Source organism: Acipenser ruthenus, chromosome 3 (genome assembly GCF_902713425.1).
Source record: "Acipenser ruthenus chromosome 3, fAciRut3.2 maternal haplotype, whole genome shotgun sequence".
Classification (NCBI taxonomy): domain Eukaryota; kingdom Metazoa; phylum Chordata; class Actinopteri; order Acipenseriformes; family Acipenseridae; genus Acipenser; species Acipenser ruthenus.
This window is the reverse complement of record NC_081191.1, coordinates 49,530,536-49,674,714: the sequence shown is the minus strand read 5'-3', so window position 1 is coordinate 49,674,714 and position 144,179 is coordinate 49,530,536. Positions and strand designations below refer to the sequence as shown.

General features: G+C 38.4%; 2 protein-coding genes across 7 annotated transcripts in view; one reads left to right on the top strand and one right to left on the bottom strand.

Annotated features, from left to right (window-relative positions):
* Positions 1 to 26,760, bottom strand: part of topaz1 (testis and ovary specific TOPAZ 1) — a 97,174-nt gene extending 70,414 nt beyond the window's left edge. For 5 of the 6 annotated variants that reach the window (XM_059013344.1, XM_059013351.1, XM_059013358.1 and 2 more), the window contains exons 1-3: positions 24,569 to 25,520; positions 5,247 to 7,476; positions 3,543 to 3,613 (exon numbers count right to left, since the gene is read on the bottom strand). In XM_059013344.1, the coding sequence (XP_058869327.1) occupies positions 3,543 to 3,613; positions 5,247 to 7,476; positions 24,569 to 25,391 (3,124 nt within the window). In that variant the 5' untranslated portion in view covers positions 25,392 to 25,520. Of the gene's footprint in view, positions 1 to 3,542; positions 3,614 to 5,246; positions 7,477 to 24,568 lie in introns of all 6 variants that reach the window. The other variant, XM_059013369.1, reaches the window with a different exon arrangement.
* Positions 26,761 to 51,123: 24,363 nt separating this feature from the next.
* Positions 51,124 to 140,996, top strand: LOC117435623 (E3 ubiquitin-protein ligase TRIM71). Its single transcript, XM_059013304.1, has 4 exons — positions 51,124 to 52,964; positions 93,904 to 94,071; positions 130,017 to 130,151; positions 133,542 to 140,996. The coding sequence occupies exons 1-4, from the start codon at positions 52,302 to 52,304 to the stop codon at positions 134,991 to 134,993; spliced, it is 2,418 nt and encodes an 805-aa protein (XP_058869287.1). The 5' UTR covers positions 51,124 to 52,301; the 3' UTR covers positions 134,994 to 140,996.
* Positions 140,997 to 144,179: the final 3,183 nt, after the last annotated feature.

The window sequence follows — 144,179 nt, the reverse complement described above, 5'->3', positions numbered from 1 at the left end:
CTGCTGTACCACCTGCATGCTGCTAAACATGCTTTCACTTCTCAAAATACACATAGAAATTCAGGATAACTGCAAACCCATGAATCAAGTCCGATACCATAAATCTGTGCTATTGGATAGCTACCGACTGCAGACCCAATAACATTGTAGCATTATTTTATTTCAATAACCACATTTATTTTTAAATTGTATTATAAACTGTTACTCAGTGAATGTTTTATTTAGGCAATTTCAAGTTAAGAGAATTTAAAATTATTATTGTTATTTAAACGGCAATGCAAAACATCAGTTTATGAGTAAAGGAAACTGATAATTGTAAATGTAGTAAGGCGAGTAATAAACTGACTCCATTGTGATTTAGCAGTTGGTTTAAACAATTTAACAACAAATGGTGGATTGTATATAAATATTAAACTATAAAAGAGAATCCAGAAACAGGAAGTGTTTTTATGCTGGTTTGTTTATGGATAATACCGTGCAGTCCATTTATAAGAATCAACTGCATATAGTGATCAAAACCACTGGGACCAAATCATTCCTATACCAACTAATGTAAAATAATCTGCTTATTAGAATCAAGCAATCCACTTAGAAGAATCATTTCAGGGCAAACTGACTACATGCAATACGGTACTTGATCAAATGCAATGACGTGTACAGCCAATAAAAGCTGTTTTTGAATTTGAATTTGATCACATCTCGCGTGATTAGGCACATATGCAGTGTGGATAGTGCAATGATGCAGGAAACACTGCATTGTTTGTAATCAAACGTGACCGCGCCACTGCATTGTGCAGGTTTGTTTTTTTTGTGTTCTCCGTTAGTGAAAATGTGTTTCAATAAAGTGAATGCACATTCACTGAATACATACAGAGTACAGCAGTGTTATTGTGTGATATGCATGTGAAGGGAGTGGGATTGCAGTGCAGTGAGGAGGAGGCGGGGGGGGGGGGGGGGGGGGGATGCAGAGCTTTGCATCTCTGTTTAATGAAATACTGTGAGATTTGCATCGCAACAGAAAATAAGTAAGCCATAGATGCTTAAATGCAGTTGTAGTCCTGACAGTAAAATACTGTACTGTAATGTAATTTTAATTCAAAGGCCATCACACAACACTGCACGACAGTTAAACTAGGCACCCTCACGAGACAATCGCTTCTCAAGCATAATGTAGTAAAATAGGATTTTGCAACCTCGAGTAAACATAAGTCATAACCATGATCGTATAACAAGCTGCTTACCCACAAGGACTTGTTTTGATGTATTGTCCTCAGTGATTGAGCACCATTGACATCTGTATACTGTATTTAAACTGCTGATGGCACACTTTTGCCAATTGTAATGTGACAGAGTGGCCTAGGACAGTGGATTATCAGGCTGGAGTCTTGATTTACAGTTTTAAACCGGTGTTTAAAACTTATTTTTATTACACTGCAGTGGCAAAACAACCGCTAATAAAAAATAAAAAAATAAACCTATTTCTCAGCTGCAGCACTAACTAACAGTACTTCGTGTGGAACAAACACTAGATCTCTTACTCAAGTTTTGGTTTCTTTTTGTTACTCCTGCTTCCTTACGCCTCTATACCCCCATCACGAAGCTATCGGCTAAGCCATTTCTATCAACTGACTATTATCCATAATTCGTTAAGGAAAGCAGCTGTGGATTTTTTGTGGGCGTGCATACATGCGGGAACTCGTGACATCTAGTGGTCAACCCATTACACTGCAGTCAGCTCTTATTCATCCTAAGTTTGATTCTGCACCACAGTAATCATATCGGCCCGCTTTTAAGAATCATCCGCTTGTAAGAATCAAAACACCCGGGACAGATGTGATTCTTATAAACTGACTGCACTGTAATAATTAATAATAATAATAATAATAATAATAATAATAATAGCATCAGTAATAAAACTAACTTAAATGTGATTTGTATCAAATATGATTAAAAAAAGATTAAGTTTTTTTTTTTTTAAATCTTAACATTAAAATCGCAATTATTTTTGTAATAGCTTGACAGTTCATAAACAAATGACATGTGCAACTGCAGCTTAAAAGATTGAAGTGAGTGCATCAGGGTCAAAGGGTAAATGTTAAAGATCCGGCTTGCTTCATTGCTATGGTAATGTGAATCACAGACACAGCTGTTTCGTCCTGTCAAGACTGAGCCATGTTTTGTTGCGCAGTACGTTCTCTTGTAAATTCTTACTATGATACTCGTTAATGGCAATACTGACGGTAATCATGATAACCGATAAATACGGTATTATAAAAATTAAGTATCATGTGAATCGTTGAACATTTGGATCGCAATATCACATTTTTGATAATCGTCCCAATACTAGTGACTGTATGTAAAACGTAAACTCGTAGAATTTTGAAATAGTTGACAATATGGAAAAGGTAGTCCTGTAAAACAACTCAGTGGAATATGGAATTGGTGGACAAGCGGAAGAGTTATTATTTATTTATTTAGCAGATGCCTTTATCCAAGGCGACTTACAGAGACTAGGGTGTGTGAACTATGCATCAGCTGCAGTCACTTACAATTACGCCTCACCCTAAAGACGGAGCACAAGGAGGTTAAGTGACTTGCTCAGGGTCACACAATGAGTCCGTGGCTGAGCTGGGATTTGAACCGGGGACCTCCTGGTTACAAGCCCTTTTCTTTAACCACTGGACCACACAGCCTCCCTTATACCCCCATCACGCCTCTATACCCCCATCACGAAGCTATCGGCTAAGCCATTTCTATCAACTGACTATTATCCATAATTCGTTAAGGAAAGCAGCTGTGGATTTTTTGTGGGCGTGCATACATGCGGGAACTCGTGACATCTAGTGGTCAACCCATTACACTGCAGTCAGCTCTTATATTCATCCTAAGTTTGATTCTGCACCACAGTAATCATATCGGCCCGCTTTTAAGAATCATCCGCTTGTAAGAATCAAAACACCCGGGACGGATGTGATTCTTATAAACTGACTGCACTGTAATAATTAATAATAATAAGAGTTGATTTCATACGCGAGTAGCTTGGATTCTGCAAGCGGTTTGTCTAAGAGGAAATCAATGAAAAAAATCAAGGATGACCAACTATTTTAAGAAACTATAAAGTACAGTATACTGTAGGTTTTAAATACGTTTTCATGGGTTTTGCATAATCCATGTTTTGGTTTTATCCTACAGTTGACTACTATGAATACATGAAATTTGAAAGTTGTAAAAACATAAAATGCACGAGAGCACCAAGAATATTCCTGTAAGAGATTACCAAAAATGTTCAATTTAAATTAAAATATTTAGATGCTTTATATAAGGAAATACAATTATTTGAGTTTAAACATAAAATAAGTATGCAACCTAAAAAGCAGTTTCCACATAATTTTATAATCCTACTTTGTTTCTATTATCGAGTCTATTTTCAGAGCTGTACTGTACAGTACACTGATGATGCCTTTGTCCGACTATAAAACTAGATCTACCTCAATCAAATGTGTAAGAGACAATTCATAATATTCTATAGGTTAAATACGTACCTTTTACAAGCAATGACCTGTTTCTCTGAAAGGGTATGCTGATGTTTTTCAGTCCTTGACCAACTCTTTTTCTAAAAGAAAAATAAAATGGAGAAAAACCCTTATAGCATGATAAACAGTTTGTCCATAATCAAATTGGCTGCATACAAGTACATAATTAAAAATAGATTTAATTCAGATTAACAGAACACAATACAGCTTGGAGCTTCCACAAGGCACACGTTGTTCTGCATCACGTAGTAGCAGGCCTGTTTATTTCACAGAGACAAATAGGCATCAAGATGGTAGTAAGCTTGTGAGGAGTTTGGCTAATGGAAACAAAGAGGTAAGCCAACAAGACATTTTTGCTGATTATGCAGAGTGCACTACAGCAGTGTTTCTCAACAACAGATCCATGGACTGGTGCCGGTCCCCAGAGGAGTCTTATTGACAGTCCCTGGCACGGCTTACACCAACTGCAAGCAATAAGGCATGACCGTGTGTTAAGATAGGGGTCGTATATTTATAGTGACCAGTAATCTTTTAAAAGGGTTCTTTTTCACTGATGTTAACTTTATCAATTAACTGTCAACTATCAGTTGATCTGCTTAATATTAGCTTAAAGTTGCATATATAAATCATGAAATAAACATCTAAAGTGGTTATTAATTTTGCTTTTCCAAGCATTGTTTAATTCAAATATGATCCTTACTTGTAAACGTACTCATCCTATTCACAGGAACGCTGATGAGCTGCATAGTATTACATGCCAGATGTACAGTTACCTTCAGGCGTAGTTAAGAACTGGTCTCAAACAAGCTGAAGCCTCCCACTGACACCCATGAAGGATAATGTTGCAAGATAATAGCAACTTAAAAAAAAATTACTTTTGTATTTTTCTTGCTGTGATTTTAAGTTAATATATTCCAAATTTAATTAAGGTTACCATTTTAAACGTATGCAGTGTAATTGTCTTCCCTCTTTCTTCATTTTCCATTAGTCTGTATAAATACAGCTTTTAACAGTAAATATGTATATATTTAGCAAATTAATGTATATATACTGTATATCACTAAATAATTGTATGTTGCTGCATACAGCACAAAAAGTTGATGTATGTAGTTATTCTGTTCTTAATATATTCTTAATTTGGAGCAGTTAAAGATTTAATAGATAAATATATTGCAAAATGAACTATTTACGTAAATGGGAGACCTCATATTTCAATTAAAATATATACAAGTATCATTATATAGAACCAGTCCACTGAAATTCTTTAAGTCAGTCAGCCGGTCCGCAGTACTGGAAAGGTTGGGAACCACTACACTACAGAATAAACTGGCAAAGCAAAAAAAAAAAGAAATGTGTTTAACATACTGCAATTATGGGTCACTGAAGCGTTAAGCAAATATTAACTGTGGCAGACGGAGCACATTTCAAATGATGTACTTTCTCCAGTGAGACCAACTGATGTACACAAAAATATGTAAATATAAAAAAAACACTTTGTGGTGTGTGGATTTGTCACTCCAAGACGCATGATGAATCAGTTTTGCCAGTTAACTTTTCGAAACAGGAGAAGTCCAATTGGCTTAAATTCCAAATGCAGGGACTGGCACATCCTGACAAAAGATGCAACATGTTTATGACTTTGATACTGTACAGCAGCACAAGACTATGGGCCTGTTTTTCCAAACTGATAATAAAACAAATAACAGTTCATACCTTGAGATGCAGTGTCCTGATGTTCCGAGGTTCTGAGCAGCTTTTACAGGATTATCCTTGCTTACTTCTTGAATCTTGCTGTCTGCACCCCTGGATATCTGTATTGGCTTAATTACTTCGCTGGGGCTTCCAAACAAATCAGGGTCATCCAGTATCACATCCAGAACAATGGCATCCTGTTCATATGCCTTGACCACATCCATCACATCCTCCACACTCCCAGTTTTTGAAGCGTCATTGCAAATATTTTCATTACAGGGTGCACAGGAGTCTTGAAAGTTTCCCTTTAAAGTTCTGCTACTAGAGCAAACATCGTTGATTTCACACATGATCGCACCAGAGTACTCGCAACATAAGTCTGCCAAGCCGTCTTCCTCTTCAGACCAAGCGTTTGTTAAATCAGAATCACACTCCTCTTTCCCAGATGCATCACTGTTCATGACACCCAAAACCTGGCTTGCAGAGGGTGTTCCAGAGCAACTAGAATTCGGAACCAACGGTTTCTTCTTGAGCGGCCCTACTTGTGATGCAGCAGAATTTACATCAGGTGGGTTGTATGTCTGACATCCTTCCAGCTGTGCTGGACCATTACACTTGTTGCTAATTAAGGGAATCGTGAAAGACTGTGACTTTGGCTTCTTTAAACTCTCTAGGAAATCATCCACTGAGAAGTTCAGACTGTTACTTAAGTTACAATTGTAGAGATCACTTTCTTTGCTGATGTGGGTTAGACTGTATGGTGAAGGACTACAAATATAGTTTGTCTGCTCTTGTTCTACTGGTGCCATTGAGAATGTACTTGGAACCTCACCAACACTGTCAATTGTAGCTGTACAAGGACAAACGTAACTAGTTGCTTCTACTGGTTTAGAAATCTGAGAATATTTAGCACCATCCTCCTGCTGGAGTGTGAACTGGCATTTTGTAGAATATCCTTGAGCACCAGAGAGTCCACTTACTATGGATGCTGAATCATTTATTTTATTATCCATAGTTTGATTTGGTTTGACACTTAAAGAACTGCTCAAAGGTTGCCCTGGAGGCTCATTATGTGTTGATGGTCCAGAAGTTGGTGAAATGGTGACTATTGCAGTCTGGCTATCTGGCATCACTGCTGAAAACACACATTTCTGTAGCGGCCATGTAAGGCATGTTCTAGCACACGAGACAGGGATGCATCCTGAGTATGGTGTAGTTCTTTGACAACTAAATAATTCACTTTCGCTGCCAAAACTGTCTCCTGTATCTACGTCTAGAATCTCTTCTATTGTACAGCTCTCTGACTGAGGGGTGTGGTAAACAGTATCCGATTTCTCCTTTATGCATGCATAAGAGCTTTCAGCATTGCTGAACCCATCTCCATGCTGGCTGCCCTGTAGGTCTTCTGATCTACTATCACAGTTATTGACCCTCTCTCTCTTGTCAAGTAGTCGCAGAACATCAGCAACATCATTACAGGACTCTAGTATTTTAGAAGGCACTAGTTTGCATTCAGATAAAGGACTCAGTTCTTTACCAAAAATAGGTTCCATCTTTTTTGAAGTGCCATTTTCGCGCTCTGTGTCAATTTTCTCTTCATTCTCAGCTGCAACAGCTTTATCAGGCACATCACTCAGTTCACAAGAGAGTTTAAGTCTTTTAAGGAGATGTCTTCTGCCCTGATCAGGTCCACTACATTTTTCAGCACAAGACGGGAAAAAGTCTGCCGTTTCCTGAAATGCAGAACTATTTGAGTTTTGGGATATACTGGCACTGTCCTGTGCTACACTGTCAATAGTGCCTGCACTGCTGCCAACACAAGTAAGTGCATCTGTGAATTCAAGGTCTCTTTTTCTTATAACTTTATTAGTGTTACCCATTGCTGCAGCAAACCAATCACAATTGCAGCTGCAATTATAAAAAAGTGTTCCTGATCTTTTAGCTATATCATACAGTTTCACAATGGGATACTTTTCACCTTCAAAATTGTTTTTCCCTGAAAGTTTTCTGACTGTCCCTTGTTGACTAATGCATGTTTTTCGCTTAATGCGCACATCGTTAGCCTTTGTTTCGGTTTTCAGACAAGGATCTTTAGTTGGCCTCAAGTTAACGTATTTTGCCTCGCTGCATGTCTGACAGCAAGTATTTCTGATCACTCTTTTATCCAGCGACAACATTTCTGAAGAAAACGACACGCTTTCTTGATGCTGCAATGAACTTCTCAGAGTCAGTCCTGCTCTTTTTTCAACAGCTGGAAGCAACATAAAAAAAAAAAAGATTTAGAATTGAGGCATCAGTTTTATATTGTCCAAGAACAAAATAACGCACAAGCAATACTACACCTGCCTAATTGCCGGCCATTTAATAGACTTTATCCGTTTAAATTATCCCAATAATCTTCCTACTTCTTCACTTCATATTTGTTTTAACATACATTTTTGGCATACAATCAAACACGCAATTTGTTCTTTCAAATTCACCATGTGTTAGAAGAAATTATTATGGACATAGGACATACACTTCAGTGCAGTCCTATTGCATATGTAATGCTTGCAATGCTTTTGACATTTTAGCCTTTGAGGGCTAACTACTAAAAACTAGCAGAGAGCAGTTTGCTGAATATTGTTTAAAAACATTAAATCTAGTTGATAAAAATTAAGAAAAGCAGGAAATACCTGGAGGAGAGAACAGAAAGATTAGTCAATGCTTTCTGTGTAGGAACCCACAAGTGTAAGACTGCACTAGCCTTGCTGTCATTAACATAAAAACTACCATTTCAGTACCACTTTAGTTTTTATTCACATGCCGGTGCAATGTCTGGTGAGTTAGTGTTTAGTAGTGTTTAGGGTTTGAAATTAACACCCGCCCAACGGGGGTTAATTTGGTCTGTGGCGGGTAAATTTCACATACTTGCACTCCACAGTGGCGGGCACGTTTTTGTACCCTTAACACTTTGAATGCAAGCGGCTCTGTGCCAGTGGTGTGAATTTGCGACAGACCGCTGTACCTTTAAACAGAAGCTGTTGGCTAAAACAAGTAACTTGAAATAATATGTAATCACAATAAGCACCACAACTCCTGCTTTCGACTGGTCTATTATTTAATATATGCTGTTATTCAAGTGTTTTTTTTTTTTTAACAAATTACTTTTGAAAGTGGTGTTGCTGATAACCAAACAAAACAGAGGAGGAGGTGGAGCTTGCACTGTGAAGAGATAGGACTAGTTTTCCGTGCAGTACGTCAGCATCTCTCTCTCTCGTTTAAGAATTTAGGTTAGTTTCTGATATTTACTTAAATCTAAAGATTTTATAAACAGCTTTTGTTAATAAGATAGTATAAATATTATCATATGTCATTTTTTAGATGAGAATCGCTGTTAATGAGAACTTGTAAATGCTTACTGCTAAAAAAAAATGCTTACTGCTAAACTAGTTGAAGTAATGTTTACATGTTTTTTTTTTTTTTCTGACTGATTTACAATAAAGTCGAATATTTAAATATGTGTGGAAAATATTTTGCTGGATAACCGATCAAGAAAATAACTTGGTAAGTTTTCTGTGTCTGTGTGTTAAGGGCATAGCAGGCAGCTTGTCAGATTGAGTGCCGCGGGACACTTACAGGTTCAAAACAACCCGCCCTCGCTGTACTGCCTTTCTCTCCGGGATTACTTTTTACAAATAAAAATGCTACCACAGAACATCAAAAACAGTTCAGAAAAAACTGGTAAAAATGCTGAAAATTATTTTCGCTGAAGAAAATAAGATCGCCCTGGCGGTGCTGTCTGTTTACTCTGCACTGCAGGCTGCTGGTCTTCTATTTGCCAACCAAGATGGTGAGCCCGAAAGTTGTGATCCTCAGGACAGGACAGCTAGCGAGACAGGAAGATACGAGGTAGGGAGAGAGGAAAAAAACAGAATGAAGACATAAACAAACTAGGGTTTTTTTGCATTCTATTTGTACGGCTTACACGCATCTATTTACATTCTTTAAACGGTACAGTATTCTTATTCTTTATGGCCACACTTTGTTAGAACCTTTACAAACTAATTTTATATTAAATGACACTTATTTAATAGCCTACTCTGATAATCTCATGCATGGCAGTTTTTAGAATTTGAGATGTCTGTGTTCATTAGTTATTTATAATGAACACAGTGGCTCACTGATATACAAATTGTGAATAAAAAAACGTGCCCACATCACCTTAAACAGTGTGAACTCGTTAATCATGGTATAGAAAAATGGTTGCGGTTTCATAACCGTGGCAGTTTATACCGCGGTTTACCGTGGCATCCCTAGTGACTATTATGTGGAATGTAGTAAACGAGAACCAAAATGGTGAGGTTTTTTCCACTTCACAACACCATTTCCACATTTGTTTTATTTGAAGTGTTTAAAGTTAATTTCAGTTTTCGTTTGCTTGTTCAGCTACAAAAAGGCACAAGCAAACCTCATGTTATTACTTTATGAAAACGTGTAGATGGCCACTGTTTACTTTGAAGAAACAGCAATGGCAAGGAATGAAAAAAAATAAAATGCATTGTCAACTGTATGTACTATTTATTTTGGGAATAAACAAAACAATGTTTAACTAACTTATTTGGTATCCTTTGTTTAGTTAATTCATTGGAGTAAAGTAAGTCCTACACAACTTATTCTTTACTCCTGGGATATTTCTCTATTTTAACGTGTTACATACTGTAATGTCTTGCTGTAAAATAAAGGCACACACACAGGGGCCACACCCCCTGCAACTGCTGCTATGCTGTTTCCGTCTGCGTTCAGAGCAATACGGTGGCTTTTATTACTTTTTGAAAAACGAACGAATATGCGAAGGAATATTTAAATTGAGTGAGTATCCGAACATGAAAATCATGTGTTCATCCCAGCACTATATATTTATATACACACACAAATATTACAAATGTTATTAATAACATACTTTTTAAATATATTTGCCCTGCATACACACACACAGCACTGTTACAAAGTACGAAATAGCTAGGATATATATTGCAAACATGTGAGTAGTTTTATAGTGCGTTTACTGTTTTAATAATATTTAATTGAACTGAATATTGTTTTATGTCAGAATTTAGGTAGAACTGGAAGGACAGAAAGGAGCTGTACAATATAAGTAGTGTTACACGTTTCTGGTTTATTCTGAATTTTACTGAAAAATTACAGTTTTTTTTTTTTTTGGTCTGTTTTTACTGATTTATACCCGATTTTCATCTATTATTCAATATTATTCCACTACTCTTTTCTAGGAAATACATTGTAATACACAGCCTGTAACAGGGCAAAGAGCCCAGTACATGGATTTATTTTTAGAACGGGGTCTCCCCCTCCGCCCCTGTGCAGTTTATTTTGTATTTGTTTTGTTGTAGTATTGTTATGATTTATTTTATGTATTTATATGACGGCAAAGCGCCACTGATTTTGTTGTTGTTTTGTTTTTATTTTTAAAACGTGTTCTGGCAGAGGCGAGATTGGTGCTCATCATCTGCCAGGAATAATTAAAAAACCTTGTGCAGAAGGTGATCATCTCCCGAGTTTAATTAGTGGTGTAATTGTTGCTAATCAGGAGATGGTCACCAGCATAAAAGCCTGCAGCTCTCTGCACTCGAGGCGAGTGTGTTAGGAGCGAGAGCAGAGAGAGAGCTAGAAGAGCGAGAGAAAAACAAAACTAAAAATTAAATCTATAGGGTCAAGGAAGGCGTTTGCTCAGTCTGACCTGGGTTTTGTTTATTGTTTGTGTTTGTGATTTTGTTTTGTTTAAACCTTTTATTTGGCTATGTGTTCAAGTTTCTTTTTGTTAAACCTTTTATTTTTGTTATTTAAATAAACGGCGCCCCGCGTCTTTTTGACCTGCAGTACTTCCCTGGTGTCAGTAGTGTTTTGGTTCCTACTTCTGGCCTGACGTCACAACTCGTCCACCCTGTCACACAGCCCTACACTGTATCCTAGGATACAGCAGATGTTTAGATGTCAGAGGATCAAATAACGTTCAACTGGTTGTACCTGGTTCATGGCTTGTTTAAAAGTACAGACTCAGGGCTTTCCAAAGACGTATTCAGTCCTAGCGGAACTACGATCGCCTGAAGTTAAGCCTCTCATCATGTGACAGAGTTCACAGGTTGGGTTTCATTATGAGCCTATTGCTCTGTAGCAGCTAGACAGAAAGGGGCGGTATCGTTGGAAATGTTAATTTCATATTGAGGTTCAATGGTGCAGTGCAGTTTTTTTTTTTTTTTTGAGCCATCTATGATTACTATATATATATATATATATATATATATATATATATATATATATATATATATATATATATATATATATATATAGCAGGTGACCAAACATGATTATTTTGGAGAAACTTTTTTTTTTTTTTTAAACATATTCTCAGCTCTACCACATATAGTATGCCTGAACAGAACAGAAAGCAAACAGAAAGTAAACAAACGGGTCATGTGACGTGACCAATGATGGTAACGCGCAGAGGACACGTTATTAAGTCTCAATCGAGCGCCCGTCTGTAAACAATCATTTGATCAAACATAACTCCAAAAAGCACACAAAACAAACCTGTTTCCACATACAAATTACACCAACACTAAGTCCCCCTTGTGGTGTGTAAGAGAAAACAGTAAAGAAATGAAAAAGGAAAGAATGTACACTTACATGCTGAATACAGTAATTACACGTCCTTTCACTTGCGAAAAATCATTCATCATGCATGATTCGTACTACAATAGGTAATCTCTGAATTAGTGTTTTCTTTGAATTAGTCAACCATGGTCTTTGTTTTCACTGAGAGAATAACACACTTGACACGGGAGAAAGTTCAGCGTCAGTCAGTACTGAGATTGTTGTATCCGGGTCGATCCTGTACGTGATCGTTCTAATAGGGCTAATTTGTCTATCCAGCAAAAATAGTGGTTTGCAGAAGTATTCACCCCCCTGCAAAGTTTTCACATTTTGTTGGCACCTGAGTGTACTCCACGACGCTTTCAAATTTGACTTTACATGTAGAATCTACACAAACTACTCTACATTGACAAAGTTAAACAATGCATATAGAATATAAATAAGAAAGATTTACAGAGAAAAACAGATTAATCTCAGTTGCATAAGTATTCAACCCCTTTGCTACTGCAGCCCTAAATGTCTATTTAATTATACCACACTAATGAACTGGTCTGGCTTTGAAATCTCCATTTGCAAATGAAAAAGGTGCTATAAATTGTACAACAAATCAAAATTAGAGGCAGGGGGTTGTCTGAATACATTTGCACACACCTACATGTGTAATAGAATATTGAACGTGTAAATAAATTTAAATATATGTTAATGTAGAGCAAGCTAATTTAACAAGGAAGTTCGCTAGTCAGTGTACTGTTAACAGCAACACGACTGCATACTTATTTTATTACAGTTCTGAGTTAAACAGAACAGCAAGGCGCACATGTTGCAGATATGAGGATTTACATTTTAAATCAGCGATGTTTATTAGGCAGTCAGACATTGTCTACATCTGCATAAAAGAAAATTCACAATTCAAATGTGCTCTTGTGGAGGTATTTAATCACAATGCATACTGTATGTTCTATTTCGTAAAGATTAGAGTGATTCCACTAAAAACAGGTTTAAAAAAAAACGTGGTGAAAATGTTCTCTCTGTATGCTAACAGCTTGATTTTCAAGAGGTAAAATAAACACTAGGTTGCAAGGGGGGGGTATGGTATCTACAGTAATACTTTACAGTTTATACATGCTACATAAAAAAAAAAAAATTTGATTTGTATTTTCCCAGGACATTTGGCAGCTTACTTAAAGAACATACATAATAAAGTTGTGTACTTACTGTTCATAAGCCACTTCTCTCACGCAATTTAAGAATATATTCTGTGGTAGAAAGGTATAATCCTTATGCAGCTGTATTTTCTTTATGATGCAGTAGCAATATGGTACGATCTTGGCAAAACCAAACATGCAACACAACTGTGTTGTTTAGCACGAGGAAAAATTACGCAGCTTGAATTAAAACGTATTCTATACACGTCACAGAACTTATAAATGACAGTCAAGAAACTACCATGCAAATGAAACCACTGCAATAATGAGTCGTGAAAAATAAACACGCATTACTATACTTTCTTCAATTTAGTGTTCAAACTATTTTCTTGGAGGGATCTGCTGTTTGCACAAAATGTACTGTAATCTTAAGAGTTTATGCACATGCTGCCGGAGCCCGAGTCTCTCAGCTACTACTGCTACAACAACAACAACAACCACATAGTAAAATATAGATATTCTCGATTGTTTTAACCCTTTGCGGTCCATTGCAGTTATTCCTCACAGGTCCTTTGTCGGACTGGGTCCGACATCATTATAGCAACGCAAAAAACGGGTTTCTAGTCGTTTTTTTCTCCGGAAAAAGCCGAGAAAACCATTCAATTGCCGAGTGGGAGCAACAGGAGCCGAGACAAGTCGAAAAAAAAAAGAAAAAAAAAAAAGGCGTATCTCATGATTAGTCATACATGGTATCTGGTATCAGATAACGGGGCAGTCGTAAGTAAACAAGCTGGCTGACTGAATTAGCGCACAGAGAACACGGACATTTGCAGAGCTTTTTTGAGATGTTATAGTAATAAAATAATGACTTGGATCGCATTATTGAGGAGTTTGGTTATAAAACAAGTGATCAGGAGATGATCGATCGGTATGTACGACTATTATTTTTATTATTATTTATTTCTTACATAGGTGAAAGCTATAGCGAACGAAAGGGTGGGGCGGGGCTGGAGATGCCTAGTGAGTGCTTTGTTGATATGCAGGGCCATTTAAACCCGTTTGACTGTAGAAAAAAATACTTTTAAACAGCGCGTCTAAAATTAACTGCGCGTTTGAAAATTAATTAGACCTGACGTGCCTGACGCGCGATTAATAAATGGACCGCAAAGGGTTAAATGTGGCGTTATATAAAAAAGTTAGAGATTTATTTTTAAGGTTTGCCATCCGACATCAGTTAGAGAAAGCATAATACAGTAAATGCCGTCTCACAGGTGCTGATACGATCAGCGATAGGCTGAAACCATGAATGCCCGCCCTTGCATAGTATTGCTTAGTGCCAACTGGTTGAAATGCTAAGCCAGCACCTGTACGGCAATTGGCTGAAACAGTTGCTGCATCACTGTATTGCACATTCATAAACTAAAATTATCGGGAAACAAACAAACAAAACTCCAAAATGCCGGTGAGGCTCACCGCTGGACAAACGGTGAATACAAAAGCGAGCAGATACCGTGAACTCAGTAATCATGGTATAGAATAATGGTTGCGGTTTCAAAACCGTGGCAGTTTATACCACGGTTTACCGTAAAACCGGTATACCGTGACATCCCTATCCGAGTCAGCCAAGACTGGGGAGGAAATTCACATTTCAGCAGGACAATGACCCCAAACATACAGCCAAAACCACACTGGAGTGGCTTAAAAACAAAAAGGTCAATGTCCTGGAGTGGTCCAATCAAAGCACGGACCTCAATCCAATTGAGAATATGTGGAAAGAGTTGAAAATTGCTGTTCACCAAAGGTCCCCATCCAACTTGACGGAGCTTGAGCAATTTTGCAAAGAATAGTGGGCAAAAATTGCAGTGTCCAGATGTACAAAGCTGGTAGAGACTTATCCAAATAGACTCATGGCTGTAATTGCTGCCAAAGGTGCCTCTACCAAATATTGACTCGGGGGTGAATACTTATGCAATCAATTATTTTCTGTTTTGTATTTGTAATTAATTTAGAACAATTTGTAGATTTTATTTTTCACTTTGACATTATGGACTTTTTTGTGTTGATCAGTGCCAAAAATTCCTAATTAAATCCATTTTGATTCCATGTTGTAACACAATAAAATATGGAAAAGTCCGAGGGGGTGAATACTTTTGAGAGCCACTGTGTGTGTATGTATGTATGTATGTATGTGTGTATGTACACACACACACAGTCACCTCAAATTATTGGCACCCTTGATAAAGATTAGCAAAAAAGGCTTTATGAAATACACAGGTAATGAGCTATATTTTATACTCAAATATATGGGAAAACCATATTCTTTTACTCTAATACAATTGCTCAGAGAAAGTTTATTAACAAGTAATAAAAAATGTTCTCAAAAAGATAGGTGTCAGAATTACTGGCACCCCTAAAGATTCTTATAAATAAAATCAAACAAAATTGAATCTGCATTAACATTCTACTTCTTTAAGTTCATCTCAGTCTTATTGTGGCCTTCCATGGCTTCCTGTTTCACTGGGGTATGAAAATGAGGCAACACACATAAGAAATCCATTTGTCATCCATCACCATAGGGAAAGGCAAAGAACTCACAAATGAAAAGAGACAAATGGTTGTAAATCAGGCAATGGGTACAAAACAATAGCTAAAAAACTAAATATACCACTTACCACTATTAGGGCAATAATTAAGAAGTCCAAAACCACTGGAACAGTGGTAAACTTGCCTGGTAGAGGACGCAAGTGTATCTTGCCCCCACGCACAGTGAGACAGATGGTTCAGGAGGCAAAGGGAAAGCCAAGGGCCACAGTTGGAGAATTACAGAACTTGGTTGCATCTTGGGCTCACCAAGTCTCCAAATCTACAATTAGACGCCACCTCCATGCCAATAGGCTATTTGGAAGGGTTGCCAGAAAAAAGGCTTTACTGAGAGCAACCAACAAACGTAAGCGCCTGGAGTTTGCTAAACGGCATTGGCACTTCAATTGGAACCGGGTGCTATGGTCAGATGAGACGAAAATAGAGCTCTTTAGCCACGCGCACCAGCAGTCAGTTTGGCGTCGAAAGAAGGATGCGTGTGCAGAAAAGAACCTCATACCTACTGTAAAATCTGGTGGTGGATCTTTGATGTTAAGGGGCTGTTCTGCTTCCACTGAGTCCTTGGGCCCTTGTTAAGGTCAACGGCATCATGACCTCTACCCAGTACCAGGATATTTTAGCCAAAAACCTGGTTGCCTCTGCCAGAAGGCTGAAACTTGGCCGCAAGTGGATCTTCCAGCAAGTCAATGACCCCAAGCACACATCAAAATCCACAAAGAAATGGTTAATTGACCACAAAATCAACATTTTGCAATGGCCATCTCAGTCTCCGGACTTGAACCCCATTGACAACCTGTGATTTCATTTGAAGAGGGCAGTCCATAAGCGCAGACCGAAGGTTATCAAGGATCTGGAAAGATTCTGTATGGAGGAATGGTCTAAGATCCCTCCCAATGTGTTCTCCAATCCCATTAAACATTATAGAAAAAGACTCAGTGCCGTTATCCTTGCAAGGGGAGGGTGCACAAATTACTGAAAACAAGGGTGCCAATAATTGTGACACTTCATTTTTTCTGGAAATAAATTTATAATTTGAGAAATGTGTAATTTCGGTTGATTCCATTGAATCATTAATAAAGTCAAATATATTCCACATGTTGGAAAATTACAATATAGTTCAGTACTGGTATTTATTTTATACAGTCTTTTTTGCTCATCTTTATCAAGGGTGCCAATAATTTTGGAGGCAACATACATATATATATATATATATTATATACACACACACACACACACACACATACATATACATATATATATATATATATATATATATATATATATATATATATATATATATATACACACACACACACACACACACACACACACTGCTGTGCAAAAGTCTGACGTTGCGTTTTTCTACTCTGATGCACTATGAGCATCAACAATTTACTCAAAGCCTCCACTGGTGTTTTCTACTATTAACAACCTTGACTTGCATAAAGAAGGAAAAACATTGAGTGAAATAGCTTGCATCACTTGATTTTCAAGGTGTGGTATCCAAAAAGCTGTCTAACAAGGATGAGCAATAATTGAAGATAATTTCCTGTTGAACTGACAACAGAACTGCCAGAAGGCACAGGTGTCGTTGTCCATCCATCAACAGTCCAAAGCACCTTTGACCATTGTTCCACAGTCCAAGTTCTGTGTTCTTGTGCATATTTTAGCCTTTTAGTCTTGTTCCCCTTTCTTAACAGAGGTATTCTTACTTCAACACATCCTTTATCCTGATTTCAAGCGACCTTCGTACTTCTGATTTGATGGTCTTAAGTCTTAAGGGTACGTTTCCATGCAATAGGTCACAGTGTGCAACATGTAAATACATTCACAGCAACACAGTAGTTAAGGGAGCAAAATCCTCATTTACTATCTGTGATCCTTTACTAATGCAAGTAAAAGTAATAGTATATTGCATTGGCTGCATCAAATGTAACAAGCTATATATTGGTGAAACAAAACGGCGCTTGGCTGATCGCTCCGTGGAACATCTGTGAAGTATACGAATTAACACCTCTACCTTTCCTGTCTCTAGACATTTTAACAGAAATGACCACACTACAGAAGACATCACAATTCGTGGGATGGTTCAATCCTATGGAACTAATGCTGTCAGGAAACAAAAGGAATGTGAACTTATTTTCAAACGAGGCACTTTGGAGCCATTTGGAATGAACATTCTATTCTGAGGTCATCATCATCATCAGCAACATTCTGGAATTTTGTTTAAAAGACTATTTGTTTGTTTTTTTATCAACTTCTTAAAGCACTGTTTTTTGTATTCAGCCGATGAAGAACTTGTAGTACGAAACGTCCTGATAATTTATTTGTAATCAATTATTCTACCTTTTTAACTACCTGAAATATCCTTTTCTTTTTTCTTTATATAATTTATATATATATATATATATATATATATATATATATATATATATATATATATACACACACACATATATATATACATATACACACACACTAAGTACAAAACTATCAGCGTGCTCAGCAAGTTAATAGCAGAGTAATGAATTAGGTCGTGTGTTAGCGCCATTCAAAAATAAAACAATTTAATGGATTATTTGTTTCATCATTCTGATTATGTGTATACCACATGTTTAAATGGTAATAGCTGATCTATTTAAATCTGGATTTTTGTACATTTAACATGTTTTGACTAGACTTTGACTTTTTTATATTGATTACAACAAAAAATAAAATAGAGTTATCTGCAATAAATTCACCCAATGTTTAATTTTTAAACTATTATTGTGTTATTTTATATGCGGTTATTTTTTACTTGAGTTGCTACGGCATCAGTAAATTAAAGAAGAAAAAAACTCCCTGTTTTTCACTGTGGAAATCTGGTAACTACATGGACAGAGCGAGAAACGGAAGCTCTGGTAGAAAATTTGGTCAGACCAAAATCTTGCCGAACTGGACAAAACTCACAAAATAGTAAAATATTCAGGCTTTTGTCAACAGAGGTCGTGCTAGCTTTTCTGTTCATGCGTTCCTGAAACGCACATGCCCAAAATTTTGCATCCCGTCCATCAAATATACATTAACACAAAGGCTAATAAACTCCAGGAATGTGCATTTTAGTACATTTTTATGAACGTTTAAACTCTATGGCATGTAGTTTAAAAAAATCTCTGTGTGTATAGATATACATATAAAACACAGACACACTTTTTTCTTTGTTATATATACTAACAGTAGACCATTCGCATGACAGAGAGACAGGATTCTAAGCACTGTTTGTTGCCTTCATCTATGTGTGTTTTAATATTTTTCTGCATTCCGGTAACAGCATCGGCGTGTCTTGTAAGCGAAGATTCTTGAAAAACTGTACATTCGTGCATGTTTGTTTTTTGCCCAGCAGCTCTTTCACATACAGTACATCTTACAGTCTCAAACAAGCCACGGATACTTCCTCTCCCATTCAAAATTATAAGACCGTATTTTTCGTTTGCGTTTTTGTGCATTACTACTGCTTATAACTGCTTCGGTCACTGTAGTACTCAGAAGTAGATGTAGATGGCTGAGATGCAGATGAGCAATCTTCATGAGAATCCCCTGAAAATGCTGACTGCTTAACAAAAAAACTTCAGCTTGACAACTGACTTGTTGTCAGTGTACACTCTGCACTAGGAATTAATTTTATGCTTAAAAAAATCTGTAAGGGCATCCCTGTTAAACTAGTGTGGAAAATAACAAAAGCACAACATTAAATTAGGCGACTGCAAAAATGAAATGCGAGTTAAAAGTAGGATCGGGGATGAAAAATTCACGCATAAACTAAAATTAAAGGGACCAGAATTAGGCTCAGGCAAGATATGAAGGTAAAGCAAAGATTGTTTTGCAATTAACAGCATTTTCTGAGTTTAATTATGAAACCGAATCTGCTAAATTTGTCACCCGATTAAAATACCCAAAAACTTCAAGCCCTACTTTTACTTGTTATATTTCTTAGCAATATGGACCTCTGTTAATATGGAGCATAACACATTATTTTAAAATAAAACACAGTGCATGGTGGGATACTATCGTAATAATTTCCAATGTTCATTGTGCTGCTAGGAACTGTAACCGAACTATTGTGTGTACGCATTACACCCGACTAAACATGAAACGGTACTTCAGTGTGGACGCTAAAGTTCAAGCTGGATTTATTATAACATTTGAGTACGGTTCTCCAGATCGGTTATGTAGTGTGGACAGGGCCTAAAAGTAAATATCCTTAATATTGCTGGCAAAGCCAAATATGAGGCTTATTGCTGCCACCTACAGGACTGGAGTGTATCTTAATCCAGGGGTTCCCCGTCTCACGACCCACCTGAATAGCCAGATCATTTTCTGGGACCCATGCCCAGTGAGATAATGTGAAAAAGCATATACAGTGATTCGCCCTGTCTGATTTTCTGCATTTTTGCATATTTTTGACACTGAATGTTATCAGATCTTCAACCAAAACCTAATATTAGATAAAAGGGACCCTGAGGGAACAAACAACACAACTATTTGATACATATTTCATTTATTTATTAAAGAAAGCTATGCAACACCCAATGTGTTGAAAAAGTAATCGCCCCCTTAGACTCAATAACTAGTTACGCCACCTGTAGCAGCAATAACTGCAACCAAACGCTTCCTGTAGTTATTGATTAGTCTCTCACAGTACCATGGAGGAATTTTGGCCCACTCCTCCATGCAGAACTGCTTCAACTCAGTGACATTTGTGGGTTTTCGAGCATGAACTGCTCGTTTCAGGTCCTGCCACAACATCTCAATGGGGTAGGTCTGGATTTTGACAAGGCCATTCCAAAACTTTAAATTTCTTGTTCTTCAACCTTTCTGATGTAGACTTGCTTGTGTGTTTCGGATCATTGTCTTGCTGCATGACCCAGCTGCGCTTCAGCTTCAGCTCACGGACGGATGGCCTGACATTCTCCTGTAGAATTCTCCGATACAGAGCAGAATTCATGGTTCCTTCAATGATGGCAAGGCGTCCAGGTACTGATGCAGCAAAGCATCCCCAAACCATGACACTACCACCACCATGCTTGATCGTTGGTATGAGGTTCTTACTGTGGAATGCAGTGTTTGGTTTTCACCAGACATAACGGGGCCCATGTCGGCCAAAAAGTTCCACTTTTGACTCATCTGTCCATAGAACATTTTTGAAATCAAAAAGCAGCATTATTTTGCTGAGCCTGTGTGAGCTGGAGTGAACACTACTTCCAGTTAGGTAATGCCTGATACAACTGCAGTACCAGTGTGTTGTATTTGTTTTAATTTAAAATTTTTCTTGTTATAAAATTACTTGAGTGTATTTCTTTAAATAGGAGGCTGTGTGGTCCATAGGAGGCTGTGTGGTCCACTGGTTAAAGAAAAGGGCTTGTAACCAGAAGGTCCCCGGTTCAAATCCCACCTCAGCCATTGACTCATTGTGTGACCCTGAGCAAGTCACTTAACCTCCTTGTGCTCCGTCTTTCGGGCGAGACGTAATTGTAAGTGACTCTGCAGCTGATGCACAGTTCACACACCCTAGTCTCTGTAAGTCGCCTTGGATAAAGGTGTCTGCTAAATAAATAGCCATTTAAAAACAGATTACAAGAAAATGACATTATACCGCGGTACGACGATAACCATGGTATAATCTTTGACAGTTACCATACCGTCAAAGCTTGATGACATCCCTAAGTCACAAAAAAAAGTATAAAAAATGTGTGTATATATATATATATATATATATATAGCTATATAAAAACAACTACACAACATTTTCAGGAAGTTGGGCACGCATAATTTGGTTTGTTTACTTTTTGCTGTCTAAAACAGGCTCAAGAGCTGCTGTGTTGATTCTGTGTTTTAAATATTAGCCTTTTTTTAAACTGTCGTGCAAATTCTGGTGTGACAGTAAATAAGTGCAAGGTATTTTTGTCATTTGTTTTGAATACAAACATCTGAGTTTTGTATCCGAATACATGTCAAAAAATATTTGTTTGGATAGTTGTCCCAGCACTAATAAATATATTATATACATAATTTTTTAAACTATAGTATCTTCCTGCTTCAGCTCTCAATGATGAAGTTTTAAGATTGCTTCAGCTCACATTCAGCAGTTTCATCAGACTGTGTGACTGACCAATGAATACGCAGAAAGGGTGGAAACGGTTGTATTTTTGGCTGATCGCCCCAAAACAGCAAAATTAACATCCGATAACTGATGTAGCAGGAACTGATAAAAGCAGGGAGGAGGGAGTGATTTGAGGATGGAGTAGAGAAATTACTCTTGTATGTTTGATGCACGAGGGTGTCCTAATATTGACACTGTACTGGAGAGAGACTGGTCTTGTTTCCATCGGGACGTGTTTATTTAGATCCCCCCACGATTTCCTTAGATTTCAAAATATCAAAAGAAAAAAAAAAAAAAAACGTTTGGTATAAAGTAACCGACTTTACCAGAAATACACGTCTCACTCTGGTTAAGTCCACTGTACCAATCAGAAATTCGTTGTATGTGCTCAGTGACCAAAGTATAACAATATTTAATTTTAATAAGGCAGTATATGGCAACTTATAGAAGAACATTTTACTACACCAACCTTACCAGTATATGGCAAAATATAGAAGAACATTTTACTACACCAACCTTACCTTGGATTCATTTCAGTTTTTGCTTTTTTAAAAATAATATACATCTGCTCTAAATAAATTAGTATAATTAAAATTAGGGCTGCAAGGGTTTAAACGTTTAAATGGTAAACGTGGATTAAAAAAATTTTTGTTTAAAATTTGTATTATACGTTTAAACGCAACTTAAAAGTAAAATATATTATCAAATTACTTTTGCATATTTTCCGCAAAGATATGTTTCCCTTTCTATGGTTTTCCTCTTTAAGGAAACCTGACCTGTTCTTCCATGTGATCACTCTAAATACATCTTGCATAAATTACGGACAGACCAGCTTCCTGCGTTGTTGAGTATCTCCATCGCATTGTCTTTTTTCAAGTCTTATAGGGCCCTATGGAATCTGTGTTAACGAGAACATGGACGGGATCAAAAGAATATTAACGCGGAATTAAGTGCTGTATGAAAAAAATGCATTTGGCAGTAGAGCATTAAGCTTGAGATTTACATCTTTGAAGGGAAAATGTGAAACTAATGGTCAGTACAGGCAGTGGCGTAACTTTGGTTTCAAAAGTGGGGGAATGGGTGGCAGGGGAACAGTTTCTGTAGTTGGGTTATAAATGAGGCGGGGTATTCTGTAAGGGATAAACACGAGAAGGGCTGAGTCAGTGAAAATAATTCACCGTTCGAGTGTGTTAAATAAATGCAATCATGGAAAATAAATAGAAACCCTTTTAAGGACTTAAACAATTAGACAACATTGCAGACTATTTTTAACATCTGTATTACAACACATGAAGTACTCCTCACACAGACTGCTATTACAGCAGTCACAATACGATCCCAATGTTCACACAGAGAAGATTTATGGTAGTGAAACCATGGGCATAGCAGTAATATAGAATTGATCAAGTTCAAAACTAAAAGCTATGAAACATGCATATTTGTTTGCTTTGGAACGCCCCACACTACACTAAAAAAAAAAAAAATACAACCTGTTTTTAAAGTTAACAATACTATTTTTCAATACAATTAGATAAAACAATACTTAATCCAATGCAAACCAAATGGAAAGATTTTTAATGAAAAAAAAAAAAGGTTTTTGGTTCTGGACGTTTTGTTTCCTGCCAACAATATAAAAGTGAATGAAACGAAAAATGTAGTCTTGTCACTGTGTTTTAAGTTTAATTTAAATAGTTGTTTTTTTAATGTTTTATCAATGTTGGATACACGCTTTTTATGGAGCTTCTGGAGAAATCGACTATGAATGTTTTTTTTTTTTTTATGCTATTAAAATAGATTACACTTTATTGCTAACTTACAGTCCTCCTTTATGCTTTTATGTTTACCATTGTTTGTCTAAGTGGATCTATATGGTACGAGCTTTGAATAATAAACCGCGGTTAAAATATGACTTAAAATATTGGAAGTAAAATATAAAAATATGAAATCAGTGAAACATTAAATGTATGGCCATTTAAACAGTTAAACAACCGGATGAACAATGGGTTTAAACGTGTAGTCAATTAAACGTAGATTTACAGCCCTAATTAAAATGTGGGATTTTTTTTTATATCAGTGTTGTGTGTGGTGGGGGGTGCTTGGAGGTTTGATTAAGTATACATGTTACACTCATAGTCAAGATTCCACCAGTGACTGACAAAAATAGCCATTTCACGATATGAGCATTGACAAATTATCAACAAACGAAATGAAAGGTTATTTTGGTGTCTGATCAAATTATTTTGCTCAAATTGCGAAATGGAAAACATCAAACAAGTAAAGAACAAAATGCAAAACAAGAGACAGCTTCTTCGGTGTTTGAGTAAAGCGATATAATCAAATTGCAAAATGTAAAATACCAAATAAACAGAGAACAAAACAGAAGAGAGACCTTTCACTTCATTCTTTGATAATTTGTCAATGCTCAAATCGCAAAATTGTTATTTTTGTCGGTCACTGACCAAATCCTAACTGACTAACACGTATACTTAAATTAACAAAAAATAAACTAATGATTGTTACAATAACTTGGTGGCCCTTGTTCCTGGCAATTGTTGCATTTTTTTTTTTACATTCTAGAATTATATAGGCTACATATCACTTCACAAACCAAAATCTTAACTATCATCCATGCAGTCTATGTATGCACCAACTATTTCAGGTTTTACCCTTTTGTGTTAATACAGTATTATATATAAAGTAAAATGCAGCACCTGTTTCTTATTGATTTGTGGGCTTATACCATTAGGTAAGCATGCCAAATGTGTGGCACTTACACAAAATTCTAAGAAAATACTGAAATATCTTACTTGATTTCCTGTGTGCCACTGTACAAGTCCTGTTCACGGCAGTTTTTTCTTTCCTGGTCTGTGAGAAACACTCAGAAGATGACTTATGGCTTTTGCCACCTTGCCCTACTTCTCTCTGAAATATGCCTTTCTCTGCCAGTTGTGTCTCTAACTTTACAATTCTTGTAACCCTACTACTCTTTCTCAACACATCTACTTCCCTACCTCCTGGTGCCATGGCAACAAACACTGAAAATGAATTTGGTCTTTTTTCACCCAAATTTGTCACGGTATTTTTTGGTATTCTCCGCTGTCTATAGGACAACCTTCCCCTCCTTCTCCTTCTAGCTGTTCCTCTCTGATCCTTGCCTCTACTTTCTCTGTCCCCAACACATTGATCACCTGATTCAGCATTGATTAATTTCTGATCCAAAGATATTCTTCTGGGATGGCCTCTGCGTGGCGCATCCTTCATATCTGTGCTACTTTGTGATTCAGACTTAATCGACTTTCCTTTGGTTCTTGTAATAATTTGTAATTGCTGACTTGAGGAGGCTGTCTTTCTTGGACTTCCTCTCTTTGGCTTGACTAAAGAAACCTCCAAAGCTGGCCTACTGCTTTGTTGATCAGATTTTCTTTTCTCACTACAGGTTTTTTTCAACTGTTTTTTTTTAAATCTGCCATTTCTTAACACCACAGAGGACCTCCTTGCTTTATACTTGCACTGAACCATCAGGGCAACTTTGCCACTTCTAGTCATGACCCCACTAACTATTTCATTTTCCCCACCTGCCATATCCCTTATCTGACTCCTTGTCTGACGACTGCTCCCCCTTCCCTCCATCTGGTGTTTACCATTGTCTTTACTTATTGATATATCAGTACCTTTGCAGCATTGCACATCTTGACTCTGTACGTCTTTCTCTGCTTCTGTGGCCTGTGCTTCTTGCTCCGACCCTGCTCTCGCAGACGTCTCCAACAATCCATGTTTTATATCATTAATCCGTTTCCCCTCTATAGGTAATCTATCAGTTTCGCGTTCCATTGAAATACTGGTCGCCTCAGTCTTTACTGCAGGAGTAAGTTCACTTATTTCTACTTGAGAACCAATGCTAGTACTGTTATTTTCGGCCGTACAAGTTTGTATGCTTTCCGTGTTCTGATTTAACAATGGACTGGTCAGGCCTAACCCATCCGAATTCCCCGAGCTTTCGCCATTTACTTTCAACACTGTTCCCGGACATTTTAAACCCGAAGACAATCTTTTTCTCCTTGGCAATGCAACCGTGGCACTGCAGCTACCACTAGGTGGTGTTCGGTTTAACTTTATTCTTCCAGACGCTGAGGGGAACATTTTTTTTTCTTTTCTAAACCTTTATCAAGGCACAGCCTTATAAAACGCTGCTCGCTTTTGTAACCAGTAACACAAAATTTACTAGGTTTACAATACATAAAGTTATTTTACTGTGGCGTGGTTTGCTCAATACATTTTCTATAATCTATATAAAGGGACAACTTTCACGCAACGTTTTAAATGCGTCACAAAGACGTTGATATTTTAAACTATTTATATGCGAACACCATATAATCAAAGTAGTGTTGTTACTTTACATCTCACTTTCAACAAAACCAGTACCGTTATGAAAAACTCAAAAACACTCACGGCTCTTACAAAATGCACGCCTACAATACCTACTACACCCACGTGTTTATTTCCTAATCGGTGTTTCCGCAATTACAGACTTACTATAAAAACTAGTTTAATTAACTCACGTCATTCATATTTCAAAAATAAGTAATCCAAAAGGGGAAAAAAACAAAATAAACATTTTCTGCAATGCTGTGAATTTTAAAGTGAACACTAATTAAAATAACCTCAAAAATGCAAATTAATTGACTAAATCATAACGTCACGTTACTTTTCACGTTTCCAGGCACCAGACCCAAAACAACCACCATACTGCAAGAAACCGTGCACATTATTTGTCTGCCGGCCTTCTGAAATGCGCTCCTAAATCCTATTATCTTTAATCCTATTATCTTTTTTTTTTTCAATACCCGCCTGTTGAAAACTATGAATGCATTTATTTAAATTGAATTTCAACCTATCTCTCTATCTCTGTCCCTTTTCTTCTGAGTGTGATTCTCTCACGTGTCTGCCGGAAGCCCGCGATACCGATGACGTAATTCCTTTGAGGTCTAATTTTAAATTTGGCGTCAATACATTCTTGCGCATGCCTGAAGGTGAGGTTTGTTTATTATGTTGTTTTCAACACCGCCCCGACAGTCATTTACTAAAAATGTGCATTTATTATTTTAATAGTGCACATTAGTTTTTCTTCATAATTGTACACGCCCAAACTATGCTCCGCAGAACAATTTTGGCCCGCAGCCGTTTGGCCCGCGTTAGGTTAGCCTACAAATTCATTATATATATATATATATATATATATATATATATATATATATATATATATGTGTGTTTTGTTTGTGTATATTCAAAAATATGTTAGCGGTTAAAATATTTAAAAAGGCGTGGATTGTTTTTGAGTTATTTTAATTATAATAGTCCCCTGGCGTCCACTACAGTTAGGCTCGCCCTTGAACGCATAGGCCAACTCAGCTGTCTCCGTGTAGGAAGTTACTGGTGGTGTGAATTGGGTCGTTTCATTTTGAGGGAATATTGTGAAAATGCAACGTAGTTAAAAAAAAAAAAATAGTCAAATGTCAGGATATATTTTTTTTAGAAGTTAAAATAAGGGCTGTTTCATATGCCAATACGCCGTTGCTGTAAAGGAAATCAAACATGCATCGTCATGATGAAGTATACTGTATACATTCTGCATTTTCGGTTTTTATCTTCAAACTTTTTTCACGGGAATTCTTCTGAGTTTATCTTACAAATATTAAAATAGGGATAACATCGGTAAAAATGTGTTTCATTTAAACATCTGGAAAAATCTGGAAATTCTCAGTTTACACACTTACATGTGGAATATGATGCCTATGGGCAGCACGGTGGCGTAGTGGTTAGTGCTGCTGCCTCACTGCGCCAGGGTCTTAGGTTCAAATCCTGCCTAGGGTAATGTCTGTGTGGAGTTTTCATGTTCTCCCCGTGTTCGTGTGGGTTTCCTCCCCCAGTCCTAAGACATGCTGTCCAGGTTGATTGGTCACTCTAAATCTCCCTCTGTGTGAGTGTGTGTGTGTGCAGTGGACTGGCGTCCCGTCCAGTGTGTAGTCTCGCCTTGCGCCCTGTGTATGCTGGGTTAGGATCCGGCTCACCGCGACCCTGTAAAGGAGTAAGCGGTTAGTGATAATGGATGGATGGATCAGTTCTGGTTGCTGATTAAGTTTAATGTCCCTGGCACATGGAGAATCTGCAAGTCGAGGCCACATTTTCCCAAGTTAAGGCTGCTACCCACCAGACGCGATGCGGCAAGCAGAACTGTGAAGCGATGCGTCAAAATTAATAGAACATATACTTTTGATAAGTATCTTTCACACCACAGGCGGCACCAAGCCGGCACTGGAGTGACGCGAAATAAATAGGATTGAATCCTATTTTTTTGCGATTTGACACGCCTCAATAGGCCATTGAGCAATCAGAGAACAGCTTCAATGCACGTGGTCCAGCAGGGTGAAGCAGTATCCAAAATGACGGAGAAAACAATAATACTTGTCGTTGAAAAAATACCCAGAGCTTTATGACAAAGTTCATCACAATTCTAAAGATACATATTTGAAAGATAATATATGGGAGTCAATTTCGAAGGAATTGGATAAGCCTGTTGTGTATGATTTATTGCCTATATGTTGAAATACCGTCAGAGAAGACACTCATAATTACCACTTCATGTTGACGTATATGTACCAGTCTTGATCATAGTTTTGCCAATAGCAATTGTGAACAGTTGCAGGGGCATAGCTAGGATTAGATTTTTACTGAGGCAAAAAAAAAGTTGAACAAACCTCTTGCAGATCCTGTTCATGCTACAAAGGTAAAAGTTATCATCTTATAAAGCCTGGAGACTTTTTGCAAACTGCAAAGCAATATTAAGTCCCTTGGATGATGATGTTAATGTTAAAATTGGTGACCCATATTATTTCAAAGATTAAAACTAATTGTCTCCCAGCAAAACCACAGCAACCTAAAATGATCATATTGACACTGTCAGAAGTATGTGATTTTAAAAGGACAAGAATATAACATCTATATTAATAAGTAGGGTTCATACCTTTATTGACTTGCATTTGGTTCACTGCTACTTAAGTTGCCTTATACTGCTGGGACTGGTAACTGCTGCTGACCTGTAAGTCTGGTGCTGACACTGTGACTGGTGCTGACACTGCTGGGATTGGTGCTGACACTGGGACTGGTGCTGACACTGCTGGGACTGGTGCTGACACTGCTGTGACTTGTGCTGACACTGCTGGGACTGGTGCTGACACTGTGACTGGTGCTGACACTGCTGGGATTGGTGCTGACACTGGGACTGGTGCTGACACTGCTGGGACTTGTGCTGACACTGCTGGGACTGGTGCTGACACTGGGACTGGTGCTGACACTGCTGGGACTGGTGCTGACACTGCTGGGACTGGTGCTTACGCTGACTAGTGCTGACACTGGGACTGGTGCTGACACTGGGCTGGTGCTGACACTGGGAGTGGCGCTGACACTGACTGGTGCTGACACTGTGACTGGTGCTGACACTGGTGGGACTGGTGCTGTTTGTGTACAATATTTGTATGACTCTATAGTACTTTGACAAGGTATTCACCAAAATAACAGCAATAATAATAATAATAATAATAATATGATGTTCCCACCTCTGAACGCTAGATCTCCTTTGAACGTTTACACAGTTTCTCAATCAATTCTAATATTCTTTTGTCAGTATAAATCGACGATAGGTAGTATAGTACTTCAGGCGGGGGAAACCGGTCGCTGAGGTCCCGGTGCTGCCTAGCGCACAGGCCGGGTCACTATAGATGCAAATACACAGCCACTATGCTATAATAAAACGCTATGCTATAGCAGGTAGGGTGATACTTGGACGAGCTGACTGTCCAGTTGAAGTGATGAGAAAAAGAAAAAAAACATTCAGCCAGCTATCCCGGTTTACCTACACATTTAATGTCATCATAAAAACAGGTTCTTGGATTTTTGCTGTGCTGGTGTTAAAACATTCTACATGGGGAAAAAAAAAAGATTTATCAAAACGTATTGCAGCTAAACATCATATTGCGCAGGGGAAAAACAACAAATATAAATGATAAATTCACTTAACATTGATTCTTACCATGGCTTCTTTAGAAAGAAATGTGTAATTGGTTGGTTTTTTCTCCGTTTCATGTTAGTGCTGCACTGTAAACCAGAGTACAGAGTAACTTGGGAAACTGACTAATGAGAAACGTCTTTGTGGCGCGAATTGATATACCCCAGTGTCTGTACAGCCCAAGATCACAGTAATGTGAAGAAATTAAAAGTAATATTTTATATATCTCAATTTTACACTCTTAAAAAATAAAGTGGGTACGTTTTGTTTTTTTATCTTTTTTTCGTCTTCACAATAAAGAATTAAGCCGATTTTTACCAAGACGGCCGCCTCGGCTGCCTCAATGGACGCTATGCGCCTGCAGTTGTATAGATCTGGCAGTTTTCAAACCTGTCGCATCGGCTCTGTATCGCATCTGGTCTATATAGTCATGTCGCTGCAAAAGTATGTTGTTCGCACTTAGTTGTATTGTGTGTATAATTTAAGTCGTCTTTGAACCCACTGTTCTGGGAGCTTTTGGTGATAAAAAGAGGGTTCTGGCCCGGAATGGGTCAATGACAGCACGTTATTAATCGGTTCTGATTGTTAAAATATTCTCCTCATATGTCTGTAACTGTTTATGCTGTTTTTTAAAGCAGTTGAATTCATTAAAGTACCGTTCCGGCTCTTTGCGGCTTTTACCCCATCCTCCGCCATGTTGGCTGTGATGAACAGTGACCGATCCACAGTGCCGACAATCAACTAGACTGCCTGAGCTTTGCATTTGCATTTTTTCTTTTTTGAGCGTGAAATCACTCTCAAAAAGATTTGTAACCGTAGACCGAGTTTCGTGCGTGCGCAAAAAGATTTGTAACCGTAGACCGAGTTTCGTGCGTGCGCAGAAAAAACTGTAAATGTGAAAAGGGAGTCGAGCGCACGCAGAATAGAACGATAGGTTGCGGATGCAACCCCGGTTCCCTGAAAGAGAAAATAACCATCAAAGTATGGGATATTGCCATCAGGCAATAGCAATTGGCTGAGCTTTATAGGCCTCTGCGCGAGCTGCCACGTAAGCCCACCCCCCTGGGAGCTTACTACACGCAGCGCGCAGAGACTCTCTTCCTCTTTTGCTCTTCAGGCCGTGAAGGCTTCCGGAGCGACCTCGCGGCTTGATGGTTATTTTCTCTTTCAGGGAACCGGGGTTGCATCCGCAACCTATCATTCCTTTTCAAGTCGAAAATAACCATCAAGGTATGAGAACAGTGTACCCAAGTCGTCGCGAGGGAGGATTCTCGGCAGTAGGACAGACTTACGTCATAACACAACTGCGTAGGCAATACATCTACGCATATGCGGAGCTGCGCCTCAGCGTCTATGCTCGCAATGACACCTGTCCTAAGTTGGAATAGTGAACACCATATTGTCAACCACTCTATATGTCCGCATCCTGAGGCGTCATAGAGTGTAGCACAGATGCTTCAAATAGTGGAGCAGAGGAATCCAGTACGTTCAACCGGTAAAACCTCATGAAAGTATGCGGTGTAGCCCAACTGGCTGCCACGCAAATGTCAGACACCGGCATGAATATAACACCTCAATGCCCGCATGGGGCAGAGCATGTGTAACTGTTCTTCCTCTGGGGAAGAAAAAGGAGGAGGATGGAACGCCATCAACTCGACTGGTTGGTTCATATGAAACGGGGATATGACCTTGGGTAAAAAGGCTGAATTTGGGCGCATGGAGACCTTAGAACCGTCTCCTGCGAAACGAGTACATGATGAATGCACTGACAGTGCATGTAACTCGCTCACGCATTTGGCTGATACCACTGACAGCAAAAACGCAGTTTTTATAGGCACGAGCTTCATATCCACGCTGTGGAGAGGCTCGAACGGTGCCTTGGTAAGGGCTTCTCTAACACCACGTCAAGGCTCCATGACGGTAAACTGGTCGTCCTTGGCGGCCGCAAACGTCTTGCGCCTTTCAGGAACTGCGATGCCAGAAAATGGCAACCTGGTGATAAACCGTCAATGCGTACATGGCAAGCCGATATGGCGGCTAAATACACTTTAAGTGTAGAGGGAGATTTCCCTTCATCTAACAGTTTCTGTAGAAACTGTAATATCACTGCCATAGGGCAGGATATTGGGTCATGGCCCTCTGCCAGACACCAATCTTGAAACAACTATCACTTGTATGTGTACTGCGACCTAGTAGAGGGCGCTCTAGCACTCTGAATGGTCGAAATCACCGCCGTCGAGAGCCCTAAGGCTGACAGGCGTTCCCATTCAGGGGCCAAGCCCATAGCTGCATGAGCTTGGGATTCGGGTGCCAAAGCCCTCCTTGGGCCTGGGACAATAGGTCCGCTCGCAGGGGAAGCTCCCTCGGGTGACCATGCAGCAACTGCACCAGGCTCGGAAACCATATCCTCCGAGGCCACCGAGGAGCAATCAGGATCACTGTCGCTTGCTCCACCCTGACCTTCTCTAAGAAGGCGGGGAGCATCGGAATCGGCGGAAACGCATATAGGACCCCTGGCGGCCATTCGTGAGCCAGTGCATCGACTCCTAGGGGGCTGTCGCGTTCCCTCACCGAGAACCATAGGGGGCAGTGCGTGGTCTCTCACGAAGCGAAGAGATCTACTTGTGCTATGCCAAACCATTCCCAAATACGCTCTGCCACCTGAGGGTGGAGACGCCATTCCCCCGCAAGAGGACCTCCTCTGGATAGGAGATCCGCTGCATAATTGACTCTGCCCGGTAGGTGAACCGCACGCAGAGAGGTCAAATGCGAATGTGCCCATAGCAACATCTTTGTTACCATCCATTGAAGGCGAGGTGACCATAGGCCGCCCTGGCGGTTGATATACGCCACAACCGTGGTGTTGTCTGACCGCACTAACACGTGCTTGCCTAGAAGCACTGGCAAGAAGTGACGAAGGGCGAGGTCCACCGCCCTGAGTTCCAGAGCATTGATGAGGGCTGACCTCCAGGGTCCTGACCACACTCCGCAGGTCCCTGAGCTGTTCCAGACTGCTCCCCAACCTTGGTTCGAAGCGTCGGTCGTGATAACCTCCCTTCGGAAGACGGGACCCAAGCGTACGCCCTGGCGGATGTTCGACGGAACTTTCCACCAGCGCAGCGCTTCCCAGCAGGTTCGGGATACCGTCAACCTGCGGTGTTTGTCTCTCCGCGTATGCAACGTGAAGGCATTGAACCAGGCCTGCAGAGGTCTCTGGTGTAATAAGCCCAAGGGAAGGGCTTGCGAGGCGGCAGCCATCAACCCCAGCATGCGCTGACACAGCTCCATGCTGACTGTTTCTCTCAACCTGAATAGGGAGAGACACCGCTCCATCGAGGCAACTCTTTGTGTCGACAGGGTCGCTTCCATGGACACGGAGTCCAGATGCAGACCCAAGAATTCGGTCTGTTGGCTCGGCACGAGGCTGCTCTTTTCTGAATTGATCTTCAGACCTAGCCGCTGAAGATGGTCTGTAACCATCACTGTGTGCTGTGCCAACTGCTCCTTCGACTGCGCGCAGACGAGCCAGTCGTCCAGATAGTTCAGCAGTCGGACGCCTTGAGCCCGCAAGGGAGCTAGAATGGCATCCATACATTTCGAAAAGGTTCGAGGAGCTAGTGACAGGCCGAATGGAAGGACACAAAACTCGTATACCCTGCTCTGAAATGTGAAACGCAGATACTTCCTGTGACCCGGGCAGATGGGAACGTGAAAGTAGGCATCTGTCAGGTCCACGGTGGTGAACCAGTCGCCATGTCGGACTGACTGGATGATGTGCCTGTGCGTTAGCATCCTGAACGATAACACCCGCAGGTATTTGTTCAGTACTCGCAGATCTAAAATAGGGCGGAGCCCGTCGTCCTTTTTGGGCACCAGGAAGTATTTGGAATAGAACCCCTGGTCGATCAGAGCAGGGTCTTCTTGTTGAATGGCACTCTTCCTGAGCAATGCCTGTATTTCCACATTCAGAGCTAAGGACTGAACCGAGTCCTTCACTGCAGTTACCGCCACTCCCCGGAAGGGGGGAGGTTTTAACTGGAACTGAAGGGTGTACCCGGTGAATATAGTTTTGCGCACCCAGATGTCGTTGGTGCATTGTTGCCAGAACTGGAGCTGTGGGACAGTGTAGGGGTGGGTTAACAGCTGCCTGAAGTTTTCAGGGCTGTTTTGGCTGCACTCGTTCGCGAGAGGCCTGGCCAGAACCACGAGGGCGTGGCCTGCCACCTCCTCTAGGGCGCCACCCTCCACGCTGCGGTCTTACAAACGCGGGTTGGCCGCGCGCTGATGGACCTGAAGGAGAGGTCTTACTACCCCGTGGTTGCGCCTGCTGCTGTGGCGGTGTCCTGCGCCATTGATGTTCCTGAGGCCGCTTCGGCTGGAACGGCTTATTTGGCCACATTTTCGCCATTTGCTGCGACGCCTCCCGCGCCTTGATGGAGTGTTGCAGCATCTCCTCCACCGCCGGACCAAATGTGTGTCCCGGTGTAATTGGGGCATCCAGCAGCGGGGCCTTGTCAGGTTCCTGCACTCTCGCTTGCGAGAGCCAGAGCTGCCTTCTGGCCACCACCAGAGACGTGATGTTCCTGCCCTGAGCCCGCGCGTTGAGCTGGGCCAGCTTCACCAGCAGCTGACTGACCGTCCCCAATTCGCTTCTAAGGGCCGCAGAAGGGCACTCAGGCAGGTCTCTAATGAGTGCCGCTTGGTAGACTATCAGCAAGCTGGCCACATTTGACAGTTTGACCGCTTCCGTGGCTGCAGCGTACCCCTTTTTTAGGTGTACCTCTGTGGTCCTGCACTGCTTATTGGGGCATGCAGGATCTTTTGTCAGCCCAGATAATGTTTCACTTGCCCCTTGCATGTTAAAGGCCGAGGCCTTGCGAGAAGTCGCAGGGGCAGAGGCCGGAGCTCCCCAGGTGGACTGCACCTCCTTAATAAAGACTGGGAATGCCGGAAGCATCCTGGACTGATAGGGCTGGGCTGAAGGCGACTCAAACAAGGATCGCCGTGGTAGTTCCGCCATAGGCCACTCGATGCCCAAGTGGCGGGTTGCTCTCTCCACCACAGACCACGTCGGGTCATCGGTATCCAGCACCTGGAGCTCGATGTCCTGCTCAGAGTGCTGGGAGGCTACCTCAGCCTCTATACTCTCCCCTTCTAGGATGTCAGATGCGTCTCTGGAAACTGCATCGATATCCCACTCCCTTTGAGGTTGCACTGGAAGGGCGACGACCGGTGCAGGTTGTGGAGGGGCCACTGGCTGGCTAGCAATTGGCCCAGTCGGTTGTTCTGGGACTGGGGGCATCACATTTGCTAGGGACATGAGCTGCCCCATCATAACCTCCATAAATTGAGACATTTTGGAGGTTAGCTCCGCCACCCCCGACCTGTCTCTGTATCGCCTGTCCCGATGAGGGGAGCGAGAGCGTCCTCTCCGTCGAGGCGATCTGGAGTGTGACCTAGACTCCCGACGGGGGCGTACCCTACGAGGGGAGGGGCTGCGTTCCCGAACACACTGCAGTGGATTAATATATAGAGGCTGCAGAGCAGGCTCCACACACACGCAGTCTAGCCAGAGGCAAGACCGAGGCTGCAATGCGCGCGTGGCCAAAGGCCAACGCGACGCGCGTCCTAAACAAATATATATATAACAAATATATAATATATTACAAAAACCCCAAAACACACAATAACAATTATTAAATAATTATAGTAATAAGGAAAGATGAAGACCACAAGAATAAACAAAAACGCGATGCCGAAGCAAAGCGTGAAGGAATATATAATGTAATATAAATTATATACACAATTATATAAACCGAAAATACAAATAATAATGAGTACAACTGAAATAAACTCGGAGAAGGGGCAAAAACCAGCTTCTCAAGCCTAAGCTTAATGAGTACAGTCAGTCGACAAGCTCTAATGACCTACCGCTACCAATGCTGAAGACAAAAGAGGAAGAGAGTCTCTGCGCGCTGCGTGTAGTAAGCTCCCAGGGGGGCGGGCTTACGTGGCAGCTCGCGCAGAGGCCTATCGGCAGCTTTGCTATAAAGCTCAGCCAACCGCTACTGCCTGACGGCAATATCCCATACCTTGATGGTTATTTTCAACTTGAAAGGGAACTGTAAGTGTAAATTAGAACCGTAAGTGAAAAAAAAAATTGAGAGGTTTATTAATAAGCAAAAATAAACCAGAGCATATGCAGTCTACATATCCAGCATTTAAATGAAAAAATGTGCACTTTTTCTGGCTTTTAAAAATGACACAAAAACGGTCCCGCATTCGCACAACTTGAACATGTGACCTAATTTTAAGATATTGTTTTTATGATAAATAATGTTTTGTTCACTAAATTGTTCTGTGGCACAAATCCGTGACAAGAAGAAGGTATTTACATACGCATAAAGCTACGTTTTGTGGAGATTCACCAAACAAACAAAAATATTATCGAGGTCATACTATTCTATATGTTGTAAAACAAAGCCAGCAATACGTTTGTATTCTATGTTATTGTTATTTGTTTATTTAGCAGATGCCTTTATCCAAGGCGACGTACAGAGACTAGGGTGTGTGAACTATGCATCAGCTGCAGAGTTACTTACAACAACGTCTCACCCGAAAGACAAAGCACAAGGGGGTTAAGTGACTTGCTCAGGGTCACACAGTGAATCAGTGAGTGAGCCGGAATTTGAACCAGGGACCTCCTGGTTACAAGCCCTTTTCTTTAACCACTGGTCCACACATCCCAACATTACCAAGCTCATACGTAGTTTTGAAGATTATGAGCCATATTTATAAAGCATTTTCTGTTATGTTCACCGGAGTGTTTTAAAAGGAAAAACTAAATAAAAGTAAATAATAATATAAGGTACCCAGCTAACAAAATTACATTGCTGCAACGTTATCTCAACATTGTAGTTTCATTGTGGCAACATTGCAATATAACATTGTAACAACGTAAATGTGAAGGCAGCTGGAACGTTCTCACAACAACGTTGGTGTTGTAAGAACATAATCCAACATTTGTACAACATTTCTACAACCATGTGGGGGCATCTATATGGCATTTTTATAATCTTGTGGGTACATATTAAATAGTAAAACAGAAAAAAATAGTTTCCAGGTTTTTGTGACAGAGACAGAATGATTCTTGATGATACATCTCCCTCCCGACCTGTGAGGGTGCTGTATAAAGGGAACAGAGTGCCCTGGACTGGATGGCCAGACAATTAATTCCCAGGGTTAGGCGGAAGTCGGCCATCTAGAAAGGGGGTGTAGCTACGGTACACTAAATCATCGACCCGGAAGGGAAACGATGTGGCACCCCGGAATTGGAGGAGCGGTTGCAATCGTTAACCAAGGGGGCATGATTGACGGTATATAAGGGGACGTAGCGAGGTGATCTGCCTTTTTGTTATGGTTAACGCTAACCCGGAGGGAGAACCGTGTTATATATCGTGAGTGTTTTGTTTGTTTTGTCGTGTCTAATTATATACTTGTTTGTTGTTATTAGACGTCTAACACGATCCGGAGCTGTTGCTACAGGCCAGCACAAACCCAGACATCACTGCACTTGTTTCACGATTAAGTGTATTTGCACCACGAGCACTACAGCATGCACTTTGGATTTGTGACCGTGTTTGTATATTGTATGTGTATTGCTGTCAAGTAATTTTGATTACAAAATAAACCATCATTTCACCAGTAACGTTGTTGTTGTCATTCTCTTGAGCACTGCACCACCTCTATACCTGTGTGCTGCAAACCACTTTGCCACAATTTTTCTTTTTTTTTTTTTTAATTATATTTTTGATTGATTTTTTTATAAACAACATAATCAGTAAATAAACTGAATACAGTACATACAGCCGTAGTCAAAAGTTTTGGCACCCTTCATTTGAAACAGTGTTTTTTGGTGATTAATTTAGTTTAATAAATATTGTTAATTAATAAATATTGTTCATTAAACTATACTTATTTATCAATGATAGCTTTTCAGAAATCTATGGAGTGGCAGTCATAAGTATTGGCAGCCCCTGTCTTAACTCAAACAATTTACCTGTAGTCTTTACAGCACTCGCATGAATGAGTGTTCAAGAAACTTCAAAAACATAGCATTGCTAAATAAGTACAGTTTAATACACAATACTTATTAAACTAAATAAATCAGAGAATAACATTGTTTCCAATGAAGGGTGCCAATACTTTCGATCGCAACTGTATATAAAGCATACAAGTATAATAATAAATAAAGTTTTAGTTTTAAATGTATATTGTATACCCTTTACTTGAACATGTTATACAGCAATTCATTACAAGAAACAATGCAAACACGAATAACAATGTCAGTAAGATACAGTAAGTTGATGCCTTATGCCATATTTCTTTAAAATTCTCAAGTTTATAATTTATAGTTTTTATTTTTTACTTTATACAAGATATTCACATATTAGTGTGTCTGAAAGTTGAAATTCATCTTGAGGTTCTTGAGAGGCAGCTTGCTGTCCAGGATTCTGAAAATAGAGGGTGTGCAACTGTTTATTAATTATTTGAAAATACACAAATGATTATACTTAAATGGGAAACACAGCATAAAGAAATGATAAATACAATTAATGGAAGGTGCAGAAGAAATTAGCTCCCTAATAATAATAATAATAATAATAATATAAAACTCATAAGTACATGTAGGTCACGTATATACATAGATATTTTCTTTCCAACTAAAGTTACCTAACTAACAGATATATTTCATTTATAGTGAAAATTGGTATCAAAATAATCGTGAGCGCCTCCGCTGTTTAGAAAAGGTGATATTTGCACAAATACAAGTTCCATAATGCATAGAAGTCAGTGGCCGTAAAAAACACATAATTCTCACAATTTACAAAGGGTTAAGATACCTAACAGAAATCATAACCATAGCTAAAACTTGAACTAATAAACAAAAAAAAGTGTAATGACATGCGTTTTTCAATGAAATTAAAATATCGGGAATACAAACAAACTATTAAAACCATATGAGTATAGAATGACAGCTTTTATCTTAAAATTCCTGTCAGAAATCTTAAAACCCCTTGTACCATTACTTGTAAATAAACTAATAAAACGAAATTTAAAAAGTGGGATGGCATGGAATGACAGCCGTTTTCCATACAGCTCGGGAATACAGAAAAAATATTAAAATTATACCTACAGTGGTGTAGTCGAGGATGTAGCAGGTAAACTTTGAATTTTGGCAATATAGCGTTCACCCACCTTTCATATAAGGGATACAGCGTTTATTCACTTCTGCTAGTATGTGATATGCTGGATTAAAGACAAGATATTTTAACAGTGAGCGTCTGGGTTGTGTTGCTGCGCCCAAGACTGACAGCTGAGAGCTCTGTCATAACTGTCGCGCTAACAGGGGGCGTGGCCACTAGACTGCGTGTTCTGTTTGAGTGTGTGTGAGTGTTCTGCAGTGTTTATCTGTTAATAAATCTACCTGCGTGCTCTGTTGGAGTATGTGTGAGTGTTCTGCAATGTTTATCTGTTCAATCTACCTGTTCAACTCCACCAAACAGCGGTTTACCCACTTTTTTATTTACCACTACTGCCACTGCATACGTATCCACATATTTTAAAATTCCTAACAGAAATCTCAAATAAGGTAAACCTACCTTAAGGTGTGAAGTTGTTATTCTGAAAGAAAAAACACACAAGAATATATACATGGGAAACATATACAAAAAATAATTAAATCCTTGAAATTAAAACATTTTAAAAAGTTGAAGTTTTTATAGAAATTACGGTAAGGAATGTTTCGAAAGTATACAAAAAGCCAAATAGCAGAAGTTGGTAAAATGAGGCAGAGGATGCACAGCGTTGCAAATACTGTTGCATTAATGTACATGTTCACACTGACAGAAAAAAAGAACATTGAAAGTAAGCGACACATTAAACTGAAACAAGAAAGTGAACTGAGAAAGCAGCCCATTTCTGCTGCTTCTACACGTACTTTAATAAAAGAGAGTGCAGAATGACTGTTAATGAGTTTGTTAGAGCTTGGTGCTTTGCTGCACAGTCACTGTTTATTGTTGGTGAAGGAACACGGTATTGATTGGCAACGTTGTGTTGGAGTATGTACTGATGGTGCACGAGCAATGATGGGAAGACATAGTGGGGTAATGGCTCGTATCCACGAAGTGGCACCTAATGCGAAATGGGTGCACTGTAACATTCCTGGAGAGGTACTAGCTGTCAAGAAAATGCCAGTGGAAATGAAGGCCGTTTTGGACTCTGCTGTGAAGACTTTTAATTTCATAAAAGCACGACCTATGAATTCTCGAATTTTTAGCGTACTCTGCAATGGAATGGGTAGTGCCCATGTCCAACTTCTTCATACAGAAGTACAGTGGTTGTCAAGAGGCAAAGTACTTACTCGTTTGTTGAGCTACGTTCAGAAGTACAACTATTTCTAACAGACCATCCATTCCAATTTACAAGCTGTTTTGAAGATTCATCCTGGCTCTCGTGATTGGCTTACCTCTGCAATATATTCACACACCTAAATGAGCTGAACGTGGGGCTGCAGGGAGTTTCAGTGACTATATTGGAAGTGTGAGACAAAATCAATGCAATGATCAAGAAACTTGACTTGATTGCAAGTCACGTAAAGAAGGATGACTTCAGCGCATTTCCAACATTGGAAGGTTTTCTGTCTGAAAATGAACTGGTTCTTGACAACAAAACAAAAAATGACATTGAAGAACACCTTGATTACTTTCCAGTTGAAGCCGAAACCAGCTGGATTTGTAATCCATTCGGCATTGAAATCAGTGAGCTGCCCGCTGGTTTCTCCACTAAGACACAAGAGTGCTTGTTGGAGCTTTCTTGCGACGAAACTTTAAAGTCAGAATTTAAAAGACATTCCCTATTGGAGTTTTGGATTCAGAGAAATGGAGAGTACCCACTTGCAGACAAAGCAGTGCATTTGCTGATGCCATTTGCTACTACGTACCTGTGCGAGATGGGATTTTCGTCTCTTGCTGCCCTCAAGTCCAAATACAGAAGCAGGATGAATGCTGAACCTGACCTGAGGCTAAAGTTGACAGACATTACACCTGACTTCACAGAACTTTGCTCACAAAAACAGGCACATCCATTGCATTAAAAAGGCAAGACTATGGTTATTAAAATATGAGTTATGTGCTTTGATTTGTAGAAAAAAAGTTAATTAAGTGGTCCGCCGAGACCCCCCGCAATTTTCAAGTGGTCCGCAAAGAAAAACGTTTGAGAACCACTGAGATAATGTATACCAGAGCCGTCGCAAGGGAGAAGGAACGGCAGCATATGAGGGACGCACAAGCACTGTGTAACGCAGAGGTTAGCGGTGTGAACTTACACCCTCAAGGACCCTTGTGCCTACAGAAGGCAAGGCAGGGTCTACCACATTAAGACGGTAGAATCTGGAGAAAGTATGCGGCGTAGCCCAGCTAGCCACAGTACAAATATCAGACATCGAGGCACCTCTGAAGAGGGCCCAAGACACCGGCGCTGACTTCTGGTATCATGACCCCGCCCCCTTCCTGGATGGCCGGCTTCTGACTGACCCTGGAATGAACTGATGGAAGAGCCGAACCATCCATTACGGGGCACTCTGCTCCAAATACAATGCCCTCACAGGTCAGGAGGGAGATTGTTGATTAAGATTCATTCGCTCTCTGTCACAATTACTAACACAGTGTGAAAAAGCAGGAAGCAGAACAACCCATTTATTAATAAAACAACATATTTTATTTTAAAAAATAAACAGCTAAATCTGAATAATAATATAATAAAGTATGGGTGCACAATTGCACGGGATGCAGTTTCTCATAGGTTTGGCTATGCAAAAGTGAATTCCCTTTGCTTCACATAATGTGCGCATGCATGGTAAAGCCAACAGCGCTGAAGGGATGCATTATCTCATGGGGTACAGTTTCTCATGCTAAACCGGGACGTCTGGTCAACCTAATAAGAACATAAGAACATAAGAAAGTTTACAAACGAGAGGAGGCCATTCAGCCCATCTTGCTCGTTTGGTTGTTAGTAGCTTATTGATCCCAGAATCTCATCAAGCAGCTTCTTGAAGGATCCCAGGGTGTCAGCTTCAACAACACTACTGGGGAGTTGGTTCAGATGAAGGAAAACAAACCCTTCTGTCAAAACTAAATGAAATTACAAATATAATCAGTGGCTGTGATTCAGTCCCTGCAGAAATAGAAAGCACTATAGGATTGTTGCACAAGGATATGAAAGAATTAAAAAAAAAAACATGTATCCAAGAAAACACAGTAGCAAAACTCGAACCTCTGCATCCTTACCAGAAGCAAATGAAAAAACATTAATCTGTTCATGATTGGACATTGATGAAAGAGGCCAAAGGAGGCTGACACAAATTGTGCAGAGCAACAGACGGGCTACAGTTAGTCAACTGACAGTACAGTACAACATTGGTGCCGAAAGACCCATAAAAGAATGCACAACTCGTCGTACCTTGACATGAATGGGGTATGGCAGCTGACGACCTAACAGAGTGTTCCACTTCTTTCAGCAAAACACAAGAAACTGCGGTTGCAGTGGACTAAGGAACGAAAACACTGAACACTGGAGGATTGGAAAAACATTGGCTGGTCTGATGAATCCCGGTTCCTGCTGTTTCACGCTGATGGGAGGACTAGGGTATTGAGAAAACCACACGAGTACATGCATCCATCATGCCGCATGTCAACATTGCAGGCTGGTGGTGGTGGTGTGGGGTGTGATTTCATGGCACACATTGGGCCCCTTGATAAAAGTGGAGCAACGTTTGAATGCCACATGATATCTGAACATCATTGCCAATCAGGTGCCATCCCTTCATGGCAGCAGTGTATCCATCTGCTAATGGATTTTTTCAGCAGGATAATGCCCCATGCCACAAGGCTAGGATTGTCCAGGAATGGTTCCACGAACATGACAGTGAATTCAGCTTACTGCAGTGGCCTGCCCAGTCACCAGATCTCAATCCAATTGAGCATCTGTGGGATGAGATGGAACGAGCTATTCGGAGTAGAGATCCACTACTAGCCAACTTGACACAACTGTGGGAAGCATTGGAGTCAACATGGGCCAGCATCCCTGTGGAATGCTTTCGACACCTTGTAGAGTCCATGCCCTGACGAATTGAGGCTGTTCTGAAGGCAAAAGGGGGTGCAACTTAATATTAGGAAGGTGTTCCTAATGTTTTGTACACTCAGTACACTGAAAGTTTACCAGGCTTTTCACTCGATGTCATGCAAATGAATGGGTAAGGTGGGGGTTGATATGTAAATTAACTATGCGTAAAGTACTCGTGCTGTTTTTGAAGGTTACTAGTGAAATTTTGTGAAAATGTGGTTTCCATGCACAGAGACCTGCTACATGAGTGAATCTAAGCTGCTGTAATAAAACAAAATACCTCGTGCCTGGCTGGTTAATAATGTGTTTTACTACTCTTGACCAAATTTATTTTTTAAATGTCATTAGTAGTGAATACTGTTTCAACTAATGTATCTTACGACTCATTAATTAAAAATAAACTCAGAGGTATAAAATAAAACTGACCAACAGGTATTGCAGATCACCATGGCTGAAAACCTTTCATTCAGGCAATACAGCATATAGGGGATCAGGTGATGCTGCGTATACTACCCTGGTTTAGATGGCTGTCAGCTGCTGAGGAAGCATTCAACACCACGCTTGGGCAAATACATGTAGTGGGCACTTGAAAGGGAGGTGGCGGATACTGATGAAATGGACTGAAGTGCAGCATTAGTTCGTTCCCAAAGTTGGCACTGCCTGCTGTGACAGACAGGGAAGGTTACCAGTGTTGCCAAGTCTCACGAGAAAAAAAAAAAAGTGACACTGCCTTTCAAAACAAGCTCAAAACAAGCGACCCATGTTAGAGTATGGGTGTTTATGCAAGTTCCAATCAGCGACTCTCAAAAAAAAGCCCAATTCTGCTTATTATAAGCGGACTTGGCAACTGTGAACGTGGAGGGCAGACACGTGTTGTCTTTGGACATAGCTGGCATCAAAAAAAAAAAAAAGGACAGGAATTAATTCAGTTAGACATTTAGCAGTAAGGGTATTCTCAAACAGCTGCATTAATACTATACCACGGGCATAATGCAGTTTATGGTAAGTGGTTTTATACAGAACTATAAACCCACAAGAGATATAGAACATGACAGACTAGACACGGCAAAACACAATAATAAAAAAAAACACCCTCATTATCATTAAGATGAACTACACCACTGCTAACCATAAAACCGCCCATCAGCCACTACTTTCTGCCATCTTGGAATCCACAGTAACAACTGACCTGATCCCTTGCAATATTTATAGTTAAGAATAAACACACTCATTAACATTTACACGTGAAATGCGTGTTTCCATGTGAAACTGGGCGTGGTTTTCCCGTGTGTTTCATCATTTATACGAGTAAATGAGATTTACCCTATCCCTCTCTTTGGCCGTTTTTTTCGGCCACAAACCTGATTTGCCCGAGTAATTCTCCCAAACATGCACGCACATCGGCATTTGACGTGTAAATTGACCCGCATGGAAACCCCATGATTGAAAGCCTTAAATAGAGTGTATACAGAAGTCTCATTGAGAAGTCTCATTGAGAGCTACAGAAAATGTTTGATTGCAGTGATTGCCTCTAAAGGTTGTGCAACAAAATATTAGGTTAGGGGTCCCATCATTTTTGTCCATGCCATTTTCATTTGTTTTATTATTTACAATATTATGTTGAATAAAAAATCAAAAGCAAAGTCTGATTTCTATTAAATATGGAATAAACAATGGTGGATGCCAATTACTTTTGTCAGTTTCAAGTTATTTCAGAGAAAATTGTGCATTCTTAGTTTTTTGTGGAGGGGTACCAACAAATTTGAGCACGTCTGTATATTGTAAGATAGCGGGTTGTGAGAGACAGCAGGGAGGGGGTTAAAACCTCCCTGCAAGAGAAACATGGGAGAAATGCACCTTTTTGTATTGTATTGCTTTATTGTTTCATTTAGTTTTGTTAATTGCTTTAGTGTTTAGTTTAATTATTAATTATCATCCGCACCTGGGCATTATTAAAAATTAGATCCAGGTGGGGAGTTTAAAAGGAGAGCAGGCAGTCTGCTCGAGGCTGCTGAGGAGAAGGAGGCAGAAAGGGGTGCTCTGCTTCATGGCAGTCGGAAGTGAAAAAGTGTAAGTGCTGTTTCAAACTAGGGTGTTTTGTAAGGACGGGGAAACAGCGTAGCTGTCCCGTGTTAGTCAGGGAGTTCCTGTGTGTTAGTTAATGCTCGTACAGAGCTAGGCGTTTGTTTTGTATTTTGTTTATTTTTGTGTTTATTAAACATAGCGCACCAGCGCTTAAAAAATCAATTTTTGTCGTGTTGGGTCTATTTTTAAAGGGGCAACGAACCCGAGTGGGTGCAATCCTTTACTATATATCTATATATATATATATATATATATATATATATATATATATATATAGTAACAAATACACTCAGCTGTAGTATATTTTTACTGTGTTCCCACTCCTCTGTGAGATCAACAGTGACCACAAGACTGTCAGTTTGATTTAACAGGGCGGTGCCTGTATTTTTATTGGACAATCCGAAGCCTTAGATGATAATCAATAAAGGGTTCAAACACAGTTCAGGTTCTCATACCATCCAGGTTAATCCACCAGAAGGGTAGCCAAAACATTCCAAGTCATACACAGAATTTTAGTCTTCTTTTTTTCTTTTTAGTTTTAAATCAGTAACTCTTACCAGCACTTCTCTCTCTCTCTCTCTCTCTCTCTTATGTCTAATTCTGGGCAGGTGTGGCTACAACACCCTGTATATATATACATATATATATGTATATATATATATACAGGGTGTGAAGGAGTAGTATGTCTTGTCCCATTTGTTTGGTCTATAAGAGGGAGCTCCTGCTCCATGTTTCTGATGCGGTGGACCAACGCTAACTTTAAAATTATGTACATGTTATGTAGACAAACTGCAGGGTTTCAGAACACCCAACACTGTACTCAGAACATCTCTGGTCTGTAAGGTGAAACTGATAGCTCTAAACCCTCCTTCACAGGATTTAAGGACCCAGATGAGGAATTGGAAAAAGCCAAAAGAGTGGAACCAACGATAAGGTCATGTTTGTGACTGTTGAACTCTAACACAAAATGTTCAGTCCTCGGCAGTATTGTGTTTGGCTTCTGTGATAAGGGTGGGCTAACACATATCACTAATATTCAAATTCAGGTTTCCAGAGGTGAAAGGCACTAGAGGTTAATGTGCAGTGCCCTCCCCCGCCCATTTATTTATTTATTTGATTTACTTTATGTCATATACCAAAACGGCTATGTACAAAATTCACCATTTCTACTAATTTAAAAAATATGTGTTTTGAATAAACAAACATTTCATTTAAAGTATTCATTCATAACAAAAGTATTGGTACCCCTTCTTTAGTATTCCGTGTGTCCTCCTTTTGCTTTTATTGCAACTTTCAGATGTTTATGATAATTCTTAATAAACCAGTATGTTACATCTTGTTGGTGAAAGGGCCCATTCTGTCTTGCATATTTCCTTCAGCTCAGACAGATTAAATACACAATGCTTGCCTAACAGCTTTTTTAATATCAGTCCAAAGCATTTCTATTGGATTGAGATCTGATGATTGTGAAGGACATTCCAGAACTTTTATCTTAGTTTTATCTTAGTGGTTTGCAGTCAGGTCCATGTGCATACAACTCTTCTGTGGTCATGTGCTTTTATACAGTTCTTCCGTGCACTACTATGCCTGATACTTCTAAATCTTTCTTTAAGTCCTTGGCTGTTAATCTCTCATTTTTTTTAGCTGCTCGGACAAATCTCCAACCCGTTCAACCACTGTTCGAAGTAAGGTTTTTATTTTTGGAGCCTGCAGGCTCCTATTTTTTTTTCTATATGGTTTTTCTATATGATTGCCTGAAAAATAAAATGGTCGCCTATTATTGCAATTTAAATAGCTACATTTAACACTTTATTTTGCTTTTCCTTTACTTCTAGCCATCGTTTGGTATAATGTGTTGTTTATGCTATACGAAATGGATAAGATTCCCGATGCACACAGCTGTCTCCTAGCAAGTGAAGGCACCACTGTATCCTGGATGCTATAGTTTATTCTAGAAACATGTCATCTGAGATATCATTGGAAAGCCCAAAGCCTCCTCTTTCATTTGGTATATTGACTGTGTTCCTAGCTTTTGAGTTACAGGCATTTGAACACACCTACCGATTTGCTGCGCGTCACAGCACTGGAGCACTGGGGGTGGGGGGATGGTGGTAGAAAGTATGCATACAGCATTCCTGACATCAATGGAAAGTGCAAAGCCTGTGCTTTTAAATGATGTTGAAACCAGAACGCTATCTGTTGAAGCTACCGAGTAGCTACTGGCTGGGGAGTCCTTGGCTCACCGCACACCAGCGACCCATGTGGCCAGGCTTCAGGCCGGCTTGTAATTTAGAACTGAGAACTGCATGGTCCTCTGACACTGTAAATTCTGGATATGGCTGCACGGTCGGCTTGCAGAGTGAAAAAAGGCAGACGGCTGACGGCACTTGTTTCGGAGGACGCGAGTGCTCATCTTCGTCTCTCCCGAGTTAGTTCAGGGGTTGCAGCGGTGAGCCAGGCTGAATAATAATTGGACATTCCAAACTGGGAGAAACTTGGAAAATGAATAAAAATAATTGTTAAAAAATATATATATATATATATATTTAATAATATTGTATTTATTTAGTTGCCTGCCATATATAGTTAAGTGTCGTTATGTTAGTAAGCTGTATTGACAGCAAACAAAAAAAAAAGTGGCAGATCACAGATGGCACTGGCTCTTGCTCTTCAAAGACACTTTCCCAACATTTCTCCCATAGACAGAAGGCAGAGGAATTTAGAGACTACGATTCCCATGATTCCCTAGCTGGAAGGAAAAGGATCTGATTGACTCCCAGACTGGTATAAAAAGGGCCCAGTAGTTTAGACAGGGTTGGGTGTGGAGAAGAGGAATGCAAACCAAACGAAACGAAACAAAAGAAAAAGAAGTACAACATGGAAGTAAATACAGTGTTGCTTGTGAATCTTTAATGACAAAGGAAGTTTGTAGTACAGACAAAGGATTCTGTGTGTGTGGAACCTACTTACCAGAACAAACAGATATTGTGTGGAATAGCAGGGGCAATGAGTGAGGCTCCTGCTGAAACAAAAATACAACTGTGATCTACCTTATCCAGAAATGGAGGACTTCTGGATTTGAAGTAGCTAAGAAAACGCTACACCCAAACAGTGAGTACTGCTATGCTTGTATTTTGTTTACTTGGTGTATTAAACCAAGTGTGTTTGCTGAAAGAACGTTAGTACTGCAGTGGATATTGTGTTTTATGGAAAGAGCCTGTTTGATTACATGGACTGTATTGTTAATACTCTGTAGCATTCAGACCTGAAGGAACATGTGCTGGGATAAACAAACAGGCCTAGTTTTCTTTTAAGCTGCACCTGCAGTGACTGCACTTTTGTTATTGGTTATACTTGGAGGAAATAACCTGTTTAATCTTGTGGCAGAGCAGGGCTCTGCACTAGTAAATACTGGCAGGGAGGGTGTTAAATTCTCCTCCCTGCCCAGGTTGATTGTGTTAGGTAGGAGCAATCAATTAATTATTCAATGATCACCCAGCCACCTGGCATAAAAGGACTCTGCCTCCCAGTAGAGGGAGAGTTCTAGGAGAGGAAGTAAGAGTGGTTTTCTGCGTGCTGTTTTTGTTTGTTTTTGCAAACCAGTGAAGGCAATGAGCCGTATTTTTGTAAGTTTTGTTGTGTTTATTTTGTGTCTTAAAACCTTTTTGTTTGGCCCTCGTACCGGTTTATTTTGTATTTTTTGTATATTAAAAGCTTTATTTTTTAACTTTCACACTGTCTCCGAGTCATCCTGTCACAAATCTACTGTTAATACTTTGTGCACATTTAATCAGTGATCAACCCAGGGCTGCAAGAACAGTGTACTACTCTATAAAGGACTGTTTATTTTAAAAAGAGGACACTGCAGCCAAAATACAAAGGAACAGAAGTCCAGGGGTTAATTTCAATACTTTTTATTTAAATATTGTGACAAACATTTTGAAGGGCTGCAGGTCCTAAGGACCAGAGGTCTGCTGGGCTTCCACAAGAGGGCGCTGTCCTGTAAGCAAAGAGTAATAAGGAAAATGTGGAAAATAAATACTGTTGTGCAGTAGTTTGTGAGATTTACCTTGTGTGTGAGTGCATCCTCTTCAGGTCCTCTGGATCCGCTGTGTGGGAAACCGTGGTGGCCAACTCTGGAAACAGCAGAAGGCAATACCTGGGGAAAGAGAACCAAACACTTGAGACGAGTACAGATCCCTGGGGAATACTTACCTGGAGAAGCATACTTGTCCTCAATGTTCCAAAGAAGCTCAGGATTGAGATTCACTTGGCAAGCCCTCACCATAGGAATTCTTGTTACTGTGGTATAATTGTCACCCCCATCCTACTGTTTATCATGTGTTGTACTTTATACCTGGTGAAGGCGAGCTTCTGCAGGGCTAGACGGGGAAAAAGAACAGTTTAGTAAGTGCCCAGTGGGCAGGTTTTTGTTTTGTTTTCAATTGCTGAATTGTGTAAAATAAAATTTACCTTTGGTTCAGTACTCCTGGTGTTCCGATTCCTCTCTGCGAAGGCAAGAAGATATATATTTGTTAGCTTTAGCTATAACCACTTAAACCTGTCCCTCTGCCCTAGTGTAATACAATAACAAAATAAGATATAGAACTAATGACATTTTATACACTTTCCTTTTACAGTCGGTGGTGTAACTTTGGTTTCAAAGGTGTGGGGGAAAGTTTCTGTAGCTGAGGCATGCATGAAGATTATTCTATCTGAAATAGAAAAATGTTACAAACAAGTATAACAAAACATTGCATCCCTTGTATATCTAATTAAAAGATCCAAAGACATTCCTGCGGCAATCATTCAAAACAATGCATTGTTGGCACAATTGTCACAAGTGAGTGTGGCAAATAGCTATATTATTCAGTTGCTTCTGAATCATGGAATTACAAAGCCATGGCTTTAGTCTTCGAGGCGCACTGAAGCTCCGCTCAGATCGGAGCCTGGATCCAGGATCACATCGCTTTAGTACAACCAGCCTGAGGCAGCGCTGAGCACTAGAGCGAGAGTAGCTTAAATCAGATTTAATGAGTGATGAGAATTGCCCTTAAAATATTTTTCTAAAAATGTTGGTTTACTCCCAATTGAAATACTTGATAAATACAGTTGTGCTATTAAAGTGGTGTTAGTACTGTATTGGTATAAGAAAGGGGTGTTTTTAAAAAGTGTTTTCAGCTTCCATCCACTTAAAATATGCAGATGTAGCTTGAACCTCAAACTGCAGTGTATCGGCGATAATGTAAATAACACCAACCTCCAGACAATGAGTTTCAAACTTTAAACATGTTCCTGTTCACAGGTAAGAACTCGGACTATCTCAAAAAGAGAGGCTGAAGATTTGATGTGCATGGAAACTGGGTCTCTCACCTCCATAAGACGGTAGTCTGTCCAGGAAACTTAATTTTTACACATATCTAGAGAAGTGCTTATCCAATTACCTTTTTACATGTGTACACAGAGCATGTAGATCAGTGAGCCGGGGGGGTTACTAACATACTTGATGTAAATACAAATCTAGGCTAGTAAGTAACCTAATATGCAATAAAGACAGTAGCCTCAGCAAGCACTTTATTATAATACTTTGCAATCCAGATATCAGAGGTGTATAATGCTACTGTATCAAAATACAGTATTTACTGCAGTTGTAATTATGAGGTTTGACTAGCCTGAATATGCAGACAGTATCAGTAACACTATAGTTGTTTTTCAATACTATAGAAAACTAAGTGTGTTAGACAGTACTGACTAGCTGAAAGAATTCCTACAAACATTGATTTGTGAAACAGAAAGAAATACTGCTCGCTTGCAGCCTGTTAGGTGCTGTGTAAAATTGATTGATGTAAGCTGGTGAAACATATTTTAAAATATCACACAATTCCTTGACACACCCCTTATGAACCAGCACCAGTTTAGGCATTGTAAGAGGCCGTTCAGTGCACAGCAACCAGTCTAGTTGGCCGAAGCTCTGGTGTCCACGGCGCTCTGAGGCAGAAAGCTAGAACATTTTTCAGTTGATGCCGTCCCCTCCCTGTCATAGCCTGCCCCCGAAAGCTCTGGCGGAAGTGTGTGTGTGTGTGTGTGTGTTCACTGCTTTCAGGATTAAAGGGGTTCTGATCATTTTCGACAACACGCGTCTTCACGGTCAGGGTACATCACGTAGTATTTTGGAACCTCAAGATTCTTATGCAAGAAGAAAGGCCTAATTAACATATTGTTGTGGATTCTAAGATACTGTGGCAACATTCGAGGAATTGGATTGCGAATTCTTTCCATGGAGGTTCAAGAAAGCCAGGGGAAAAATACAGTTGTTTTTTTGGGGGGGGTAAAGGGATGCTTGGCAATTACATGTTTGCTTCAACAAATCTAACACAGGCTCGGTGGTGGTGGTGGGTTTGTGTTAAAACAGAAGACATACAAAACATGAACTGGGTATATTAAAAGAAAATCGATACGGCGCAACTGTAGAAAGATCGTATTACCTCTGATCAAATGCTTTAATGAATTATTTAATTGCTCCGGACAGACCTTGCTCGTTTTGCCTGCTTGACGTTGGAAAAGTGGATCCAATGGTGGACTAAAAAGAAAAAAATGTATTTACGAAAAATCAAAGAGATTGTGATTTTAGAAATATGTATCGGTGTGTAACCCTCGTCGTCATGCGGTGTTGGGGGAGGATCGGAGCAGGAACCTCACATTGGATTTCATGTTTCGCAACAATGTTGCTTCTGCATCTAGCAGGATTATATTAAAAACCATTCAACAAAATGGTTTTTAATCATTAACAGGAAAGATAGTTTGCACTATTTAGCACTCTGTGGAAAATGACTAAAGCAAGGGACTACTACCTCTAAATTAAAAAAAAAAAAAAAGATATTAACCAAACACCTAAACAGGTCTTTTAATTTTTAATAATAAAACAAATATAGCGTGTTTTATAATTCCGAAAGTACATGCCGTTTTGCCTTCAAAAGATAGTACACAAATGTTAATTATTGATAATTTCAGTACATTTTTTATTTATCAAGTAACAAGTAAATCAGAAAATGGCAAGCTAATATTACCCGCAAAAAAACAAACAAAAAACTAACTATAGTCTAATAAGCAGTTTGTACTACCCGATATTATTGGCCTCAATGTAACATTTTTCATACGTTTTTAAATACTTTTTTTTTTTTTTTTTTTTTTTTTTTTTTACATTAGTTGCTATGGCATCATTTCCAGATTCCGATATGCAATCATGCCCCCTTTGCAAGGAAATGTGCGGCTCCTCCGCTCCGATCTCCTCCAATTCATCTACCTCATCTTCCTCATCTCAGGCCTCCAGCTCTTCTACCTCATCCTCCAGGAGGCTCCACGTCCTGCCCTGCCTTCATGCCTTCTGTAGGCAGTGCCTGGAAGGGCAGCGGAGCCCCGGTGACCCCCTCAAACTCAAATGCCCGACATGCGACCAAAAGGTTTCCATTTCTGAGTCTGGAGTGGAAGCCTTGCCATCCTCCAATTTCCTTTTCAACAATCTTTTGGACGTGGTCGTATCCTCTGAACAAAAGAACAAAAACGGCTGCCGGAGTAACAACCACTGTCACGGCCTGCTTGGGACCCACCACCTCGGGGAGGCACAGTGCAGCTCATGCGATGAAGGTAACCCCGCTACCTCACATTGCCTGGATTGCCAGGAGTACCTCTGCGATAATTGCGTCCGGGCCCACCAGCGAGTTCGCCTAACCAAAGACCACTTTATTGAAAGGTTTATAGATAGCTTGCAAATGGCGAGCCGGAACATAACCCTTTCCCAGTCCTTCCATTCTACATACCCACTGATGCCAGTCTTTCAAGACCGGATGAGCTTCTGCCAGCAGCATGATAATGAGGTGAGTACACGCAGAAGCGTTTTTAGATAAGGGCCTCTATGGAGTAGCATATAAACAACAACAAACAACAAAGTCTCCCCAGAGTGTTCACGGCTTGTCATCTAATGTTAATATATGTTATTGGCTTTTTGTTCTAGGTTGTTCAGCATAATTTTGGAAATCTGCATTAGTTATTAAGTTTATAAACTAATAATACTATGGTCAAACACAATTTACATTTTTTTGCCGTGTTAATCAAGATTTTTATATATATATATATATATATATATATATATATAATATATATATATATATAAGAGAGAGGTCTCTATAATAAACTATACCAACTATTCAGATATGTTTTTTTTTTTTTTTTTTTTTACTAAATACTCTGTACTCTGACGAAATCAATAGATAATTGGGTTACAAAAAAAAAAAGTAACACAATGTATGGCTTTTAAAACTGTACACCCTTTCACATTTTCTCATGTGGCAAATAATATTGGCAAAACGTTGGATGAAATAGAGAGTTGGATAATACCAAAAATTATACGTGGTTTTGATTGTTGGTATTCGACCCTACAGGTGATGACCCTGGCCTAAACAAATTAACTCATTTGTGCAAGTCCTAATGGCGTCACGGCTGTCAAGCCTTGAAATTATATATCTATATATCTATCTATCTATCTATCTATATATATATATATATATATATATATATATATATATATATATATATATATCTCTATCATATTATTAAATGTTTATAATCATATAAATGTGTATAAAATTAACAAACTAATAAAACAAAACAGTAGTCGTCTTCTGACGTTATAGTTACTAAAGCAAGGTACATATGGACCCCATGTTCATCTGCAACAAGTGTGGTCACTTTGTAAACAAAACACCAGCTTACATCAATCAACTTATTTTTTATATAGCCTTTCATGGCAAGCCAACACAAAGCGCTTTATAATCAAATACGTAAAAAGGCCTACGAAACAAGACCAAACAAAACATTCCTTTCAAGGAAAGTTGAAACACAAACCCAAATGGTTAGTTTGCCAGTTGCTGGAGGCCTATTTTACCAAAGCCTGTCATTAACACTTACAATTGGAAACCACAAGACGTTTTTAGGATATTAGGACACCTGTCACTTGCTACAAAGTAATATTAGGATGCAGGCAACTTAACCTTATAGACAAAGGCAACTTTCATTAAATTGCATAGAGGATTATGAGATTACCATACCATTCCATTCCATCCCCCACCCCCACTGAGTGTTTAATAGTTATGGATGATTTATTTACCCAGCCAGTTTATCTTTTTATTAATTTGTATTGTAGTCTGGTTATGAACATAGCATGTGCATTTGAAAACAATGTCAAATAAATATTTACTTACTGGAAAAAAAAAAACCTGGACTCCTGGAGGTTCTTTAGGACTGGGGTTCTAGATTCACACAACAGTATGTAAACCTAAAGTTTGTTGGACAGATGCATAGGCACTTTTGTTCTGTCCCTAAGGCTTGGCTCAGTATTGCCCTTTCATTTTAGTGGAGCAACCAGTGGATAACGTTTTTCAGCCAATGCTTTTTTTTTTTTTTTTTTCTGGGACTGCTGCAACTGCATTTGTAATAAATCTGGTTAACACTGGTTTGGTTCAGCAGCTAGCTGGTGTTTTTTTGTTAATTTGATCATGCCTGACAGACCGTCTTCTCCTGCTTCTTATTGTATTTACTTCATTTGTCACTGTGCTCAGGATGTGGGATAATGGAAGTAAGGATTATGTGTTCCATGTGTCAAAAAACAAAACAATTCGGGGGCTCCCTCAACCTGTGAAGGCTGACTCATCAATTTGTGATGTTTTCTGTATGCATTGTTATCTGGCTAATTGGATTGTGGAATAGAAACCTGAACATACTAAACTGAGACTTATAAATATCCCCACATCAGAGGAATGCATTTTTCATCAATATAACAGAGGGTATTTGCTCTATTATTATTATTATTATTATTATTATTATTATTATTATTATTATTATTATTATTATTATTATTATTATTATTGCTATCCTTTGGGAGAAGGGTTACACACAAAAGTTTGGCATGAGTAGGTAGAGATGGGGATACAGGACAGGTCCATTGTGTTTTGGGCAGAGTACCATTGTTCAAATGATGGGTCTAGTCTGTTTTGTGGCCTTGCATTCGCACTACTGCTGAGGTGCCACTGCTGTTTCAGACAAAAGAAAGAGTCAATGGGGTCCACATTTTTTAAATCCTCCTCCAAGGTTATGAATCACTAAAGAATAAGCAGTTTTTCCAAGCCGATTTAATGGTTTTAAAGGTCAAATAATTTATTGTTATAGTGCAAAATATATTCTAAGCAAGGGTGTTGAAACACAGCCTTTGTACTTTAATATTATAGAAGCATATTGCTTGTTCTGCTGTAAACATGGTGAACCACCATTAAATTGCAAATCCACAGAGTGTTGGTGTGAAGAAATTTCATACCTGCACCGAATGCGACTCTCTGTTCATAGGCTGTCTCCTGAATTGAAGAGAATGAGGTGATGTAATGCCAATTATCAATGAAATGATCAATAATTAACAGGTTCTTCTTTCAAAATTCTATCAACACGCTATTTTTTCTTATTTTTACCTTTCTTAAATAAAGGTACTTTACAACACTCAAAACCAAAACAACAAATACTTCCTGACATTATATTATGTTTACAGTTCTGAATGTAAGTTTAGTAATTACTTTATAATTAAGGCAACCCCCCGTGAAAATGGATGCATCTTTTCCATGCATCTTAGAAAGTCGATACTCTCTCCACCATCACGATTTGTGTGACGTAGCACACACATTCCACATGCTATAGGAAATGCAAGTCTAAAACATAGAAACGTCCGGAAGCCGCACCTTATGTTTGTGAGATTTCTGCAGGGAAAATCCTGTTTGTGACGTAACCTTGTGCAAAGTTCTACTAGAACTAAGGCCGTACCAAGCAATCCTTTATTATGAGATCTGCTGGAATTAGCTCTGGGAAGCTTAATTGACAAAATCGGAAAAAATAAGCATACAGTACGAGGGATTTAGACCATTTATTCAACGTTTCAGGTTATTGACATTGGACTCATAAAAAGTGCTTTATATTTAAGTTGTTTTAAAAAATACCCTTTGCAATAAATAAATAAATAATGAAGCCCTTTGCAAAGCACATCCTTTACACATTTATCTTTATTGGTCATCGGATAGCTGATTGCTTTAAGCCTAGACTTTTCTGTCCCTTGGCAATAAGATACAATTCATTGTATACTAGCCTTAAGCAGGATCTATCATGGTTGCCTACCAAGGACAAAAGAAATCACTTTTATACCCCCAAAATTTATTACAATTAGTAGGGAATTTGTTGCCATTCGGGGCATGCTGCAAGACATAACACAGTTCCAGAAAGTCCTGAGTGGATTAGCATCTACTGGATCCCCAGTAACAACAACTATATATATATATAATATATATATAACCACATTCTACTGGCAAGGGCCTTGCACTGTCCCTGGGGAATTCAGATTCAGGTATTTATTATTATTGTTGTTGTTGTTATTATTATTTATTTCTTAGCAGACGCCCTTATCCAGGGCGACTTACAATCGCAAGCAAATACAAATACATTCAAGTGTTACAATATAAGTCATACAATAAGAACAAGAAATACAATAATTCTCAAGTGTGACAAACCACAATTCAATAATACAGCAGATAATAGTGAAAGTTACATCAGGATATGATTAAATAGTGATAGTTACATCAGGATATGATTAAGTACAAAATACTACAGGTTAAACACTTGGCAGATTACAATATTCTGAGGTACAGGATTAAATGCAGTAAAATAGGGGGCAGATAAGAGCAAAATAAAGCATATTTAAATGAAGGGTGATAGTGTCCCAGGATACAACAGAGGAGTTCTACAGGTGCTGTTTGAAGAGGTGAGTCTTAAGGAGGCGCCGGAATGTGGTCAGGGACTGGGCAGTCCTGACATCTGTAGGAAAACAGATGTCAGGACATCTGTTGTTGTTGTTGTTGTTGTTGTTGTTGTTGTTGTTGTTAATAATAATAGTAGGGTGGGTAAATGGAGCGTGATTGGGTTCATCCCCTATGAGAAGGACAGTGTGTGCATATTGTCAGTTCAGCAGTTTTGAAATCGATGTAAGATTCCCAGTAATCATCAATCGCAAAACATATACGTTTTAATATTACTTTTTGTCTGCTACACATCTGCCCTAAAATACTTAAGTATGTTTGTGCTACAAATTGTAAAAGACAACAAAAGCTGTTATATTGTAGCACATCAGCAGTATCATTATTATAAGAATATTATGCAGTAGTAAATGTGGGCGAGTAGGGTAGCCTATTGTAGATTTACTACCAGTATTTAAAAAATGTACTTTAAACATTTTGACTGGATCATTTATGTCATGACCCTAAAGTGCTGGTATTTTAGCTCTGTTTATAGACTATAAGGATCAGCATTGCTGAAGCTACGGTTCTGTAGGAATACTTGTATATATTATATATGTAAGTGTATAATAGAAAATGTTTAGTAAATAATACAAGGATAGTACACAGCGCTTTCTTGTGGATTTTTTGGTTGTGTGTTTGTGTAACGCTATCTCGGGTTTTGTTTTCTTTTTTTTGGTGGCTAAATGAGACCGGCTGCACATGTGGTGCTTCAGCACAACCTAAAAAGTTTTTGGAAACCCAGTTTAAGAAAGCTGTACAATGTCAATAGTCACGCAAGCCAAATTGCAAAACAGACAGAAACATTGAAATATACCCCTCCGTATTTCAATATTAATTAAGTTATTTGCATTTGGATTGAGAATTTCTCTCCCTAAAAGAAAACTACATGGAAACACACACAACCAGAAAGTACTACCAAAATAGAATGAGAAAAAGATGAATTATTTTTCCGTGGAAACGGCCCCAGTGTTGAAAGTGATTGAGTTATGACTGTTTGAATTTATATTTTGCTGCTTAATAAACATAATGTGTTGTTTGAGTTAAGTATATGCTTTCATTAATTTTATTATAGATAATTAATCATGGGAGCATAAAGCTGTCAGCAAGCTAATAAAACCAATACACTGGAATGCTGATGCCGTTTGAAAATAAATGTAATGCCTTTCTTTTTACAGTATCACTAATTGGCTTGATGTTCATTTCAAAATTGTAATGCAGAATTACATGCATTCAAAATGTTTGTTTTTTTTCTTATTTTTTTTCTTCTTTGAAATATGATTTTGCTGATCAAAAAGTAAGGCATGTTTTAGAATAACACTGTTTAAATACCAATAGGAACAGTTATTTTTGAGGGTAGTATATCTGAATTTGTAGAGTTATTTGTGCTGTAGTTCAGTTGGGTTAATATAGTTGAATATGCATGTTTTTAGAAAGCTAACATCAGTTTGCAGCAGGGAAACTGTTTAAGACAGCATTTATTTAGATTCTGCTAAAATGTTAATTGAATTTAATTTTAGAAATTCCATGCAAAAACACCCTTAAAATGTATGATGGTAAATGCAGTATAGTTTTAAAAAAGGAACTAATATAACACTATCTGCTTTACTTGCAGCTCCATAGTTTTATTTTATACTCAAACATTTGCCATTGTCAGACCTGTCAGCTGTTCTTGAACAGAATGAGTTTCATTTTGACCCCAAGTGATTAACCTTCTAATAATCCTTTGGCTTTTCTAGGAATTATTGATTTTTGAGCCAACCCTTTTCTTATTGCTTTTCAGCAATGTAGAAATTGTATTGCAGTAGGTAGAGCTGGAAAGAACCGCTGTCATCAGTGCGAAAGGTGAGCATGTGACCAGTTTAATTAACCCTTTACGCTTGGATCACATATGTGGACTGACATTTTTTTTAATTACTTTTCTGTAGAGGAGATCCTGTTGAATGAAATGGAGCAGGTCTTCAGTTTTTTTGCGCGACACAAAGTAGAAGAATTGCAATGTTTTCTTATCAGATAAACATTTTGTAACAAAGTAACAATTGGTCAGCCATTTTCACCAGATATTTAACTTCTGCTTATATGGGCAGCAGACAAAGACCAACCCGTCTGTTTGATTTGTCCTACATATTTTTCCATTTCTACCGCCATCTTCCAAAGCGCTCACTTTCTCAGCTTTGTCCTATGCAGTGGTCACCACAAGCTGCAGCAGTGGGTGCTTGATAGCACACTAACATAAATGAGCCCAGTACCCAGTAACTGTACCACGTGGTGGACTTGGCTATTACTGTTCAGGATTGCCTGTTTTGAACATGGAATTCAGCTGTTTAATTTCTGTTCCTAAGTGAGATGCTTAATTAGCATTGGTCTGCTTTTACTAAATGTATATCTGTATGTGTGGAATTTGGCTCTGGCAGCATAATAGGTTTGTGGCGATGCAAGATACAAGAACAAGAGTCCAGGGTTACAGGTTCTTTGTACAGCATTCACTGTGGCATGAGCTTGTTTATGACACTATTTGACTAAACCTTTAGGAAACGAATTGAGGCCGTGGCTGACAATTTTATCTGCTGTTGTAGTTTGATTAATCCTGATTTTAAAGTTTTAATGTGATCAGCTTCAAAGAGTTGAAGAATGCTTCTTGATGAGACAACCCTGCTGCTAGAATGGGTGTGCATGAACAACGTCTAAAACATTTTTGAACCCCAGTACAACAATACAATATATAACTGGATTATGTCTTTTGGGATTGGACTGTAATCCGTATACCTCCACCTGATTAGAATATGTGTTTTGCAAGATAGCTGAATGTTTATCTCAGTTGAAAGCCTTTTGTCACAAATAGAATACAAATGCAGTTCTTTGTGCATTTATTTTATATAATAAAAGCTTGCTTTAGACCACCGTACTAAAAATGCCACTCACAACAGCCATGTTTCCACATAGTTTAGAAACTCCAAATTCTCTCTTCACTGTCATGACTTATGTGACGTAGCATGCACATTCCACACACATTCCACGCACATTCCTGGCGCTATAGGAAGTGCGCTTCTAAAACACTGTACGACTTTAAAGGCTAGGTAAATCGCCTTTTCATGCTAAAAAGCCGTACAATTGACCCTTTTTTTTCACACATGGAAACATGTCTAAAAGCTGTAACTTATGCTTACAAGACCAAAATAGTGTGAGAAAACAGTGAGACTTATTTCTTTCCATGGAAACCTGTTCATTGAAGGCAATTTTTTTGAAGATTTGATCCTACTGATGTTAGTTAAATAGTGGCACCACAAAATGAATATTTTTTAAATACAGAAGCAGAATACATGATGGGGATTTGATTTTCTTCAAGTAAATGAGTATTCGGCACTTCTGCCTTTGCTTTGGACCCCAGGCTACATTCATTTCAGCTGGTAATAATGGTCAATGGCCACGTGGCAAACCAGCACAACAATGTACATTGTGGCTGAGACTTGCACAGTTGCAGAAGGTCTGCTGAGGCAGAGTGTGATGGGGTGCTCTGCCCCCTTGTGGATATTTGTGTTATTATTATATATATGGTTGTGGTTGTCATGGTGATGGGGGTGATTGTTTGTAAATATGTGTATTGTTATGGTGATGGGTGTTATTATTGTAACCTGTGTTGTGTGTGTGCATATTGTTTAGTTGTTTGTTATTGTAAAGGGTGAACAGAACAACCCGTTCGCCAGTGTTTGTTTACGTTTAGGAGATTGTGTTCACGTAAGAATGAATGTATGTTAATTGATCTCTGTAAGAATGCGTACTTGAATGAAAATCCACGTGCGTGTGTTTTGTTATAGTGTCTGTTTATTGTTTAATTGTTCACGTGTGGTTGGGAGCTTCGGGGTAGTTGTGTAATTATAGTTCGGTGTATTTAAGGGGAATGGGTGCAGTGTATGTGAGTTGAGAGTTGGGAGTCATGTGTTGTGTGAGAGAGCGAGAGCACGAGCATGGTAAAAATAAATAACAATTGTTATTCACACTGGTTCGCACCAGTGTGATACTTGTTAGTGTGTTTTGTTTATTTAGGCCATTGTGCCATTTATTTTGTGTTTCGTTTAAAAGTGTGTTTTCTTTTGTTTAAATAAACGTGAGCCCAGCAGCTCACATTACACCCTGCAGTCACTGCATCCTGAGTGTTTACTTCTTGGTCTGTTTAAATGTAAGTAACGTAATTAATTTACAGAGTCAGTGTGATACCTTGAAAAAATGTGCTGAGCCGATAAAGAACCTTGTAGAACACACAAAGTAACGTTGCAGTTAACATGGAAGGCTGTTTTTTAATGCCTACCCCATTACCATTAAAGATTGTACAGTATTTACTGAGATTACTCCTGACTTCAAGGTATTGTTGCATTTTACCCCCTGAAAATACATTTTACTCTCTGTGTTAAAACTAGAGGGTAAGTTACTCCCAGACCCCAAATTTTATCTGGAGCGCCGGAAGCCACCAAATTGTGCCTGCGGATATAGAGGTAAAGTACAGTTAAATGATGCTGCTACAGTCCCTGAGATCGGAAGTCTAGTACATAATTATACCCTTCTGTTAGTTAAGCAGGTCTAGCCAGCTGTCATTCATTACAGTGTGTTCCCACCTAAATATTCTTCAGAACATGCTACCAAATGTCAACCTAATAATATACCCTGTGTCTGGATTTAATTAATTTGTTTCTTTATTTTTTAAATTAAATATTTGTGAAGCTTTCTTCCTCTATGTTAAATTCCTCTCTCCTTCAAAAATCTCTGCTCTCCTTGTTCATTTGTGTTGGAGGGAGTGGCAACTGCAAGCTTCTCTTTTAGTGTGTGTTCAGGGGTGGCTGGTTAACAGTGTTCGCTTGCTCGCCGAACCCCCACTCTTATTAATGAATTGCACTTCCCTTCTGGGTGATGTGCATTTCATTTCCCCCTTAAAACTCCGACCTGAGCTGGCTTAGGGTCGATTAGGTCACTGTTGTCCAGCATGCGTCGAATTGGGAATCCAGATCAAGGCTGTCGGGGGACGTGGGTACCCGTGTCTTTTACGCATGCATGGTTTGTTGGGACTCTCAGGTTTGCAGTGGTCTGCGTCCCTAGGTCATATTACAGTGATGCAGTGTAATTACAAGAGTAGTCAATCACTTTCGGGATAACATCTTTTTAATTTCAGACAATATTATTATTATTATTATTATTATTATTATTATTATTATTATTATTATTATTATTATTATTCTTTTTTAATTGTTTAGCAGATGCTAAGTCAAGAATTGCAAATCATGGTGGCGAGAGATTTTCTTCCATGGTGCAAATATAGATTTGCTGAGTGCTGCCGACTTCTTGACAGACAATCATGGGGTTTCCATGTGAGTATTTTATTTTACTCGAGTAAACCGGGCTTTTCACCCGACATCATGCAAATGATTGGGAAAGGTGGGGGTTGATATGTAAATTAGCTATGCGTAAAGTACTCGTGCTGTTGTTGAAGATTACTAGTGACATTTTGTGAAAATGTGGTTTCCATGCGCAGAGAACTGGTACATGAGTGAATCTAAGCTGCTGTAATAAAGCAAAATACCCTGTGCTTGCTTGGTTAATAATGTGTTTTACTGCTGTTGACCAAATTGTTTTTCAAATGTCAGGTGGGTTGGTTTGTCGTTAGAATTGAATCCGGTTTCAGCTAATTTATCTGACGACTCATTAATTAAAAATTAACTCTGAGGTATAAAACGAATCTGACCAACACAGGTATTGCAGATATACCATGGCTGTAAACCGGCGGAGACGTTATATAATATATCCCATTCATTTAGGCAATACAGCATATAGGGGATCAGGTGATGCTGCGTATACTACCCTGCCTTAGAAACCCTACCCGTCCCGACCACTGACAGTTGCTGAGGAAGCATTTAACATCACGCTTGGGCAAATACAGGTAGTGGCAGATACTGATGAAACAGACTGAAGTGCATTAATTTGTTCCCAAAATCGCCACTGCTTGCTGCTTGCTGCTTGCTGCCTGCACAAACTCTTGTCAACAACAAAATTAGGTGTTCAGGAATCAGTGGCTACCTGTGAGACAGATGGGGAAGGTTGCAGTCTCACAAGAAAAAAAAGCGGCACTGCCTTTCACAAGAAGCCCAAAACAAGCGCAACCCACGTTAGAGTATGGGTGTTTATGCAAATTACAACCCGCGACTCTAAAAATGTATTATAAGCGGACTTGGCAACTGCGAAGACTACCTCAGCCGCCAGTTTCAACTGGACAGCAGCGATTTGAGGAGGCTCGTGCTGTCAGAGATGCTCTCCTTTCTTTTAGGTTGTGTTGGATTTACTGCTGTGTTAAATATTAATGATGCAAACAAATAAAACACAATCAATACGTTCATTTGCAATTTTATTTGGTCAGTTCTGAGAGGGCATCAACAACCTGGATGTTGTTGCGCTGTTTTGGGCGATGCTGGCTTATGATATCCTGTTCACAAACTATATTTATTAACGTGGAGGGCAGATGCGCGCTGTCTTTGGACATAGCTGGGATTTAAAAGGAGGACAGGAATTAATTCAGTTAAGCAGCTCACTTGCTCTTCGTGTTTAACTTTAGCGTAGTTTTTACAGCAAGGGTATTCTCAAACAGCTGCTTTAATACTACAACAAATGCATAACACAGTTCATGGTAATTGGTTTTATACAGAACTGTAAACCCACAAGATATATACAACATGACAGACCAGACACAGCAAAAAACAATAATAAAAAAAGGCCGCCCGCATTAGCATTAAGGTGAACTACTCCACTGCTAACCATAAAATCACCCATCAGTCACTACTTTCTGCCATCTTGGAATCCACAGTAACAACTGACCACGCTCATTAACATTTACATGTGAAATGTGGGTTTCCATGCGAAACTGGGCGTGGTTTTCCCATGTGTTTCGTCATTTACACAAGTAAATGAGATTTACCCTATCCCGCTCTTTGGCCGTTTTTTTCGGCCACAAACCTGATTTACCCGAGTAATTCTCCCAAATGTGCACGCGCATCGCCATTTCACGTGTATATTGACCTGAATGGAAACCTCATGAATGTTGACTGTGACACACGGTTCAGTTTGTATTGTATGCTGTCCATAAGGTGACTAATTGGATCATTTGCAATTTAAAAAATAATTATTGTCCAAGGAACAAAGTGCTACAAAAATCTACTTTTCCTTAAAAATCTACTTGCCCCCTCCCCGTCGCACCACACACACACACACAAAAAAGAATATAACTTGGTTTTATTTAACAGTGAACACAATCAATCAGTGATTAACAGGGGCGGATCTAGCCTTGCAGCTTGACTGGTTCCCGAAATTCTTCAAGATACACAAAAGGTTCCCTGTGACCCCACCTCACCTCAACACATTTATAACATACTTTAAGGACATTTCAGTGCAGTTTGGAACACATTTGCTAGCAGATTTAAGTAACATACGGTACTAAGAGTACAACTGTAATAAGCAGTACTTGGAGTTACTGAAATAGAAAAATAGCTTCTGTCTGTTTTTTTCCACGCTTTCTCTATAAGCTGAATTCAGCTCCTGATGTACAGGTGTTTTAGTTTGTTGCATCACAGATGCAATTGATTTTTGGTATTGCAGTATCCACCATTTACACCGTACAGAGTTATTTCGGGCAGCCGTTTATATCGGACAGATAGCGTTTGCTGTTTGCCATTCCCATTGATTTAAATAACAAAGGCATTGTTTATACCATGTTAAGCACACCATATATTTCTGGCAAACTCAGCTGTTTGGATCTCGTTATGTGCCGTTCACATAGATATAAATAACAAACCCACCGCTTATACTGTAGTAATCGTGCTTTCTAATCCATCAATCAGCTGTTTTCACCTCGTTACCTTGCCATTCACACATATCTCAATACAAAAGGCAGCACTTTACTGTAGTAAAAGCTTGACAGATCAATCAATCAGCTGTTTGCACCTCGTTACTGAGCGATTACACCTGTACTGTACCTTGTTTAATCCCTGGACGCAGTATCGGGTTTACAGTTTGAAAAAACAGCACTTACTGCAAGCATGACTGGAAAGAGAAAAACAGTGCACATCAGCACGAAAATTCAGTGTAAACATGTCTGTTAGATGCTGTGCGCTTGCTAAAGCATGTTTGGAACTCTGTCAGTCAGCAAACAATGCAACGTTGCTTCAAAAAACTGGGGTTTCTGTAGTTGAGGAGGAGAGCGCTGATGAAACTGAAACTCTGACAACACCAGAGGGGATGTCAGAGGAAGAATTGTCAGCTGTGTCATCTTGGCGACCAGGACGCTCTGCCTGAAACACACAGATGACATAAGCGTTCATGCTGCACTTGTAACACAGTGGCGTGCTATGGAGCAGCATCTGGATATAGAGCTGAATTGGAATTGAAGATAAATGTCCAGGATCCTGCGCATGAATGAAACTGCCCAGAATAGACAATTAAAAAAATCTATATATTCTGACCGACCTGATCACTCTGGCCTCTCATGTCCGCTGCTTCAGCTGAGTGTGTTTATGCGTCCTATTCCCAAGGAGATGGCTGAGTGACACTGACACTGGAGGCGTTGCTCACAACGAGCTTTCGCATGAGCCGACTCCGGGACCGATATACGTTCACAGTACAGCAAAAAACAGACCAATGCCATCACAAAGCCACCCTCTGGAGCAGGACGCTTGTCAGACGGCTGGAATTAGGATGCCTGCATTTACACTACAAAAAAGAAAGCCATCCCTAAGTCGTCTCAAAACCGGCTTAAACGTGGCTAGTGTAAAGAGGATATTTGGTGTTCTCATTAGCAGGATACGGCTTGATTGATCTCCAAGCAAATCACTCAATGTATAGCAAGTTATGAGGCACACTGTGCAGTTCATGGTTTGAAGTTTAAATATTGTTTTGAAAGATGAAAGTCTTGTCATTAGTAGTCAGGGCTCCAGATAAGATTTTGGGTCATTGATTAATTTACTCTCCAATTTATACACTATGAGTAAAATGCAACATTACCTTAGTCATGTGTACTTTCAATAAATACTGTAAATACTTTAATGCTAACTTATGGTTTATGCATTAACTACAGCCTTATATTTTAAGTGTAATGTTACTTTGAACTACCGTACAAAAACTTGGTCTCACAATAAAAACAAAAACAACAAGTATAGTATTTTATTTGCTTTATTGAGCACAATCAATATGGCTATGAAGGAAATACACAGAAACTAATAAACTAACCAACACTGCTAATGGAGTATACAAAACAAAAAAAAAGAAACCATAATATCATCTTCCTTATTGATCTCCTTGATATAACAATATAAAGCATCCCGACTATCCAAACACAGAATATTGTATTTATTATGTAGATTTACCTTCAAAAAAGTCAGTTGACAGGTAAATTAGTAGGTTAAGTTGAGGGAGACTTATACGGCGCTGAGGATCAAGAATCCAGTGATCAATGTATTGGTCACGTGTTTATGGCAATTCCCCGACAGGCTACAATTACCTATACAGTAGCTGTCCCGGCATTTCTATGATTCATTCTCTAGCTACCACTTGCAGTATATTCTCAATTGACCACTGAGATGCCGGAAGCCAGCGAAGTGCAAGAAGCTAGATAACATGCAAATGTGTATCTTTTATGTATTACTTTTAAATATCATGCGCAATTCATATTCTTTCAATGCGTAAAACACCCAGTACGCAGCTTATCTAGAGTGCTGTTAGTAGTATAGTAAGAAAAATATCTTGTACGATGATAACCATATTATTGTTGGCCAAATAACTGACTTGGGCAGTTTTGGTTTCAGGCTGACAATAAATAATTCTAAATGTGTATTGAGAAGGTGTGGGTGTGAATAATTGAGTCCCTCACAGTATAGTACAGGCCAGTATGCTGTTGCTATGACTCATTATAGCCTTTCCTCCGTCAGACAAAAAACACAGGAAGTCCTCACATACAGACGTGTGGACAGAAGACACTGGAATGCCATGATGTCAGCGTTTGGCTAGCATAGCACCTTTTATATCAGTCAGGTGGTGATGATTTTAAAAATAAATAAAATAATCAACAGGTTTTTGATTCAGCTTGTATTGTGCAATCGCTCTGTGTGCTCGTATAGAACCTGGTTTCTGTTTTGAGAAATTGTATGGACCATGTACGCATCCGGTAAAGGTGCTCCTCGTGGAGTGTAGGATGCGCCCTATAGCCTGGACGTCGCCGGTTCAAGTCCAGGCTATTCCACTACTGACCGAGGACAGGAGCTCCCAGGGAGCGCCCAGGGGGGGTGCTTAGGTTGGCCAGGGTGTCCTCGGCTCACCGTGCACCAGCGACACCTGTAGATTGGCCAGGCGCCTGCGGGCTTGCCTGTAAGCTGCCCAGAGCTGCGTTGTCTTCCGACGTGGTAGCTCTGGGTTGGCTGCATGGTGGGGCTGCATAGTGAAAAGAAGCGGTCGGCTTTTCTTTTTGGACAGTTTCCCACGGTATATGGGATTTTGAAAGGACTTCAATAACGTCATCATTTTAAATTGAACAATAAAACTAAATGTACTTGTTGAAAATGTTTTGGCAAAAGCATTAAGTTCCTTTGATATTACAAATGAGCTTTTTCTTGCTTACCATCTATCCTATAAAATATCTAACCATTTTAAAATGGTAGGTTGTGGGGCACTGTGACAAGCAGGCTGTAGTGGATGACGTCAGGCCAGAAAGAATCACACAGACAGGCAGTATTTGTGTTGAAACTGAGTCGCTGCGCCGCTCAGTATGTTTATTAAACAAACAAAAATAAACGGTTGAACAAAATACAGGACACAGCACTTGAGGCCAAAATAAATAGACAAACAAAACGGATTATCACTAAACAAACTGGACGAACAGACAAACACGGTGAGTCTAAACTATTATTATTTACTTTACGTTTTATTTTCTCCTCTCCACACCCGTTCTCCACTCACCGAACACACAACCCTGAGTGAGTGAAATGTGCATCTATATATACTGTTGTGCCAGGATTCAATTACTAATTAATTATTGACTTGAATCCCAGCACGTGAACTAATTCTGTGCAACCCCGTGCTCACATATTATTAAATACTTTAAATGCACGTGAAGTGCAATTCCCGTACCTAAATACAATTATACATTTTAAATAACTCGTGCTGCACACACCCATTTATATCCCGTGCAGCCATATCTATACACCAACATTAACACACCACACGCAACATATAACACAGAAATGCACACAGGGGCGGGGCACATTGCCACAGGCACATAAACTAGAATAGATATAGCCTAAGGTAAGCATGTACTGTTAAACATGAAGGCAGCAAACACTGTCTAAATGCGTCTGGGAGTCTGTAAACCTGAACTGTCTAAGCCTGTCCCGATTACCACAGAGCCGTCTGGTCACCCAGTAATAAGCAATTATATGGGTAAGTAGGAAGATTTTAATGTGACGTAATAATAATTATTTTACTGCTGAATTCAGTGCATGTCCAGGTCTCATTTACATAGTATTACATGAATATTTACAGCTTAGTAATATTGCCAGTGTGAGAGGCAAAATTCCGATTTTTTTTTTTGTTTGTTTAATCTATTTGATTCTGGACTTCAGAGATCGGAATTATTAACTGTAAAAATACCGTAAATTCCTGTAAGTTTTCATTTTTAACTTACCAAATGCTTGTCCTGTCGCCGAAAATCGCTGCCTGTTTATCCGCTTACTTGTTGAAACTTTGTGCCTCAATCTTCTCTATAGAATGCCATAATAGATAGAATGAACTCAATTTACTATCGACTCCAAACCATGCGAAAGAGCATGTTTGGATAGGATTCTTCGATGCGATGCCAGTTACCCTGGTGCTACTGCAAACGTCATAGGAACGGTGCTTGGCACATAATGCAGATTTCATTTTTCATTTTTGCTGCCCTCCTAAATTTGCCTAGGTCTTCCTCCTGGCCTGGGTGTAGAGATAGGAAATCCTGAATGTGAAAGGTCAAAAAAAGATTTGTTCTGTATAGATATAGCTACCCCACTGCACAGGGGCTATAAAAAGTGGTGTAATTAACACATGCTTTATCCTAAAATGGTGGACATCTCTGTAAGAGCAGATCATTCTTTTCTTTTTTTTTTTTTTTACTACTTCTATTTCACCTGATGGGACCCAGTAACTTATATGTGTATGGAATTCAAATTTGTAATGCTAAACTGCATGTTTAAAAAAAAAAAAGTTAGTGAGGTTCAACAGCAGATTTAAATAATTATAAACAAATTCTATGTGACTTTCACATTGTATTTTCACCAGAAATGCCTAAGGAATATAATTCCTTTTATCAGTCATACTATTTGGCCTATTACTGGATAAAAACAAAGGATTGCTTTACCTGTGCAACTAGGGCTAGGCAGGACATGATCTATAGAGGGGAAATTCTGTAGAAGTAAGGACTTACAGGGTTGGTAGTTTGGTGGACGCAGGATGCATTCTGTCCTCATCTTTGCCTGGTTGTCGAGGAGATGGACATCTCCCCAAACAGCCCATAGCAACTTGCCCAACACAACATGCTACCACCTGCTTATTTGTAGCTGAATTACTTTTGCTAAAGTAAACCAAAGGTCAACCAAATGGTTAGTCTCTTTGTTAGCAGTCTTCCATGACAGGATTAAATCTTTTGGACGAAATATACTGTATAGTTTGCACGTGTTTTTATTTAAACCAAAACACCTGCCATAATTGTGTCAGTAGGGTGTAGCACCACTTAGACATCCAGGATAGCACAGATTTCAATGTTTAGGATATGTAAGCGTCTGCCAACTGAGAACCTACCATCAGCCCTGTCAGATTTGCTGTCTTACACATTGTGACTTTTCCTGACCTTTAATGGACAGGCAGCTTTTAAATATTACAGAATACATGTCAGTGATGGTATTTTTGATTAAGAATCTAGCACCTGTATATTTGGTTCACAGGGTCAGAAAGGAGAGACAGAGAGATCTGTTTAACACTAAATTAGGCAAATGCAACCTTTCAAATAATATAAATATTGCAGTTATGAATAGGGGAGTATAAAATGACATAGAAAATATACAATCATGGCATCCTGAGTACCTTGGTGACTGGAGTAAAGAAAATTTAGCTTGCGCATTACTACTCATTAATCCACATTACTCTGCACATAGGCATATGCCATGCATCATTTGTGGAGGCTGTGGTTCCACCCCTGACTTGCAAAATGCAATTGGCGCCCCCAGGAAACCAAGCATTATCCTTATTAGCCTTTTTAGGATTAAGGGCCCTCTTGTCATTCTCAATTTTTACATTTAAGAAAAGACAGAGCATTATCACTTGTTTGAAGTTCTGTTACCTAAACCTTCTCCTGAAAAGAGAGCCAGAAGGGTTAGTTTTGATAATCCATTGAACTTGCTATGTGTGGCAGATTGAATTATGGTAATGTGTTTTCTCCATGGTAATGTCTGTAGCATCCTAAAGCTTTATGGAAATTTAGAGCTGAATAGCCCTCTGCTGTCTTAAGTACTTTATAGGTCAGAGGCTGTCAGATTAGAATAAAGTTTCCTGGTTTGGTGTTGGTTCCAATGTCAGCCAATTAACTCAAAACCAATTTAAGTCTTATTTTAAAAACCCAGAATATAACATTGGTTTGGTTAGGGGTGTGTGGGATGTGTATCCTGGATAATATTTTAATACATTTTATAATCCATGGTGGTGTATTAGTGTTTTAGATGTTGCATGCACTCTAGTGCTGGTGCTGAGTGACCTTTCCATGCATGCAATAAGGCCCGACAGGTGTCCTTATAAGTCGAATATACAGATGCCTCGGGGCGTTGTGCGGCACGAGACGAAGTCCCCCAAGAAGTCTGTATATTCGACGTATATGGACACCCTGAAGGGCCTTATTGCATTTATAATCCAGGTCAAACAGTGGATTTGTTGCAAGGTCCTTCAAGCCAGCATAACAAAATGAAACAGAGAGCAGTGCCTATGGTATGTGTAATGACTACTATACTTTTTTATAAAATAATAATTATTATTAAATTTTTTTATATATATATATATATATACACACTGTATATAATGCAGTATATTAAAGGAAAATAAATATACAGTATAATTTGAAATTCATTAAGGTGACTTTATTTAAAATACAAATGTATTTGTTTATTTTTAGAACGGGTACCCCTCTGCCCCTGTGCAGTTTATTATTTTGTATTATGATTTATTTATTGTATTTGTGTATTTTTAAATGACGACGAAAGCCGTGTGTTTTGTTATTGTTTTATTAAATATGATGGCGAGAAGCCATAGCTTTTGTTTGGTAGTGTGGATGGGAAGCCCCACCCACAATTAAAAACCTTGTGTGACGGATGGCTGTGTGGTGACGTCAGGCCAGATGCAGGAAGAAAACAAAGAAGGGCAAAGGTGCTGCGGCGCCGTTTATGTAAACAAAAATAAAATATTTTAAAAATCACTTTGCTCACAGAGCGAAAATAAAAGTTTAAATAAAACAAATCACAAACAACAAAAATAACAATCCTAGGTCAGGCTAAGCAGTTGCTTTCACTGTTCCTAGAATGGTTGGTTTTACTTTTAATTTCCTTTCTCTTCTCGCTCTCCCATACTCTCCTCTGTACTCCCACCCAGACTGCAGAGTGCTGCAGGCTTTTATGCAGGTGACCATCTCCAGATTAGCAACAAATTAATCGCTTAATTAATTCGGGAGATGGCCACCTTCTACACAAGGTTTTCAATTACTCGCCTCTGCCAGAAAACAAAATAAAAATAACATAACAAATGCACGGCTACGCTGTCATTTAATAATAATAATCATAATAAATACAACAACAAAACAAATACAAAATAATAAATTGCACAGGGGCGGAGGGGTACCTCGTTCTAAAATAAACAAACAAAATAAAAACAAACCAATAACGTGGCGGATGGCACCTCGCACGTACTCCACATACAAACATATTTTATGGCCGGGCTTTGCCCTGCCCCCTCATCATGTACAGGGCTCCTGGCAACAATATTAATCCAGAAATAGGACAAAAGGTTTTTTTTTTTATGCTGGGTTGTTTTTTGAATGCTAAAAATAATAATACAATGACAGTACAAATTTCACTTACATAGCGCTCTTCATGCAAGCATTCCAGGGCGCTTTACAAAATAAATATAAAAAAGCCTGTGTCTAAAATATAATCCAGCTATAAATAAACAGACCCAAACAAATACGTTTTCAAACAGAATTTAAAAGATTAAATTGTGGTAGTGTTCCTGATATGAATCGGGAGCAAGTTGCTCAATCGGACCCCATGCTTGTGTGCTTTAATAAAAATGCCAGTGATCAGAATATGATGTGCAAATTTGAAGTGCACTTCATTTGCAATGTATAGTGTTTAAAAGTTCACTTACACTGTATTTTCAATAAAATGCACAGTACTTTTACATTTATAATACTTTTCATTGTTCTGTTATTGAAATTTGATTTCAGTATTACTGTAAGTTCAATAAAACTGACAGTATGCATTTGGCTTGGACTCCTGATTAATATACGAATTACTGATCATGGAAGACGTTTGTTTATTTCGCTGGTCCCTTGAAACACGTATTAACGAGAATTGACTGTATTAGACTTACAATTAATTTAAGTGACACGAAAAACAAAGTATTAATGGTAACATACTGAAGATTTAAATGTCAATAAAACTAAAAGTGCTAGTAGATTTATTATTTGTTGCAGCACGTTGAGTTGCACAACACATTGTCAGCTTTGCAGTGGCACTTTCTTGATTAGCATTTAGACTGGCACATGCATTTCTTAAAGCCCTGGCCTCCTAACAGAATGTTTCGGGGGTCTCCTTTGCTTCCAGGAATGAGAAGGAGCATCAACAATGTTATTAGTGATACCTGGAAGGTGTTGGGCTTTCAAAATAAAATTATTAATAACTGAAATCCAGACTAGCCGGTGAAGAAGTTGCATAATTAGAGGGGAAGAGGAACGGCCTTTATTAATAATATGAACAGTAGATCGATTATCACAAAACGTTAAGATAGATTTTTTTTTTCTGCCAAAACGGGCTCCAAAGATAGGCTGCAACGACAATAGGGAATACCTCAAGTAAGGCTGTGGATTTAAGATGAAGAGGAAGATTTTTGATTTCTGGAGGCCAAAATCTGAGAATCATTGATTTAAAATTCCACCAAAACCGATAGATGAAGCATCCGTATGAAGTGAGAGGTCATGGGGGGCAGAAATTAAGTCATCATAAAACAGACAAAGGCCGTTCCAGTGCTGTAGGAGAGAGGACCACATCCTGATGTCTTTCTGGGCTTCAGCTGTAATATTAATGTGAGAGTTGAGATTTTTAGCTGTTGTGGAGAGAGCGAGAAGACGAGAAATAAATGTCCTACCTTGAGGAATGATGCGAATTGCACAACTGAAATGTCTCAGAAGTGAAAGGAGGTTCCATTTGGACATGGAATGGTTGATCTCAAAGGATTGAATGAGAGAGCGAATGTGTTCTAGTTAATCAGGAGGCAGTCGGGCTTCAAATCAAACAGTATCCAAAGTTATTCCTAGGAACTCAAGAGAGTGAACTGGACCGATTTGGTATTCTCCTCTGAGAGGGGGATGCCAACTGCTGAGAAGAGAGACCTGAGTTCTAAGTGCTTCAGCTGGTGGAGGAGATATAAGGAGAAAGTCGTCCAATAAATGCAGCAGAAAGGGGATGGGATTAATATTGAGTAGAATCCAGCAGAGTGCTTCGGAGAGTGAATCGAAGATCTTAGGGCTGCTGCGGCATCCGAAAGTTTGTTTACTGGTGAAGTAAAATTGCCCCTTCCAACAGATACCAAAAAGATGACGGAGAGAAGGGTGTATAGGTATAACTTTGAAGGCATCATAAATGTGTGCTTTAGCTAAACAGGAACCCCTTCCTGATATTTTGATGCAATGGATAGCATCAGATATGGTGATAGGAAGTGAAAACTGATCTGAGGGAATGAGAGAATTAGTGCTACTGATAGAAGAGCCACGAGGGACAGAGAGGTCAACGATGAGGCGCTTCTTGCCTGACATTTTCCTTGTAGCTACTCCAATAGGATTGATGCGGAACAGAGGGAAGGTAGGGGCTGAAAATGGGCCCTCCATGAATCCCTTTGAGATTTCGGAATTGATGAGGGAATCGACGACTTCTGGTTCTTTTATAGCAGATTTGAGGTTTTTACAAATAATAGAGGAAGGGATGGATTTTAAACCAGTAGAAAAACCATTAGTAAGGCCAGAAATTAAATAATTATAAAAAAAAACCATCAGGGTGGTATTGAAGAGCATCTGATAGAGCCAGGATGTTGATGGGGGTAGAGCCGATTAGTAATGATGAATGTCATTTAGATGGAAGAGGGCAGATGGAACGTGAATGAGCATTGCCACAGAAACTGCACATTTGTAAAAAACAGCATTCTTTGGAAGAGCAGAATGAGAATTTAAATTATTGCACAGCTGTCTGCCACCTGAATATTTGATGGGTCTTCCATTGCTAGTTGAAAAAGCAGGCAGAGCTGAAGAATGGATAGGAGGAACTGCCAATGCATAATTCCTAAAATAAGGGGTTGTCGAGAGCAGGGGAAGAATAATTTGGGGCTGTTGAGGAGACTGAAGAGGGGGCTTCTTTATGGACACAGAGAGGTAGAATGGGCAGGGGAAGCACAAACTACGCAAGCGTTAGCACAGAGACCACTGAAGAATCTATTAAAGAGATCGTGATCGGGTTGAGACCAATCAATCAGTGTACTGTCCAATGCAAGCTGCTTTAGCTGAAAAATCTTTGATACACATAAAAAATGGTATCGCCATATCTGATCGAGAGATCGACAATGTTAAATAAACGAGTCATCGGTGAGCATATACAGTACTGTGCAAAGGTTTTAGGCAGGTGTGAAAAAATGCTGTAAAGTAAGAATGCTTTCAAAAATAGACATGTTAATAGTTTATATTTATCAATTAACAAAATGCAAAGTGAGTGAACAGAAGAAAAATCTACATCAAATCAATATTTGGTGTGACCACCCTTTGCCTTCAAAACAGCATCAATTCTTCTAGGTACACTTGCACACAGTTTTTGAAGGAACTCGGCAGGTAGGTTGGCCCAAACATCTTGGAGACCTAACCACAGTTCTTCTGTGGATTTAGGCAGCCTCAGTTGCTTCTCTCTCTTCATGTAATCCCAGACAGACTCGATGATGTTGAGATCAGGGCTCTGTGGGGGCCATACCATCACTTCCAGGACCCCTTGTTCTTCTTTACGCTGAAGATAGTTCTTAATGACTTTCGCTGTATGTTTGGGGTCGTTGTCATGCAGCAGAATAAATTTGGGGCCAATCAGATGCCTCCCTGATGGTATTGCATGATGGATAAGTATCTGCCTGTACTTCTCAGCATTGAGGAGACCATTAATTCTGACCAAATCCCCAACTCCATTTGCAGAAATGCAGCCCCAAACTTGCAAGGAACCTCCACCATGCTTCACTGTTGCCTGCAGACACTCATTCGTGTACCGCTCTCCAGCCCTTCGGCGAACAAATTGCCTCTGCTACAGCCAAATATTTCAAATTTTGACTCATCAGTCCAGAGCACCTGCTGCCATTTTTCTGCACCCCAGTTCCTGTGTTTTCGTGCATAGTTGAGTCGCTTGGCCTTGTTTCCACGTCAGAGGTATGGCTTTTTGGCCGCAAGTCTTCCATGAAGGCCACTTCTGACCAGACTTCTCCGGACAGTAGATTGGTGTATCAGGGTCCCACTGTTTTCTGCCAATTCTGAGCTGATGGCACTGCTGGACATCTTCCGATTGCGAAGGGAAGTAAGCATGATGTGTCTTTCATCTGCTGCAGTAAGTTTCCTTGGCCGACCACTGCGTCTACGGTCCTCAACGTTGCCCGTTTCTTTGTGCTTCTTCAAAAGAGCTTGGACAGCACATCTGGAAACCCCTGTCTGCCTTGAAATTTCTGCCTGGGAGAGACCTTGCTGATGCAGTATAACTGCCTTGTGTCTTGTTGCTGTGCTCAGTCTTGCCATGGTGTATGACTTTTGACAGTAAACTGTCTTCAGCAACCTCACCTTGTCAGCTGAGTTTGGCTGTTCCTCACCCAGTTTTATTCCTCCTACACAGCTGTTTCTGTTTCAGTTAATGATTGTGTTTCAACCTACATATTGAATTGATGATCATTAGCACCTGTTTGGTATAATTGTTTAATCATACACCTGACTATATGCCTACAAAATCCCTGACTTTGTGCAAGTGTACCAGAAGAATTGATGCTGTTTTGAAGGCAAAGGGTGGTCACACCAAATATGGATTTGATTTAGATTTTTCTTCTGTTCACTCACTTTGCATTTAGTTAATTGATAAATATAATCTATTAACATGTCTATTTTTGAAAGCATTCTTACTTTACAGCATTTTTTCACACCTGCCTAAAACTTTTGCACAGTACTGTACTTCACAAAGGTCATCGCAAAAAACAGACAAAGCCAGTCTACTACCCTGTTATCCAGAGATTTTGAGGTTGCAATAAGAATCAAGACAAAATTAATATCTTTACCTTCAGTAATATTGTGTCGAAGTTGAGGAGAGAGAGAGAGAGTGGAACTACTGAAGCAGAAGAGGATCCTGAACTAGACGCAGTCGCTAGAGTGAAGATTGATGAATACAGTGAGATGCAATGTAAATGCTTCTGTCCATCTCTCCTTTCTTTCTTTCTTTGGTGACTACTATTTTGATATTTTTTTATGTGTTAATAATTACCTGCCTATAACACAGAAAGGTCTGTCCCTGTTCAAAATTACTTTAATGTGTTTTTGATCAAGGTGAAGCATAACCTATTTGTAAGTATTCATATTGGGAGAGAAATAATGTAAGCGTTTAAATTATAATCAGTGTGTAGTTTAACTGTGTTTCCAAAATACGAGACGTGTTTATTGTCTGTTTTTGTAGGTGTTTAATTTCATGTTTCATTCTTAAACATTTGGTGTTACAGTGATACGTACACCTTACCATATAAAAAGCTTATTTTAAACTAAAATAAATAAATACAGCTATATTGAAAAATCATGCCTTTCACACAATACTACTTGGTTTCATAGTAAAATTGGATTAGAAAATTCTACATATTTCTTGCAATTTATTTTTAGTTACTAAAATACAACTTCCTGAACTAATCCAGTTAGACACGAATATGTATTTAACCAGCTATGGCCAAACATTTTGCATCGTCTAGGATTGAGACATAATAAAAATAATAAAAAAAAGATATACAATATGAAAATAATGTTGATCTTTTGTTTAACATCATGAAATCAAAGGCACTACAAAATAATATAACAAAAGTCTTCCGGAAGCCATAGTAGCAGTACATTATTTCATGATAGATTTCGAAATGTCACATTTTTCAATTTGTCATTTTTTTGTTAAGTATCATTGGAAAACTACAAAGCGATATGTAATTTAATGTTAACGTAACAATATTCAGAGGGTTTATTCGACTTTATGAAGCAAAATTTGTTCATTCTATAGGGTAATGCAACACTTTTGGCCATAGCTGTAAATAGTAAACACACGTGTTGGGGGACTAATAAAATATATCCTATGAATAGGCCCTGTGTAAATCGCGATTTCACGGGCTGCGCAGGAATCATGAAATTAGCCCAATACCGCAATTTTTACAATATTCTTAAGAAATAAAAATACATTTTCATAATTATTTGTATTTCATACAAAACTGTACTGCTCTGCTGTGTGCCTGTGTGTACTATTCACCATGCACATAGTGCTGTGCATTGATTTATGTCATGTGACTAAATCGGGATATTAAAATACTACACACTGTAAACAAGAAATTGGATGTCTCTTAAAAGACTACAAATGTGTCTGCAGCAGACCATGTAAAGCAGTATCCAGCAGGAGTTTGACACAGCGATGGAGATAAGCTCTTCTGTACGTCCTGCAACTTTACTGTAGATCACTACAGAGAATCAGCTGTTGACAGGCATTTAGATTCAAGTATTCGCTGAAAGAAGTACTGCGGCTGCTTTACTTGCAAAGAAACAAAAAAAATGGTTACGAACATGTTCCAAAAGTTCATTTGAAAACCGTGAAACACAGAACACATTACTTTTTTTTTTTTTTTTCCTCTAAATTTAGTCATTGCCAATTTTTATTTTTTTATTATTTTCTCCCCAATTTGGAATGGCCAATTACTTTTAGGCACAGCTCACCGCTACCACATTTGCGCTGATAAAAATAATAATCTGTACACATAATTTATAAAATTTCTGTGCACATTTTGCGAAATACGATAATTTACTTGTGACACTGTCGTGAATTTAAGATGATTTCTGCAATTTTTCACAGGCCCTTACCTATGAAAAATATGTAAAGCTAAGTACTAGCTTTGCGCACGGACAAGAAATCTGTATATAGTCTTCTAATATATTTTGTTGTACAGCTCACACAAGCACACCGAAGCCTGCCATTTTCTCCACTTAGACAATGAATAGGCTACAACCCTGATTTTTATTTTTTCCAACCAGTAAGTAGCCAATCCTGTTCAGACGAGTTAACAATGCAATTTAATGTATGCGTTACAAATAACAAACTACTTAAATTAACTAATTGTTGGACGTGACACTTACAAGGTAGTAGGGGGCACCAATTTCCACTTAGAAATTTTAGAAAAAAGGGATTAAAATGGTGCATTCGGGTGTATTTTTGTGTGGTTTAAGCATGTGCTAGACTAGTAGTGGTCTGCTTGTAGTGTCTGACAAAGTACTCCATTAGTGCAACAAAGGAGCTTTATTTCAACACTGCTCACAGCAAGGCAAGATCAACAAGAAGAAAAATGGACTTTAGGATCATCAAGGCCCCTGCAATACAAGACTGGCTGAAAATATGTATAATAGAATTGGTGACTGCACCTTTAATTGTGTACACTTGTAATATGGGAAATGGCATGCTGCAGCTCCTCTGCTCAGCATTAGTGAAGTCCTGATCTGACAGTACCTACCTCGCTGATCGCACGTACCGGGTGTTCTGGTGTGGTTCACCCTCTGCCTCTTGCTCTCTTTCGACAGGTGTCCCCCAAGGCTCAGTCCTGGGACCTCTCCTGTTTTCTCTCTACACCCACTCCCATGGCTTCTCGTGTCATTTCCATGCTGATGATGCCCAGACCTTACTTTCCTTTACCCCTTCTGACTCTCTCATTTCCTCCCATATCGCTACCTGCTTCTGGGCCATCTCCTCCTGGATACACTTGCATGATCTTAAACTCAACATCTCCAAATCAGATCTCCTTTTCTCCCCCCTCTTCCTCCCCCACCGCTGATCTCTCTATCTCTATTGCTCTTGAATCCACAACCCTCTCTCCCTCCTCATTCACCAAGAACCTTGGTGTCACCCTCGACCCCACTCTCTCCTATTCTCAGTACATCTTTACTCTGGCATGATCCTGACGCTGCTTCTTCAGCAACATACGCAGAATTCTCTCCTTCCTCACCAGTTACTCCATGCAGCTCCTAGTTCAGGCCCAGGTACTGTCCCGCCTTGACTACTGCAACTCATGCTGTTTTTCATTATGGTCTTAAATTAATACCGTGCATCAGGGTTAGAAACTAACAATATTGTGATACTAGTCCAAAGGACTAGTACCTCTTGAAACTTGGTAGTCCTGATGTAAACTTACTAGTCCTTATGTGAAGTGCCTAATTTGGAATCAACAACAACAGTTGGGGTCCCTTTTTGCTAAAAAATAAACACCGTTATAAATTTAGATTTTACGTGTGTGTGTGTGTGTTTTTTTTTTTTTAACAAAGCATCTTCGTAAACGCTCATACAGATCGAGCAATCACCTGTTTGCACCTCATTACTAAGCGTCTAACTGTACTGTGTGCTGAGAAACTGACACTGACAACACCAGACAGGATGACAGATGAAGAAATTCTCTTAGCTGTGTCACCTTGCCGAACATGAAGCTCCATCTGAAATTGACACCGATGACATGTTTATTTTATTGTACATTACATGTGTTGCTATTACAAAAATGCTGGCTGGCTATGAATTACTATCTACAGTAATTAATTTACTCGCGTACACATGCAGTCTTCATTAAAGTCCCAATTTAAAGACAGTACGTTTCACTGTAACCCTCGGGATGAAATTGTTAGGTGGCTATTTTTATTTATTTTTTAATTAGCAGTGGGAGAAAACCGCTTCAGCAAGTACAGAAGAATCTGCCAGAACGGACTGATTGACGCTGAATCTACTGTAGATACTAATGACAGCATAACAAATACAAAAGAAAAACAAGGGAAACACAGATGTTTTGAAGAAAGCTGGGAGACTGTATAAATGGATTGTATATTTTTAAATGCTGTAATAACAGTTGTGCTTGTGAAGCATCCACAATATATATTGACAGAACAGGTGATTTATTTGCACTATGCTGGACCTTATTTTCCCCCATTGGTGCTTGAGCCCTGGAGCATTCACTTATCAGTGTTTTAAAGCCTGGTTTTCAAACAAACTGATTATCGCTCACCAGTACTGTATTGGTATAAGAAAAGTGTGTTTTAAAAAAGTAATTTCAGCTTTCAATCACTTAAAATATGCTGATGATAATGTAAACAACACCAAGCTACAGACGCTTTACACGTTTAAAGTCCCACGCTTTAAACGTGTTACTTTTTATAGATAAGAACTCAACTTTATAGCAATTCTATGATAATGTTCATTATGGTAATTGTTTGTTTTATTAGTTTGAAAATGTTTAGTAAAATGTGGCGTACTGTTTGACCTCATTAGTACAACCGGCCCCCTTTGCTAATGACATCTTCAGTCAGGGTCGTAACCCAGTATAAATCTCCATTCAAACGATAAACTTTGCATCCCGCGCAGAGGGAGAACACAAACGTAAAACGCCATTAAGTGGGGTTGGCATTGCAGGGGAGATGAAGGGAGGTTTCAGTTCCGAGTGACTGTTTTCACCATTGCTACACCCTGTTAGAAAATTGACTTCCCTGCATTTTTTTACGCAAGACTGAACGTGAGAGTATATGTGTAAATTTGTTTTAAGTACTTGCCCAGAGGACTACTGAGACACAGACTTCAACTAGTCCTCATTAGATTTAATTTACCGCGGGTGAGCGGGAGTTTCTAACCCTGGTGCATGCTTCTTTGGCTGAAGAGATATTATCAGCTCATCATCTATCTAGGGAATTTGTTACATAATTAAATCATCCTTAAACTCCTGATGGTAAACAATGTAACCGAATCTATTTTACCTGGGATAGTTGTGGCTGCTAAAGAAGATGCAACAGACGAAATAAATCTATTCGTGTTGACTCAAAAATTGATTTAGGCAGTCTACAATTTGACTGGTGAAAGATAACATTGGTTTATTAGAGTTCACAAAACACTTTTTTTCAGCTTGATACAGGAACGTTTTCCCTTTTGTTTCATTATGTAGCTTTTTTGCTGCATTACAGCCCTTCATTAATTATTTTCAGGGCATTTTGTTAATGGTATGTACAACACTCAAACCTTAATTGTATTTTTATTTTTCTTTGTTTTTCGCTGTTCTAAATTTCTTGAATGTAACTGTTAATTTTAAGCTACATTTTTACACAACCGTACTCACACACGTTTGAGCACCATCACAACTGATGCATTGAAACTGGGGTTACCGTATTTTGCTGGTGTTAATATACTGAACCTCTGCACTTGCAAGCATTTGTATATCATCAGCTGACAAGGGCTCCACGGATATCCCATCATGCCTTTTTTCTTAAAGGTGTGGCAGGGCAGAAGAGAGCCCATCCCCATCCACGCTGCCAAACAATAACAAAACATGGCTTTTCACCATCATATTTATAAACAATAAATCATAATAGTAAAACAAATACATTTTATAGCAGGGGCTCTCTTCTGCCCTGCCACAGGTGTACATCCTCTATACATGAACCCCCAATATGACAAGCACCTTGGGTACATATTTTTACAACATCATAGGAATACGCTTTTTTTGGTGCACATGTATAGCTATCACAAATTGGCAATAATACCTGAAAATAATCTTTTATTTTTTTTATAAAAGTAGCAAGTGCAAATATAATTTTAGTGCCGGTCGCTATCATATTTTGAAAACCCAGAGTGTTGATCTTTGTTAATTTTTCTGCTTTTGTATATACTGTGTGTGTGTGTGTATATGTGTGTCTATATATATATATATATATATATATATATATATATATATATATATATATATATGTATATAATAGAAATCCCACAGAGGCTGAGGTATTTTTCCTCTTGCTAATTTAGAAACTCTCACACAAATTCTGGCAAGGTGGTAAATCGCTGCAATGCAAAATTTGTTGTGAAAAGTATTTCTCATTTCTACCAATTGTGTAATTTGTGATGGACACAGACATTTTTCTTTCCTTCGAATACATGTAAAAAAAAAAAAAAATTGGTATTTGTCCCAGCACCACAATCTCCACACCTACACAAGTTGTTAGCTTGCATCAAGTTTCCAAATTATGTAGGTGTGGGCTTGGCTTAAAATGTTGCTCGTCTTACAGTTCATGGGACAGGAGCAAGGGCCACGTGGAGGAAGACCTCAGGAATTGAAATAGGAAACGTACTTTGTGACTTAGAAAAGAGGACAGGGTTTACCCTTGGCTCGTGGAGCAATTGGCCTCCAAGGCTGGGAAGCAAGCGTTACTTTCCCCCAAGAGGAACTTCGAATAGGCAGAGAACTGGAAAACGAAAGAGGATATATTTGGCCACGAGTCCCCGCTGGCAGGGAGAACCTTTTTGGCAGAAGTGAGCGTCCCATCGGAGAGATGGCCCCCACTTGGGGCATACTAGCAAAACTCTGTTGGGCAAAAGAGATATCATGGAGAGAGGAATGAAACACAAGACTCCACTGCAGTGGAAGACCTGTTGATATTGACTTTGGCTGGTGAGGTTGCTGCACCTATACGACAAGTAATGCAGAATGCATTTCAGGTTGAAGGGTATACCACCCAGACGTGGAGGAGAGAGGGCAGCGGCCATGTAGACTTGGGTGGAGACAAGGAGATTGTGCAGGGATGAATTTATTTGAATAAAAGGTTGCTGAACTGAGGAATAGGCAGGGAAACAAATGAGCTGAAGGAACTAGTGTCTGAACCAGGGAACCTTCAATAGTGTTATGCAATAGCAGTGGACCGATGGAGTGCCAGCAGAGAAGGAGGCAGATCTGGAAGCAGTAGCAGGGTGAAGATTGCCATCTTGGCAGCAGGGTGGGTGCAACAGGAACAGCAGATGTGATGGCTGTGGCTGGTGCAGGGGGAAGGAGACTGATTGTTCCAGATGAGTGATATGATTTTAAAGCACATCCAGATGATCAGTGGCTGGCATGGTAGAATAAATTGCTTGATGTCATTGGAGTTTGGAGGTACATGTCGGAGAAAGAATCAGTAGAAGCAGATGGATCATGTAAAACAGCACCTGGGGGCGAGACCAGCATTATTGTTAACACCATAGGTGACAGCAGGCTTGGATGATAAAATTATGGTGATGCTAGAATCCAAGGAGAAATGCGGTCACCATTTGAGAATTCGGATTCACCATTCGAGAATTAAGAATTCAGATTCCGAAGAGAAAGAAAAGTGTGGTGGGTGAGTAGTTATTTTATGTCTAAATTGATAATCTTAGATTTAAATGATTGAGTTGGAGTCGGCAGGGATGTGGGCACAGAGGTGTTGTCAGAGGGAGGAGAAAGGGCTGTGTAGCGATACACGAACATAGCAATGCGCACATGAAAAGGCAAGACACAGAATAAGGGCGTGACTTGAGGTTAAATAGGGAGATTGACAGATGTTTTGTTGGGACAGATGGGGGTGGGGCCCTAGCTCCTACACCCTGAACCACACACAAGGTTACAACAATGACTGCAATAAATCAATCCTCTAAGGACTTGTTTTGAAAAGAATAAACAAAATAAAAGCTGTCTCACAACTGTGACAAATTAAAATAACTGCAAGCAAAGAGGGGGTTACACTTCAAATGGAGTTTTGTTTATCTTCCAGAAGATTATACATAAACGTAATTATAAAACAGATTATGCAATGTATTTGTTTTTGTGTGAATTCTGAGATTACTAGTTATTTGTTTAGTAAGATCAGTTTTGATAATGGTGTCTGACAGAGGATTTAGTTGGTGGGTATTGTTTGCAATGTCTCTCCTGTTTTGTCCTTTTAAATAAAGGGTTATTTACTCTGGGCCTTCTGCATTATTCTATTAAATCACATATGAATTGGTAAAATACAGCAGTGAGGCATTTAATAGAAGGCGTGTCGGCATCTCAGAGAATGAATGACAAAAACCGAGGTTAGTACTAACTACCTAAAATTGTACCTTTTTGATTTGACAGGGTTAGATCATGTGGTGTTCAGCTATTTGCATGGCAGGCTGTTGATATTAACGGTGTCAATGGTTTTACAGACTGAAAACAAATTGGGATTAAATCGTCCTGATTGTTGTAGATTCAGAAGAGCTGACTAGAATCCATAAATGAAAAATGATCCATTACTTGGATTCCTGACATTACTGCAGTATCTGTTATATAAAACACAGAATGGTTAGACTGCCGATACAACAATAAATTCTTTAAATTAAGATATTGAGTTGACGTGAAGAAGGATTTAGAATTTTTAGAAACTACAGTATATCTATAGCCATTAGTACTTTTTTAGATAGTAAATGCAATTTGTGTTTTTACCATTAGCGCTAATGACGATTTGAGTAAAACAACTTTGTGAAAGCAGCACTAGTGGGACAAAAATTGAGTGATGTTTCCCACAGAGTTGTGTTCAGTACTCAAAAATGTGTATTTTACTTTCACGCTTAAGTGAAACACACATCTTAAATTCTAATACATTTAACTCTTCCCACAAGACTGCAGTATAGGAGTTGCAGACCAGTGGCTGTTGTGGTTTACTGTGTTAAGATACCATGTAAATATCCCTGGCCACTATATTAAAATGAAGCACAGCATCCTGGACCCCTGTGTCCCAGATAATTAGTCACAATATTGTCTATGGACATTTTTTCTGTGTTCAGCATTGTTCAATACATTGTTCATAAAGACAGAATCCCCATATTTGCTTCTGAGATTTGAGACACTCGGATCAATCTTAAATCATAAGTTTGCTACTCTGCTGCTTTTAATTATACAAATATAATGGGAAGGACTAAATAAATAAAACAAATTGCCATTTTACTGTCAATAACATGTACGGTGCATTTAGATTTTACATGAAAGTTTGTGTTTTAAATTTATTGTACACCTCAGTAAAATGTATTTGTTGTAAAGACATTTATCTTTCTACAAAATGTTTTGTTTTTGTTAGTTTTAAAGTAGTGTCTGAATTATTGAATAAAGACTAGCATGTTTTCAGAATATATAATTGTGGAAATACAGTACTATTTTGTTTATTCTCTTGCTGTAGTGGCTAAAAAACAACAAAACCCACTATTATACTGTATTGTGTCAAGAATAATAATAATAATAATAATAATAATAATAGTAATAATAATAATAATAATAATAATAATAATATCTAACATTCATCCAAACTACATTGCATTGCATGTGTCATAAGAATGTCTCTGTGCAGACAGAGGAAAGCCTCTGCCAGCACACATTGAAACACATCCCACAATCTCTGCACCAAAATATTTGCAGTCTATCAGACTGTTTTATTTATATTTATTAATTTGTTTTAATCTGGATGTAGAACAGTGGCTAAATGCTGATTTCAGAAAACATTGGTCTGTAATATTGTTGTTGCTCGAGGAATCCTGAAACTGAAGGTAACATGCTGAGGGAGTTTGTTTCGTGTTTTATAAAAAAAAAAACAACCTCCACAAACTTAGTACTGAGGACCACTTTAAGGATACCCTTGCTAAATGAAGTGGGTATTGGAAAGATGCTTGTTGATGAATATCAAAATCTACATTAGAAAAAATAATCTTCCAAAAAGATGAAATGGTTTCCTGGTTTTTCTGGTGTTTATTTTCTGAGTACACAGTGTTTATTGTGCAGTGACTGTGTATCTATTTTACTGCAGGCTCATTTAATGTATGTTTAGTATTGAAGTCATGCCAACCATCTGACTTTACTGTCTGTTCTTATGACTTAATTAACCAATGAAATTTCAATACAAACACATACTTGTCACAATGTATATAAGCATGTACCTCATGACAATGAGGTTATAGTTGTGAATGAAAGTTCTAAGAACCAATTATTTTTGGGTAGCTTTCCTAGAATTACTTCATCTTTCAGGCAAAATTACACTGCAGTTTTCCAATTCAGATAATTTGAAATGCATTGTTTGTTCTCAGTTTGTAGCCATTGCACATTTTATATTTACCAATCCTTGCCCTTAGTACATATTGATATCCATTGAATCTCACCAGCTTTTTCATATACAAAATTCACCGAGTTTGAAATTGCTTTAGTTGCTCAGTAAGAATCCTTACAGTGAATCAATAAGAGCAATAACCTTCCATCGAGCCAAATCAGTCTTGTGATTCACCTAGTAAGACCTCGCTGTGCAAGGTCGTCTGCCTTTGCTGGGGATGCAACACATTGGCTCTGACGCTTCCACGGGATAGGGAGACAAAACCAGCAGGGAGTTTACTGACATTCGGTCTGAGGTTCCTGGGTGTAAAAGAGGAAATTGGCTTGGACATGGGATTGGAGGACTCTCACTAAGTGAGGGGACATAATTGGACATTCTAAATTGGGGAGAAAATCGTAGATAAAATAATTGGGCACAAAAAAATAGCCTTTGTCACAAAAGAGAACTCTTATTTGCAGTGTAGCCACTGAACAGCACAGGGTTCATTCTTGTTATATGGTGTAATTATTAAACATTTTGTAGTGGAAGTTACAAGAGACCAAAAATGTATGTTGAGCCAGACATTTTGTGAACTTCCAGGTAACCGATGTTTTTCTTCATTATATCATGTTAAACATGATTTGTCAATCAAAATGACCAAAACAAGAGTTTAAAGTCTATTTGTTTTTTTTTTAAGCTGGTATAGGATTGTCAAAATGATTTTCAGATGACAACACTTTCATCTTCTAAGTGCAGTATAGGAAACAAAAAAATAACAGCTGAAAAGCTTTAGTGGAAGATGGGTTTTATCAATCGTTGCAGCAGCAGTTTAACTTTTGCAAATATTTGCAAGCATGTACGCCAAGTGCAGTAAGATGATCTGTACTGTTTTACCTTTAGATTCATTGATTATGCCAAAATTACACAATGATAGTTTAATTTTCCTATGATCAGACCACCCTGTGCAATACCTAGTGAGCAAAGATAGAAAACCTTGCATCTCCAAGAACAGTAGTTTCACCTGACAGCTCAAGATTGTAAATCAGTTGTCATATGTATAAAAGTAGCAGCCTTTTCAATTTTCCAAAATACTGCATTAACCCTTTGCGGTCCTCTGGAAAAAGCAGAGAAAACCATTCAATAGCCGAGAGAAGCCGAAAAAAAAGGGGGTGTATCTCATGAATACAGATAGCCCCGGCACCACATAGATAACACGGACATAAACAAACAAGATAGCTGCTTCTGCATCCAGCGCTCAAAGAATATCACAGACGTTTGCAGAGCTTTTTTTAGATGTTATGGTAATAAAATAATGACTTGGATCACATTATTGAGGAGTTTGGTGATAAAACGAGTAATCAGGAGATGATTTATCGGTATGCACTACTATGAAGAGGTATGTGAAAAATACAGCGAACAAGGGGTGGGGCTGGAGATGCAGTACTGAGTGTCCTGTTGATATGCAGTGCCTTTTAAACCTGTTTTACTGTGAAAAAAATACTTTTAAACAGCACGTCTAAAATAAACTGCGCGTGTGAAAATAAATTGTACCTGACGTGCTGAATAAATGGACCGCTAAGGGTTAAAACTTTTCAAAAAGTAGTCAAGGTATTTGTGTTGGTATATAAGCTTGAGCTGTGAAGTTCAGACTTTGCTGAAATAGCTGTTTTATTGATGAAGCTTCTCACTGCATGAACGTCTACTGTGATAGTGGTTCTAAATTCTTCTAAATGTGCACAGATTCGTGTTGTGTAACAAATGTTCTGCTTATGCAACCTGCTGCTTGTTAGGCGTCTACTGTACATGTTCAGCTAAATTTTGTACAATGTCTCTAAATTTTGCAAATCCTGCAGGATAAGTAATAGCTATGCCAAACACAAAACTGAACAAAAGGATTAATAACTGTATTGCTTTCTACCTCAGGCAATGTGGAAAACACTTCCTGATGGCATGTCTTCCTTAATTTTAAACTTGAATTCCATTACTGTAATTTAATGTTAATACAGTATCTCGTCTGATTCCCTACCTCTGAGTGTGTGCCAGTCTTGGAAAATTAGAGTTGCCTGTTTTCCACACTTGTCTGTCCCAGGAAGAATTGATGCTTCATAAAAAATTCACATAAAGCTTAAAAAGATTACTTTTGGAAAAAAATCAAGTCTTACTGTTGTATAAATAAAATTACAATCAGGCTGTAGAAAAATTAGCAAATGCATATTTGTGTCTCGTATGATCTCTTAATTCATTTGCATCCTTCAGTAGGATACTAGGGTAGGATACTAGGGTACTACTTGTTAGGGAACTTGTTGTGTCCCTAGTAGTGGGGAAATGCTTAACTCAGTTTGTCCTCAATTACAGATGGCCCTTTGACCCGTTTAGTAACTGTTTGGAGATCAACCCATCTTGGCTGCTGCTGCTTCAGTTCTAGTAATCATTGCCTTTTGACCTGCTACACTACCTCAACATGTTGCATTGATTAAACTTAGGAGCAGGTCTAAAGCTTGTGTATTTTCCTAATAACTCTAGGTATTGTACAATATAAGAAACTATTGTTTACTGGATAGCCTTACTTCTATTTTTTAATACAGGGTGCCCCCACTTCAAAGTCTCCCAAAAACTCTGCATCCAAAAAGAAAGCCTTGTGAACATTATTGTGGGTTGTAAAGAGGATATCTTAAACACAGTACTGTTTTAAAACTAGGGCTGTAAATCTACGTTTAATTGACTACACGTTTAAACCCATTGTTAATCAGGTCATTTAACCATTTAAACAGCCATAAATTTAATGTTTCACTCATTTCATATTTTTATATTTTACTTCCAATATTTTAAGTCATATTTTAACCTTGGTTTGTTATTCAAAGCGCGTAACATATAGATCCACTTAAAGACAAACAATGGTAAACATAAAAGCATAAAGGAGGACTGTAAGTTAGCACTAAAATGTAATCCATTTTAATATCATAAAAAAAACATTCATTTTACAACGTACCATTTCTCCAGAAGCTCCATAAAGTGTGTGTATCCAACATCGAAAAAACATTAAAAAACAACTCTATTTAAATTAAACTTAAAACACATTGACAAGATTCTGTTTTTTGTTTCATTTACTTGTATATTGTTGGCTGGAAACAAAACATGTCCAGAACCAAAAACCTTTTTTTTTTTTTTTTCATTAAAAATCAAAGCCGTTGTCTGATACAATACTAGTTCCCAGCGTCCCTCCCCTTCACAACGGCGCTTGCGCATTCACATGAAAAAATAAAGACTTCATTTCCCAGCGTCCCTCTCTTTCACGGCTTCTCGGTTCAGCTCGCTTGAATAATTAAAAGCTGTTCTGTAATTGCAGATGTCCTGTTGAACACACACAATACAATACGGACAAATAAAAAGGTGTAAGCACTTTGTAACAGACATCTTATTTGCCGTTCTTTTTATAAACGAAAAAACAGTAGCTACATGTTTTTCTTTTCCAATGTGTTACGGTGTTTTACTATAAGACCTGAAAAAAGGCAATGCGATGGAACCAGAAGCCAGAGTGGGAAGTTTTGTATACTGGAAACTATTGTATTCGACGCCTCTACGGTGACTGTTTGTTTGGCCTGAGTGAAGCGATACCAAAGAGAATAGTATCTTTGGAGATACACAACAACGCAGGAAGTTGGTCCGTCCTTAATTTATGCAAGATGTCGTTAGAGTGATCACGTGGAAGAACAGGTCAGGTTTCCTTAAAGGGGAAAACCATAGAAAGGGAAACATATCTTTGCGGAAAATATGCAAAAATAATTTGATAATATATTTGACTGTTAAGTTGTGTTTAAAGTATAATACACATTTTAAATGAAAATATTTTTAATCCACGTTTACCGTTTAAACCCTTACAGCCCTATTTAAAACAAACATTTATTTTATTTGTTTATTGGAAAAATGTAAAATATGCCTCCTAGTTTTGAGTGATGTTTTTGTTTGTTTTTCATTAAATATTTTTTACTAATTTAGGTGAAAGTGCATTTCTTTATTTATTAGTTGCATTACTAATGTAATTTATCAAAAAAATGATGTGTTGAATTGGGTACTGTAGCACATGCCAGTGCTGTGTAAATGACACCTGAGAATATATTTTGGACAGAGTCCACACTTTTAACTGCAACTTTTTTTCACAGAAAACAAAAACAAATCAATTTTACTATTAACACATTTTTCAGTTGTGATTTGAGATACACGAACCATCTCGTCTAATTTTTTTTTTTTTTTTTTTTACAATAATTGCATTTCACCCTCTGATGACCTGGGGGTGTCATTTTAATAATAAAAATTGAAATTTTACCAAAATAAGAATACAAACAAATGTAACACTAGCAAAAAGCTTGTACTGTATTTTTCACCGATGTTGTATTACTGTGGCAGGGTTCAAAATGAACACCCACCCACCCGACAAACGGGGGTTAATTTGGTCTGCGGCGGGTAAATTTCACATACTTGCACTCCACAGTGGCGGGCACGTTTTTGTACCCTTAACACTTTGAATGCAAGCGGCTCTGTGCCAGTGGTGTGAATTTGCGACAGACCGCTGTACCTTTAAACAGAAGCTGTTGGCTAAAACAAGTAACTTCAAATAATATGTAATCACAATAAGCACCACAACACCTGCTTTCGACTGGTCTATTATTTAATATATGCTGTTATTCAAGTTTTTTTTTTTTTTTTAGCAAATCACATATGAAAGTGGTGTTGCTGATAACCAAACAAAACAGAGGAGGAGGTGGAGCTTGCACTGTGAAGAGATAGGACTAGTTTTCTGTGCAGTCCGTCAGCATCTCTCTCTCTCTCATTTTTTTAAGAATTGAGGTTAGTTTCTGATATTTACTTAATTAAATCTAAAAGGATTTTTATGAACAGCTTCTGTTTATAAGATAGTATAAATATTATCGTATGTCATTCTTTTTAGATGTACGGTGCCTATAGAAAGTCTACACCCCCTTTCAAATTTTTCACCTTTTGTTGCCTTATAGTCTAGAATTAAAATACATTAAAATAGCTTTTTTTCATTTATCTACACATCCTACCCCACAACTTCCAAGTGAAAAAAATATTCTAGAAATTTGTAGAAAATTAAAAATAAAAACTGAAATAGCTTGGTTGTAATAGCAATCCTAAATTAGCTCAGGTGTAACCAATCGCCTTCAAAATCACACACCAAGTGGCCTCCACCTGTGTTAAATTGTAGTGATTCACATGATTTCAGGTTCAATTCAGCAGTTCCTGTAGGTTCCCTCTGCTGGGTAGTGCATTTCAAAGCAAAGACTCAACCATGAGCACCAAGGCGCTTTCAAAAGAACGCCCGGGAAAAAGTTGTGGAAAGGCACAGATCAGGGGATGGGTATAAAAATAATATCAAAGGCCTTGAATATCCCTTGGAGCACGGTCAAGATGATTATTAAGAAGTGGAAGGTGTAAACTTATTTGGTATTTAAGATTAATTTTGGTGAATTTACTATTTACTAGAAGCAATTGTATTTTGAACTGACTTGTTTTAAAGCTTGAAAAAACATAGTAAGTTAATGCTTAGCAGATCCTCAGTCAGAAAGTGTAACAATAGAAAATAGCATTTTTTTAAATTATTATTTAAATTATTTTAGTAATACAGGGTTGATGAACAGACAAATTCTAGGAATGACAAACAAGAGTATTTATGCACTACATTGCTGAGGTAGAAAGAAGGCAGCTGCAAGAGAAAATAAAAGGTGCAAAGTTCCTGTCATTGATGTCAGATGGTTCAACTGATAGCACTGGTCATAGAAGAGGAGCTAGTATATGTATGATTCTGCCAGAAAGGGCTGGTGACTGTGCAGTTTGTGTGCATGCAGTCTGTGGAGAGCGCAGATGCCCAACACATCTCAGAAGCTATATCTTCACTCATGAAGCAGATTGTTTCAGACCCTGTTGAGGCTGCTCATAAATGTTGTTTTTGCGTTTTTCTTTTGTTGTCGTCGCCCCCTGGGAATGATGTTGGCCTGTAAAATGTCTGTGTGGCCAGTGGATTTTTCCTCCGCTAGTGCATGGAAAAGTTAATTTCAAGCCCTGCTGTGGTCACGAGTACACGGCATGCAGGGTAAAAAATGACATCATTCTTTGTTATCTTGTTTATGTAAATATACTCCAACCAGAGCATGATAATTAAAATGAAAGATTGCATTTGTTTTTGAGTGACAATATGCCCAGACTCGAACAATATGAGCCCGATAACCATGGATGCCGGCGAAAGTCGAAAACTTTGTGCCAGCTGGCGGGATTATCTGTAGCTCCCAACCAAATCCTTTGGCGGCTTGCATCAGTAGAGTGGACTTTTTGTGGCCATGTTGATTGCGAGCAGTGAGTTGCTCTCTAACAAAAGTTTCCTTTACACTTATTGTTCAAATGTAGGAGATCATGAAAGGTCCATGGGCTTCATCATGTTCGTTTTTTGTGAATGAAATTCTGGAAAAATTCCAAAAAGCTTGGGGAAAATTCTCAAAGTCCTTGCTGGATGTGAATAATTTAGTTTTGCCCATTGCCCATTCTTTCTATGAGCTACCATTGTACATAGAATTTTCAGTAGGACAGGGATGGGGGTTGGTGATGAGGCAGAGAAAGGGGAGGGGTGGTAAATGGAGGGGAAGGGCATATTATTGGGTCATCGTATCACTAGAGAATCCATTCATTAGATATTGATGGGTTGATTGTTCCTGAATCCCAAAGGGCAATTCAACACCAACTACTGAGGCCTTCACAACTGATGGAGCAGAAATAGCACCCTGGAATTATACCCTTGAAGCATAAAATGTTTTATATATTTGAAAGGTTTATGATGTCAGTGTTATTTGTGACAATCTCATTGTGCCACAGACCATAAATGACAGTTTGTAATGCCCCACCCCCAGCCATCAATGTTAGGAGCTAACAGTCATCATATATGAGCCAGGCCATCCGCAATAATCAAATCAAACAGCAGGCAGAGAAATGATGCACAAAGAACCACTTTTAAAGCTTAGGCAAAGAAATGTTTAAGATTACAGTTGTGTAACTGTCCTTGGTTGTCGTAGACCTGTACGTTTGGTTAAACTCAGAACATAGCACAAGGGTTTCAAGTACAAATAGGTGCATTTCACATTTATATTTTTGTAGCCTATTGAACGGATAGTCCATAATAACATTGTTTTTAGGCATACTGTATATAGAGAACTGCTTATCAGATTGTGATGATACTTTTCTGACATTCTATCAGTATGAGGTGCCAGTCCGTCTATATTGTATTTACGCATTTCACACTGGGACATCCATGTGGTCATGTAAACATATGTAGTTTGATCTACTTTTTGTAGCACTCTACTTAAGACTGTTAATATTGACAGTGTATAATATTTATATAAAACGTGTCCAATATTAATAGTCGTTTTCTTTCTGGTCCAGGTGTTTCGGTTCTTTTGTGACACATGCTCGGTGCCTATCTGTCGGGAGTGCAGTGTTGGGAGACACGTGGGGCACAGTTTCATCTACCTCCATGATGCCGTCCAGGACTCCAAGGCCATTACCATCCAGCTGCTGGCAGACGCACAACAGGGGCGCCAGGCTGTGCAGGTACCCAGTAATTGATGCACATATACCCACATTTTAGTCATATATAGATCTAATGAAACATCATGATATCTATTTTGCTGTTCAACAGCTGACTTGCCACTAATACAACTAAAAATAACATTTTTTAAAAAACAAACAACCTACGTTTTCTATGTAAGATCGTCTTTTTTACTCTAAGTGTACGAAATACAGTGAGTATCTTATATCATTGTAAAATGTCTTATGCATTGACTCTGAAACCCAGCATATACAATTAATTCAGGAAACGATATTCACATTGTGCAATTAATTAATATGACTGATTTATTTTATTTTTAAGTGCCTTGTTTTGCTGATTCAGTCTTTATTAAATGAAAAATATCACTATATGAGCTACAAGATGTACCGGTCAGATCTTTTCCTGCATAGTCAGTTGCTGTAAAACACTGCGGTCAAGCTATCAGCCAGTTTTGAAATGCTGGTCAAGCTATCAGACACTTCTCGCAATCAGACGCTTAACTTGTATAGATAGTTTCTCTGTTTTCAAGCAGTGACATTCTTCACACAGAGAGATTTAGAACTGCACTGGAATACGACGAGTGATGAAATACACTTTCATACATTTTCAAAAAGAATGAAAAACATAATATTTAATAAGTATGAAAGAAATCTCACTAATAGTTTGTTGCAATGTTATTGAGAATAGACATTTTTGCTGCTTACTATTAAAATGTATTTGACCAAAAACGTACGTGTGTGTATGTGTGTACCAGTATAATGTGTGTGTATATACACTGAGTGTACAAAACATTAGGAACACCTGCTCTTTCCATGAAATAGACTGACGAGGTGAATCCAGGTGAAAGCTATGATCCCTTATTGATGTAACCTGTTAAATCCAATTCAATCAGTGTAGATGAAGGGGAGACAGGTTAAAGAAGGATTTTTAAGCCTTGACACAATTGAGACATGGATTGTGTATGTGTGCCATTCAGAGGGTAAATGGGCAAGACAAAAGATTTAAGTGCCTTTGAACGGGGTATGGTAGTAGGTGCCAGGCGCGCCGGTTCGAGTGTGTCAAGAACTGCAACGTTGCTGGGTTTTTCACGCTCAGCAGTTTCCCGTGTGTATCAAGGATGGTCCACCACCTAAAGGACATCCAGCCAATGGCAGGCCAGTGGTCGAAAACGGCTCATTGATGAAAGAGGCCAAAGGAGGCTGACACGAATTGTGCAGAGCAACAGACAGGCTACAGTTAGTCAACTGACAGTACAGTACAACATTGGTGCCGAAAGACCCATAAAAGAATGCACAACTCGTCGTACCTTGACATGAATGGGGTATGGCAGCTGACGACCTAACAGAGTGTTCCACTTCTTTCAGCAAAACACAAGAAACTGCGGTTGCAGTGGACTAAGGAACGAAAACACTGGACACTGGAGGATTGGAAAAACATTGGCTGGTCTGATGAATCCCGGTTCCTGCTGTTTCATGCTGATGAGAGGACTAGGGTATTGAGAAAACCACACGAGTAGATGCATCCATCATGCCGCGTGTCAACATTGCAGGCTGCTGGTGGTGGTGTTGGGTGTGATTTCATGGCACACATTGGGCCCCTTGATAAAAGTGGAGCAACGTTTGAATGCCACATGATATCTGAACATCATTGCCAATCAGGTGCCATCCCTTCATGGCAGCAGTGTATCCATCTGCTAATGGATTTTTTCAGCAGGATAATGCCCCATGCCACAAGGCTAGGATTGTCCAGGAATGGTTCCACGAACATGACAGTGAATTCAGCTTACTGCAGTGGCCTGCCCAGTCACCAGACCTCAATCCAATTGAGCATCTGTGGGATGAGATGGAACGAGCTGTTCGGAGTAGAGATCCACTACTAGTCAACTTGACACAACTGTGGGAAGCATTGGAGTCAACATGGGCCAGCATCCCTGTGGAATGCTTTCGACACCTTGTAGAGTCCATGCCCTGACGAATTGAGGCTGTTCTGAAGGCAAAAGGGGGTGCAACTTAATATTAGGAAGGTGCTCCTAATGTTTTGTACACTCAGTACACTGAAAGTTTACATACCCCAATGGATGAAAATTCTCAGAAACAAAGAATATTAGGAAAAATCTTTTGTAGCAAATGTTTTGTGTTTGTGGATGAGGAAAATAAGTTACAAGAAATAGATGTCTACAATTATTTCAGTAATATTTTTGCAAAACTCCAAAAATGCTCATTCAGAAGTATTCATCCCCTTTGATGCTATGACAGTAACGATTGTAAGTCGCCCTGGATAAGGGCGTCTGCTAAGAAATAAATAATAATTATAATAATAATAATTTCCACGCTAAATGTAATGCTTAGTATAAAATACCTTTTTTTTTTTTTTTAAACCCGGGAAAGGTAATGTGACGCTTGGGTATAGATGCACTGATGTGGCACGGTCTACTGCACGTCAAAAAGAAATAAATAAGTAAATAAATAAAAAGCGATTCGACACAAAGCGCTGGTGTGTCCGGGCCCTTTAGGGTGTTAAAAAGCATGTTTCCATCCATTTATCGAGTGAGTTTATAAGGTACTCGGTAAAATTGCTACAAAAATAGCAACGACATTAGGGTGAAAAAATGGTTTTCAATCCACTGCAAATTCTAGCGAGTAAAGGTATAAAACCTGCAGCATTGTTTTCACATATTTTTCCACTAGTTTTAAAGGTTGCTTATTCCTTCACTTTTGTTAGAAGTCTTCCAGTTTTGTGTAGCACAGTGTACTAGGATGCATACTACTAAACTACATAAGCAGAAAGAAAAAAAGTTGTGTTTACTTTTCTTTTTAAACAGCTGAAGGGCTTTTGCCCAAAACGTCCTGAAAATAAAATATTATTTTATCTTTTATTTTTTGTATACATTTTATGTATGTATGTATGTATGTATGTATGTATGTATATATATATATATATATATATATATATATATATATATATATATATATATATATATATATATATGTATATGTATTTTTATATACAGTGCCTTGCATAAGTATTCACCCCCCGTGGACTTTTCCACATTTTGTAGTGTTACAACCTGGAATTAAAATGGATTTAATTAGGATTTTTTGTCACTGATCTACACAAAATAGTCCATAATGTCGAAGTGGGGAAAAAATCTACATATTTTTCAAACTTTTTTAACAAATAAAAAACTGAAAAATTGGGCGTGCAAAATTATTCAGCCCCCTTAAGTTAATACTTTGTAGCGCCACCTTTTGCTGCGATTACAGCTGTAAGTCGCTTGGGGTATGTCTCTATCAGTTTTGCACATCGAGAGACTGAAATTTTTGCCCATTCCTCCTTGCAAAACAGCTCGAGCTCAGTGAGGTTGGATGGAGAGCATTTGTGAACAGCAGGCGACCTGTTCTGGCAAAATTGAGCTACAACAGTATTACATTCATGAGTTGTTTTTTTTAAGTCGAGACATTTACACAAGAATTGTCTAGTGTAAAATGCTTTTCTGGGTTTCCATTCGCTCAATTTATTTTACTTGAGTAAACCGGGCTTTTCACTCGATGTCATGCAAATTAATGGGAAAGGTGGGGGTTGATATGTAAATTAACTATGCGTAAAGTACTCGTGCTGTTTTTGAAGGTTACTAGTGAAATTTTGTGAAAATGTGGTTTCCATGCACAGAGACCTGCTACATGAGTGAATCTAACCTGCTGTAATAAAACAAAATACCTCGTGCCTGGCTGGTTAATAATGTGTTTTACTACTCTTGACCAAATTGTTTTTTAAATATCATTAGTAGTGAATACTGTTTCAACTAATGTATCTTACGACTCATTAATTAAAAATAAACTCAGAGGTATAAAATAAAACTGACCAACAGGTATTGCAGATCACCATGGCTGAAAACCTTTCATTCAGGCAATAGAGCATATAGGGGATCAGGTGATGCTGCGTATACTACCCTGGCTTAGATGGCTGTCAGCTGCTGAGGAAGCATTCAACACCACGCTTGGGCAAATACATGTAGTGGGCACTTGAAAGGGAGGTGGCGGATACTGATGAAATGGACTGAAGTGCAGCATTAGTTCGTACCCAAAGTTGGCACTGCCTGCTGTGACAGACAGGGAAGGTTACCAGTGTTGCCAAGTCTCACGAGAAAAAAAAAAAAGTGACACTGCCTTTCAAAACAAGCTCAAAACAAGCGAGCCATGTTAGGGTATGGGTGTTTGACTCTCAAAAAAAAGCCCAATTCTGCTTATTATAAGCGGACTTGGCAACTGTGAACGTGGAGGGCAGACACGTGTTGTCTTTGGACATAGCTGGCATCAAAAAAAAAAAAAGGACAGGAATTAATTCAGTTAGACATTTAGCAGTAAGGGTATTCTCAAACAGCTGCATTAATACCATACCACGGGCATAATGCAGTTTATGGTAAGTGGTTTTATACAGAACTATAAACCCACAAGAGATATAGAACATGACAGACTAGACACGGCAAAACACAATAATAAAAAAAAAAACACCCTCATTATCATTAAGATGAACTACACCACTGCTAACCATAAAACCGCCCATCAGCCACTACTTTCTGCCATCTTGGAATCCACAGTAACAACTGACCTGATCCCTTGCAATATTTATAGTTAAGAATAAACACACTCATTAACATTTACACGTGAAATGCGTGTTTCCATGTGAAACTGGGCGTGGTTTACCCGTGTGTTTCATCATTTATACGAGTAAATGAGATTTACCCTATCCATCTCTTTGGCCGTTTTTTTCGGCCACAAACCTGATTTACCCGAGTAATTCTCCCAAACGTGCACGCGCATCGGCATTTGACGTGTAAATTGACCCGCATGGAAACCCCATGATTGAAAGCCTTAAATAGAGTGTATACAATCTATGTTAATAAACCATATGTATGTGTAATTTGTACACCAAAGTGATTTTCCGTTTCAACACATACTCGTTTGTATTTGAAGTAGTTTCCATTTTTTTCCATTTCATATACCTATAACTTGATATTTATGTACTGGACTTTTATTTTAAAGATACATTGTGCAAGTAAATGCCAATACATTATTTATTGTTATTTATATTTGTTTTAATCAAGCAACAGTTAACAGAATTAAAAAAAACTAAAGAAAAAAAAATACAACTTACTGTAGAAATCGATTTAATGTTTACAGAAAATGCAGCAGAAACAAACTTCTGAAAACCGTAAAATCAACAGTGTTCGAAATCGCAGTTTTTGCAAGTGCATTTTTAAAAATGTATTTTATTTTATTTTATTTATTTATGCACTTGGGCATTCTCGGTAGTTTTAATGAGAAACGGTGACATGGGAAAGTATGTATACTCAGAATCTTGGAAAACTAAAAATAGATGTAAGGACTGGTTGGTTCCATGAATATTTTTAGAAATGTGCTGTCTTTTTTTTGGTGTAAAATGCAAAGGAAAAAATTGAATATATGAAAAAATAGAAAACAAAATACAGCGTATGGCTTACCTTTTCTGTATTCAAATTTGCTATCAATTAATACTGCTTCATATATTTAATTAAAAAATGTCTTCACATTTTTCTCTTGTGTCTCACTTGGTATTATGGTATCTATATAATGTGACATTGTTTGTTTTTGTGCCTGAAATATAATTTCTCTGTTTCATTGGTGTCTGGTTCGGTCTTTCTTTCACCACTTTTTTTTGTGTGTAATTATTGTAAAACCAAACAGCTTGCTTAAATGTCTGGACTTTACTTACTTTGACATTTATTGTGTGCTAAGACAAGTTTGTAGTTTTAAAATTCTAACATAAATATATTATTTTGTAATTACTTTTCATAGACACAACTATTTCTTGCTCTTAAATCTCAACACCTAAAATAATAATAAAAAATGAACCAAGTTATACAGTTATTTTGAATTTTGGGTCCCTATTAAGGCACATATTTAGGCCCAGGATATGCAGGATTTAGACCTCTGCAAAACCCTGAAATTGCCACTTGCACCCGCCCTGGGGGAGGACCCCCACACCCCCCTGCCTTCTACTTGGGATTTCTAGCCTCCTACATTAAATGAAAATGAAAAGACTGCAGTAAGTGACACATAGAAGTTGTAATGGTTACTATGCTTTTTGTTTGTAACATTTCTGTGGTGCTGCTATGCATTTGAGTTACTTACACAAGGCAACTTGAAAAAGCAAGTACAGTATGTGAATATTTTTTAAAGCTGCCCATATCATGAAGTGTAGATCATCATTGCCTCCAGAGTATGTCCATGTAAAATCGTAAATATAAAATCCACAGATTCTTATACTCTTTCTGGTGCTGAGGAATGTCCTTCCCAAATTTCATCACAGTTGGATAAGCGGTTATCTAGATATTTAAGGCTCTTGAGTGGGACATGTGTATGTATATACAGTACAGGTCTCTACTTTGTGTAATTTTACTGGACTATATCCAGTTGACCATTTATGGTGTCATTATGGAGACTTTAATGTGGTGTTATTTCCTGTTTACATATTATTATTTAAAATTTATATATTATCAGATTTTTTTTTTGCTATTCATAATGGTAAATAATCCATTAAAACCACTTTTTGGCTTGCCTTTGATCATCCGGAGTATTGTTTTGCCTCAGGCTTGCAAGCACTGTTAGAATCATCTCATTGAAGGAAAGGTCAGCTAGGCTAAGCAATCTGTCAATTCGACTTCCTTTTTATTTTTACCATTTATAAAGCAGTTTTTTTTTCTGCTGTCGTTGTGGTAGAGTAATGAAATATTCAGGTCTAATTCATGTTCCGAGAAATGGTACGCATTGTGGTGCATATTCTTTTCGAATTCAGATGCTTAATATGGACTAAAAAATAATTGCTTTGAGATTTCAATGGAACAAGATGCAAGGAAGGTTTTTTGCTTTTGTTCAGTTGTTTTTGAATTTGTAAATAAGGTAATTTCAAATGGCATCCCAGTTGGTGCCCTTTTGCAAAACAAGAAGGGGAGGGGGCATTGGCCTCCGCTGTGTTATCTGACAGTTTGTATTCAGATGGCTGATGGCTGCAGCAGGATGGATCATTAGCAGAACACAGAGGAAGTGTTTCTGGCATCTACCAACTTCAAAGGGCTTTGGGGAGGGAGCTGGGAGGAGGCCATTTGTCCCATTCAAATAAATGCTATAGAGGATAGGCCTCGCATAAGCCCGTTGGCAAGGTGATAAGAATCATCCAGCTGTGAATAGGGGGGTTGAGCCAAAGACCATGCAGCTCTCGAAAGGCAAGGATGTGACAAAGGAACTCAGGGAAAAGGCTTCTCCTGCATGCAAAAACAATACACCCACCACACATCAGCACCATTCTGCTTCCACCTCCCCCTCCTCGAATTTCAATAAGTGTTTTATACGCAAATTTACCAGAATGTTGGTAGTGGATCACAACATTGTTCAGTACCATGTTGAACTACTTTTAAATGGCTCAATTGTGCATTATTGTATGCTCATTAATGATTATTTTGTTAATGGAAAATGTGTATGCAGAAATAGATATATTCAACATTTAATGTTTTTTGTAAATGGAACATTTGTATGCAGAAATACATATATTGTTTGACTTCAGTGTTTTTTGTTAATGGAAAATGTATATGCAGAAATAAATATATTTGACATTTAATGATTATTTTGTTATTGACACTTTATATGCAGGAATAAATACATTCTTTGATATACCTGCATTTACCAATATGCTTTGGTAAATCATAAGATTAACCGGTAAATGTCTGAAAATCAATCTATTTCTTCATAATTTCGGACAATATATATATATATATATATATATATATATATATATATATATATATATATATATATATATACACAGTACTGTGCAAAAGTTTTAGGCAGGTGTGAAAAAATGCTGTAAAGTAAGAATGCTTTCAAAAATAGACATGTTAATAGTTTATATTTATCAATTAACAAATTGCAAAGTGAGTGAACAGAAGAAAAATCTACACCAAATCAATATTTGGTGTGACCACCCTTTTGCCTTCAAAACAGCATCAATTCTTCTAGGTACACTTGCACACAGTTTTTGAAGGAACTTGGCAGGTAGGTTGGCCCAAACATCTTGGAGAACTAACCACAGTTCTTCTGTGGATTTAGGCAGCCTCAGTTGCTTCACTCTTCATGTAATCCCAGACAGACTCGATGATGTTGAGATCAGGGCTCTGTGGGGGCCATACCATCACTTCCAGGACTCCTTGTTCTTCTTTACGCTGAAGATAGTTCTTAATGACTTTCGCTGTATGTTTGGGGTCGTTGTCATGCTGCAGAATAAATTTGGGGCCAATCAGATGCCTCCCTGATGGTATTGCATGATGGATAAGTATCTGCCTGTACTTCTCAGCATTGAGGAGACCATTAATTCTGACCAAATCCCCAACCCATTTGCAGAAATGCAGCCCCAAACTTGCAAGGAACCTCCACCATGCTTCACTGTTGCCTGCAGACACTCATTTGTGTACCGCTCTCCAGCCCTTTGGCGAACAAACTGCCTTCTGCTACAGCCAAATATTTCAAATTTTGACTCATCAGTCCAGAGCACCTGCTGCCATTTTTCTGCACCCCAGTTCCTGTGTTTTCGTGCATAGTTGAGTCGCTTGGCCTTGTTTCCACATCAGAGGTATGGCTTTTTGGCCGCAAGTCTTCCATGAAGGCCACTTCTGACCAGACTTCTCCGGACAGTAGATTGGTGTACCAGGGTCCCACTGTTTTCTGCCAATTCTGAGCTGATGGCACTGCCGGACATCTTCCGATTGCGAAGGGAAGTAAGCATGATGTGTCTTTCATCTGCTGCAGTAAGTTTCCTTGGCCGACCACTGCGTCTACGGTCCTCAGCGTTGCCTGTTTCTTTGTGCTTCTTCAAAAGAGCTTGGACAGCACATCTGGAAACCCCTGTCTGCCTTGACATTTCTGCCTGGGAGAGACCTTGCTGATGCAGTATAACTACCTTGTGTCTTGTTGCTGTGCTCAGTCTTGCCATGGTGTATGACTTTTGACAGTAAACTGTCTTCAGCAACCTCACCTTGTTAGCGGAGTTTGGCTGTTCCTCACCCAGTTTTATTCCTCCTACACAGCTGTTTCTGTTTCAGTTAATGATTGTGTTTCAACCTACATATTGAATTGATGATCATTAGCACCTGTTTGGTATAATTGTTTAATCATACACCTGACTATATGCCTACAAAATCCCTGACTTTGTGCAAGTGTACCTAGAAGAATTGATGCTGTTTTGAAGGCAAAGGGTGGTCACACCAAATATGGATTTGATTTAGATTTTTCTTCTGTTCACTCACTTTGCATTTAGTTAATTGATAAATATAATCTATTAACATGTCTATTTTTGAAAGCATTCTTACTTTCCAGCATTTCACACCTGCCTAAAACTTTTGTACAGTACTGTGTGTGTGTGTGTGTGTGTGTGTGTATGTGTATATATATATATATATATATATATATATATATATAAAATAACTAGAAGCCATAAAGTGCACCACGAGACTTGTTATTAGAGGTGCAAACCAATATGACAAATTATAAAATTAATAAAACTTATTGCATTTTATTGTTAAAATGCAATAAGGGAGGCTGTGTGGTCCAGTGGTTAAAGAAAAAGGCTTGTAACCAGGAGGTCCCCGGTTCATATCCCACCTCAGCCACTGACTCATGTGTGACCCTGAGCAAGTCACTTAACCTCCTTGTGCTCCGTCTTTCGGGTGAGACGTAATTGTAAGTGACTCTGCAGCTGATGCATAGTTCACACACCCTAGTCTCTGTAAGTCGCCTTGGATAAAGGCATCTGCTAAATAAAATAATAATAACTAGAGTTGCAAGCAACTTTACGGCTTCCAAGCAGTTAGTGTGAAATTTAAGCGCATTGGTTGTTATAGATGAAACGTTATCACAAATCATTTTGGACACAGCTGACTGTGTGTCAATTTTGGCCAAAATATTGGAATCACTGGTTAGATGATCTATGCTGAAATCTCATTGGCCCACAGCAGTCATGTTTTGTACTGTAGCAACTTCCCTTGAACAACCGTAAAAGATAATCATACTTAGATCATGTATGCTCATTTTTGCTTCAATCAGAACTCTGCATGTTATATAACAACCATCTGCAGTCAATAAGAAATTATGGGAAGTTTTACAGCCAGCTTTAAATTTGACCTTTAGCAGAACTTAACCATACTATATAAAACTATGTATGCGTTACACATTACACTACTTGCATTACCTATAGTGCTCATATAAACACACCAGTTTTGTAAAACAACAAAAGCCACATCTAATAAATTACAAACATACTTTTTTCTATACCTTGCTATACCTTGCTATATTTTTTCCATGCCTTGATGTCATGCAGCGTGGAAGCCATGATTTTCACAGTAGCAACTTCCCTTGAACAAGCTTCATATTAACAACACTTAATCATGGACTATCCCTCAACATGTATAGCAATTTTCAGAACTCTGCAGTAAACGATACATAGGCGTTTTAACAAATTCCGCAAAATCCAATATGGCTGCCGAACCATGTGACTTGCACAAATTTGCTGAATATCACTGACTATCCCCCATAGGCATCTACCAGTGTACCGAATTTTGTGAGTTTTTGAACATGTTTTGGATGAAAAAAATAATAATATTAGTAATCCTAACAAAAACAGTAGGCTTCCCCAGCCTACGGCTTGGAAGCCTAATAATAAAAACAAAAGCAGCGTATAAACAGATAGCTGCACACCACAATGCATTTCAACACACTCGTGTGTCCATCAGATGGATAGTGTTTACTCTTAATTATTTAATTAGTAAATTCAGTTATACCTGCAAAAAATAGTCACTCCTGCAAATTTAATATTTTAAAAACATTTCTTATCTGGCTGGATTGTAAAAAAAAAAAAAAAAAAAAAAAAAAATCTGTGTAGCTAATCATGCAAATGAAAAACACAGGCAAAATACAACATCATTTCTTTCTTATCAAGTCAGTCAAAAAAGCTTTGACTTCTATACAAGAGCACTTGTTTATATTGTGTTTCACTAAAGACATTTCGATAATTATTATTAAACTCTTACAAGTGTGGGCAGAGGTCTAAGGTTTCATTTAGACCGTGTGGTTCCATACTTTTCATTGTGAATATCCAGTATGATTCCCTTTTTAACAGTAGATTTATAATGTTGCCTGCTCTTTTCAGGAACTACATTTTTTTCTATTCCAATACATTTTAAACTGGAAGCTGAACCATGGTTTATAGTTTTTATAATGTCTGGCTATTGCTTAATCCATATTTTGGTTTCTTATCGCAGCTTTATGTTCGGCGATACTTATTTTAAGATGACGTTTTGTTTGACCCACATAAATTATATATATATATATATATATATATATATATATATATATATATATATATATATATATATATATATATATATATATACAGTGCCTTGCGAAAGTATTCGGCCCCCTTGAACTTTGCGACCTTTTGCCACATTTCAGGCTTCAAACATAAAGATATGAAACTGGAATTTTTTGTGAAGAATCAACAAGAAGTGGGACACAATCATGAAGTGGAACGAAATTTATTGGATATTTCAAACTTTTTTAACAAATAAAAAACTGAAAAATTGGGTGTGCAAAATTATTCAGCCCCCTTAAGTTAATACTTTGTAGCGCCACCTTTTGCTGCGATTACAGCTGTAAGTCGCTTGGGGTATGTCTCTATCAGTTTTGCACATCGAGAGACTGAAATTTTTGCCCATTCCTCCTTGCAAAACAGCTCGAGCTCAGTGAGGTTGGATGGAGAGCATTTGAGAACAGCAGTTTTCAGTTCTTTCCACAGATTCTCGATTGGATTCAGGTCTGGACTTTGACTTGGCCATTCTAACACCTGGATATGTTTATTTGTGAACCATTCCATTGTAGATTTTGCTTTATGTTTTGGATCATTGTCTTGTTGGAAGACAAATCTCCGTCCCAGTCTCAGGTCTTTTGCAGACTCCATCAGGTTTTCTTCCAGAATGGTCCTGTATTTGGCTCCATCCATCTTCCCATCAATTTTAACCATCTTCCCTGTCCCTGCTGAAGAAAAGCAGGCCCAAACCATGATGCTGCCACCACCATGTTTGACAGTGGGGATGGTGTGTTCAGGGTGATGAGCTGTGTTGCTTTTACGCCAAACATAACGTTTTGCATTGTTGCCAAAAAGTTCGATTTTGGTTTCATCTGACCAGAGCACCTTCTTCCACATGTTTGGTGTGTCTCCCAGGTGGCTTGTGGCAAACTGTAAACGACACTTTTTATGGATATCTTTAAGAAATGGCTTTCTTCTTGCCACTCTTCCATAAAGGCCAGATTTGTGCAGTATACGACTGATTGTTGTCCTATGGACAGAGTCTCCCACCTCAGCTGTAGATCTCTGCAGTTCATCCAGAGTGATCATGGGCCTCTTGGCTGCATCTCTGATCAGTCTTCTCCTTGTATGAGCTGAAAGTTTAGAGGGACGGCCAGGTCTTGGTAGATTTGCAGTGGTCTGATACTCCTTCCATTTCAATATTATCGCTTGCACAGTGCTCCTTGGGATGTTTAAAGCTTGGGAAATCTTTTTGTATCCAAATCCGGCTTTAAACTTCTCCACAACAGTATCTCGGACCTGCCTGGTGTGTTCCTTGTTCTTCATGATGCTCTCTGCGCTTTAAACGGACCTCTGAGACTATCACAGTGCAGGTGCATTTATACGGAGACTTGATTACACACAGGTGGATTCTATTTATCATCATTAGTCATTTAGGTCAACATTGGATCATTCAGAGATCCTCACTGAACTTCTGGAGAGAGTTTGCTGCACTGAAAGTAAAGGGGCTGAATAATTTTGCACGCCCAATTTTTCAGTTTTTTATTTGTTAAAAAAGTTTGAAATATCCAATAAATTTCGTTCCACTTCATGATTGTGTCCCACTTGTTGTTGATTCTTCACAAAAAATTACAGTTTCATATCTTTATGTTTGAAGCCTGAAATGTGGCAAAAGGTCGCAAAGTTCAAGGGGGCCGAATACTTTCGCAAGGCACTGTGTATATATATATATATATATATATATATATATATATATATATATATATATATATATATATATATATATATATATATATATATATATATATATATATATATATATATATATATATATATATATATATATAAAAATTAGGGATGGGCACCAATATCGATATTTTGATATGATATTGATGATAATTTCCATAGCGTGATATATATTTATCAACCTCCGTCTCGATCTCCTGCCTGTCACTCAGCAGCGAATGCACGCACCCACATGGCAGACGGCTACTCTGTCACAAGAATTAATTCCCTATATCTTTCTAAACAAGGGATTTAGGGGAGCTCCAAAATAAAAGCTGAATCTCAAAATAATAATTGTGTGAATATAGTAGTTGTTACAGCTGTGTGTAATGGTATTTAAAACAGGATTCATGTATCCGCCTTTTTACATATCCGCCTTTTCTCTGGTCCCACCGCAGTTGGATACACGACGGATTACTGTGCTTTTTACAAAAAAAAGTCATCAGACAATGGAGGCATCGTAATTGATTTGGTTACAAATCAAGTCTGTTGAGAGCAGCGCTTTTGTCCAATTAGGATGTTGGAGGCTGGACTAGGGAGGCTTACTGTGGCTCGCCATCTTGGGTGCTCACAGCTAGCAATTTCAAACCTGGCGAATTTCAAACGGTATAACCAGACACACTTTGTCAATGACAGGCTACGAACTGGGAGACCAAGAGTCAAAACACCTGTCCATGATCGACAGATCATTTTGCAGCACCTTAGTGATGTCAATTGTTAATCAGCACATTTTTTGTCATCAAGTCTAGTGAATTTTATCCAAATAAGTGATACTTTTCTTTTGATGCTCAGTATATACCACAAATACCCGGACCACCACGGGAAGGGAAGGGATATATATACTCGCCACTTCCAAAATGTAAATTATTAAAGGTGTCCATGGCTTACTGATAGCTGTCCATTAAAACAAATTATACTGCTGGAACTGTCTTTTGTTCAGTAAAGAAAAGGCGATATGGAACAGCACTGGCTACAGCAATCTAAGATATCTGACGAAGTCAGCACAAAAACATGGGTGTTCCCAGAGTCACTTGCGAGCCACTGTTACACTTAAAACTTTTGGACAAACTAAAATTGGACAATACATCACAATGAGGAAACTTTTAGAGGGCACGATGAAGCCAAGTACGTAGCTGTAATAGTAAATGCAATGGTAAACGCAGCTCAGCTGTCTTGTGTTTCAGGTATGTGACTGACTGTGGCCCGAATGAACGGTTGTTCTGTGAAAATGTGTTACATTTACTAAAAAATAAAGATACTTTTAAAAATACCAAATTCCCATTGGGCTTTTTTTTTTAAATGTATTTATTTTAGATTTCTATTGATTTTAGAAGTATTACTCTGCAGGACAGTTGCTAGAAGATCGTTACCTTTATTAAATGTGGATGGATTAATCTCCTGAGTTTTAATCAACTAATGCCATAAATTAACCAATCAAAAAATGTAATCGAGAGACAGCCTTAATATATATACTTAATCCCAGGCTTACCTGGGGCAGGTCACTGCGTGAGTCTCGCTGATCATCGAAGGGTGGCTGGAGACCAAAAGCTTAGCTTATTCGGCAGCGGGGAATGATGCACTGACTTGGCTAGTTTAAATGGAACGAATAGTGTGGTTTATTAACAGAATATGCTACAAATACAGAGGCTGTAGTTAGCACTGCAGGGCCTGTCGCTGTAACTAGTGTCTACCATGTAGTCCACTCCAACAGCAGCACAGTCTTACTTCTGCCTACTGCAACTGGCAGATGAGAGCCTGCGAACAGTCCTGCTCTGGGTTTTTATAACAGGGCTACTACCCGCCAAATAGTGCCACCAAAAAAACAGAGTAAGACCTCACCTAGAAAATTGTGTTCAGTTCTGGTCACCTCGTTATAAAAGGGATATTACTGCTCTAGAAAGAGTGCAAAGAAGAGCAACCAGAATTATTCCGGGTTTAAAAGGCATGTCGTATGCAGATAGGCTAAAATAATTGAATCTATTCAGTCTTGAACAAAGAAGACTACGTGGCGATCTGATTCAAACATTCAAAATCCTAAAAGGTATAGACAATGTCGACCCAGAGGACTTCTTTGACCTGAAAAAAGAAACATGGACCAGGGGTCACAAATGGAAATTAGATAAAGGGGCATTCAGAACAGAAAATAGGAGGCACTTTTTTACACAGAGAATTGTGAGGGTCTGGAACCAACTCCCCAGTAATGTTGTTGAAGCTGACACCCTGGGATCCTTCAAGAAGTTGCTTGATGAGATTCTGGGATCAATAAGCAACTAACAACCAAACGAGCAAGATGGGCTGAATGGCCTCCTCTCGTTTGTAAACTTTCTTATGTTCTTATGTAACAATTTAACAGACTACCTCGGAAGTGGAAGGTGTGCTGGGAGCCTTCAAATACCTTATTCCATCGAATTGAAGAAGTCATCAAATTAAAGATGCAGACCAAATTTCCCACCCTCAATTTGAGGAAAAAATATGAATTTACAAAGATACAACCAGTATATGAACCGTTTATACAAAGGAATGCTCAATTGTTGTAATTGAATGCTACGAACTTGTCTATTTGGCATATTGGTAAAGCATATTGTTTATTGGTAAATTAACATGCCTGTAAAAACAACAAATCTCTCTTAGACATCTTTATTACTTGACAACTCCTAGACAGGTGGTTCCCAGCCTGTGGCACGCGGATCACTTGTGGTCCATAAGTGAACTCCAGGTGTTTACTTATTTCTGATCAAGAAAATGACTGCCTGTATGCCATGGATGATTTCAAGATCAGACAGTAACGTTTTTATTTGTCTTTTTCTCAGACAGTCATTTTTGAAAAGAGAACTGTTTAAAAGTGCATCTTAAATTTGAAGGAATACTGTGTGTGTGTGTGTGTGTGTGTGTGTGTGTGTGTGTGTGTGATATTCCCAGAACATCAAACAGTTCTCTGGATTCATGTTGCCTCTTGCTGCTATGAGCAAACCAGTTGTAAGATTCCCGAACTAGGAACTCCAGGTTTCATGGAAATACACTACATGCTTTTTCTGCAGCGAGATGAAGAGAATGACAAACACATCTAACTAGAATTAATTGAGGGCACATCTCTTTAAACATCGATGACACTAAGCAGTGTTGTCCCACCATCACATTAGCACCATCTACACCAATACCAATTAAATGGTCAATTTTTAATCCATCAGCATCCAGTGTTCTCATTATTGCATTAGTCACTGATTCTGCATTTGCCATTTCCGCTTCAATAAGCTTATAAAAATGTTACATTGTGTCTCACTGTAGTAACGTATCATAACAAAGCAGCTTTGTTGTGGAGACATCTATACTCTCGTCAATAACTAACGAATAGTAGCTCATTCCGATGTCTGTTGGCCATTCCGGAGAGTGCAGGAGAACACGTTTTTATTAATGCAGTGCATTTAGTCCTGTGCATTTTGATATGCTTCAATACATCTGATTTAGGGTCAAGAGATGGATGCATTTCTGTCAGGTGATCAAAAGAGGCAACAGATCCATTTTCTGCAAGGTAAACAGCTCATTGTAATGCAGCTTCTTCTGGTATTACTGAAGCCAAAAAACGTGAGCCAGAACAGGTTTGATTCTAATCAGTGCCATACACTTCTGGTGTTTAGCTGAGTTAGCATGAGCCAACAAGTCTTTTGTGTGTGTTTTTAGAATTGCATGGCAGTACCTGCAGGCAGCGAGTGGAATATTCATCCCCTTGAACAGGAGATACCCAACTTGTAAAGAAATATATCTATATATATATATATATATATATATATATATATATATATATATATATATATATATATATATATATATTTTTTTTTTTTATTTAGTTGTCTACAGAGGCACTTCTCATAAGAACTTTAATGAAACAAAACTACTTATGGTATAGTGCAATCACTAGTTGCTTACACCAAAAAAATTACATGATTAAATCAAGTATTTGTAATATTAATGTAACGGTTATAAAACCACCTAAATGTAACAATACTAGCTACTGTAACCAAGGATTGCCTTTTCAAATACACAGGCTTAATTAATTTAAAAAAAAAAAAAAAGAAAGAAAAGGAATGTGAATTAATGCAAATCCTCAACCCCCCCCCCCCCCCCCCTAAAACAAATGTTGCCCCCCAAATTTGCCCCAGGGCACTTAAAACACATTGGGGGGGAAATCCCCCAATCCTGTTTCCCAGTCAGTGTTGCCTTGCCTTGCTCTGTGCTCGTCTCCAATTCATCATAACTAGGCAACTGATACAGTTGACAAAGTTATAAAACTGAATCGCATGTCTGTCATGTTGGCTTTAAATGCTTTATAGTTTATTACATGATGCTGACTCTGTGTTGGAGCCACAATGGTGTCATTTTCATAATCTTCACTGCTGAGGCTGTATCATTAGCTAAATGACATATGACATAGTTTAAAATAAATACTTAATACTACAGTTTTCTCCTTAGGATTTTTACTAAAATGTAGTCTTTTTAACTATATATACCATTTTATGTGTAAGCATCACTACCCAGAATCAGTTATCATATCTGGACATTTTCTGTTCAGATTTTCATTTTCATAACCAGGTAATTCAGCCAAGATTATATAATTGTTTCGCATCAATGAATCAAGAAAAAAAAAAAAATGAATTGATTGACTAAAGTGAATCATCAAACTAATCGAGTCAGTAAAAAGAATCAAACAGCACATCACTACTCTCTATTGCACACTGAACAGGAAAATATTAACGATTGATTTACATATACATTGTACCCAAACTGTATTAACACAAAATACCCACTAGAGACTGATTTGATTAGACTTTAGCTCCAGGCTTTTTCTTTTTCTCCCAGCTTTAAATTGTCTGCTTGCACCCAACAATTTAAAATAAATATTTAAAAATAGTTCACCTGGATCAGATGGCAATTTTACAAGCTTTCCTGCAGGCAAACTCATCGATGAGGTCAGAGTAGCTTATTTCTCCTGCAATGTCATTTCCAGTGGACAGCATGGACAGTCCAACCAGTCTCTCTTGGCTCGTTGAACGAAGATATGTTTTTATAAGTTTTATAAGTTTCAGTTTGGAGAAACTCACCTGATGCCACGCTGACAGGGATTGTTAACATAATTCTGAGTGCTACCCAGGCATTGAGGAAGACATCAACAAATCCATGGGACAAAATGAGCTGCAAAGTGTCCACTGGTGATGATTTATGTTGTGGGAAGGCCAGGCTGATAAGTTCTTCACACAGTTCAATTCAATCGATGTCGGACCTTCTTTGATGTGTCAAAAGCGTCTGAAGATTTTTACACTTACTGCGCTGCTTGGTCATTGCTCGCATAATAAAAATGCCTCTTAAGGTTTGGTCGTTTAACTGGGAATTTTAGGTGTATTTAACATTTCTTCAGCTAGGTCTCTGGCTGTTATTTTGGCATCATTAAATGTTGTTTCACGGTACTTTCAAGAACAAACGTGTTGCCTCAAGAACTTGGACTGCTGCACTGATGTTGAATGATTTGCTTTACATGACTTTACTGACCTGGTTAATGTGAAACCTTATTCTTTGGCAACACTCCACTCTGCACTCCCATCTTATTTCAGACAGAGGTTTTAATGTAAGGCCCGATGTTAGTTGGTGAAAATTTTCCAGCGGTGAGTCGATGCAGAAAAAATTGTAAATTCTTTGCAAAACACCAAAAGATGTGACTGCTTCATTGGAGCTCATAGTTGCATCACCAATGCCAATATTCCAACTGTGGAATCCACAAGGAATATAGACAGCCAAAGGGTTCAGGTCAAGAATTCTACGTTGAACACCTGAGTTCTTTCCTTTCATATTGGAGCCGTTGTCATAGCCCTGACCTCTACAGTCATTAATGACTAATCCAAAGCTCACAAGTTCTTGCAGAAATGCTTCTGCAAGACCCCGACCTGTTGTGTCTTCAACAAAAAGGAAGCTTAAGAAGTGTTCTTTGATTTTAGCATGAGCTGTGCTTAATTTAAAACACATTGAAAAGTCACACACATTTGCTCTTTTGTGACTCAAATCAGGTGTACAATCCAAGATTACAGAAAAGTACTTTGCCTATTTCAGACATTTCAGAATTTTGTTTCTCACTTTCCCTGACATAATCTAGATCAGATTGTTCTGAACGCCCTTACTCAGGTAGTGTTCAGGGATTTCATGTGACATTTCTCACCTGACATGCTCCTGCATCACTGGATCAAATTTAGAAAAAGCTGAACCAGACCTAGAAAGTTGCCATTGCTTGGTTTGTAAAATTTGTCATAAACCACGAAGAGCAAGATTGTGCTCTGCCAAGAACTGAATGATGGATAAAAGTCTTTCAAACACATTCCTCCACTTTGCTGCTTCTTGACGAATCAGTCTTTTGATTTTGGTTCAGAGATTTCAGGCGTAATTCGGCTTCCTTACACTTTTTGTATGAGTCAATGTGATGGGAGGAGCACTCATGTTGACTAAGCAAGGATGATGCATTTTTCCAATCTCTTAATCCTGAGCCTGAAAGATTTATTGTTCTGTTTGAAAACAATTTACAGCAAAAACAAAAGAACGCATTGCTTGAAGAGGAATATACAAGCCAGTTCCTGTCCACTTGCTCTCTGTTTGTAAGGACACGTTTATAGTGCTTTACTGTAAACCGCCAATTGTCATCAGATCGGGGGAAATTGAAATGAGTAACTTTAACAGGCCCTTTCATAACCAAGTAGTCTCGGGTTGCATTATCTATGACTTTCGGCCATTTCTAGCTGTGGCCCATCATCATCAATGGACTCTTGACCGGAGGGTTGTGGGTTCAAACCCCGGTGGGGGACACTGCTGCTGTACCCTTGAGCAAGGTACTTTACCTAGATTGCTCCAGTAAAAACCCAACTGTATAAATGGGTAATTGTATGCAAAAATAATGTGATATCTTGTAACAATTGTAAGTCGCCCTGGATAAGGGCGTCTGCTAAGAAATAAATAATAATAATAATAATAATAGTAATAATAATAATCATCATGTACTGGTAAGTCCGTTTCCTCCGTTTGCTGTATATCTTGAGCCGCTTCTGCTGCTGCTAGATCTTGTTCACAATCTTTTGTCACCACCAGTTCTTGACCATGTAGGCTATCATTTTCATGCACAGTTGCTGTATATTTTTCCTTTTCTCCATCTTTTGTGGAACTGCGAGCCAGAAGATTTTAGTAATTTTTTAAAAATATTTTTGTTCCGTTATTTATAGCTAAATCGGTCACTATTCTGTCTCCACTCGTCCACTTTCTGTCAGTTTGTTGCTGCTCGAGCTGCGCCATATGCCAGTAATCTAGTTCTGGTTTGTTGCATTGTAGCAGTTTCGTTGCAAACAGTAACATATATAATGCACCACTATATAAATAGGGTCGCATTTTTTAACGCAAAATTGTTCCAGTTCATTCAAATTCCGAGGACTACTTTTGAACACAGACTTCTTCAACTCATACCAAAGATTCTCAATCAGATTTAGATTGGGACTTTGACAAGGTCATTCCAGAACCTTGATTTTATTCTTCTTTAACCATTCTGAAATAGATTTTAATGTGTGCTTTGGATTGTTGTTGTGCTGGAACGTCCAGTTGCGCTTTAAACCAAGTTTTGTAGCAGTGTTTCAGATGATTGGCCAATATCTTTTGGTATCCATTTTACCATGTATTGGAACTAAATTTCCTGTGCCATTAGAGGAAAAACAGCCCCATGGAAGGATATTACCACCTCCATGCTGGACAGTAGGTATGGTGTTCTTTTCTTTGTATGCCTCACCAGACCTTCTCCAAACGTAACGACTATCAGTGTGACCAGATAGCTTGATTTTTGTTTCATCACTCCACAAAACCTTTGACCAGAACTCGTATCCATTATTCAAATGCCATTTTGCAAACTTTAAGCTATTGTCCTTGTGACGTTTTCCTAAGAGTGGCTTTTTCCTCGGCCTGTGATCATTGAGACCTTTCACCATGGTTGAAATGTAAACCCCATCCCGCTTGCAGCCAATTCATTTTGAATATCTTTGGCAGTTAATCTTGGATTGTTATTGAACTTCCTCACAATTCTTCTACTTGTTCTTGGTGAAAGAACCATCTTTCTTCTAGACAGAGGGAGCATTGTGACAGTACCATGAGTCTTGTACTTCTTAATACTAGAAATAATAGTTGAAACTGGGATACTCAAATGCTTGGAAATCTTATTGTGTCCTTCTCCAGCTTTGCGAAAATAAATAATTTTCTGCCTAAGGTCTTCAGATGGCTCTTTACTTTTTTCCCATATTGACTTATTTGTAATGACAGCAATCATCCTATGCCTAACCCTTTTATACTCTCTAAGAATGTTCATCTACAATCCAGCATTGTCTAGACTTTTCTAGAATTAGGTTCTGCATTATCACATTGAAATTTCTAGCACCTTGTAGACAATACATAGCATCAAAGGGTATGAATACTTTTGAATTAGCAATTTTTGAGTTTTTCAAAAATAAATTATGCTGAAATAAATAATTTAGACTAAATAATTGAGATCTATTTCTTGTAACTTTTTCCCTCATCCACAGAAGCAACTTTTGCTACAGAAGATATTTCCTAAAATTGTTTGTTTTCGAGAAATTTCTAGAAATTATAAATTTCCATTTGGGGTATGTAATGTTTCAAGAAACCATTGGGGCAACCTTGCCCAGCACAAAGCAAATAGACACAACTATAAAACCGATGGGGGCCAAGGTTACCCCAATAGTTTATTTTAACTTGCATCAAAAACACAAGCCAAGTTTTAAAACTGCCCCAATACATTTGTCTGTGACTGTGTGTGTGTGTATATATATATATATATATATAATATATATATATATATATATATGAGTTACTGAATGATTGTTTGTGGCATATGGTTTTTATTCGAGGATGTCCAAGAAAACCTTAAGGGGCGAGTGGGTTATGTAAGGACATCCTCCTAAGGCAAATAAAAACTGTATACCACAAAATGTCATTCAATATTCAGTTTATACCACAAGTATCTATTTATAAATTTGTAATTTTTAAAAAATATTAAATCAATTAATTCAGGGGTTATTTTACCTGGCGAATGTTTACTTTCATTTTCAAAAGACTACGCTTCGACCACAGATTAATTTTGAACCCCGTTTATGGCCTCTTTGCAGATAGATACTGCTGAAACCAGAGCTTAGTCTGTTTTTCAGCAGTACACCACTGGATTGGTAAGCAAGACACATTTGAAACTAATCCCAGTAAGCATGTAATTCCACTTAAGTGGAATAGCAAAAATGTATCCCACGCTAGATATCTATAGATATAGATAGATAAGTATATAAATGTCTCTGCTCCAATTGAGTAACCACCTCATATAATATTTTGGCATTTTTTTTCAGAGTAAAACAGTGACACACCCTATACTGAAACCTTTTAAATTGTAGTGTAGAAAACGGTATTGTCCTGTGATTTCTATATGTTTATTTTTTTTTAACACATGGCACATAGGAATATCTTGATTTTACTCATTTAATAAATGCAAAAAATGAATAATTGCATTCAGAACCACCTTAGGAAGATTCTGAAGAAAATGGCAGAAATGTACTTAGATGGCAAGTTTTGATTTTTCTTTTTTGAGCTATTGCGTTATTTTTTTGGTTTGTTAAACCAGAGCCGATTTGTTCCTATGTATTTCTTAAAAGGAAAGCAGTGGTACCCATGAGTTATTTCTTGGAGGCCCTGCACTAGCAAAACAAAGACATTTGTTAATCCTTTTATTCCACTGGGCTAAACAAACTAAGCCCACAGTTCAGACTTTTACTCTGAAAGCAGGACCCCTGTTCATTATCTTGCAAACACACACTGGAGGTAAATAATGCAAATGGTTTAACAGTAACAGGATTCCCTTTGAAAGGGTTGCGAGCAGTAAATGCCTCATTATACGACCAGATCTAATTTGCAGGACTGCAGCGGCTCTGCTGTTCACTTGGCCTTTTATTCAATTATTTGACCTTTGGCATTTGACCTAAGACACCTGTTTTAAAATAAATACAAATAAAAATACATTTCTTTCAGATCTCCTTCCAGTACTGTGCATAGGATAATGCAAGTGCTGTTACTGTGGTCATTTTTTTTTTCTTTTTCTTATGCATTTGAAATAAGTAGTGAAGGAGATACACTATTGAAACTCTGGAAGAGGCAGATTGTATAGTAAATAATACATTGACCTTTTTGTGACCTTGGAGTAAACCATCACAGCAAGCAAAAACAACACGTTGGCTCACATTTCCGCCCAGTGTTCAAGGCATTATCTGATATGAACTGTGACCCTGAGCTTGTGACCTTCAGGATGCCTGGAGCTACCAAATCCAATCTCTTTGCCTGACCATGTTCCTTTTATCTGCCTTGGCTTTTCTGTCATATTCAAAGGTGTGGTGCCCCACTTTTCCCATCTTTAAAAAGCTTATTTCCTTAAATGTGCAAATTAAACATATCTGCTGTATAAGTGTATAAAATTGCTTGTAGGTGACCCATATAACCTACTGCTGCAAATAGAAGCAGGAGCATGTCAGTTTGGCTTGTTTGGTGGGGAGACATTTTCAAGGGTGTGAGGAACCTTCCAAAACTACACTTGCTTAAAGATACTTTTTGAGGAATGTAAACAAACAAGAATGTGGGAAAAGGTTGCTCTCTGATAAAGTGCTCAGGATGGTTGCAGGTAGTAGATAGACAACCAAGGAATTAGATTTCAATGTAAAACTGAACATGTTTATTGGACACTTAAGCCTTAACACATAACTCCTGGTAAATACATGCTTTTTATTGACTCCCTTCTTGCGAAAATGTTATATTGTATTGGCTCACAGTGTAATAAATGTACTAACTGAATATTTATATTTTGTTTTTATTAGGCTATAAGCTAAATTCCTTTTCCAGGAAAACCAGATTTGTTACTATTTATGATACTGAAATTTGACCAAATTCACGCTCATCTAATTTTTCAAATAAGTCCTTTGTTTATTTAGTTGTTCTGAAGACCGGTCAACACACTCAAGTTGCCATGCAGGACTACTTTTTATTATTCATTGTTTATTATTATTTGTATTGTATTTTGTTTAGTAGCCTGCATTGAATCACTGATATGCAGCTGTTCACTCTTTGCTGGCTGACAACTGTGCACTGTTCTAAACAAAGAACACCATGGCAACAACAGTTGAGTACCCTTCTTCCTAGACATCAAGCCAAAAACAAACAAACCAGTGAGTAGCTAAGATAAATAGCATGGTTGCTTTGAGGCATTCCCTTTTAAGGTTCTAAATTTTAAAGCACATTTTGTTCTGTGGTTATAGTGGCTCACTCAGTTTCCTGCCTGTTTACTTTTCTACTTGACTTTTTAGGGAAAAAAATATCTGTTCTTGGACATTCAAACACACATAAAAGTGACTTTAGGACCTTATCTATCGAGTGAAATAACTGTCAAAAACTTGTATGCAAACCTCACGCAGCCACAGCCGAATGCCGATGACTATTTAAATGCATGCGCAGGTTGCTGCTTGCAGTCTAGTGTAAGAGTTGGGAGAGCTGTGTTTCAATTGCAATGTGCTGCCCATTCTCAGCTGGACATGTACTGTTCCGCCATTTTATTATTTTAATGTATATTAACAGTTTATGTTTCTGTCCGTTATTTTGAATTGCCTCTGCATACAGCACATTTTATACTTGAATATGTGTTACGAAGGAAAAGTACAATAATGCCAGCTAAACAAACATCAGACTTACTTTGTTTTTTCTAAAACGCACATTTTTATTATTTACTGTTGTCTAAAAATCTGCCTTAATTTTATGAGACGCCGTATGGGACATAATTCAAACTGACACCTCATACGCTACATACTGAAATATCTACATAGTGAAACCTCATACACTATATCCTGAACCTTATACACTACACTAGTGCAATCTAATGAAGAAATAAATAAAGTAATATTTTTTTAAACAGCATACACGCAAGCACAGACTCATTGTGGATAGATGCCTTCCTCAGTGTGTATTCAAACAACATGTATTACATTTGTATCTAGTTAATTGGTGGTTATTACAATTAGTTAATTAATTAATTCTTAAAGGGACATACTAAACATTAAAATAAAACAGTATACAACAGTTGTTTCTCAATGACTTCTGTTAGAATTAATTATTTTGCAACAATACTAATGAAAGTCTTCATTTAACCCTTCTGGAGATTCAGTTTGAAGTCCATGTGTCCATTTCACTTCTTTTTGTAACAGTATTTCATCACGATCACCACCCCTCCTTGGATTCTTAACCAATTCAATACCCAACAATCTAAGGGAGCAGATTTAATGTCCCATTTGGTTAAAATGTCTTGCTACTGATGATTTAGGGTAATGATTCCTTATAGCACTTTTGTGTTCACAAATTCTCAATTTGTTTTACCCACGTAACACAATCAACATGGGTGTCACGGTGCTGAACAAATTGAATTGACCCAAAACGCCACTTGGTGAAAAAATGGCAGATCTTTATTTAACAGGGAGTTCATAGAGTACAGGTTACAATCCACATATAGATATGTGCCGTGAGACATCCAACAAAGAGAAATAACACTTGTCTGATAGGTTATTCTGCCTGTAACTTTCAATCATTTGCCATTATGAGAATGATCCCAGGTGGCATCTTAAAAGGAAATGATTTAGGTGGTTGATAGACTGCTCTGACTAAATGCTCCCCTAGATTCATAGCCATTGGCAAACCTAGGAGAATCTTGAAAGCCCACTCTTAAATCACTGAACAAAATGTGCCAATAAGAATTGGCAATCAATTTCATCCTCATACTGACAAACCTGTCAAACAAGTGTTGTCAGACCCGGGTCCAACTGCTTTAGGATGGGGCAGCCAGTAGACTTCTTAGAGGGGCCACCATTTAGACACATACTTTTAAACATAGTAATTTTTCGTTGCAGTAATAATATAGGCTTATAGGCAGTTCCTTATGCATATCCATGCAGAAGTTTACAGACAGCAGCACAGTCTGCATCTTTGAGTTTTTTAAGCAACATAGGATAAGCTACAACAATTTAATTGGCTGTGTCATTTTTGTCAACAACAGCTATCATCTGAAGAGGCTCTAGCATGGTAGCATCAATACACGTACTAGAGTGGAGTATTAAAATCCAGATTCTTCAGAGAAAATCTATGTTCCATCTCTGACACTGCTCAATCTAGAATGTTTAACAAAGATCTCTTTAATGTCAGACTGCAGTCACATTTAGCAGTACTTGCAGAGTCTGAATGTTCTAGTGTTGAAAACACAACAGAATCAGCTAGCTGCTTACTCATGGTTCTCTGTCTCTTTGTAGTATGCACACCTACAGCTACACTACAATGCTCAGTCCAGAAATCTTCATCTTGACAGAGATGTTTTAATGCATCTACTGATGCATTTATCACCTCACCAGCAGAGTACAGATCAACAGACTGTGATTGAAGAACAGCATTGGCTGGCTTTAAAATACCAAGAATATGGACTAGGAACTTTCCAAGAACAAAGCAGCTCTGTCTTTTCAGCTGAGAAAAAAGTCCAGATGCTTCCATACATAAGTCAAGCAATGTTATCCTCTGACACTTCCAACAGTATATCAAGAATAAGATCCTGATTATCAGCAACACATTTGGTCACTTCAAGATGGCTTATCCAGCAAATTTCTAGCAATCTCTTTAGTGAAGACCATTGTACCATTGAGTGATGTAGTGCCAATGAAAGATCAAAGATGCATGATGGTTGTAACAATGTATGTATGGTATGTGCCTTCCTAGTCTTTGCAGCAAAGCCTGCACACCTAACCCCACTCATCACTGATGCACCATCGTAGCACTGGCTGATGACGTTGTCAACATTAAAACCTACTCCAGAGAGGTGTTGAAGTATTTGAGTTGTAATGTACTCTGCATCCAACTGATGCAATTCAAGCAAGCCAATCGGATGCTCCTCAGGTACTGAACCAGTAACAAATCTTACCATGATGGACAGATTTGCTACGTATCTCGTGTCCCATCACTTTTGATACAGTACCCACTATAATCAGAATGCATATATTTCTCTTTAATTTGATTAAGAACCATTTTACTTAATGTCTCTATCACTTCATTTTGTATATCTTTTGATGTATACTTTGCATTTTTTGGTATGGTCTTTATTATCTCTGCTAATTTGGGATCATTCTGTAGAGTATATTGAGAATCGGTGGTTTCTCCCGTTGCCTGTCTGTAAACTCACTCCAAGCGGCAACAGCTTATAAATGAGCATGACTCGTGGTATGTTTGTGAAAACCCTTTTCACGTTCAATCTCAGATTTCCAATTGTTAAACTCGCATACTGTAAACACGGTATCCTTGTCATTTATGACCCTGAAAATGCGACAAGGAAAACAAAGGCAGGTATCTTTTGTTACAGAATACTCGAGCCGGGGCGACGTTTTAAACCATCTTGCCTTAAAGATTCTCTCTCTCACCAAACATACCTCGGCGTGGATAGGATTTTAAAACAGGCTGGCTAGGAGTGTCTCTATTAAGATCGTCAGCTGTTGCACTAGAAGAACAAGAAGCAGTGGCAGATTTGATGTTGCTTTCCTCCGTTGGACTTTTATTATCAGTACTACCAGTAGTAGTGTGAGGCACAGGTTATTTTATTATCAGTGCTACTAATAGTAGTGTGAGGCACAGGTTCTTTATTTTGTGGAATAAGAAACCAATCCATTGTGATGCAGCAGAACTATGGTAAGGAGACCGAGAAGTAAATACAACTAACTTGATGTATCCAAATAACTAAATAAAATCAATGGATGGTAAGAAAAAAAAAATCTATTTCCTTGGCAGTCAAACTTTGATACCATAATTTTTAAACTAAAATCACTAACCTAAATTTACTAACCTTTTTATAATCTCTCTGTTAACTTTTCTTAACTGTCTACAGTACTTTTATCTCTCACACATACATTCTCTCTTCATTTTAATGGCTTCTTAAACCAGATGCGAGTTTAAACTGAGAGGGCTCATATATAGATATAATATATATATATATACACTACCGGTCAAAAGTTTTAGAACACCTCCATTTTTCCAGTTTTTATTGAAATTTATGCAGTTTAATGTCTCAATGTACTCTGAAATTAAAGCATAGAACAAATAAACAATTGGAGATAAAAAAAAGAAATCATGGAATCGTTTTGTTTAACAAAATTTAATCAAAATTTTTGACTCATCAAAGTAGCCACCTTTTGCAGATGTAACAGCAGAACACACTCGTGGCATTCTTTCTACAATGGAAATCAAATATTGTTCGGAAAGTTCTTCCCAACACTGTTGCAGAAGTTCCCACAAATGTGTTGCACTTGTAGGTTGCTTTGCTTTCACCCTTCTGTCCAGTTCATCCCAAACCAGCTCGATGGGGTTTAAGTCTGGAGACTGTGCTGGCCATTTCATGATTTGAAGCTTACCGTCTTGTTCTTTTCTTCTAAGGCAGTTCTGACATAGCCTGGAGGTATGTTTTGGGTCATTATCTTGCTGTAGGATGAGCCCCTGACCAACTAGGCGTATCCCAGAGGGTATTGCATGGCGCTGCAAATTGCTGTGGTAGCAGTTTTGGTTCAGGGTGCCACTCACTCTGTGCAAGTCGCCGACTCTCAATCCAGCAAAAGAGCCCCAGACCATTACGCTTCCTCCTCCATATTTGACAGTTGGTGTCACACACCGAGGAACCATCCTTTCGCCTACTCGACGGTGTACAAAAACCCTGCGTGATGAACCGAAGATTTCAAATTTTCATTCATCGGTCCATAAGACCTTCTTCCAGTCTTCAGTAGTCCACTGGCGGTGCTTCATGGCCCAGGCAAGCCTCTTTTTCTTATTTTGCCATCTTAGCAATGGCTTTCTTACTGCCACTCGACCTGTCAAACCTGCAGCTCGAAGTCTTCTCTTCACAGTTGAAACTGAGACTTGCTTACTTCGACCAGTGTTAAGCTGTGCTTGAAGCTGTTGTCCTGTGAGCCGCCTATCACGCAAGCTGTTGACTCTCAGAAACTTGTCTTCTGATTCTGTTGTGGCTTTGGGTCTGCCAGACCTCTTCCTGTCAGAGTTTCCTCCAGTTTCCAAGTACCTTTTGATGGTGTAGGAAACTGTACTCACTGACACCTTGGCTTTCTTTGCAATTTCTCTAAAGGAAAGACCTACACTTTTTTAAGGGTTATAATGGTCTGTCTGTCTTCCTTTGTTAATTGCCTTTTTCTCGCCATTATGAGAGCAATATACTACTTCCTGCAGTACAATACTGTCCAAATAATGCTTAAGAGGGTGTAGTAACACAGTCTGTTCCAACACTGCTTTTATACAGACAGAGGGTTTGTAAGTAATCAACAAAAGTTGAGACACCTGTAGGAATTGTTAGCATCAACTTTCAAGGCTTAATTTACTTCCATTGCTGCAGAACAGCTGTAAGTTGTTAACCCATTACTTGTTCCCTGAAAAAGGCCTTTTTGTATAACTCTGAAATGTACATTATTTTTCAGTTTTTGGTAACCTAAACTTTTTTTTTTAACCTCTGGCAGTTTACCGCTTACCTTTGTCCCATTTCAGGTTATTCACTGGACTTGAACTGCTTAAATTTCAATAAAAACTGGAAAAATGGGGGTGTTCTAAAACTTTTGACTGGTAGTGTGTGTGTGTATATATATATATATATATATATATATATATATATATATATATATATATATATATATATATATATATATATATATATAATTTTTTTTTTTTTTTTAATAATGTGACATGCTTTTCAAGTACAGTACTGTATCTACAGTGCCTATAGGAAGTATTCACCCCCCTTGGACATTTTCACAACCTGAAATCTTGATGCATTTTTAAATTAAATGGTATTTTTTTTCCTTTGATTTACACAACCTACTCAACACTTTCAATGTGTGAAAAATGGTGGGGGGGTGAAAAAACAAATACATTAAAATTAAAAACCTGAAAAGTCTTCATTAGAGAAGTATTCACCCCCTTTGCTATGACACTCCTAAATAAGCTCAGGTGCAACCAATTGCCTTCAGAATTCACACAATAAGTTAAATGGTTTCCATATGTGTGCAATAAAAGTGGTTCACATGACTTCAGATTAAGTACACCTGTCTCTGTAATATCCCACAGTTGGGTAGTGCAAGATACTACCATGAAGACCAAGGAGCTTTCATCAAAACAACTCCGGGATAAAGTTGTGGAAAAGCACAGATCAGGGGAGGGGTATAAAAAGATTTCAAAGACATTGAATATCCCTTGGAAGTCGATCGTTAAGAAGTGGAAGGTATACAGCACCACCCAGAATCTGCTTAGAGCAGGCCGTCCTCCCAAACTGAGCAGCCGGGTAAGAAGGGCATTGGTCAGAGAAGCCACCAAGAGGCCAATGACAACTCTACAGCGTCCCATGGCTGAGATGGGAGAAACTGTCCATGTGTCAACAATAGCTGAGGTACTCCACAAAAATTTAACTGTTTGGCCTAAAGGCAAAGCGTTATGTCTGGCGCAAACCCAACACAGCACATCACCCAGGTAACACCATCCCTACTATGAAGCATGGTGGTGGCAGCATCATGCTATGGGGATGCTTTTCATCAGCAGGGACTGGGAAGCTTGTCAGGGTAGAGGGCAAAATGGATGGAGCTAAATCCAGGCAAATCCTTGAGGAAAACCTGCTTCAGTCTACAAAAGACCTAAGACTGGGATGGAGATTCACCTTTCAGCAGGACAATGACCCCAAGCACACAGCCAAAGTGACACTGGAGTGGCTTAAAAACAAGAAAGTGAATGTCCGAGAGTGGCCCAGTCAAAGCCCAGACTTGAATCCGATTGAGAATCTGTGGCAAGACTTGAAGATTGCTGTCCACCAACGATCCCCATCCAACTTGACAGAGCTTGAAGATTTTTCCAAGAAGAATTGGCGAATATTGCACAATCCAGATGTGCAAACCTGGTAGAGACTTACCCCGAAAGACTCACAACTGAAGGTGGTTCTACCAAGTATTGTCTCAGGGGGGTAAATACTTATCTAACCAAAACATTTCAGTTTTTTTATTTTTCATTAACTGTTGTTTCACATAAAAATTCTCTTGCCTCTTCAAAGTGTTGAGTAGGTTGTGTAAATGAAAGGAAAAACAATCCCATTTAAATGCATCAAGCATTTCAGGTTTTAACACAACAAACTGTGAAAACGTCCAAGGGGGGTGAATACTTATTATAGACACTGTATATTCAAGCATGAGTCAAATAGAAAATGTAAAAATGCACAGATGAAATTAGAAAATGAAATGGAAGATAATGTACCCATTTAGAGATTTAAAAAAAATCTTAATATGATTTTTTTTAAACCGTTTAGGAATGTGGATCTGGGGGGGCCAAAGGGACATTTGGTGGGGCCGGGCCCCCCACCTTGGGACCCCCCTAGCACCGGCCCTGAGTGTTGTTCCTGTTTGTTGGACGTCTCATGGTAAATAATAATAATAATAATAATAATTAGAATTTTACAAAAAACAAGCCAGGCTGCTGGTTAAACCAATTCAAGTACAGTATTCCGAATAGTGATGTTTTTTTAACTGGTGTTATTTTACTTTTTAGTTTTCCTTCGTAACACGAGTATAAAACGTGTTGCATGCACAGAGGCAATTGAAAACAACGGATATAAAAATAAACTTAATATACATTAAAATAATAAAACAGTGGAACAGTGCAACCTGTGCATGCATTTAAATGCTCATCGATCACATCGGCATCCACCTGTGGCTCCCTGAGCTTCGCATACAAGTTGTTTTTATGACCGTGAAATGAGTTGTACTGTTTAAATGAGCTGTACTTGTATTTTTTAGTTGTACTCGTACATTTGGATGTAAATTATTTTTTTACAAACTTAAAATTTATTTTACGATTACACAGAATGTTTTTTACAGGTCCACATCTTTTTTACGAGTCTACAGATTTATTCTACAGGTACAAATCTTAAGAAGAACATAAGAACATCAGAAACTTTACAAACGAGAGGAGGCCATTCAGCCCATCTTGCTCGTTTGGTTGTTAGTAGCTTATTGATCCCAGAATCTCATCAAGCAGCTTCTTGAAGGATCCCAGGGTGTCAGCTTCAACAACAATACTGGGGGAGTTGGTTCCATACCCTCACAATTCGCTGTGTAAAAAAGTGCCTCCTATTTTCTGTTCTGAATGCCCCTTTATCTAATCTCCATATGTTACCCCTGGTCATTTTTCATGTCAAAAAAGTCCCCTGGGTCGACATTGTCTATACCTTTTAGGATTTTGAATGTTTGAATCAGATCGCCACGTAGTCTTCTTTGTTCAAGACTGAATAGATTCAATTCTTTTAGCCTGTCTGCATACGACATGCCTTTTAAACCTGGGATAATTCTGGTTGCTCTTCTTTGCACTCTTTCTAGAGCAGCAATATCCTTATTGTAACAAGGTGACCAGAACTGAACACAATATTCTAGGTGAGGTCTTACTAATGCATTGTAAAGTTTTAACATTACTTCCCTTGATTTAAATTCAACACTTCTCGCAATATATCCGAGCATCTTGTTGGCCTTTTTTATAGCTTCCCCACATTGTCTACATGAAGACATTTCTGAGTCAACATAAACTCCTAGGTCTTTTTCATAGTTCCCTTCTTCAATTTCAGTATCTCCCATATGATATTTATAATGCACATTTTTATTGCTGCGTGCAATACTTTACACTTTTCTCTATTAAATGTCATTTGCCGTGTGTCTGCCCAGTTCTGAATGCTGTCTACATCATTTTTGAATGACCTTTGCTGCTGCAACAGTGTTTGTCACTCCTATTTTTGTGTCGCCTGCAAATTTAACAAGTTTTCTTACTATACTAGAATCTAAATCGTTAATGTAAATTAGGAATAGCAGAGGACCTAATACTGATCCTTGTGGTACACCACTGGTTACCTCACTCCATTTTGAGGTTTCTCCTCTAATCAGTACTTTCTGTTTTCTACATGTTAACCACTCCCTAATCCATATGCATCCATTTCCTTGAATCCCTACTGCGTTCAGTTTGAGAATTAATCTTTTATGCGGGACTTTGTCAAAAGCTTTCTGGAAATCTAAATAAACCATGTTGTATGCAATGTCAATGTTGCATCCTTAAAAAAGTCAAGCAGGTTAGTTAGACACAATCTCCCTTTCCTAAAACCATGCTGACTGTCTCCCAGGATATTGTTCCCATATAGGTAATTTTCCATTTTGGATCTTATTATAGTTTCCATAAGTTTACATATAATAGAAGTCAGGCTTATTGGTCTGTAGTTACCTGGTTCGGTTTTGTCTCCCTTTTTGTGGATCGGTATTATGTTTGCAATTTTCCAGTCTGTCGGTACAACCCCAGTGTCATGAGACTGTTGCATGATCTTGGTTAGCGGTTTGTAAATAACTTCTTTCATTTCTTTGAGTACTATTGGGAGGATCTCATCCAGCCCAGGGGATTTGTTTATTTTAAGAGCTCCTAGTCCATTTAACACTTCTGCCTCAGTTATGCTAAAGTTATTTAAATCTGGATAGGAACAGGTTGACATGTGGGGCATGTTGCCCGTGTCCTCCTTTGTAAAAACCTGTGAAAAGTAATCATTTAATATATTTGCTATTTTTTTTTCTTCGTCTATGATTTTGCCATTTGTGTCTCTTAGACATTTAACCTCCTCTTTGAATGTTCTCTTGCTGTTATAATATTGGAAAAACATTTTGGAATTGGTTTTAGCCCCCTTAGCAATATTGATTTCTATCTCTCTCTTGGCCTTTCTAACTTCCTTTTTGACTTGTGTTTGCAGTTCCAAGTATTTTTTCTGTGTACTTTGTTTTTGGTCCCTTTTAAACGCTCTGTAAAAGTGCCTTTTTTCTCTGAATATTTTTTTAAATTGATCTATTAAACCATTTTGGCCATTTTGTTTTAGATTTAGATTTGTCTACTTTTGGGATGTAATTGTTTTGCGCCTCTAGTACTACATTTTTAAAAAACAGCCATCCTTTTTCTGTGGATGTTTTCTCTATTTTACTCCAATCTACTTCTGTTAGTCTCTGTTTCATACCTTCATAGTTTGCTTTTCTAAAATTGTAAACCTTAGCTTTAGTCATTACTTTTGGGGTTTTAAAAAATACTTCAAATGAGACCATGTTGTGGTCTGAGTTTGCCAATCTGACCTCTGTTTTAGTTATTCTGTCTTTGTTATTTGGAGGCAGCAGTGTGGAGTAGTGGTTAGGCTCTGGATTCTTGACCGGAGGGTCATGGGTTCAATCCCCGATGGGGGACACTGCTACTGTACCCTTGAGCAAGGTACTTTACCTAGATTGCTCCAGTAAAAACCCAACTGGTAAATGGGTAATTGTATGTAAAAAACAATGTGATATCTTGCAACAATTGTAAGTCGCCCTGGGTAAGGGCGTCTTCCAAGAAATAAATAATAATAATTAAATCAAGGCATCCCTCCCCTCTAGGCTGTGCCTTGACAAATTGCGTTAGGAAGCAGTCATTTGTCATTTCCACCATTTCAATTTCGTCTACTCTGCTCCCCACTGGGTTCTCCCATTTTATACGGGGAAGTTGAAATCCCCCATTAGTATGGATTCTCCTTTTCTACACGCATTTCTAATGTCATTGTATAACAGATTATTTTGCTCAGCGTATGAATTTGGCGATCTATAGCATGCTCCTATTATTATGCCCTTTGAATTTTTGTCTATTATTCTGACCCATATTGATTTGCCGTTGTTTTCTTTGTCCAGATTTAACACCTGGGCTTCAAGACTATTTCTTATGTATAGCGCTACCGCCTCTTCTGTCCTGCCTGTCTTTCCTATACAGTTTGTACCCACTAATATTATATTCGTCTCCATCACTCTCAGACAACCAAGTTTCTGTAACACCTATCACATCGTAGTTACTTGTTAGTGCAGTAGCTTCAAGTTCTAACATTTTGTTTCTGAGACTTCTAGCATTAACATAAATAAATCTTTACGAGTCGACAAATTTATTTTACATGTATAAGTATTTTTAACAGTTATTTCACGCCATACTAATCAGAGACATTTAGTTTTAGTTGACTCAACAATACCTTGCCTTACTCCTGTATGTGCAGAAGATGCAGAAGGTTTGTTTTTCTTCAAGATATGTGGCAACCACACATGGTGAAACAGCATGCTTATGGGCTCTCACATTTTCCTATTAATACGGCAAAATGCTAGTTAAAGAACGGGGTTCTGGATTTCTGCATCGACCTGAACTAAATTACCTCATTACGTTCCTAATCTGTTAAATTGCAGAATCTCATTTTAAGGGAGTGCTGGAATTTGTACATTATTATTATTATTATTATTATTATTATTATAAAAACAACAACATTACATTTCGGAACTCTGTACCAGTATATTTTTTACACCAGGTACACATTAACTACAAAGGCAGCTAGTTTGACGTACCTCTACAAGATACCTGCGTTATATCATTTAATGCTATGCTGTCAAAAGTCGGCCAAGTCTGAATCTCTGCATCCAAATAGTAAAATCATAATAGTATTAATATCTATAGTTTTGTACAGTTTTTTTTATTGTATTACAAAACAAACTGTAATATTTCTTGGCCATTAAGACACGTTGTTTATCTTGTGTTTCAGATGAGTATCGAGAAGGCTCAAGCTATAGCAGAACAGGTTGAGATAAAGGCCAAGGTTGTGCAAACCGAGGTGAAAGCTGTCACTTCGAGACATAAGAAGGCCCTGGAAGAACGAGAATGTGAGCTGCTCTGGAAGGTAAGAGCAACAAGGAATGTGGATTCATTTGGATTAAGAATTGCATAAGATTATGGATACACACACACACACACACACATACAGTGCCTATAGAAAGTCTACACCCCCTTTAACTTTTTCACATTTTGTTGTGTGAGTTCCTCAGAGTTTCATGCATTTAAATGAGGAATTTTTCCACTTATCTACACTCCATACTCCACACTGTTAAGGGGAAAAAAGTTTTTATTGACAAAAAAATGATACATTAAAAATACAAAACTGAAAGATCATAATTGGATAAGTCTCCACCCCCCTGGTTAATACTTGGTGGAAGCACCTTTGGCAGCAATTACAGCTGTGAGTCTTTTGGGATAGCTCTCTACCAACTTTGCACACCTAGATTTGGCAATATTTGACCATTCTTCTTTACAAAACTGTTCAAGCTCTGTCAAGTTCCTTGGGGAGCACTGATGGACAACAATCTTCAAGTCATGCCACAAATTTTCGATTGGATTTAGGTCGGGGCTCTGACTGGGCCACTCAAGGACATTCACCTTTTTGTTCCTTAGCCACTCCAGTGTAGATTTGGCTGTGTGCTTTGGGTCGTCGTCATGCTGAAAGGTGAACTTCCGTCCAAGTTTCAGCTTTCTTGCAGAGGGCAGCAGGTTTTCCTCAAGGGCTTTTCTGTACTTTGCTCCATTCATTTTCCCTTCTATCCTGACAAGTGCCCCAGTCCCTGCCAATGAGAAACATCCCCATAACATGATGCTGCCACCACCATGCTTCACAGTAGGGATGGCGTTCTTTGGGTGATGCGCTGTTGAGTTTGCACCAAACATAACGCTTTGCATTTAGGCCAAAAAGTTCCATTTTAGTTTTGTCAGACCACAACACTTTTTGCCACATGGCTACACAATCTCCTGAGTGTTTTTTTGAATACTTCAAACAGGATTCAAGGTGGGCTTTCTTGAGTAATGGCTTCCTTCTTGCCAACCTATCATACAGGCCAGATTTGTGGAGTGCTTGGGATATTGTTGTCACATGCACACTTTGACCAGTCTTGGTCATAAAAGCCTGTAGCTCTTGCAAAGTTGCCTTTGGCCTCTTGGTAGCCTCTCTGTTCAGTCTCCTTCTTGCTCGGTCATCCAGTTTGGAGGGACGTCCTGATCTAGGCAGGGTCTTGGTGGTGCCATACACCTTCCACTTCTTAATAATCGTCTTGACCATGCTCCAAGGGATATTCAAGGCCTTTGATATGTTTTTATACCCATCCCCTGATCTGTGCCTTTCAACAACTTTGTCCCGGAGTTCTTTTGAAAGCGCCTTGGTGCTCATGGATGAGTTTTTGCTTTGAAATGCACTACCCAGCAGAGGGAACCTACAGGAACTGCTGAATTTATCCTGAAATCATGTGAATCACTACAGTTTAACACAGGTGGAGGCCACTTAACTTGGTGTGTAATTTTGAAGGCGATTGGTTACACCTGAGCTAATTTAGGATTGCTATTACAAGGGGCGTGGACACTTATCCAACCAAGCTATTTCAGTTTTTATTTTTAATTAATTTTCTACAAATTTCTAGAATATTTTTTTCATTTGGAAGTTGTTGGGTAGGATGTGTAGATAAATGAAAGAAAAGCTATTTTAATGCATTTTAATTCCAGGCTATAAGGCAACAAAAGGTGAACATTTTGAAAGGGGGTGTAGACTTTCTATAGACACTGTACATATAGGAACAGCTTATTTCCCTCCTGCCATGCTTGAGATGCAAAGATACGGAGCAGATATTACTCTTGCAGAATCTTTACATTTGTTTATTTTCTACTCATTTGTACCTCCTCAATTGCTGTATAGTGCAGTTTATGCAGAGGAATTACATTTTATCGTATTGGCGGTTTAATAAAATTAATGTCAATATTTTAAATCTGTTACTTATAGCCTGTATAAATTGTGCTTTCTCTGACATACAAAAGTTATAATGGTTAATAAGTGATTAACAGATCTGTAATCATTGCCTGCCCTGTGTCTAGTAATAACACAGAGCAGGCCAAGCAGGCATTGAATCAAAAAAATGTGTTACATAAAGTCCCTAATAGGCTTCCTTTAAAATTAAACTATTCATATAGCATGATGTTCATGAATATATAAACAGAGATAACTGGTGAGTATTCTGGGCAGTAGGAATGCAAACATGAAATGGTATATTAACACCAGAAAAAAATAAAAAAAATGAATGAAACAAAATGCCTGCAATCATGTGATCTTGCTTATCTGACTATCTAAAACATTTATTCAAAATGGAAGATAAATATATGTACAGTTGGTAGTTGGATACAGTTGAAAAACACACTGTACAGTGGTAATCATCAGTCAGAATCTTGTTATAATGCATACTTTCATATAAACCACAAAGCAGGGTGCCAATAGATAGTGTTACTGTGAGGCGGAGGATGCACCGTGGAACGTGTTCCTTATATAAATTGTTCATTTAATTTAATGTTTCCGTACCCAGGTGTGTGTGCATAGACTGCCTTTTAAGGCTAGACTGTTATGGCTCCCTACACAGTTTACATTAGTTTAATGCATAAATTTGGTCTTTGACGTTGGGTGCTGCCATGTTACAGCGGACGATAAGGTGAAAAACAATTCAAAATATGTTTTTATATATATATATATATATATATATATATATATATATATATATATATATATATATATATATATATATATATATGACATATTCATCATATCTCTTACTCCACTTCTAGTTGAGACCAGTTTTCAAACATGGCTGATAATGCCATTGTTCAGTATCTAAAATGTATTTATGGAGCTCTTTGTTGCAGCGTTTTAAAGGCCCATTTTAAATTGGTTGTGAGCATAAGTTACAAGCAGGAAGTAGAAAGGATAGATCCACTGCTTAATCAGATAGTCAGAAGACTTTGTCTTAAGGGTTTTAAATGTCAAGAGCAGGACTTTGAATTTAATTTGACACTCAACAGGCAGCCATTAAAGGGAACTTCTACCCTTTCGCTCTTTAGAAAATGCTGTAATAAAGTTTTCCCTGACGTAACAGCTGAGAGCCATTTTTACAAATCTTGAAGCTTTGGTAGGATCAACAGAGGTTAAATCTGCAGGTTATAAATTAAACAACATACTTATCTTGAGTACAATATGAAACATATATGAATATCATTAGTTAGCAATTGAAAGAAAGATTTCCACATAATAATGGTAGCATATTTATACTTCAGTGATTGGTCTTCATACTGTAGCAAACTGGTCAGTCATCACTATAGGTTTGCCAACTGGTGACTTTGCTGATAAGGGATTTTTTGGGTCTGACATGGTTGTGCCTCATATTAGTTTAATCTGATCACCATGCTCTTTTTTTTTTTTTTTTTTGCCCAGGTGGAGAAGATTCGCCAGGTGAAAGCCAAGTCCCTCTATCTGCAGGTGGAGAAACTGCACCAGAACCTCAACAAGCTGGACAGCACCATAAATGTGATTCAGCAGGTGATAGAGGAGGGCAGAAACATGGACATCCTGCTGGCCCGGGAGCGCATGCTGACCCAGATCCAGGAGCTCAAGGCCCTGCGGGGTGCCCTGCAGCCACAGGAGGATGACCGCATCATGTTTACCCCACCTGACCAGGCCCTCTTCGTTGCACTCAAGTCAATGGGGCTGATCAGCAGCGGTGCCTTCGCCCCAGTGACCAAAGCAACTGGCGAGGGCTTAAAGAGGGCTCTGCAGGGCAAGATGGCGTCCTTCACTGTGGTGGGCTATGATCACGATGGGGAGCCCAGACTCTCTGGCGGGGATGTCATCTCTGCAGTGGTCATGGGCCCAGCTGGCAACCTGTTTGGGGCAGAGGTGACTGACCATCAGAGCGGCACCTACACTGTTAACTACCTGCCCAAGCTAGAGGGCGAGCACCTTATCTCGGTTCTCATTTGCAACCAGCACATCGAGGGCAGCCCATTCAAGGTGCTGGTCAAATCAGGTCGCAGCTACGGGGTGGTGGGCCTGCCGATGGCCTCGTTTGGAGGCGAGGGAGATGGAGATGGCAAGCTGTGTCGGCCCTGGGGCGTCTGTGTGGACAAGGAGGGTTACACTGTGGTGGCCGATCGCAGCAACAACCGCGTCCAGATCTTCAAGCCCTGTGGTGCCTTCCATCACAAGTTTGGGACTCTGGGCTCAAGACCTGGCCAGTTTGACCGACCTGCTGGCGTAGCCTGCGACAGCCAAAGGAGAATTGTTGTGGCTGACAAGGACAATCACCGCATTCAGGTCTTTACATTTGAGGGGCAGTTTCTCCTGAAGTTTGGGGAGAAGGGCACCAAGAATGGGCAGTTCAACTACCCCTGGGATGTTGCTGTCAACCCTGAAGGGAAGATTCTTGTCTCTGACACCCGCAACCACCGCATCCAGCTGTTCGGGCCTGACGGAGCCTTTCTGAATAAGTACGGCTTTGAGGGTGCCCTCTGGAAGCACTTTGATTCTCCTAGGGGAGTGGCTTTCAACCACGAGGGCCACCTAGTGGTGACAGACTTCAACAATCACCGGCTGCTTGTCATCAGGCCCGACTGCCAGTCTGCCCGCTTTCTGGGTTCAGAGGGCACGGGCAACGGACAGTTCCTGCGGCCACAGGGGGTGGCTGTGGACCAGGAGGGGCGCATTGTGGTTGCTGACTCCCGTAACCACAGGATCCAGGTCTTCGAACCCAATGGCAATTTCTTATGCAAGTTCGGGACTCAGGGTAATGGCTTCGGACAGATGGACCGCCCATCGGGTATAGCCATTACTCCTGATGGAATGATTGTGGTTGTCGACTTTGGAAACAATCGAATCCTAGTGTTCTGAAAATGTCTTTCTGTTTTGTAATGTAAAAAAAGGAGAGAAAAAAGAGATTTTAAGATACACAGCATTGTTTGATGGGGGCAGTCATTTAACCAAGGGTTGCTGTAGGTTTAAACTGGTGTTCCACTGAGGGATATAGCACTCCATCCGTCCGATCAACTGACGATCTTGTTGATGTTCTCTACAGCAGTTGAATGTTTTATAGTGAGTTGAGGGGGTTTTCTCAGATGAAACTAGAGAACAGTTGACTAGAAACAGTCAGTAGGTCAAATGATTTTAATAAAGCAGAATGGCGTGATCTTGAACCTATTTGTCACATGTAGGCCCTCTGGTTATAGCTGCTAGAAACATAATTGGATACTTTACAGCCTAAATCGCAGCATAATATGAAGATGTGCTTCTGTTATTATCAGGTATATACAAAAGCAGCAGTGAGAATCTTTCCAAACTGCTTAGCTGCTGGAGCACCATCCCTCTGTAGACTTGACTGGCCATGCCCTGCACGTTTATCTTAAACTCCCTTTTGCTAATCATCTCAGGGAATTTCTTTGCATTCTTGAAATATTTTACACTCTGCATCATACCTACCTCATCTTGTTCACATATGAATGTACTTGTGTTTTTGTGCAGAGATTTAGTCCGTGAAGTTTTATAGAAAAAAAAATGTCTACCTCAATGTTTTTTTTTTATTATTATTTGAGAGAAAAAAAAGAAACAAGGTGTGCTTTATATGTGCACAGCTCGCACACATTTTCTAAAGCTGTTGTACACGTTAAGCAATTTAAAATACTCAGTGTTGCTGAGACAATGTTAAGATGCACAGGTTACATCTTAATTGTAGCAAGTGTGGAGACATTTCAATGAATCTGTTTTTGGTTTTGTTTTTTTTGTTTACTCCCAAAAGATGATAATACTCTTGGTTACTGTGGCAAGTCAGCTTCCTACCTTAGTGAGACTTTTATCACAGAGTCTGTTCTGTGACTTGCAAACATGAAAAGAAAACCCTTTGGCTTTTTTTTTTTTAATCTTATGCCAGAATTAAGATCGATAGTTCCCACTGGTGTAAGCTGAACTGAATACCTTGTGAAACTTGTTTGGCAGCTGAGAAGTAATACTAGTATAACAGAGCATGGACATGCGGGCGAATTCTAAATAGATCCAGTAAAAACAAAACAAGATTTGTGTGCAAAAAAAAACTTGATTAATATTGGGGGAGGGCATAATTAATTTAATTAAAGTGATAACACTGTCATATGTGCAGTTGGTTGCAAATCCCCCCCCCCCCCCCCTTTGAATGTAATGCCCTCACTATGGCAGAGGGTAAGTATTAGAATGTGTGTATGTGTGTATGTATGTATGTATGTATGTATGTATGTACAGATATAGATAGATAGATAGATAGAGAGGGAAGGAGAGATTAGTTAATGGAGAATTGTGGAATAGCCACATCTTGGAGACAAAGAAAAGAAGATCTAAAACACAGACGTTCCTGCCTTGTATTAGGAACCGCCACAATTTAAAAATAAAATAAAAATGTAATTAAAAAAATAAGTAAATGGGGAAATAATCCAAATTTAGTGTAACATACAATATAATTGATGATTTGTTTTGGGTTCCTTTATGGGTCATAGCCTTAGCTTTATTTTCACTTCTGCTGGTAGTGGATAAGGCAGGCTGTAAAATGTTATTTAAAGGGATGAAACTTTGAATTTCAAGTATAGGGTGTTGTTGGGACTGGCATAAATGGGTTTCAAAGACTAAATTCATGGATAATTATGTACCTTAAGAATATTGTAGATTTTTCTTTTTCTTTTTTTTCCCCTAAAAGGCACGCTTTCTGTTCACAATCTTAGGATGAAATCCATAAATTGTTGAACTGTAGAGCCAGTTGCTATTTGTAAAAAGTCTTTTGATGTAGGTAGCCCTTGCTACTGGACCTGTCTTTTGAATATACAGGTATATCTCTTTTATATAGGAAGGGGACAGAACTGAACTTAGAACAATGTTTTTAACCCCCATTTTCCACTTCCATTTATAACCTGTTGGTGCTAAGCACTGTCACAGGACAAGGGTAAAACAAAATATATGTATCTATGAGCACTGCCATCTGTCAGCTTCTGTAAAACCAAAGATTTTAAAAGGTTTTCAGGCTAATTTAAATGTAGTTAATTATCCATCTTGAAGACCTTATTCATAATACATTTGTATAGAGAAAAGCTTTAAAAAATGTTAAGGAATACATGATCAGTGCCACAAGCTGGATATGTCAGCCATTAAGGAGCACTGCTGGTTGAATTGCTGTCTGGAGTTATTCAAGTTTTAGTTCAGAAGCACACTGGGATCTTATAAACCTAGATGAGCAGTATAAATCCTAATCATGTTTGTTTGCTGTTCATTGCCACTTTAGTCAGAAGTACCCAGTCTCTCCATATTGAACACCATATAAATCATATAGGATTACAAACTAGAAAACGCACTAAAGGGACTTGCATTGGTTGATTTGAGTATTAAAAAAAAACAACAACAACAAAAAAACATGCTTCATAAAAGGGTCCTGTTTTAATGATATAAACAAAGGTATTTAGATTAGACACTATTTCTATTAAATTGAACCAACCCCAGGGTCACCTAAACCTTTTTTTCCCCCATAAGGTACAACATTAGCATTTTTTTAATGGTGTTAGTAAAGTGATAGAATTAACATTACATTGCAAGCTATTATTCCCCAAACTATATGTAGACATTGCCAAATATTCACAGTTCTGTCCCATTTATTGGTTGAGGAAGGTCCAGGAATATTCTTGTAGACTAGATTAAAATCTGTGAAAATAGAGAATCAATCCCTGAACTCCTGGCCAACCACCCCCAGCTTCATATGTGATGTCTGACTGCATTCCTGCTCCCCACTTAGTTTTCAGTGGTAATATAGATTGTATTTGCTTAGTTTCAGGAAAGACTAGCCTACTGTAGAGTCAAATCTTGTTGAACAACCCATTGTTGACACCCTCGGTGAGAGTGCCATTTGTAGGTCTTTGTATACCCTTATTATGTTTAGGCCAGTCAAACAGCAGTTGAATGGGGAAAACGCAAAGCAAAATCTTGCTAAAAAAAGCACCAGCAAGTCCCCTAATCTAAAGACAGTTGTCCATCTCAGCTGAAGTGTTATTCCTCAATAAAACTTTGCTTTTTAATCTTCGTAACTAAGTGAAAGGGACTGTAACCTCTGTTGTAGCCTACTATAGATTCAATATAAATGTCAATCAATCACTTCATGTCTGCATTTCAGTCGGATTTAATTCAGTTTAAACTGAGCTGAAGAAGCTTTTTTGAAACATAACTCCTACCCATTTAGAACCAGACATTTCATAAAAATCAGCCTCTGGGATTGTCTTCATCAAGAGTTGTTTCTGAGACTGCACACTGGTTCATTTTTAAAACTAAAGTCTGCTGCTATAGATTCTGTATGCTTTTTAGACATTTTATTGTTGCTTGGTTTTGGACTGAGATCTGTCTACAAATGGTTAGGAGTAAATAGAATAAACACCACATGAACTTCAAAACACAAAGTTTCAAACCAGCTTGCCTTTCAGAGGATGCAGTCCCGTTAGTAAACACTTGTATAGTCAACCTTTTTGATTGTGCCTTTAAATATATCAGGAAAATTTATCAGCAGTGGTCTGAAAGTTGTGCCAAAAAGGGATTTATAGTCTTGTATGTACGAAGGGCGGTGTGTGAATTAAGTTTTACAAACAAACAAGAAACACTGGTACTTATAAAATAATTTGTCCCATAATGTATATAAGTGTAGTCAAGACACTACTCACTTATTTTCTTGATCATATGAACTTTCTACCTCATTGGCAAGCTTTTCATTTGAGTGCGACTAACCTTTACCTCAATATAATTATAGTAGAAACTAGCTTTACTAAAAGATTAAAAAAGAAAATAAGAATTCAAACTCTTTTTACATTTTAAAATCACTCCTACCAAAAAAATGATTGTTACCAAGTAATTGGCACATTTTGAAAAGGGTAAGGCTGCTGCTTTGTTTAGGTTTGAACAAACCTTGTACACGTTGTATTTTGTTTTCAGTATTAAGTATGACTTTAATGTGCTAACATCCTTGTATCTGTTTAAGTTAGAGTTCTATCTCTCTTTAAGATCTTTAGGTCTTTTACTATATGTTTTAATTAGTGCATGCTTTAAAAAGGTTGATATATTGCGGGTTTGAATTTATGGTACTGTCCTATCTGTGGGTACTCTCCACTTTAGTTAATTTAGTCCTCCAAAGAGTGCCGAAGTAACCCTCATGCTTTATATTCACAGAACATACTCCTGTGAGCTGTGGCTAATTGAGGTGATAATTATTCAGTGTCTGCACATTCAACAGCAGTGATCTGTTTCCATGTTGGTGTATGTAAAATGTGTTATTTGTAGCATACACAAGTGATATGTTTTGGTTCAATATGTTGGATGCATCAAAGCTTAAATAAATTGTGGAAAGCACTGTATATTTGCTTCCAATAGCTAGCTGTAAGCAGGTTAAAGGAAGTCATTTATTTATTTTCTTCTCAGCCAAAGTGCGTGACAGACTGGACCAAAGATGAAATGAGCTTGATTTATATATATATTAGTTTAAGTAAACCAACTGGAAATTAGGAAACTGTAAACGGGGTGTCTGATTTGGCATAGCTGGGCATTACTGTGCTATATCTTGTTTGGGTTACCGATATTACTGTTGTAAGGGTTTACTAGCCTGTTTTCTGTCTTGCTTTACCTCTTATGGTTAAAAAAAACTATGTGTGCCAGTTCTTAAGTGAATGGTCTTAGACCACTTTTATGATTGTATAATCTTAAAAAAACAAACAAAAAAAAAAAAAACCTCAGGTAGATTTCCAGGGCTCCATGTCTTTGGAGCTTTCGTAACTTAAATATGATGTGTCCTGTAGTGAATTAGATTTTTTTTTTGTTGAAACCTCAGAACTATATTTGATCTGTGTAAGAAAATATTGTTGCTTACTTGATATTCTGTGATGTGTTGATTTTTCATTCATCTAAAAAGAAGACAAATAAAGCAAAACATGAAGGTTTCATGGCAGCCCTTTTAATACAAGTAGTTTTCTTACAAAAATTAAGCACACCAAGGGGCTATGAACAGAGAAATTTGGGTGTAATCTGTCATGCCTGTGTTCAGACAGGGTTTTTCTCCATTGAAGGAAAAGCCATGTGCTTTAGATGTCCCTTATCTGAGCAAACAAACTACAGATTGGAATGTCTGTTGGCCAATCTAGCAAGTCTTGGAAATACCTGTGAAAACCCAACTTCCCAATTTGAGTTTTCAACTGTAACGTTCCAACTCTAAAGTTCTGAATAGAAGGAAGAGGGTATATATATTTCTCGGAAATTCACAGCTCACCTACCAAAGAAGATATGCTTGTATTATAACTACTAGAAATGTACTGTATCTGACAGCCTTAATGACCAAACCATGCCTTTTTAGGGGTATGCTTTTGAATATACTGATCTTTTTTTCCAGATTACATTTAATGTTTTGGCACTAATAATGGCACCGCAGAGCAATGCATGACAGGATACTATCCTCTTCCCTCTTTCCTAGGGTGTGTGTTATATTAAAAAAATATCCACTGAATGTATTTTCATTGCAGTCCATGGAGAAAGGCTGTTTTGTGTAACAAGCTGCCCTTGTGTGGATGGCTGCCAATGCACTTGTCTCAGTGCTTTATTTCCCTGTGGATGCAGCCCAGCTCTGAGATTGGGGTCTGTGTGGATTTCTCTAAGATTACTGACCCATGCACTCCATGTTCTCAGGGCTGACTTCAGATGTTGGTGTGATGCCATCCATCTATACAAGGCCAAGGAGATTATATATCTGTTACCTGCAGCCTTTAAACAAATTTGTTGTCTTTATGGACTTTAAATATTTCCTATGCAGTTTGATTTTATTTTTTGTTTACATTTAAATAAATGTGTATTTCTTGGACTACAGATTGATGTTGTTATCATTTATTATATTACATCTGCACTTTCCACAAATCCAACTCTTCCATTTAAAATGTAAAAGAAAATCAAATGTGTGTACTGTATATTCAAGATGTAAAACAGTGAAGCAATGTAGTAAGTGCTTTAATTAGCTTTTAGTAAGAGCAGTATAACATATTCTGAGAACACTTCAGCCTCAGTCTGCATCTTGTTTTCAATAAATGCATAGAAACATGTCCATGCAATCAAGCACTTCAATAAATGTATACTAATCATTATTTTCAGAAAGCATATTGTTAAAAATAACATTATGTACTGTAATACACATTCAAATACAAAATGGAAAAAGGTAAAAACAAACAAACAGAAAAAAACTGTAAATAAAACTTTTTTTTTTTTTTTTTTTTTTTTTTTTTTTTTTTAAACTGGGGAGGACCTCAAACAAGTTCCACATTCATACTGACAAATGTGCTGGAAATGTAAATGTAAGTCATTTTCTGATAGAAACATTATAGGAAAATTGGTGTGCAATTCTGATCTATTGATTTCTTTTCTATCATTTTCAATGATTTAATGAATTGTGGCCATTTCTCTAAATTAAAATATGTAAATACTTTATTTAGAGTAAATGTTCATGGTACCCCCCCCAAGAAGTCCCAGAACTCATTGGAAAAGATTCAAAACTGAGCTGCCTCTGGTAAGATTCCAGAAGTTTCAAGGATTAGAAGTGGCACTGCCTTTGCTTTGTTTATGTGTGGTCTTGACATTGCAAGAGCTGCCACTACTTTCCCAGGAATGTGCCTCTTTTCTCATGCAAAATCCCCAGCTCATTGTGTGTCAAGCTGTCCCACCAGTTCAGGGGGTCACATCAGCAGATTGAACTACCCTATTCTCTGGCCTGTTCAGTAGAATATTCTCTAAATGCGTGCTAAAGGTTATATATAGTTGCAAAATCTTCCAGCTTCTAGCCCATATTATATCTGGCTGGGGAAGTTTTAAGGCAAAAAGATAACAGTATGTAATGCAAGATGATTCAACACCAGCATATATACTGCTAATTCAGAAGGAATTTATAAGGGGCCCAGTATTTATTTGATTGGTCCCCTTTGTAATGATATATTGTTCTAAACAGTTATGTGATCAATACTGCCACATTTCAGTTATTCCTACTGTCGTTTCCACCACTGAGGTGGTTAAGACCCATTTAAAAACACCACTAAGTACAGTATAAATAGGTCTGCATTCAAGCAGATAGTCCTTCTCATTTTGATCCATCATTGTTTAGAATATTACAATAAACATATTTAGGAGCAGTTGCAGAAATGCGTTGTATTAGTGTTTCTTGTCAGTTTTTATGATAACAAGTTTATCCAAGCATAACAAACGAATCTAAGACAAACTCTACTTCTGCATACAGAACAAAAACCATGGTTTTTCCTGCTGTTCTGAGGCAAGTTGCATTAATTAAAAAAGATTACAATTATATACAAGCCCAAAAACTTTTTGTCCCCTTACTGCTCTCTGACCTGTACATTAAGAAAAGTGAAATGTTTAGTTGTGATTTAGTTAAGGATCCTTACACAGTTAAGTATAGCACATGTGCAATTTAATGTCAGTATGTATTAACCATGAATTGTTCCAATTTGAATTTTCAAATAAAATAATGAGGGAGTAATTTATATATAGTCCCCAACAGACAGCTGAATTAAATGTGGTGTGAAAATTTCTATCTTGATCCATCTCTGTATTATTCTATACCACAAAACAAGTAAGTGTTGGCGCTGCCTAAAACAACTAAAAAAAATAGGGTAACTAGCAATATACTGCAAAGGCAAACAGCCACATTGACTAGTGAATATCCACTTATGGACTTTCGTATTTATTAATAAAATGTGATTCACAACCAGATGGAAATTGTTTACATTGGTTTACCAGATGGTCCATATTTTATTAGAGTATCATTTAAAAGGAGTGCCTACAGAATACATTCTTTATTTCCATTCCCGGTATTTCACTGTATATTAACTTTGGATGTTACAATATCATTAGCAATCTGTAATTACCTCCAGGTTCCATCAATTCAAGTAATGATTCTCAATTTGTTTTCTAAAACAGTTTTTACAGTTTTACAGTAATTGATTCTTAACATGAACTATACTTATCAGCTGCAATCTATTAGTTATATTAACATATTACTTAAATATTTCATAAGGTAATATTGATATGCCTTTTAGACTGAGGAATTGAAAGTATTGTCTTTATGTAATGAAGGACAATAGGATAGATTTTTCAACCCCCCTGCTATTTTCCTTTTGATATTATGATTTAAACAGCGGCAGACCTTAAAGAAGTGCAAACCAATACTTTAAATCCACCCCCTACCTTATCAGCTTCATTAACATTAAGATTCGTCCTTCTTATATTGAGATCAGGATATGCAAATACTTCCAATACAATGATTTGGATAGATCTAGGAACCTTTGCAGTTGGTCCCACAGTCCGATTGCTGCTAGACTATTGGCGTGAGGCTACTACATATGAAGTGATTAAGTACCAGGAAGCAGCAGCAATTTTTCATCTGTAGGGCTGTCTCTACACTATCTGCATGTTCTAAACTGGAGTAAAATACAAGCAAAGAATTAAAGGATGCTTTAAATCAATGTTTTACTATAGCTAGCAAACTTCTAACAGATTTGGCTACAGGGTTTATTATGATGCAAAAACCATGACGGTTGTGGGAATACAATACAATTTTATCTTGCTAACATACATATTATGACTTTCCAGTTAAAGACGACCATCAATAATACATTTCAGTTCATTACAGGGACAGTGAAAAGTCAATGTGAAGCTCAACCTCCAGCTGAAAAATTAACACAGCTAAACCGTGTCAGTACAGCAATGTTGCGTCACCCATTAACTGGTGCTACAGTTGACACCATGCTTAATCTGTGGCTGGTGTAGAGCAGTGGTACTCAACTCTGGCCCTTGAGGTCTAATCCAGTCCAGTTTTTACTCAAAGTAGGTTCTAATGTAGTTAACTGAAGCTGCCAAGAGGCAATTAACTAATTTAGGACCTGGTTGGAATAAAGACCAATCACGATCTCAAGGGCCAGAGTTGAGTACCACTGGTGTAGAGTATCTGATTAAAGGTCCACCTTGCTTACTCTGATGGGGTTTGGAGCGCTG

What these genes read in the sequence shown, in the direction of transcription:
- LOC117435623 (XM_059013304.1), top strand. Translation starts at nt 52,302, where the DNA reads ATGGCATCATTTCCAGATTCCGATATGCAATCATGCCCCCTTTGCAAG. An exon ending in GCCAGCAGCATGATAATGAG is followed by an intron (nt 52,965 to 93,903) that starts GTGAGTACACGC and finishes TTTCTGGTCCAG; the next exon opens with GTGTTTCGGTTCTTTTGTGA. An exon ending in AATGTGAGCTGCTCTGGAAG is followed by an intron (nt 130,152 to 133,541) that starts GTAAGAGCAACA and finishes TTTTTTGCCCAG; the next exon opens with GTGGAGAAGATTCGCCAGGT.